Here is a 144,179-nt window from a genome sequence, read left to right as displayed (position 1 = left end):
TGATGATTGACGTACGCCACGGCCGTGGCGTTGTCGGACTGGATCCTGACAGGACGGCCCTGCAGCTCCAGGGACCACCTGACCAGGCACAGCTTGATCGCTCGGAGCTCCAGGATATTGATCGGCAGGCGGGACTCCTCCCGAGTCCAGTGCCCCTGGGCTGACTGGGTGCCCCAGACGCCCCCCCAGCCGAAGAGGCTGGCGTCCGTCGTGACCACTGTCCAGCGGCACGGAAGAAAAGACTTCCAGGATCGAAGCACCGGAGACGTCAGCCACCATGCCAGGGAAGACTTGGCCAGATGGCTCAACCGAATCTGGCGATCCAGAGAAGATGGGACCCTGTCCCATCGTGACAGAATCTCCTTCTGTAGTACCCTGGTGTGGAATTGGGCATACGGAACCGCCTCGAAGGAGGCCACCATCAGACCTAGAACCCGCATGCAGAAGCGAAGAGACGACCACTTCTGGGTCGACAACTGTCTCACTGCAGATTGCAGGGTCCGCAGTTTTTCCGACGGGAGGAACACTTTTGCCTCCCCCGAATCCAAAACCAGCCCCAGGTGTTCCAGCCTCTGGGACGGAACCAACACTGATTTTTTGAGATTCAGCAGCCAGCCGAACTCCTGCAGAGTCCGACACGTGATGGACACGTCCTCCTCTAACTCTGAGCCTGAAGAAGCTCTCAGGAGAAGGTCGTCCAGGTATCCCACGATAGCGATCCCTCGCTGTCTTAGCAAGGCCAGGATCGGGGCGAGCACCTTGGTGAACACCCGTGGTGCCGACGCCAGCCCGAACGGGAGGGCCACGAATTGATAGTGGTCCTCCCCGATCGCAAAGCGCAGATACCTTTGGTGACTTGTGCAAACGGGGACATGCAGGTATGCGTCCATGATGTCCAAGGGCGCCATAAAGTCCCCCTGGTGGAGGGCCGCTATGATAGAACGGACCGACTCCATACTGAATCGCTGCACCTTGACAAAGGAGTTGAGGGCCTTTAGGTCCAGGACAGGGCGAACCCCTCCCTTCTTGGGGACCACAAACAGATTGGAGTAGAACCCCCGAAACCGTTCCAGCGAGGGAACCGGCACAACCACCCCCCTGTCCAGAAGATCCTGGACAGCCCCGGACAGGGCTAGCCGACGATCCGGAGGAAGCTGGAGGTTGGATGGAAAAAATCTGTTTGGGGGACAAGAGAGGAACTCTATCTTGTACCCCGAGGCGACCACCTCGCAAACCTAACGGTCAGACAGAAGAGAGTTCCACCGATCCGCGAAGTTGTGAAGCCGTCCCCCCACCCGAGACCCGGGCGGGGGCAGACCTTCATGCGGAAGCAGGCTTGTCCGCAGGCTTGTTTGGTTTGTTGAACCAGGGGCGCTTACGCCCGGCAGCAGGGGCTTTTGCACCTTGCGGACCTTTTCCAGCCGCGCTGGGCGCACGAAAAAAACGCTTAGGGGTAGTAAAAGTAGGACCTTGCTTGCGGCGAGGTTCCTTACCCTTCCCCGCCTGAGGGAGCAAAGTGCTCTTACCTCCAGTGGCATCCTTAATGATGTCATCCAGGGATGCCCCAAAAAGCCGTCCGCCCTTAAAGGGCAAATCTACCAAGGCCTTTTTTGAGGACTGGTCAGCCGACCAGCACTTCAGCCATATAAGGCGGCGCAGAACCACTGCGTAGACAGAAGCCCTGGAAAGCAAAGGAATCGAATCCATAGCCGCCTCACAGAGAAACTTCTGACCCTGAATCAACTGTTCAGCCAGGTCCCTAGAGGACTCGGAAGCACCTTGGACCTCCAGCTCCTGCAGCAGGAGCTTCGCCCTTTCAGTTAGCGTCTGAGCAACCAGGGCTCCGGCCAGAGCCGGCCTTACCGCCGAACCCACCACCGAGAACAGGGAGCGGGCCACGGCCTCCACTCTCCTATCAGCGGGGTCCTTGAAAGCAGGAGCCCCCTCCACAGGCAACGTAGTAGCCTTACTCAGTCTGGACACAGGAGGGTCCACCGACGGAGGAGTGACCCATTTTTTCAAAAAGTCCTCCTCCAGGGGGTAACGGGTAGCAAAGCTTTTAGGAACAGTAAAAAGCCTTTTGCGGTGTATCCCATTCCTTAGATAACATATTGTCCAAATAAGGAACACAGGGGAATACCTTAGCGGTACGCGGTGGTTCGCGGAATCCAAAAGGGACTGACACCGCTGGTGTCTCCGCCACATCCTTTAAATGAAGAGTCTCACGCACCGCAGTAATAAGAGCTCCAACAAATTCCTTGTCAGCAGACTCCGCAGCAGAGTCATCCTCGCTGTCCATGTGGGTTAAGCCCGCATCCTCTGACATGACAGAACCAGAAGCAGCAACAGCGTTATCAGATTCTGCGTCAGAGATATCCCCAGAAACAGCCTCCGGGGGGGGTGCGCTTTTTACCCCCCAACCGAGCACTGGCAGCTTCAAACCTGGTGAGAAAAGACTCCAGGACAGCCGACACCGACTCAACAGATCTGGCAGGGGAAGGGGCGCTAAGGGTTAATTCCGGCATTGTGAGGAATGAGGGGCCTGATTCAGGCTCCATATTGCAGCTGCCGTGTCACCCCCACTGCCAATGGCAGGAAAAAAGTCCCCCACAGGTCACCTCCCGGCCGCTAGAGCACAGTATGGGGCCCCCTGAGACTCACCACCCCCCTGGTACAGCGCGGTCTGTGAAGGACAAGTGTGTGCTGAGGAGAAGCTGCAGCGCTGCGTCTGTCCCCTCAGAGGATTCGCGGTCTTTTTTCCCCGCCGAAACGGCCACTAGAGGCCGAACTAGTGCTGAAAACGGCGCCGGCCACAAGAAAATGGCCGTCGAATAACACAAGTGCGGCTCCGGCAAAATGGCCGCCATGGCGCAGTTTTAAAAAGACAGTGTACCCAAAAAAGACAGTACACTAAAACAGCACACAGCACACACAAAAAAAGCCCAGAATGACCACCACAGTCCCCTGCAGCGACACAGAACAGCCCCAGCCATACCTGGGTGAAAAACAAATGAGCCCCAGAGAAAAAAAAACCCTGCACAGCCGTCACCCAAAGGGGAAAGGAGGGAAGGAATAAGGGAGAGAGGAAAGCAGGGAAAAAACCCTCAGTCGACCTCCCAAGGGAAAACATTCCAGCCAGACCACTTACCTGAGTAAGGGGCCACTACTTACCTGTCCTGCGACTACCCGGCTGGAGGTATCCCAGACAGAACCAACGTCCGCGAACGGCATGGTTGTCAGCCAGACACACTTTGACAAGGCCATAGAGACTGGTCATATGTGTGCCCTAGAACCGAAGTTCCCCGGCCGCCCCTGGAGCAACGGGGCCTGTCGTGGACGTCCCAAAGCGGAGCTGAGGGCCGGCACACGCTCGAAGGCTGAACCTGGGGGGACTACAAGGGTCGAGGACCCAGCCTGTCACCCAGTCGGCTGTTGATAGAAGAATCGCAGGATTCAAAAATAAAAATAAAATAAAAAAGCGAGGAAAAAACTCGCAAGATGCAAAAAAATTTGCAAGAAAAAACTCCAGAGTCCAGGACTCCAGAGAGAGCCTGACTCTCCTGACGGTTAGGCAGAAACAAACTGAAGCTGCTGGAGCAGGGTGTGGGTTATGCCTGGGGGAGCCACGCCCCCTGGGAGGAGCGGCATGAAGGAAAGTTTTTAACACCTTAAGTGCTGTAGAATTCTGCCTAAATCTCCCGGTAGGAAGAAGCATAACCCTAAGGTCAAAGGAGGCTGTGTCCGTCTATGAACGAAAGAGAAATATTTGTTTTTAGTAGTCTGATTGTTAACTGATCAGAACAGGACAATCCCATATAAAAAAAAATCCCAGAGGTCACCAATTATTCCATATAGTTCTATTAAAATTATGTTTCTTTTTTTCAATTTCTTTATTTTTTACTTTTTCATTTATACATGAAACCAAATCTCATTAACATAAAATTATGTTTCTTATCAAACTAATTTCCTTATGCTAACCTCATTGTCATAAAATACCATATCCACAATGGTGGACTCTCAACCTATTGTCAGTAATGCATTATGCATCATTTTGATAGAATAATCACTGTTTGTTCAGTTATCTCTGTATTTTATGCAAGAAAACAGGATATTGACACCTGGACAATACTGAGCATCAGAGGACTACAATATGTTATTATGTAAGACTATAATATATTCACACCAATATTAACAGAACTGTTTGTAGCTTGGTATTGGCTGTCACTGTGACTTTGAAACATCATCTAATATCAGTAAAAAGAAAAGTTGATTTCATCTGTGGAACAATGACAATCTTTGCATCATCTGTGGTTTGATTCAAATAAATCAGAAATTATAGATGTAATTTACATATCTTTCTTGAAACCCTGTGTGGTTATATTTATGGCTATGAAGATTTCAAAGAGTTCCTTTAGTCCAGCAAGTTCTCACTATAGCAAGTTTCACAATTGTGTCCCATGGTCCAAGTGTTAAAATATTTTAACCCTCTTTGGGAAGAGATCTCCTAAACCCAGCAAAGGGCACAGTGTCACAAACTATGGTGAACGGGAGTGAACCACAACTGCGGTTAAGGAAAGATTTCAATGCACCTCTCTATGTTATGTGAGATTTCAGTTTTAGGCCCCCAGGCGTCACTCCAATCAGAGAACAGGAGTTTGGGGGTTCACTACATCATCTCTCTCACATATAGGAATGCGTTGAGCTACTAAGGGTGAAGGTATTACAACATGCCTCCAACCCTTAGCGTTGAAAGATTACAATAAACGTGAATGAACACAACTGCATAAAAGATTCCAGTGCACTTCTCTATGCAAGTGATTATCAGTACTGGACCCCAGGCGTCACTCCAATCAGAGAACAGGAGTTTGGGGGTTCTCTACATCATATCACTTTACATAAAGGAATGCATTGGGCTACTAAGGGAGCAGGTATAAGATACCTTCAACTCTTAGCATGAAAAACATGAAAAAGTTAAAGCGAACATGTTCAGTATTATAGGGCGCAAGCCCATATACATTTAACAACACATGTCAAGCACGTAGCATATAAGAATACTGTATGCAACTAATATTTGCGTAAGAGAGACAAGTATAGCTCAGCTGATTTGAGAGTGTATGTCCCTTTAAGATATTGCAGAGCTATCAGCTGAAGATCCACTAAGTAAATTCAAGCAGCAGGATACGATTAATTATACCAGATCCAAATACAACACTTTGTAAAAGGGTATATAAGAACTGAGTAATTCTAGAGCAGTAATAGTACTTATCCGTTTGCAGGGATGAGTGTTTTCCAGTAAGCTAGTAGTAGCCTTGGGATTCTGTAGTGCAGGGTCTCCTGGAGATAGGATATCTTAGGGTGTCCCAGCAATGGCAGTATGCATGGCAGGGTGGATCCAGCTTGGGCATTAGCTTCACTGTGCTAGGGATCCAGCGTGGCATGGTTTCCAGCTTAGGGATTGATGGTACCAGTAGTTGTGTAGCATGGCCGGCTACGGCTGACAATAATAGAACAGTGTGTATACTACTGTAACATCTCTGATGTCACTAGCTACAGAACTAGCGCAGCTGTGCCTTATCCAAGCAGCTGCGCTCCGTTCTGTAAGACGTCCGCGTCACTTCCGGTGCACGGACGTCTGCGCTCCAAGCTGGAACGCGGAAGTGCGACCCAGCGTCCTTCTCCTCATTCCCCGCGAATTCGGGGCTATTTAAATCCCACAGAGATGACGGCAGGGTGTTCCGTTATTGTGTCGGATACCTGCCGTCACTGGGGATCTCCCTCACTGCACCCTCGACTCCTGCAGCCACTATTGAACCTGTGACCTTGTTCCTTACGGACAACTAGTCCTCCTGATCCTGCATTCTGCAACCCTTCAGCTCTCATCAACCTCCCAGAGATCAACCACACACTGATTCACCAGCATCCTGGACCCTGGGACTCACCTATACCTTCCCTGCATCATCCAGGCAGTGCACCACAACATTCAGCAGAACCGCAAGTATCATGATATGATAAAATACTACCATTGATTACCTATAATCTGTCTGCATGCCAAGTAGGGTGACTTGAAGTCTAAGTGAACCCTGTTATTGAAAGGTTATCCTGTAAGCCTATGGACTGTGCCTATATCAGTATAATAATAACATTATAGAACTGACAGACACCAATTACTCAGCTGCATACAAACGTATTTCCTATATTCTGCCGAGCTAGTTTGCATATATACGTTTCCTTCTATCAGAGAGACTTTAATATTGTTTCCCTTTAATAGCTGCGCTTATGATGGAATAAGCTAGCTTTATGTTGGTTATCTAAATGAGGTTGTGATGAGTTAACCCCAAACTTTCTGATTGCATAGAGAGTGAACTGGTGGTTAGACCTGAGAAGCCTCTGCAGCTGAGATCCAACCCTAAATAATATAAACTCACATAGCTGAGTCGTTACAACTACACGCTGTTCTGTTTATAGTAGAGAGACCTGTGTGCCGAATAGAGCGTGATTGCACTCGGCACTTCTGCATTCCAGGCTGGAATGCATGCGGCGCCGGGTGATGACATCATCGCGTGGTTGCTGTATGCGCTCCAGCATGGAACGCAATACGGCGCCAGAAGTGCCGATTACACACAGTAGGTGTCCTGGTGGAATTGTGCTCATATACCTGTATATATATAGTTATTACCACTTGGTTAAAGTGGTTGTAAACCCTCTATCCCAAATTCCGCTCATTTTAATCCTTATTGATAAAGCTACTGATCACTGACTGTAAAAGTTTCCTTACTTGTTTCTTTTTCTTATATTTCATCCTTCAATGTTTGTTTACGTCACCAGCGCATGTGCTGTCCGTCCTTCAATTCACAGCACACTCTGTGTGACGTTCCCCCTCCAGCATTGTGCTGGTCTGAAAGTTTTGCTCTCTGAGACACCGTTTTGAAGACACGCGAGACTGGGCAGTTATTCCCAGCTTCCTTGCTTGGTTGCCGTAGGATCATCGACCAAGAAAAGGGCTCGGTAACCATGCTCGCACATGTGCGAGATTTCAGCAAGAGAAAACAAGCAAGGGCTGAAATGACGTCCACAGGAAAAAACAATACCCAAGAAGATTTTATGAGTTATAGTTCATCGGTCTGCCCTGGAATTAAAGTTTTTTTGCCTGGATCTTGCAGATCTGGTTTTCTCTTTTCTGTGTACCTGCGTTGCCCCCTTGCGGCTGACATCATAGGCTTATTGAATCCCCTGTTTTGGATTTTGGAGACTCTCCGTTTATATTTGGACTTCTCTACACTACCTTTTTGATACATGTATACATCTTTTTGGAATGCTCTGAGACAATGAAATATGTCTTTACATTGTTAAATCTCTTCTGCTCGTCCTGAGGAAGCCCAACGGCGAAACGCGTAGACGATTTACAGAGGATATTGTCCATATATACTATATATGGTTTTATTATCTTTTTTGTTAATATCTCTATTTTGTAATACAATTTATATTTTTTATATATTCCCGTCTTGCCTCCAAAATTCGACCATCAATTGCTGTTTTTTCTGAGTAATTGGCCCTTTTTTTGTCACACACAGATCCACGTCTCTGCGACGAGCAATCGCGGGGGCCCGGTGGACATCGTGCCCCCTATACCGCCAGGAAGCCGTGGACATCATATGACGCCCGCCCAGGATGGGAGATTCCACCTGCGGACGTCATATGACTATGGGCGGGTAGGGAAGTGGTTAATAACTTACCCTTTAATTGAGCAAGCTGAAGTTGGAAGCTGATTGGTTTCTATGCACAGCTGCACCCGATTTTGCACTCTCCAGTTTTAGAAAATCAACTGCATAGTAACAAAGTACCCTGCATTTTGGTTCAGTGTGATTTAGATGCAGGAGGCAGTCTATTCAATTGAATGGGCTACCCAAACGCAATGCATGGTAATGCACGGCAACAAATGTGAACCTAGCTTAACCGAACAAGCTAAAGACAGAAGATGATTGGTTGCCATTCACAGCTGCTTTGGATTCTGTCTGTTTAACTTTTGATTAATTTCCCCCCAAATCTTTTTTGATAAATAAAGCTGCCCATGATCCTTTATGAGTAAAATGTATAAATAGAAGCAAGTTCTTTACAAGAACATTCATTGATCAGCAGTTTACATTGATTTATAAATATAGATGCAAACGAATCACCTAATGGTAAACAAAAAATGTAGCGCTAAAAACCAAAAACTCCAGAATATGTGGTACCATGTGAGGTGACAGTATTCGTATAAGAGTGCATATACATGAACCACTAACATATATATAAGTAGCTCAAACAGTGCTTGATGCAAAGAAAAAAGTCTATATCTCAAAGTTGAATGGACATCAATTGAGTGATAGGTGCAGGGAAACCAGGTGGGCTGCTATCCGGTGATTGGGATGCAACAAGTATACAAGTTGTCTGTAGCACTCTATGAGGATCACAATCACATCAAGGTAGGTAGTGGATGAAATACGCTTACCGGATGGGTTGGACTCTAATACTATACAGCAAAGAGTCAGCCAGACATAGTGGTCTTTGGAAACCGGGACCACTCAAACCGGAATGGGACCATAAGCGAGACTGGAACTCCAAATTGACATGGACAGCAGGAACCAGCAGAGCTTGAATGGTGTGTTGGATCAATATCACAAGCTTTGAATACAATCCTTAGACCATCAGTCAGGAGGTGCAGGACAGGATGTTGCTAAAGCTCTCAGGAAACCATGGAGTGGATGATATGAAATGGAAAAAGGAACTCCAATAGTGCAGGTCAATTAAAACCAAAAAGGTTTATTTGTAAAAGTCATAGGTAAAATATGACAAGGATAAAAGTGATCACGTACAAAAAATGGCAATGTGGGGTGCTCAATAGCAATACCCGACGCGTTTCGGCTAAGTAAGCCTTCAACAGGGGCAGCCTTGAGGGGAAGTCATCCCTCCATCATTGTCTAATCTACACACAGGATAGGAGAACACACCGATTATTAGACTTCTGCATTACCAGTGAGAGTGAGTGACATGATGATCATACCTTCTTCATTCTCAGGTATGTCGGATCCTCTGCATCCCTCACTATAATCTTCTCCTGGTCAAATGTGGCGGGCTGGGCAATCTGATTGGCTGAGGGGGTGGTGATAGGCGGAGCAACCTAGAAGTCACGCCCTCCCACTCAGAAGAGCAGCGCTATTGGCTGCCTGAAACACTGGTCTGTCCCTCTCCCTCCAGCATGTGAAAGCCGTGGGAGAGAGAGGGAGGGGGGAGCTGCACACCACTCTGCACCTAATAACACCCGCACTGAGCGCCTTGCTGTCCGGGGCCCCTCTATCCTCTGCCGGGAGCCTGGGGAGAGCGACAATGAGGAGGAAGAGGTGACTCACATTCTGTGAGCTGTGCTGGCCGCACGGCGCCCCCCTGTTGGCCATGGCGCTCTGTGCGGGCTCACAGCTCTGCTGACACATACACTGACCCCCCTTCCTGACACATACACTGAATGAATGAAAAACTTATATAGCGCGGCACATGCGAACTGAATCGCCTCTGACCCCCCTTCCTGACACATACACTGACCCCCCTTTCATTACACATACACTGACCCACCTGACTCCTACTTCCTGCACTACCTGACACCTACACTGACCTAATTGACACCTACACTGACCTAACTGACCATTACACTGACTGACCTGACACCTACACTGACCTAACTGACCATTACACTGACTGACCTGACACCTACACTGACCGACCTGACACCTACACTGACCGACCTGACACCTACACTGACTGACCTGACACCTACACTGACTGACCTGACACCTACACTGACCGACCTGACACCTACACTGACCGACCTGACACCTACACTGACCGACCTGACACCTACACTGACTGACCTGACACCTACACTGACTGACCTGACACCTACACTGACCGACCTGACACCTACATTGATCTGACACCTACACTGACCTAACTGACACCTACATTGACTATTACACTGACTGACACATACACTGACCTAACTGACACCTAAGAACAAAAGCTGATCAGGACAGCCGCACTTCAATCCAACATAACTTTAATGTAAAAAACTGGAAACAGGCACTACAAGTCACAGCAATGAAACCTAGGACAGCTGACGCGTTTCACACTAACTTCAGTCTTTACTCATAGCTGACACCTACATTGACTATTACACTGACTGACACATACACTGACCTAACTGACGTGACACCTACACTGACCTAACTGACCTGACACCTACACTGACCTAACTGACCTGACACCTACACTGACCTAACTGGCTGGCTCCCTGCTGAGAGTGGCTCACATGTGGATTTTCTGAACACAAGTGGAATTTTGAACAAAAGTGGATGAGTTAAAAACCAGGAGTTTGCTTTTAACTGCTTCTGCTTGCAAGTGTTGATTCGTTTCCCTCTTTTCTCTGACACGTTTTAAACAGCTTTTTTTCTTTTTGCTAATTAAGGGGAGTGGTTAATTGTTCACAGGTGAGTATATAAGTGTCTGTAAAAACTCCCATAGGAGCTGGCTCCCTGCTGAGAAAGGCTCACATGTGGATTTTCTCAACACAAGTGGAATTTTGAACAAAAGTGGATGAGTTAAAAACCAAGGCCCGGATTCACAAAGGACTTACGATGGCGTATCTCCACGTACGCCGTCATATCTATGCGCCTGATTCTTAGAATCAGTTACGCATAGATTTGGCCAAGATACGAGCGGCGTAAGTCTCCTACGCCGTCGTATCTTGGGGTCTATATTTACGTTGGCCGCTAGGTGGCGCTTCCGTTGATTTCCGCGTCGAATATGCAAATGACCTAGATACGCCGATTCACAAACGTAGTTCTGTCCGGCGCATCTATATACGCCGTTTACGTACGGCGTCGGTCCGGCGTAACTTTACCCCTCATAAAGCAGGGGTAAGTCATGTTAGGTATGGATGTTGGAAACGTCGGAACAGCGTCGTATTTTACGTCATTTGCGTAAGTCGTCCGTGAATGGGGATGGGCGTAGGTTACGTTCACGTCGACTAAGCATTGAGCCAGCGTAATTTAGGGAGAACATTTGACGTGATACTGAGCATGTGCGCGCATGCGCCGTTCGTTAGGTGCGTGATTTACGTGGGGTCACGATTCATTAGCATACAACACGCCCCCTACCAGCCTACTTTGAATTAGGCGGGCTTACGCCGGCCCATATACGCTACGCTGCCGTAACTTCGGGCGCAACTTCTTTCTGAATACACTACTCGCCTGACTTAGTTACGGCGGCGTAGCGCATATGAGATGCGCTACGCCCGCCAAAAGATACGCGCATCTTTCTGAATCTGGCCCCAGGAGTTTGCTTTTAACTGCTTCTGCTTGCAAGTGTTGATTCGTTTCCCTCTTTTCACTGACACTTTTTAAACAGCTTTTTTTTCTTTCTGCTAATTAAGGGGAGTGGTTAATTGTTCACAGGTGAGTATATAAGTGTCTGTAAAAACTCCCATAGGAGCTGGCTCCCTGCTGAGAGTGGCTCACATGTGGATTTTCTGAACATGACATGAGTCTTCTAAACTGTAAGTAACATCTTAAACTTCATACAAGTAATTATATTGTAACTGGGAAATGAGTGCTAGCAGGGTAGAAGGTTTTGCTCAGTGCACAGTGTGCCACATGTATGCAAAATTGGTGCAACAGCTCCAGAATGGATACCGCTGTGACAGATGTGAGCAGGTTGCCCTTCTGGAAGCTCGCATTAGAGATCTGGAGGAGCAAGTTGCAACACTGGGTAGAAAGCACAACCTTTAAAGGGGTCCTCTGCTTGCTGAGCAGGTGGTCAGTAAGGTTGATGTGGAGGGAGGAGGGTCAAGTCAGGATTATCAGATAGGAAGATGGGGTAATGTAGTTAGAGGGAGAGGAAGGGGCTTGCAGAAAAGGAAGGCCAGTCCTGTATTTGTGCATCAAAACAAATTTGCCAAGTTGGGTGAAGATGTGGAGGTGGTAAACACAGAGGTGGCAGCCCTGGATGTTACTGCTACCCCTAACAGCCGGGAGAGCAACCTATCTAGTAGAGGTGGGGAGGGGAGTGCAGGTAGGCCTAGACAGTTGGTGGTAATAGGGGATTCTATAATCAGAAGGACTGGTAGATTAATTTGTCGCCAGGATCGCCTCAACCGAATGGTTTGCTGTCTCCCTGGTGCCAGGGTTCGGCATGTGGTGGACCGGGTGGATAAATTACTGGGAGGGGCTGGGCATGACCCAGCTGTCTTGGTCCACGTTGGAACCAATGACAGTATACATGGAAGGTGAAGGCTCCTTAAGAATCAATTTAAAGAACTAGGCTGCAAGATGAAGGGAAGGACCTCCAAGGTGATATTCTCTGAAATATTGCCTGTGCCATGCGCAACACAGGAAAGGCAGGGGGCGATTAGAGAGCTGAATGCATGGCTAAAGACCTGGTGTAGGAAGGAGGGATTTGGGTTTCTAGAGCACTGGGCTGACTTTTCACTGGGGTGCAACCTATATGCTAAAGACGGTTTGCACTTGAATGGAAGGGGGTCTGCTGTGCTGGGGGAGAGGTTTATGGGAATGCTGGAGGAGTATTTAAACTAGACTTGAGGGGGGAGGGTGAACTAGAATTACATCGGGCACACAGGTCAGTTAGGGGTCAGACATTAATGGGGATAGATGGGGGGAGAGTTATGGCAGGCGACAAGGAAATTATAGTGCCATTTGTACTACTAAACATTATATGAAAAACAACAGAGAAAAATGTAACAATACATTTAAGTGTTTGTTCACCAATGCCAGAAGTCTGCCAAGCAAAACAGGTGAGTTGGAAGCTCTGGTGCATGAGGAGAGCTATGATGTAATCGGTATTGCTGAAACTTGGTTTCAATCCTCACATGACTGGGCTATTAATATTCCTGGCTATGCTCTCTTTCGGAAAGACAGGGTAAAAAGGAAAGGTGGAGGGGTCTGTCTCTATGTGAGAAGTGACCTCAAAGCAAGCGTGAAAGAGGACCTGGTTGATGGAGAGTGTGATGAGGCTGAAGCATTATGGGTGGAACTGCATACAGATGTGCGTAGTTCAAAGTTAATCATTGGAGTTTGTTATAGACCACCCAATGTTAATGAGGAGGTGGAGACTCAGCTCCTTGCACAGATGGAAAGGGCTGCAAGGGCTGGGACGGTTATAATAATGGGAGATTTTAACTACCCAGAAATTGACTGGAATAATGGCACTTCTGGGACAGTTAAAGGACAAAAATGTAAAAACCTATTGCAGGACAATTTTATGGTCCAGTTTATTAAGGCCCCAACTAGGAATGATGCTCTGTTGGACCTGGTAATCTCAAACCATGCAGAGCTTATTACTAATGTTCAGATAAAGGAACACCTGGGTAGCAGTGATCATAACATGATTTCATTTAATGTTAACTATAAGCAAGAAATACATACAGGAAAGATAAAAACACTAAATTTCAAGAGAGCAAATTTTCCAAGGGTGAGGGCTGCTCTCCAGGACTTAGACTGGGAGGGAATATTGGCACTGATGAACACAGAACAGAAATGGGAATTCTTCAAAAAGACTGTGTGGAACCTCACTGCAAAATATATTCCCATGGGCAATAAGTTTAAAAGACTAAAAATAAAACTTATGTGGCTCACGGTCAAAGTTAAAAAAGCTATAAACAATAAGAAAATAGCTTTTAAAAAATATAAAATTAAAGGAACACTAGTGTCGTTTAAATGTTACAAAGAATATAACAGGATATGTAAAAAGGAAATCAAGGATGCAAAAATTCAAAGTGAACGACAAATTGCAAAAGATAGTAGGACAAACCCCCAAAAATTATTTAAATATATTAATAGTAAAACGGTGAAGTCTGAGCATGTAGGCCCCTTGCAAAATAATCTAGAGTGGGTGACTGAGGACAAAGAGAAGGCAAATTTATTAAATGCTTTCTTTAGCTCTGTGTATATGTAGCGCTACCCCCGCAGGAGCCGCTGGTTGTTTGTGGGATCGGCGTATTGAGTTACCTTGCAGGGTGTCTAGGGGTGATGCTAGTGAGTTGAGGCAATGAGCGAAGGTCCAGTCATCAATTGGATTTTCTTCAATGCTTTATTCCAAGGCCCAACATGGCCAACATCAACATAAGACAAAATAGGGAAGGTTGATGAAGCATAAGAACAACTCTAGTATCAGGCCTTGGATATGAAAAGAGCAGTCCTGCTCTTTGTAATCAATGAGATCAGTTCGTCGCCACTCTAGCCAGAGTGGGTAAAGTACCCCCGGACAGACTTCTGCTACAAGCCTGGCAGCCGAAGTGTCACTTGTAGATCGCTGGGAGGAACAGACCTCTGCCACAGGCCTGACTCTGGACCTCTGCCACAGGCCTAGCGATTCAGGGTGCAATAATTGGATTGAGCGAATCCCGCCAGTAAATTTCAGTTAAGGTCACCGGTTGACAGCTGCAATATACCTGTCAGTATCGTGGTGACCAGATCCCCGATGGTTCGTTCAGGCCTCCTGGATAACCTCTCTCTGGGTTCTCCCTGAGCCGATCCCCCACCGCACAGCTCTCAGCTTAGGATCCTCTTAGCAACGGTTGGGACCCAGCAAGTTGCTGGGGCCCCTTTCATCATCAGGATGAAGCTCCGCATGGTGCGCAACTCCGGCCAGGTAGGCCATGGTGGCGGAGTCCATGGATGCGCGCACCCTGAGGGTGGATGCCGCACCTGGAACCTGTACAAATCATTAGTAAGACCTCATCTGAAATATGCAGTTCAGTTTTGGGCCCCAGTTCTCAAAAAAGATATCGGAGAACTGGAGAAAGTGCAGAGAAGGGCAACCAAACTGATAAGAGGCATGGAGGAGCTCAGCTATAAGGAAAGATTAGAAGAACTAAATGTATTCACTCTTGAGAAGAGGAGAATAAGTGGGGATATGATCCACATGTACAAATATATAAGGGGTCCATATAGTGAACTTGGTGTTGAGTTATTCACTTTACGGTCAACACTGAGGACAAGGGGGCACTCTTCACGTCTAGAGGAAAAGAGATTTCATCTCCAAATATGGAAAGGTTTCTTCACAGTAAGAGCTGTGAAAATGTGGAACAGACTCCCTCCAGACGTGGTTCTGGCCATCTCAGTAGATTGCTTTAAGAAAGGCCTGGATTCTTTCCTAAATGTACATAATATAACGGAGTACTAAGATTTGTAGGTAAAGTTGATCCAGGGTAAATCCGATTGCCTCTCGGGGGATCAGGAAGGAATTTTTTCCCCTGCTGTAGCAAATTGGATCATGCTCTGCTGGGGTTTTTGCCTTCCTCTGGATCAACTGTGGGTATGGAGTTGGGTATATGGGATTGTATTGTGTTTTTTATTTTGTTTGTTTATTTTTTGTAGTTGGACTGGATGGACTTGTGTCTTTTTTCAACCTGACTAACTATGTAACTGACACCTACATTGACTATTACACTGACTGACACCTACACTGACTGACACCTACACTGACTTACCTGACACCTACACTGACCTAACTGACACCTACACTGACCCCCATTCCTGACACATACACTGACCCACCTGACTCCTACTTCCTGCACTACCTGACACCTATACTGACCTAACTGACACCTACACTGACCTACCTGACCTAACTGACACCTACATTGACTATTACACTGACTGACACATACACTGACCTAACTGACACCTACATTGACTATTACACTGACCTAACTGACACCTACACTGACCTAATTGACACCTACACTGACCTAATTGACACCTACACTGACCTATCTGACACCTAAGAGCAAAAAAATATCAGGACAGCCGCACTCCAATCCAACGGAACTTTAATGTAAAAAACTGGAAACAGGCACTACAAGTCACAGCAATGAAACCTAGGACAGTTGACGCATTTCACACTAACTTCAGTGTTTACTCATAGCTGAGACCTACATTGACTATTACACTGAATGACACATACACTGACCTGACACCTACACTGACCTAACTGACACCTACATTGACTATTAAACTGACTGACAAGATTTGTAGGTAAAGTTGATCCAGGGTAAATCCGATTGCCTCTCGGGGGATCAGGAAGAAATTTTTTCCCCTGCTGTAGCAAATTGGATCATGCTCTGCTGGGGTTTTTGCCTTCCTCTGGATCAACTGTGGGTATGGAGTTGGGTATATGGGATTGTATTGTGTTTTTTATTTTGTTTGTTTATTTTTTGTGGTTGGACTGGATGGACTTGTGTCTTTTTTCAACCTGACTAACTATGTAACTATGTAACTGACACCTACATTGACTATTACACTGACTGACCTGACACCTACACTGACTGACCTGACACCTACACTGACTGACCTGACACCTACACTGACCTAACTGACACCTACATTGACTATTACACTGACTGACACCTACACTGACCTAACTGACACCTACATTGACTATTAAACTGACTGACACCTACACTGACTGACCTGACACCTACACTGACTGACCTGACACCTACATTGACCTAACTGACACCTACATTGACCTAACTGACACCTACACTCACCTGACACCTACACAGACTTAACTGACACCTACACTGACTGACACATACACTGACCCCCCTTCCTGACACATACACAGACCCCCCCCTTCCTGACACATACACAGACCCACCTGACTCCTACTTCCTGCACTAGTCACACACACCCCCCTCCACACAGTTTGGTGCAGATCCATCCTTACCTCTGCTCCATGTGGCTTCCCCGCCAGCGCCATCCACCCGCTCGCTCCATGGTGTCCCCGACGGGGCCAGGCCAGCGCCATCCACCCGCTCCATGGTGTCCCTGCCGGGCGGGAGGTCAGCTGACAGACCCTACACCTCCATGCTCTCATCTCCACCGAGCCCCGCCCCTCCGCCTGCTGTACACACAGCGCCGCACCAGAGGGACAGGTAGAGGAGAAGCCCCGGCAGCTCACACTTTCCAGTGCTTGTCTACCGAGTCCCACCGCCATGTGATTGATTGCGTATAGGAGTCATGTTGTGATAGCGGACAGGCCAGCCCCACACTGCACATGACCCCCATACGCCCAATCACAGGGTGCCGGACACTAAACATGGTGGTGGGAGATCTGGGGACACGGAAATGAAAATTAGCAGAATGCAGCCAGTAGTGACACTACTGGCATGAAATTTAGCGCCCCACTAAATGTCGCGCAGGGGCCACGGCACCTCCTGCACCCCCCACGCTACGCCACTGGGTGAAGTTTTTTTTTTTTACTGATACTGTTCCCACCCCTCTTTTTTTTACACTGCTTGGGGACGTCCCACTTGTCAAGACTTGAGAATACTGTGTCCGTCCATGGACGATAAGAGAAAATAGGATTTTTTGTAATCACCGTAAAATCCCTTTCTCTGTCTTCCATGGACGGACACAGCACCCACCCCTCCTTTTTAGGTTTGTACTGCTTGTTACGAATGGAGGCTGCATGCTGCAGGGAGGAGGGTTATGTTTGGAGGGACCTCCCCCTGTGCGGGGCTCTTTAACTCTGTTAAAGTAACATGTATTTAATTATCTAACATTTTTCTGCCTAGTCCTCTCCTGTGAACAGGAACATAACCCACTTCTCAAAACTTGAGAAGGCTGTGTCTGTCCATGGACGACAGAGAAAATGATTTTTTTACAGTGAGTACAAAAAATCCTATTTTTTCTAACCTGATATATACAGTATATATGCCACACCAATCAATGTAAGGGCTCATTTACATTTGAGGAAAAGGTGGTAGGTTTTCTTCAAATGCAGTGGAGATCAGTGAGGTCACCAACCCAGCTTTGCTGTCTGGCAGGGGTGCCTGGATCATAAGGCTGGCTGAACAGTATAATGGCGCGTACACACGGTTGGAAATTCTGACAACAAATGTTCGATGTGAGCTTGTTGTCAGAAAATCCAACCGTGTGTATGCTCCATCGGACATTTGCTGTCGAAATTTCCGACAACAAAAATTTGAGCGCTAGTTCTCAAATTTTCCAACAACAAAAGTTGTTGTCGAAAATTCCGACTGTGTGTACACAATTCAACGCACAAAAATCCTAACAATGCTCGGGATCACTGAACTTTATTTTCCTGGGCTTGACGTAGTGTTGTACGTCACCGGGTTCCTGACGTTCAGAATTTCCGACAACATTTGTGTGACCGTGTGTATGCAAGCCAAGTTTGAGCAAACATCCGACATGAAAAAAATCGTCGGTTTTGTTGTCGGAATGTGCGACCGTGTGTACGCGGCATTAGAAATAGTTTGACAGCTCTTTGTATTTTTATGTATACAATTGCAGGCCTGACTGATGTGAGCTATTGGGGGAACAATCCTTGATGCAGGTAAAACTGGAGGATCTGGAAGATTAACTATCTGCGGTCTGGTTGGTGGTATGCTGATTTCCCGTGGGTCATGACCATGCATTGGGCCTGCTATCTAAAGCCTCTGGTAAGCAGGCTGAGTTCTCACCCAGTGGGTGATGGTGCACGGAAGTAGCTGCTAATAGCTTGCAGAGGATTCACTCTGCTTGCAGACAATTCTAATGAAGTTTGTTGATGTGAAATTCTAATAGGGGTCACTTGTGTTGCACACTGCACTTTATGTGTATGCACAGATTACACTTTTTACAGTTTTTATCACATATTTAATTTATATATTATTTATTGATATTTTTATGCTTTTACTGCTTTCTTTGAATTATTGTGGTGTACATTGTGGTGATAATTACCTTAAAGAGGGGGTTCCGCGGGAAAACGTTTTATTTTTTTTTATTTTTTTACCGCTCTTCATATAAATCAGATTGTACAAACGTCTTCTTTTTGTAGCTCTCCGCATCGACATTCGGCCTTATATAATGATTTATAAAAAATTGTGCTGTGGGGATCCATCTTGCTTGTGGGCACTGTGAAGCCCACAAGCAAATACTTCCTGGATACAGTGTTTTGCCAGCAATTAAAATCGAGGATTAGGATCCGCCTTCGTCACGTGACCGGCGGCATGAGTCCCGCGACGAGTAAAATCACAATATGCAGTCTGAATCGTCTCCTGGGAAGCATGACGCTGAGCTCCCAGGAGACATTGCTAAATCAAGCGACACGCCCCCTCCCGCGGGAGCAGAACCAGGAAGTGACAGCTAGACAATGCCGATCTAAGGTATGGGATTAATATGGCAAAGAATGGATAGCGATTTGTTTAACCACTTAAGGACCGCCGCATGTACATTTAGGTCGGCAGAATGGCACGGACAGGCACATCAACGTACCTGTACGTGCCTGCCTTGACGTGGGTCGGGGGTCCGATCGGGACCCCCCCCGGTACTTGCGGCGGTCCCGTTTGCTGTGGGAGCGATCCGGGATGAGGGGGCGGCTGTTCGTTTCTGGCCACCCCCTCGCGATCGCTCCCAGCGAATCACCTTCCGCCTCTGCCTGTGTAATGTAAACACAGGCAGAGGAAGTGATGTCATCTCTCCTCCTGGTGGTCTTTTCCTCCGGCGAGAGGAGAGAAGACATCACAAGTGAGTTGCACCAAACAGCACACTAACACAGTTACACATAGGCACACAAATCCCCCCCAGTCACCCCCAGATCACCGCCCCCAGCCCCCAGTCACAGTGTCACTGCAGTGATCATTTATTTACTGATCACTGCATGTAGTGTCATTTGTGACAGTAAAAAGTTGCAGGGCAGTTAGTCTTAGGCCCCTTTAGGTTCAGGGTAGCCCCCTACCCCCCCTAATAAAGGTTTAACCCCTTGATCGCCCCCCTAGTTAACCCTTTCACCCCCTATTGCCAGTGTCACTAAGCGATCGTTTTTCTGATCGCTGTATTAGTGTCGCTGGTGCCACTAGGTAGCCAGTTATTTTTTGAGGTTCGCCGCCAGGTTTTTATAGCGTTAGGTACCCCCATAAATTTTCTAAATAAAGGTTTTAACCCCTGATTGCTGCGCTAAATATATGTGAGAACGTAGAATAGATAAATTGACAAATATCCACTCATAGACTACCATATATGTGAAAATAATGATAAATCCATATATAGAAGATTGAAATCAGATAAAAAGTCTCTAAAAATTTAGAAACTTGAAAACAGTTAAAAAAATTAGTGACTGTGCAAAAATAAACGTGACTGGTCTTCGCAGATATAAGATGAAGTGAATCCACCACCGAAATGAATGGAGGCTTACCGGAATCAGTGGACCCAAAATAGGCTTATACCTAATGGGTCATACACGCTTGTAATTGATGGTATCCAGTTCACAGCAGGAAGGTGAAGTCCAATGCAGGTAGTGGTTTGTACCAGGAAAAGACATGACTTGAGATCAGCTTGTAATGTTTAAAAACTCAGATCCATATGGAAGGTTCAAACACTCGATTCAAGGGAAGGAATAAGAAAGAAGGCAAGGATGCACATAGTGTAAATCTGCTTTAAAAGTTTACTTGACAGCAAAGATTAAAATTTTACACTCACATTTTCAGCAATTGTAACAGGCATAAAACGATAAGCAGCAATGTCAGCAGGTTCCCGACGTGTTTCGATCTAATCGATCATTACCTGTGAATCATCACTAGTGTACCACTAAATTTAGAGCCCAAAATGGCAAAGCGAATGTACACTAGTGAAGAGGCCTACACGTTTCTGAGCATGACAGCCTCTCAGCAAATAGCTTGGGGTGTATTCTTTCCAAAATGGGGTCATTTGGGGGGGGGTTGTGTGCCATCTTGGCATTTTATGGCCTTCAAAACTGTGATAGGTAGTGAGGAGTGAAATCAAAAATGTATGCCCCAAGAAATCTTAAAGGCGGTGCTTGGTTTTCGGGGTCCCGTACGCAGCTAGGCTCCCAAAAAGTCCCACACATGTGGTATTCCCGTACTCAGGAGAAGCAGCAGAATGTATGTTGGGGTGTAATTCCACATATGCCCATGGCATGTGTGAGAAATATATCATTTAATGACAACATTTTGTAAATCTTTTTTTTTTTGGTCATTATTCAATCACTTGGGCCAAAACAATTAAATATTCAATGGGCTCAACATGCCTCTCAGAAAATAGCTTGGGGTGTCTTCTTTCCAGAATGGGGTCATTTGGGGGGTTGTGTGCCATCTTGGCATTTTATAGCCTTCAAAACTGTGATAGGTAGTGAGGAGTGAAATCAAAAATGTATGCCCTTAGAAATCTTGAAGGCGGTGCTTGGTTTTCGGGGTCCCGTACGCGGCTAGGCTCCCAAAAAGTTGGACACATGTGGTATCCCCGTACTCGGGAGAAGCAGCAAAATGTATTTTGGGGTGCAATTCCACATATAACCATGGCATGTGTGAGCAATATATCATTTAGTGACAATTTTTTTTATTTTTTTTGTCATTATTCAATCACTTGGGACAAACAAAAAAAAATATTCAATGGACTCAACATGCCTCTCAGCAATTTCCTTGGGGTGTCTACTTTGGAAAATGGGTCATTTGGGGGGGTTTTGTACTGCCCTGCCATTTTAGAACCTCAAGAACTGAGATAGGCAGTCATAAATTAAAATCTGTGTAAATTCCAGAAAATTTACCCTAGTTTGTAGACGCTATAACTTTTGCGAAAATCAATAAATATACGCTTATTGCGAATTTTTTCACTAAAGACATGTGGCTGAATACATTTTGGCCTAAATGTTTGACTAAAATCTAGTTTATTCGAAGTTTCTTATAACAAAAAGTAGAAAATAAAAAAAAATTTCAAAATTTTCTGGCTTTTTCCATTTATATCGCAAAAAATAAAAATCCCAGAGGCAATCAAATACCATCAAAAGAAATCTCTATTTGTGGGAAGAAAAGGACGCAAAGTTTGTTTCGGTACAACATTGCATGGCCGCGCAATTACCAGTTAAATCAGCGCAGTGCCAAATTGTAAAAACACCTTGGGTCCTTTAGCTGCATAAAGGTTTGTGTCTTAAGTGGTTAAAAACACATAAAGAACGTCCGATTTAGCAATACATAAGATTTAGAGTGAACCTCCGCTTTAAGCTCATTTTGCATTTTTTTGGGGTATGGGACAATGTGCCTAACTGCATGTTACATGGTTCTCTGGCTTCTTTGTGGCTGTTAAATTTTTATACTTAACTACCCCACTGACTTGAGGTTATTGCTGGCCCTGACACTTTGCTAGGAGTAATCATTGCTGGCCCTGACACCTTGCTAGGGGTAATCATTGCTGGCCCTGACACCTTGCTAGGGGTAATCATTGCTGGCCCTGACACTTTGCTAGGAGTAATCATTGCTGGCCCTGACACCTTGCTAGGGGTAATCATTGCTGACCCTGACACCTTGCTAGGGGTAATCATTGCTGCCCTGACACCTTGCTAGAGGTAATCATAGTTGGCCCTGACATACACTGGAGGCTAGAATTGTTGGCCTCAATAGAGATTATTTTACTTCACAATCTCTTCAGTGTACCTCCAGGCTCTTTTTAGCCTATACAAAGATGGAAAGGTGGCACACTACAAGCTATAGATCGGGAAGAATCACTCACATTTGGCCAAACCCACCTTTTGGACACGCCCACATATGTAAATGTTGCACGCCATGTCAACGCCCACACATTTTCTTCCGCAGCACACCTGCACAGCACCCCCAAAAAATTTGGACTGGAGCCGACCCTGATGCTAACTAGCGTCACCCGTGACACTAATGCAGTGATCAGAAAAAAAAAATATGTACACTGTATTAATGATACTGTGACAGGGAGTGAAAGGGTTAACTGGGGGTGATCAGGGGGCTAAATATTTATTAGAGAATATATGGCGGGTACCCTGAACCTATCTGATGCTAACTGCCCCTAACGCTATTTAGCGTCACAGGTGACACCAATACAATGATCAGTAAAAAATCTGAACACAGTACTTGGTGACACTGTGACAGGGAGTGAAAGGGTTAACTGGGGGGTGATTAGGTGTCAGTGTAGTACTTGTGTCCTCATGGTAGATGCTCTCTCCTCTCATGCTGGAACTGAAAAAGTACTCCAGGAGAGGAGATTGCAACATTTCCTGTGCCTGTGCTTACATTATACAGGCACAGGACGTTTTGCCATTGGTCAGAACCGATCAGCAAGTCCAGGGCCGATCCTGGGCGGGTGCCCGGCACCCGGGCGCCCAGAGGTGAGGGGCGTCGAGATGTCAGACTGTCAGAGGGCTTCCCTCCCTCCTCCTCTCCTTGATCCGTGCGGTGCCAAAGCTTCGTTATGTGTAGCAAACACACGCACAGTGAGTGACAGTAGCATTGTTGTTAGGAGCGCCAGGAGGAGCCGCAGCCGCCCGCTTACAATTTTCTTCTTGTTGTGGCTTCACTCCGAGCGGTGCGTCAATCGCCTGTCTCGGAGGAGGTCGCGGACTACAACTCCCAGAAGCCACGGCGGCGGTGACGGCCGCCGCTGTGGCTTCTGGGAGTTGCAGTCCGCGGCTTCCTCCGAGACAGGCGATTGACGCGCCGCTCGGAGTGAAGCCACAAGTAAATGTAAGTGGACGGCTGCGGCTCCTCCTGGCGCTCCTAACAACAATGCTACTGTCACTCACTGTGCGTGTGTTTGCAAATTACTAGCGTGCTGAGAGTCTTCCTCAAGGAAGGAGAGGAAAGAAATATGTTAATCTATTTTTTTTGTTTTGCTGCAGGGGTCTGCCTGGGCACGCTGCTTGCTGCAGTCAGTGCATGTAATTGACCCCAGCACATGAGCATCGCCATCACACCCCCCCAACAATGGAGGAGGCCATGCAACCTGCAGGGAGGAGAACCTGTCCTGCTGAGCTGGCAGCTGCCATTGGACCATGGCTGAGGTGAGAGACCCTGACCCCCACATGATCATTCTATTTATTTCCCCCCCCCCCGCTGGGAGCTACCTATTACCTGCGGGTCCTGCTGGAAGCTAGCCATGGCCTACAGGCCAGCAGGACCCACAGGTCCACGGCCAGCCCCCAGCAGGACCCAAAGATCCGCAGCCAGCTCTCTGCAGAACCCACAGGTCCGCGGCCAGCTCCCTGCAGGACCCACAGGTCCGCGGCCAGCTCTCTGCAGGACCCACAGGTCCGGGGCCAGCTCCCTGCAGGACCCACAGGTCCGGGGCCAGCTCCCTGCAGGACCCACAGGTCCGGGGGCCAGCTCCCTGCAGGACCCACAGGTCCGCGGCCAGCTCCCTGCAGGACCCACAGGTCCGCGGCCACCTCCCAGCAGGACCCACAGGCTGTAGGTCCTGCTGGGAACTGTCTGCGGACCTGTGGTTCCTGCTGGCCGCTGACCTGTGGTTCCTGCTGGCCGCTGACCTGTGGTTCCTGCTGGCCCCTGACCTGTGGGTCCCGCTGTCCCCTGACCTGTGGGTCCCGCTAGCCACTGACCGCACCAGGTGACACCAACCCTAGCGATGCCACTGCTTGTGTGTGTCTCGCACATCGCAAGCTTTGGTCTGAAATTCCTGGCAGCACTGTAACAAAGTCCCGCCTCCTGTGAGATAGACGGAACACCGATCCAATGCAGTAAAATTGAATCAGTGTGACGTGTATCATAGAAGCCACAAGCTGGTCTAGGAGGCTGGACTTTGCTAGAGTGGATGCCCAGGAGATTCAAATCCAAACTCTGTGACAGCAGGTGATCGTCGCTGCTCTGTTTGATCCAGGAGCACTGACAGGCTGCAATTGGTGTGCACCGATGAGCTGGATTTGGTGGGCACTGGTAGGCTGCATTTGATGCATTGATTTCTTGTATAATTTCCGCAGTCTCTGACCATCTCTTGTATAATTTCCACAGTCTCTTACCATCTCTTGTATCATGCCTGCAGTCTCTGACTATCTCTTGTATCGTGTTTTCAGTCTCTGACCATCTCTTGTATCATACCTGCAGTCTCTGACCATCTCTTGTTTCACGTCTGCAGTCTCTGACCATCTCTTGTTTCATGTCTGCAGTCTGACCATCTCTTGTTTCATGTCTGCAATCTCTGACCATCTCTTGTTTCATGTCTGCAGTCTCTGACCATCTCTTGTTTCATGTCTGCAGTCTCTGACCATCTCTTGTTTCATGTCTGCAGTCTCTGACCATCTCTTGTTTCATGTCTGAAGTCTCTGACCATCTCTTGTTTCATGTCCGCAGTCTCTGACCATCTCTTTTACCATGTCTGCAGTCTCTGACCATTTCTTGTATCATGTTTTCAGTCTCTGACCATCTCTTGTATCATGCCTGCAGTCTCTGACCATCTCTTGTACCATGTCTGCAGTCTCTGACCATCTCTTGTACCATGTCTGCAGTCTCTGACCACCTCTTGTACCATGTCTGCAGTCTCTGACCACCTCTTGTACCATGTCTGCAGTCTCTGACCACCTCTTGTACCATGTCTGTAGTCTCTGACCACCTCTTGTACCATGTCTGCAGTCTCTGACCACCTCTTGTACCATGTCTGCAGTCTCTGACCATCTCTTGTACCATGTCTGCAGTCTCTGACCGTCTCCTGTACTATGTATGTAGTATGTCTGGGGGCTCTTTCTACCAGACTCTAACAGAAGCCCTCTCTGTGTCCATCAGAGAGACCCCCCCAGGTCCCATTAGTGTACTCTCTTCCTGTAATTTGTTTATTGTTAAGAGATCATTGGAGGATCCCAGGATAATGAAGACTTCTTAAGGGAGCATCTCTGAGTCGTTGCCATAGAAACATTTGTAATGGGGAGGAGTTAGTAAGATGACCACGCCCATGTGGGGGCGCCAGAAATATTTCTGCACCCAGGCGCCTGTGACCCTAGAATCGGCCCTGAGCAAGTCATAAATAATTGGCCTGGACCTGATGACTGATCGATTCTGAATCAAATTCGGGGTGGCGGGGCGCGTGGGCCCCCTAACCGCGGGAGCGAATCACGTACCTGTACGTGATTTTGCCACCCTGTTGTAGTATAGGTAAGTGGGGCAGTCCGGGAGTGGTTAACCTACCACCACACAGTAAAGATGGTGGGAACAAAAATACCAGCAAAGTACCGGCCCAAGAGAAGATCCCTGGGCTGGTACTTGTCTGTTTATTAACCACTTAACCCCCGGACCATATTGCTGCCCAAAGACCAGAGCACTTTTTGCGATTCGGGACTGCGTCGCTTTAACTAACAATTGCGCAGTCATGTGACGTGGCTCCCAAACAAAATTGGCGTCCTTTTTTTCCCACAAATAGAGCTTTATTTTGGTGGTATTTGATCACCTCTGCTATTTTTTGCGCTATAAACTAAAATAGAGCGACAATTTTGAAAAGAAAAATATTTTTACTTTTGCTGTAATAAATATCCCCCAAAAATATGTAAAAAAAACTTTTTTTTCCCTCAGTTTAAGCCGATACGTATTCTTCTACATATTTTTCTAAAAAAAAAAAATCGCAATAAGCGTTTATTGATTGGTTTGCGCAAAAGTTATAGCGTTTACAAAATAGGGGGTATTTTTATGGCATTTTTATTAATATTTTTTTCACTAGTAATGGCGGCGATCAGCGATTTTTTACGGTACTGCGACATTATGGCGGACACTTCGAACACTTTTGACACATTTTTGGGACCATTGGCATTTTTATAGCGATCAGTGCTATAAAAATGCATTGGATTACTATAAAAATGTCACTGGCAGTGAAGGGGTTAACACTAGGGGGCGGGGAAGGGGTCAAGTATGTTCCCTGGGTGTGTTCTTACTGTGGGGGGTGTGGCCTCACTAGGCGAAATCACTGATCTTCTGTTCATACATTGTATGAACAGAGGATCAGCATTTTCCCCCCTGACAGGACTGGGAGCTGTGTGTTTACACACACAGCTCCCGGTCCCCGCTCTGTAACGAGCAATCGCTGGTGCGCGGCGGCGATCGTGCCCGCCGGGCACCCGCACAGGAGTCACAGACGAGCGGGGGGCGCGCACGCACCCCTAGTGGCCGCTAAGAGAGCGGAAGTTAATGTAATGGGTCTCGCCCAGGAGAGCCGACCTGCCGCCGTAGAATGACGGCGGCTGGTCGGCAAGTAGTTAAGGGCCAATTCACAATAATGTGGTGACCGGCCTTTTTCCACAAAATAGCTTGGGGTGTCTGCTTTCCAAAATGGGGTTATTTGGGGGGGTTTTGAACTGTCCTGGCTTTTTATGCACAACATTTAGAAGCTTATGTCACACATCACCCACTCTTCTAACCACTTGAAGACAAAGCACTTTCTGACACTTTTTGTTTACATTAAAAAATATATTTTCTTTGCAAGAAAATTACGTTGAACCCCCAAACATTATGGCCGCGATTCAGATACATTGGCGCATATTTATTGCCGGCGTGGCGTATCTTTTTTACACTACGCCGGAGCAGCGCGGAGAGGCATGTAGTGTATTCAGAAAGCCATTACTCACCAAGATGCGCCAGCGTAACGTGTTTTCGACGGCGTAGGCCAGCGTAAGTGGGCGTCACCCCATGCAAATGATGGTCCGAGCGTGTCGCAGTGGTTTACGTCGGGCGTATCTTAAACGGCGCATGCGCTGTGACGTGGACGAATTGACCGCACCCTTCTGTGCATGCTCACAACTACGCCCGGCGTAACCCCTAAGATACGCCGGCCTACCGCCTACGCCCAGTGCATAAATACGCCCAGACATGCGCCCGTCAAGTGCAAAAGTACACAAGCATTTTTTGGTGCTAGTACTTTTGCATTTGGAGCCATGTCTGCACCAGTGACTACTAAGGATAGGAGGAAGAAAAATTCCAGCCCTGAGGAGAAGGCAATTATTATTGAGACCCTCTCCGAGTACGGCGCGTGCCTCCATGGGGCACAGAGTGGCACGACCAGCAAGGTCCAGAAAGATGAGATCCTGATGGAGATTACAATGCAGGTGAATGCCCTTGGCGTGGAGGCTAGGACCCCCAGGGACATAACAACAAAAATAAATGATCTGCGTCGTTTGGTGCGAGAGAAGCTGGCCACGATCAGGAAGCATGCCAGGGGCACAGGAGTTGGACCAGCCACTAACATCACCCTCACTCCTGGTGAGCAGGTCATTGCCAGGTGCCTGGAGAGGGAGCAGGTTGAGGGCCTGGAGGGCTATGATTCAGTTGATCAGGCCTTGAGGACAGGTAAGTGTGTTTTATCTTCTCTCCGGTGTGTATCATGTGAGGGGGTGGAAGGGAACATGTGACAAGTGTGTGGGTCCACCAACATGTGAATGTTTTTTGTCATCCACAGATATGATGGAGGGTGCTGGGCCGTCATTGGCTGCTGCGCTTCCCATGCCATCCCTGGAGGAGAGTGCCCACACCTCACCTCTAGAGGAAGTAGAGGAGGAGCATGTTACTATGGAGGAAGGTTTTTACATTGCGGAGGAGACCCCCCACCCCAGGACCCTCCCAAACCTCCTCCCACATCAGGGATAGCCCCTCAAGAGCCTCCTCCCCCCTCAGGAATATCCCCTCAAGGGCATCCCCATCCAGCTGTCCCCAAGCCTCTCCTGCCCCCAGGAAGGCTACCCGCAAAACCAGGGATGATCCGGATGCCTTGGAGGAGAATCTGGCGAGGGACCAGGCCCGGCAGACCCGCTATATGGGTGCTTTAGTGGGTGACCTGCACTGTGTGGCAGAGAGCCTGGCCTCCTCGGCCCAGACCCAGGCTGCCTGCACCTTGGCTGCCCAGCAGGCCCTCGCCCAGCAGGCTGCTCAGACAACCTCCATCACTGACAGCCTGCAGGATGTGAGTGGGAACTGCACAGCTATTGTGACATGCCTGGGGGAGCTGCAGGCCACCACATCAGGCCTTGTGACAGAGGTCAGGAGCCTGGCAGAGGCAGTCCAGGCAAATACAGCTGTCATGCAGGTGGAGGGGAGGAGCCTGGCAGCGGCCATACAGGCGGAGGGGAGGCGGACACGGCGCCACCAGCGCAACACCGCCACCCGCCAGCTGCGGATGCAGGCGGAGAGACCAATAACTTTCTGCACCGCATTTCTCTGGCATTAGAGGGCAGGCAGCCAGCCAGGGAGAGACCGGGGGATGATCCTCCTGCAGATGCCCCACCCCCCCACCTGAGGCCCCCCCCAGGCAACTGAGGACCAGGAGCCTGGGCACCAGACGTAGCCCATGACAGGGCAGATGAGTGCATTTTTTTCTTTTATGCTCACGTGATGAGTTTTTGTTTTCTTTGTTTATACTCAGGTGATGAGTTTGTTTTTTATTTGTATACTCAGGATATGAGTTTATTTATTTTTGAAATGTATGCACACGGTCAGGAGTGCAGGCTACAGTGTGACTGGTGTGTGAATGTGAGGGTGACATACCTGCCAGTAAGGTGTGTCACCCTCTGTCGTCGGGGAGAAGTTATCCCCACGACCGTGTGAATGTTGTATGAATGGACAGCGACACCATTGGGGCCTTGGCGTGGCGTTGCTGCTCCCAAGTCCTGCACGGTGGACTTGGGCTAATCCAATGTGAAGTGGATGTGGTGTGTGTGAGGTAGGGACCCCAGATGGCAGGCCCCCTTTTTTTAAATTTTTGAAGAAATAAAAAAAATTGGATATTTTTACATTTCTTTTTTAAATCATGTTCGTTCCTTTTTTTATTTATATTTTTCTTTAGTTCGTCTTGCTCAATTTGCGGCAGTACCCGCCAGGCACATGCCTGAAGCTCTGTAAGGGGCCCCATAATTCCTGATGGCGGCCCTGCCTGGCATGTTGGCATACAGATGTGTTGTCCTGCAAGTGTGGTTGCTCAGCTCGTCCGTTACGGTGCTGCTGTAGCTGCTCTCCAGCTGACCTGTGCAAGTCTGGTGCAAAGTTACCCCTGCTTTATGAGGGGTAACTTTAGGCCGGACGTACAGCTTACGCGCACCGCGCGTAGCCTGCGCCGGCCAAACGTACGTTTCTGAATCGGCGTATCTCCCTCATTTGCATATTTGAATAGGAAATTAATGGGAGCGCCAGATGCGTCCAGCGTAAATATGCGCTCACGATACGCCAGCGTAAGAAAGTTACGTCGGGCGGAAGAAGCCTATTTTCAGGCGTATCTAATTTTGTGGGTACGGCGCACAGATACGACGGCGCAAATTTACACTTACGCGGCGTATATTGAGATACGTCGGCGTAAGTGCTTTCTGAATCCGGGCCTATATATTGTTTTAAAGAAAAGGCTCTACAGATTAAAATAGTGGGTGTTGCAAATAATTTTTTCACACAGTATTTGCGCAGCGATTTTTCAAACGCATTTTTTTTTGGAAAAAAAAATATTTTTTACATTTTTAATGCACTAAAACATTGCCCAAATGTTTAATGAAATAACAAAGATGATCTTATGCCAAGTACATGGATACCAAACACGACATGCTTTAAAATTGCACACAAATGTTCAGCGGCGACAAACTACATACATTTTTAAAATCCTTTTAAAGCCTTTACAGGTTACTATTTTAGTTTTACAGAGAAGTTCTACTGCTAAAATTACTGCCCTCAATCTGACCTTTGCAGTGATACCTCACATGCATGGTTTAATTGCGGTTTACATATGACACCAGACTGACGCTTGCATTCGCCTTTACGCATGAGCACAGGGGGACAGGGGTGCTTTTTTTTATTATTTATTTTGCTTTTTTTTTTTTTTTTTTTACTGTTCCTTTCACTTTTTTTTTATCATTTTTATTGTTATCTCAGGGAATGTGAATATCCCGTATGATAGCAAAAGGTAGTGACAGGTACTTTTTTAAAAAAAAATTGGGGTCTTAGACCCTAGATCTCTCCTCTGCCCTCAAAGCATCTGACCACACCAAGATCGGTGTGATAAAATGCTTTCCCAATGGCGCTGTTTATATCCAGTGAAAGTCATGAAATGCTGGTAGCTTCCGGCTTCCGGCCATAGAGATGATTGGAGCCATTCTAGTCTCTGATCAGCTCTATGGTCAGCTGGTGAAACCACCGGCTGCATTCTCGGGTTCCCTGCTGGGACAGGAGAGCCTGAGAAAACCATGGAAGATGGTGGGGGGGGGGCATTCCCTCCCACTGCTTGTAAAAGCAGTCTAGAGGCCAATTAGCCACTAGGAGGGCTTTTACATGAAAGCCGACTGCTGGCTGAAAATAATGATACCAAGATGATACCTAAACCCGCAGGCATCATTCTGGAATAACCACTCAAAGTCCAGCAAAATACCAGTACATTGCTGGTCCTTGTTGGGCAATTATTGTAATTCTCTTTTTTCATGCAGCCTGTGGGTTGAACGAAAAAAAAGAGATTGGTCGGTGGGTATGCCCACCATTAGAATACCGCCCTTCATCCACCCACTTCTAATGATGATCATACATGCACCATTTTTTTTTTAACTGTGATGGTGAAATCACCTCCTACAGCGCTAGAGTCGCTAATTTACGCATCGTGGGAGCAAACGCTGTTGCTGTCAAGATAAATTAATCAGTGCTGCAGCTGAATGGCATACCTGCTAAGCAAATGATGGTTAACAAGAAAACAAAGTAACATTACAGTATAACAGTATGACATACCTACCTGCGAAGCAAATAGAATAAAACATTGTAAAAATATTTTTTTTTAACACAATCTGTGCCTAAAAATATATGCTGAAGCATGGGGGCAATCCGCCCCTAATTTTAGGGGCAAATCGCCCCTCCACCCCAGCCCCCATGCTTCGGCATATATGCTCTTTTTTTAACTGTGATGGTGAAATCACCTTCTACAGTGCTGGAGTCGCTGATTTACGTATCGTGGGAGAAAACGCTGTTGCTGTCAAGATACATAAATCAGTGCTGCAGCTGAATGGCATACCTGCTAAGAAAATTATGTTTAACAAGAAAACAAAGTAACATTACAGTATAACAGTATGACATACCATAACTGCAAACCAAATGCAATAAAACATTGTAAAAATAAAACATTTTTTAATGCAACCTGTGCCTAAAAATATATATGCTAAAGCATGGGGGCAATACGCCCCTAATGTTAGGGGCAAATCGCCCCTCCGCCCCTGCCCCCATGCTTCGGCATATATGCTCTTTTTTTTTTTTTTTTTACTGTGATGGTCAAATTGCCTTCTACAGCGCTTGAGTCGCTGATTTACGTATTGTGGGAGCAAATGCTGTTACTGTCAAGTTAAATAAATCAGTGCTGCAGCTGAATGGCATACCTGCTAAGCAAATGATGGTTAACAAGAAAACAAAGTAACATTACAGTATAACAGTATGACATACCATAACTGCAAAGCAAATGCAATAAAACATTGTAAAAATAAAAATGTTTTAACGCAATCTGTGCCTAAAAAATATATGCTGAAGCATGGGGGCAATCCTCCCCTAATGTTAGAGGAAAATCACCCCTCCACCCCTCCACCCCTGCCCCCATACTTCGGCATATATGCTTTTTTTTTTAACTGTGGTGGTGAAATCACCTTCTACAGTGCTGGAGTTGCTGATTTATGTATCGTGGGAGAAAACGCTGTTGTTGTCAAGATAAATAAATCAGTGCTGCAGCTGAATGGAATACCTGTTAAGCAAATGATGGTTAACAAGAAAACAAAGTAACATTACAGTATGACATTTTAACGCAATCTGTGCCTAAAAAATATATGCTGAAGCATGGGGGCAATCCGCCCCTAATGTTAGGGGCAAATCACCCCTCCACCCCTGCCCCCATGCTTCGGCATACAGTATATGCTCTTTTTTTTTTAACTGTGATAGTGGAATCGTCCTTCTACAGCGCTGGAGTCACTGATTTACGTATTGTGGGAGCAAACGCTGTTGCTGTCAAGATAAATAAATCAGTGCTGCAGTTGAATGGCATACCTGCTAAGCAAATGACGGTTAACAATAAAACAAAGTAACATTACATTATAACAGTAAGACATACCATAACTGCAAAGCAAATGTAATAAAACATTGTAAAAACAAGAAAATATTAACGCAATCTGTGCCTAAAAAATATATGCAGAAGCATGGGGGCAATCCGCCCCTAATGTTAGGGGCAAATCACCCCTCCACCCCTGCCCCCATGCTTCAGCATATATGCTCTTTTTTTTAACTGTGATAGTGAAATCACCTTCTACAGTGATGTAGTCGCTGATTTACGTATCGTGGGAGTATTCTTGGGAAAAAAGAGTATTTTATTAAATAACACGAAAATCCCAGAAATTCGGACTAAAATGCAGTCGGACGATAATGAATGGACATGTCTATACAGCAGTGCTGAACAGCCCGCCGAACTTCGATTCATCTCCGGTCAACTTAAAGTGAAACTTCACCTAACACTAGGGTTGTCCCAATACCACTTTTTTAGGACCGAGTACAAGTACCGATACTTTTTTAAAGTACTCGCCGATACCGAATACCGAGACTTTTTTTTAAATGTGTCCCCAAATGCAGCCATGTCCCCCCACATATGCAGCCATGTCCCCCCACATATGCAGCCATGTCCCCCCACATATGCAGCAATGTCCCCCCACATATGCAGCAATGTTCCCCCACATATGCAGCAATGTCCCCCCACATATGCAGCAATGTCCCCCCACATATGCAGCCATGTCCCCCCACATATGCAGCAATGTCCCCCCACATATGCAGCAATGTCCCCCCACATATGCAGCCATGTCCCCCCACATATGCAGTCATGTCCCCCCACATATGCAGCCATGTCCCCCCACATATGCAGCCATGTCCCCCCACATATGCAGCCATGTCCCCCCACATATGCAGCCATGTCCCCCCACATATGCAGCCATGTCCCCCCACATATGCAGCCATGTCCCCCCACATATGCAGCCATGTCCCCCATATATGCAGCCATGTCCCCCCACATATGCAGCCATGTCCCCCCACATATGCAGCCATGTCCCCCCACATATGCAGCCATGTCCCCCCACATATGCAGCCATGTCCCCCCACATATGCAGCCATTTCCCCCCACATATGCAGCCATGTCCCCCCACATATGCAGCCATGTCCCCCCACATATGCAGCCATGTCCCCCCTATATGCAGCCATGTCCCCCCTATATGCAGCCATGTCCCCCCTATATCCAGCCATGTCCCCCCATACCTAGATGCCGCCGCATGGGTTAAACAGCGTGCGGGGAATATCACAGCTTTCATTTGAATAGCTGTAGTATTCCCCGCTGCGCCGTGTATAGACACTCCCCCTTGCTTGGGATTGGACAGATCAAGTATTCTATTTAGGTATCGGGGGTATTTGCGGGAGTACAAGTACTCCCGCAAATACTCGGTATCGATACTGGTATCGGTATCGGGACAACCCTACCTAACACAGTAGCATCTTCTGACTCTCCCCCTAACAGTAGGGTCCTGTGCACCCCCAAAGCAGTGTCCAGTGCCCTCTGCCCCCACATAGCAGTTTCCTCTGCCATCCCGCTCCATTGTTACATAGTTAGTCAGGTTTAAAAAAGACACCAGTCCATCCAGTTCAACCATAAAAAAAATGAAAAATAAAACAGTATCCTACAGTCCCATATACCCAATTCTATACCCACAGTTGATCCAGAGGAAGGCGAAAAACCCCAGCAGAGCATAATCCAATTCGCTACAGCAGGGGAAAAAAATTCCTTCCTGATCCCCCGACAGGCAATCGGATTTTCCCTGGATCAACTTTACCCCAAATTAAAATTCCTAGCACACCTCACCAAATCTCCATTTGTTAACCCCTGTCACCCCCCAAATTCCTCCACCCAACACAAAATCCCCTCCCTCCAATCTCCTTGTGGTGCCCACCCACCTCACATAATACCACAGTGCCCAGGGCAGCCGCTCCTCCTGCCCACCCCTTGTCCTGGCCCTGATTGTTGTACATCCTGCTCCATTGTAGTGCCCCCTGCCCCTTCATAGCAGTGTTCTCTGCCCAGGGCAAAAATACCAAATGCGCCCCCCCATTATGTATGAGCATTATGTGTCAGCAACCCCACCCCCCAAAAAAAAAAATCGATCCCCTCCCCAAAAAATAAAATAATGAATAAATATTCCCCCTCCTAGTACAAATCCTCTATTCCTCAACTTTCCCCTCCAAGCACAATCATCCCCCCCCCCTTTCAGCAGAAATTCCCCTCACTAATCCCCCTATCCTAGCAAAAATCTCCCCCCACAAATTTACCCTCCTAGCACAAATACCCGAATCACTCCTACTAGCACAACCCCCCCCCCAAAAAAAAATCCCCTCTAGCATATTACTTTTATAGCACAAACCCCCCTAATCCTCCCTCTTAGCACAAATAATCTTCCCCATCCTAACACAAATTCCCCCCCCCCCCAAATTAGAATTAGCTATGCTCACACACCTCACCAAATCTTCAATTGTTAACCCCTGTCACCCCCCCCCCCCCAAATTCCTCCACCCAACACAATTCCCCTCCCTCTAATCTCCTTGTGGTGCCCCCCAAACCCACATAATACCACAGTGCCCAGGGCAGCTTCTCCTCCTGCCCACCCATGGTCCTGACCCGGACTGTTGTACAACCACCCCATCAGGTTTTCCCCACTTGATCAGCGCCGCAGGTTATAGCTGAAAACACCAATTGTTGTGTTCTAATAGGGTGGAATACTCCCTTCTCTTTCCAATTCCCGAATCACGTCCTCGAAGATATAGTTCCATTTCCTCATTTGTTGGCTTGGTAAATAACTTCCTTTCCTTGTAAAATCTATTGTTTTATTTTACAACGACGCTTGTCAGTTGGTCTTCTTCATTTAATCTTGATTTTTGTTTCCACCTGCAAAAAGAAGAAAAAGTTTAGTTTATAGTGGACAATAGAAAAAATGGGCAACAAATACAGTCAGAGGTAAACAGCAGGATAAGCCTAGAAACTCTGTATCAGGGGCCCACATGGTATCACAGATTGTCACCAAAACAGGCATGAATGTACTAGATTAGAGATCTGTGGTATGACAGGTTGTCACTGGCACAGACCTAGAAGTACTGGATCAGTGGCCCATGTCATAGCACAGGTAGTCACCAACACATGCCTGGAAGTACAGGATCAGTGGCCCATGTCATAGCACAGGTAGTCACCGACACATGCCTGGAAGTACAGGATCAGTGGCCCATGTCATAGCACAGGTAGTCACCGACACATGCCTGGAAGTACAGGATCAGTGGCCCATGTCATAGCACAGGTAGTCACTGACACATGCCTCGTAGTACAGGATCAGTGGCCCATGTCATACCACAGGTAGTCACCAACACATGCCTCGAAGTACAGGATCAGTGGCCCATTTTTAATAGCACAGGTTATCACCGGCACATGCCTTAAAGTACAGGATCAGTGGCCCATGTCATAGCACAGGTTGTCACCGGCACATGCCTTGAAGTACTGGATCAGGGGCCTACGTGTTATTACAGAACCGCCCTGTTCCAGGCTTTGCTGTTTATATGTAAGATTATGGCCAAACAAAAAAATAAATACAAATATCTTCAATTGTATAAATTGTGGATACTTACTGATTCTTTGCTTTGCAGATGCAGATGGCGACCGACATGAAAATAAATCCACTGAGTATCACCGTCATGATAGCCAGGAGCCAAATAGGGACTTCAACAAAAAGAAGGAAAGAAAGCGTTATTGTCAATGATAAGAGCACATGTAAGAACTTCTAAATGTATTGGGATAACATAGCTGGGTAAAATTAATCATGTGGAACTCCAGGTGGGGAAATTGCGAACAAACTTTATGTCTCCTCACTTGGGGAGATTACCTCCCTTTGTGTCCTGGAGAGCACACAGGAAGTAAGAAGAAATCTTCCCAACTCCTCCCCACACCATATTAAAGCAGTTCTCCACCCTAAAGTGAAGTCCCGCTGATCGGAACCCTCCCCCCCTCCGGTGTCACATTTGACACCTTTCAGGGGGGAGGGGGGTGCAGATACCTGTCTAAAGACAGGTATTTGCACCCACTTCCGGCCCGGCATTCACGGGCAAAAGACGGGCATTGCGTCACATCCCGTCACCCCCCGTTGTGTGCTGGGAACACTCGGCTCCCAGCACACAGCGGGAGCCAATCGGCGGGCGCGACTCGCGCATGCGCCGTAGGGAACCGGGCAGTGAAGCCGCAGCGCTTCACTTCCTGGTTCCCTCAGCGTGGATGGAGGGGGGAGCTCGTCATCTGCTGCGGACGCCGCTGGACTCCAGGACAGGTAAGTGTCCTAGTATTAAAAGTCAGCAGCTGCAGTATTTGTAGCTGTTGGCTTTTAATATTTTTTTTTTGGCGGAACATCCGCTTTAACTAAAAAGAATAAAAGTTTTGGCTGGAGCTGTGCTTTAAATCATAATTAATATTACACTAGCTGCATTAAGCCCATTCTTATTTCAGAACATTTCACTTACCTTCCACCTTGGTGTGATACCAAGCCCGGACATCTTCTGAGGAATCTTGGCCTTCGGGTTCATCCAGCATCCTCTGACCACCTGGCAAAATGGCCAGATATTGATGGTCTTTTCCCAGGGCTGGAATATACTGATAGTCTCTACCCAGCAAATCTAGTCCTAGAATAACAGAAAAGAAACAAAGATATAAATTTCTCGGGTACATTATCTACAAGGATACAAAATCATGAATGTTATTTATACATTAAAAATTTGATTAGAGTTTAGAAGTCCTTTGTGTTTTCTAGATAATTGTCAGCATAAGAACAGCTATTATTTCCCCACAGCGGGCAATCAGATTCCAGCCTGCCTTGCACCGTTCTGGCTGTGATAAAATAAGTGAGAGAAAGCCTGGGTTAAACTGGTCAGTAAGGGGTCAGTACTTCCCTCAGCTCTTCCCAGCGGGCTTCCAAAAGACCCAGAATTCCCTGGGGGGGTCCCTTTTATTTGAACTCCGGCCCGACCCCACCCCCCTAGTAGCCAATCCTGCCATGGCCACCGCCTTGTCCAGTACCTGGCCATGCCCCCATCAGTCAAGGCTCTCTTTCCCTAGGGGGGCTCAAGAGGCCTTCATGTTGGCTTGAAGTAGATATTCCCTGGCTCATGTGCTGCATGCTAGTTCTGGGGCAGTGGGCCAGAACCTATTCACAGAGGCAATGACTTGACATAGGTGTGTGGCTCCTGAGTCAGGGGATGGTTACTTCCTTCTCACACAGGCGTTTTACTTCATGACAAAGAATGTGTATTTGCTTAGAACTGATAATGGCCCTTCTTTTTTAGAACCCCAAATTCCATAAGTGCTTTAACAATTGGACATTTATAAAATATACATCCATGCAGGGACAGCACCAGAGGGGTGTATGGAAGTCCCCTAGAACTACCAAAAAATATGGACTCGGCAGCTGGTCGGTGCACAGCCAAGCATAAGAACGGAGGGTACTCTGTGTTCCACCTCCTGCTGCCGTTTTGGCCTGGCCCCCGGGCATTTATGAGACAGGACAGAATGTGCATGGAATTCAATTCCCCAGAAGTCACCCAAGTTTTCAAACCCCTAAAATAGTGTTCCTGCCCACTGTGTAAGTCTTCCCTAATAGCAGCATGGATGAAGGAATCTCTATTATATTCAGGCAGCCATGGCTGCTGGTGCTGCCAAACAATTATTACATCTGATAGGATGCAGTCACTGTTTGCCCGATAATTTACCCCCTGAATTTTAAAAACAGACTTTTGTAGGGATGGGTGATGCTTGCAGACCCACCCGTGTCTTGAATTGTGGCCATTTCAGCAAGAATCAGACAAAATGTAATTGGTTAGAGCACTGACTTCAAATGATCACGTTATATTCTCTTACCTGTATCCTGGGTGTCTGGGGGCTTAGACGTCACATCTGCCTTTGTTCCTTCACCTGCAAGCTTGGACTCCGCAGGTACATCCATCTCATCTGCTTTGGTATCTTTACCTGTGTGCTTGGACTCCGCAGGTACACTTGTATCATCTGCTTTGGTATCTTCAGCTGACAGATTGGACTCTGTAGCTAAATCCTCCTCAACTGCCGTCTGTCGCCATCCACCTGTGAACTCAGACTCTTCAGGTGCAAATAGCACGTCCGCTTTGTGTTCCTCGGGTGCAAGCTCTGACTCTTCAGGTGCAAATAGCACGTCCGCTTTGTGTTCCTCGGGTGCAAGCTTGGACTCTTCAGGTACATCCATCTCATCTGCTTTGGTATCTTCAGCTGACAGATTGGACTCTGTAGCTAAATCCTCCTCAACTGCCGTCCGTCGCCATCCACCTGTGAACTCAGACTCTTCAGGTGCAAATAGCGCGTCCGCTTTGTGTTCCTCGGGTGCAAGCTTGGACTCTTCAGGTGCAAATAGCACGTCCGCTTTGTGTTCCTCTGGTGCAAGCTCGGACTCTTCAGGTGCATATAGCGCGTCCGCTTTGTGTTCCTCGGGGGCAAGCTCGGACTCTTCAGGTGCAAATAGCGCGTCCGCTTTGTGTTCCTCGGGTGCAAGCTCGGATTCTTCAGGTGCATATAGTGCGTCCGCTATATGTTCCTCGGGTGCAAGCTCAGACTCTTCAGGTGCATATAGCACGTCCGCTTTGTGTTCCTCGGGTGCAAGCTCGGATTCTTCAGGTGCATATAGTGCGTCCGCTATATGTTCCTCGGGTGCAAGCTCAGACTCTTCAGGTGCATATAGCACGTCCGCTTTGTGTTCCTCGGATGCAAGCTCGGACTCTTCAGGTGCAAATAGCGCGTCCGCTTTGTGTTCTTCTGGGGCAAGCTCAGACTCTTCAGGTGCAAATAGCGCGTCCGCTTTGTGTTCCTCTGGGGCAAGCTCAGACTCTTCAGGTGCAAATAGCGCGTCCGCTTTGTGTTCCTCGGGTGCAAGCTCGGATTCTTCAGGTGCATATAGCGCGTCCGCTATATGTTCCTCGGGTGCAAGCTCGGACTCTTTAGGTGCATATAGCACATCCGCTTTGTGTTCCTCGGGTGCAAGCTCTGACTCTTCAGGTGCAAATAGCGCGTCCGCTTTGTGTTCCTCTGGGGCAAGCTCGGACTCTTCAGGTGCAAATAGCGCGTCCGCTATATGTTCCTCGGGTGCAAGCTCGGACTCTTTAGGTGCATATAGCACGTCCGCTTTGTGTTCCTCGGGTGCAAGCTCTGACTCTTCAGGTGCAAATAGCGCGTCCGCTTTGTGTTCCTCTGGGGCAAGCTCGGACTCTTCAGGTGCAAATAGTGCGTCCGCTTTGTGTTCCTCGGGTGCAAGCTCGGATTCTTCAGGTGCATATAGCGCGTCCGCTATATGTTCCTCGGGTGCAAGCTCGGACTCTTCAGGTGCATATAGCGCGTCCGCTATATGTTCCCCGGGTGCAAGCTCGGACTCTTTAGGTGCATATAGCACGTCCGCTTTGTGTTCCTCGGGTGCAAGCTCTGACTCTTCAGGTGCAAATAGCGCGTCCGCTTTGTGTTCCTCTGGGGCAAGCTCGGACTCTTCAGGTGCAAATAGTGCGTCCGCTTTGTGTTCCTCGGGTGCAAGCTCGGACTCTTCAGGTGCATATAGCGCGTCCGCTATGTGTTCCTCGGGTGCAAGCTCGGACTCTTCAGGTGCAAATAGCGCGTCCGCTTTGTGTTCCTCGGGAGCAAGCTCGGACTCTTCAGGTGCATATAGCGCGTCCGCTATATGTTCCTCGGGTGCAAGCTCGGACTCTTCAGGTGCATATAGCGCATCCGCTATATGTTCCTCGGGTGCAAGCTCGGACTCATCAGGTGCATATAGCGCGTCCGCTATATGTTCCTCGGGTGCAAGCTCGGACTCTTCAGGTGCATATAGCGCGTCCGCTATATGTTCCTCGGGTGCAAGCTCGGACTCTTCAGGTGCATATAGCGCGTCCGCTATATGTTCCTCGGGTGCAAGCTCGGACTCTTCAGGTGCATATAGCGCGTCCGCTATATGTTCCTCTGGTGCAAGCTCGGACTCTTCAGGTGCATATAGCGCGTCCGCTATGTGTTCCTCGGGTGCAAGCTCAGACTCTTTAGGTGCATATAGCACGTCCGCTTTGTGTTCCTCGGGTGCAAGCTTGGACTCTTCAGGTACATATAGCGCGTCCGCTATGTGTTCCTCGGGTGCAAGCTCGGACACTTTAGGTGCAAATAGCACGTCCACTTTGTGTTCCTCGGGTGCAAGCTCGGACTCTGCAGGTACAAATATCTCCATCTTGTACTCCTTGCCTGACGGCTCGTACACAGCATATCTATAACGTTCGTTCGGATCTATAATCACAGAAGAGAAAATAAATACAAATATTAATTTTATATTATCTAAGAAAGATAAGTACAATCCTATTATATTATATTCAGTTATTTTGTGTGTGTGTGCCAGAACTGAGTTCTGGTACTTCTGACAGGGAGCAGAGCTTTTTTTTTTTAATATATAGCTTGTTTTAAGCAGCTCTCAGCCCGCAAAGTCAGCTGGCGGCCACATAAGCCGACACAGCTCCTATAGTACCGGCAGCAGCCTTAAAGGGGTTGTAAAGGAATGTTTTTTTCCCTAAATAGCTTCCTTTACCTTAGTGCAGTCCTCCTTCACTTACCTCATCCTTCAATTTTGCTTTTAAATGTCCTTTTTTCTTCTGAGAAATGCTCACTTCCTGTTCTTCTGTCTGTAACTCACCACCATAATGCGAGGCTTTCTTCTTGGTGTGCAGAAAGCCTCTTGAGGGGGGAGAGGGCGAGCAGGAGTGTCAGGATGCTCACTAGCACACAGCTCCTTTCTCTATCTGCAAAGTAGAGAGTGTCCTGACTTGCCTGCTCGCCCCCTCCCCCCTCAAGAGGCTTTCTGCACACCAGGAAGAAAGCCTTACATTACGGTGGTGAGTTACAGACAGAAGAACGGGAAGTGAGCATTTCTCAGAAGAAATAAGTACATTTAAAAGCAAAATGGAAGGATGAGGTAAGTGAAGGAGGACTATTTAGGGGGGAATTTTTATTTTATAACCCCTTTAAGAGAGTGGAGTGCGGAGCAATATCAGCAGCACTCTGCCTCTCCCTGTAGTAGAGTGGATGTTCCTGTGAGTGTGAGGAAGAGCTGCAGTGTGGTGTCCTGTCCTGAAACTTCTGACTGCTCACTGCCTGAGGAAGACTGTACATTGATTTTGGTAATTATTTAAAACTGTCAGTGTTGTTGCTGGATGAATATAGGGGCTGCTTGACTGTCTAGTAATGCTGCTGTCAGGATATGGGGATGTCTTAAAATGCTGCCTGGATATTGGGACTGTCTCTCTTGCTGTATATATGGGACTGTCTCTCTTGCTAGATATTGGGAACTGTCTATTGTGATCGGGAACAGTGATATCTGTCATGTCCCAGGCAGCCACCCACCCAGGGAACACAGTTAACCCCTTCCCTGCCAGTGTCATTTTTACATTGATTAGTGCATTTTTATAGCACTGATCAATGTAATAATGTCACTGGTCCCCAAAAAGTGTTATTTGGGGTCAGATTTGTCCGCGCTAAAAATCACAAACCAGTAAAATCAATAAAAAATAAATAAAAATCCCTAAAATCTATCCCAGAGTTTGTAGATGCCATAACTTTTGTGCAAACCACTTAATATACGCATATTGTGAGTTTTTTTGTTTTTTTTAACCAAAAATATGTACAGGGATATATATTGGCCTAAACTGATGAATAAATTCATTTTATATACGTAATATATATATATATATATATATATATATATATATATATATATATATATATATATATGTATATATATATATATATATATATATATATATATATATATATTTGGGGGGGGGGGGTTGTGGTATTTATCGCTCTTCGCTCTTTTTGTGTTTTATAGCGCAAAAAATAAAAACTGCAGAGGTGATCAAATACCACCTAAATAATCTATTTGTGGGTAAAAAAGAACATAAATTTGTGTTTTGTGTACAGCGTCACACGATTGGCAATTGTCAGTGCCGTATCGCAAAAAAATGCTCTGGTCATTAAGGGGGAGGGGAATCCTTCCGGGACTGAAGTGGTTAAACAATCGCTGTTTACAAACCAATACAGTTTAAAAAGTTAAAGGGGTGTTCCAGCCAATTTTTATGTTTATTAAAAGTCAGCAGCTACAAAAAGTGTAGCTGCTGGCTTTTAATAAACATACACTTACCTGCTCCAGCGTTCCAGCGACGCGCCGGCCGGGGCTCCGCTCCTCCCCCCCCCTCCCCGGCCGGCATCTTCATTTCAACTGTGGGCCCCCGGCCGTGACAGCTTTCGGCTTCACGGCCGGGCACCCACTGCGCATGCGCGAGCGGCGTGGCACGGCGCCGTCTGATTGGACAGGAGATCGCCTAGGACCTGTGACGTGTCCTAGGCGATCGCCTACAGGGAGGGGCTGCTGTAGGCGATTATGCTTAATCGCCTAACCAGCCTCTCGGCGGAAGGAGGAAGTGGGACAGGAATTCCCACTCCTCCTGAAGCCCCCAATCCCACCCGAAAAAATTACATGCCAAATGTGGCATGTAAGGGGGTGAGGAGTGGGATAAGCGGAAGTTCCAATTTTGGGTGGAACTCCGCTTTAACTGAAGGACAGCACTTTAACAGGAAGTACAACACCTCCCAAAAATATCTTGTGTTTCTGCAAATCCCAGGCTCCACTTCCTGTAGTGTTGTCTATTTGTTGTTTTGTTACATTAAAGTTCATTTAAAGAAAGGTGGAGGACACATGTTTCCTATGGCCAGGGCCGCTGATAGAAATCATGGGGCCCCGTACAGCCTACCTGACGGGCCCCCCCCCCTTCAGCCCCACCCTCAACCCTATCCATTGCCCCGCCCCCTCCCTACACCGCACCTTGAAATAAAGTGTAGGAACAGGCTGGATGTACATGTATGTGATCCAGCCTGTCCGTGCCACCCTGCCAAAGGGTGGGCGCAAGCAGTTTGGGGGTGGGTTCACACAACGGGTCTGATAGGGCCCGCCTGTCCATTTTATAGGCGGACCTGATCTGACCCTCCATTCATTACTATAGAGCGATGGATCTAAATGGACTTATGTTCATTTACACCCACCTACCTCCAATCTGATTCTCTAAACAAAACGGAAAGGGATTTGTAACCCGCTGTCTAGCAGATCGGATTGGAGGGCAGTTGGTTATAAATGGATAGTCGATTTGTTTACACCAGCTACCCTTAAAGCAGAGCAGGCTGTGTCTGATCTGCAAAAGAAAGACACCAATGTCTACCGCGCATAGACAACGGCGCGCAGGCGCATTGAGCGTGCCGTTACTAGCGGCGATCATGCCGTTAGTGGCGGCACCAGCGCGCATTAGCGGGAGTGACGTCATTGTGGCTCCGGCCAGTCACAGCGCCGGAGCCATGATATGCAGAAGTGAATCGTGCAGAGATGGCGGCGACGGAGGAGGGGAACGAGCACCACTGCAGGGGCTTCGATCTCAGGTAAGTACTTAATAATGAGCTAGTATGCTATGCCTTGCAGGGTGTTTTAAAAATAAATAAATAAATAATAGGGTTTACTTCCTCTTTAAGATCATCAGCATCTATAACACACTGCCTGTGTGTTATAGATGGTGATATATTCTTGTAATACCAATAACCACTCTTAGGTGAAATAGCCAACACAATGAAATCCTATGTGAATGAATCCTCGATAAGCTGCTGCTTTTAAATTGCCTGTGTATATGTTTTTTTTTTTTGCCTAATGAATCCCCACAATATTAACATTATTATACTAGATAAAAATCATATATCCATTAACAAAAATGTTCCAATTACCTGTGAAATTAGTGTAAAATAATAATTAAAATAATAAGCAAATCTAATTTATACATGAGTCTGTGTCCTTTTATCTCCAAGTCCATACATTGACAATTTTGACTCGTGCAATTTTCCAAAGTGCCAGGTACAGACAAACATGCTCCCTCTTCTGTGTCAGCACTAACCCACCTCCAGGCACTCCCGTGCTGCAGCAGCCACGAATTCCAGCTTCCCCTCTGCTTCGGCAATTTGTCAGCTGCCTGATACCTCCGCCGCGCACCTTGCAGCCTCTCTCTCGCCATCTTGCTAAGGGGAGCTAGATCACTCCGCCAGGGAAGGAAATGGACAGCAGCAGGCTGGCGCCCGGAACTGTAAGCGGCAGAGCGGGGCGCGGAATGCACTGCACATGCGCCCGAAAAAGAAAAAAAAGTCCCTCCACTTCCAGTCTCCCACCACCACATAATCAGAGAGGAGGGGCCCGAAAAATAGCCACAATACCCCCGCCCCCTAAGCTAGCAGGAGTGGCTAAGCAGGGGTGTAATTTAGAAGAAACATTTTTATTTTTTTACTTCTGTCTATGAGGCTGCCCGGGCCCCCCCTGAACGCCGGGCCCGGGACGCCAGGGCTGGCTGTACTGGCCTATCAGCGGCCCTGCCTATGGCGCTCCAGCTGCAGAGATTCCCAATGAAGTTCAGTAATAAAAAATAAAAAAAAAGTGGAGTGGAGGTCATGTGTTTCCTGTCATTGGTGGAGCTCCACTCTGCAGCCAGACCTCCTTATGAATCATACTTGGTTCCCTATTCTCAAAAGGGGGCGGTGCTAGAAGGTATGTAGGGGGGTGGAGATGAGAGGCGGGTATGGGGTGGATACAGGCGTGACTTAGGTGAGGGGCGGGTTATTGTATGTCTAGTAACCGTTCCCTGAATGCCATTTCTAGGGTGATGAAGTTGCTTCCAGCACAGCCTTCTCACACGGGTGTTGTGACCATATGTAAGTAATTGTAAAGAAGCTGTAATCTCCTCCCTCCATGTGATGTACACTGGGATTCCCATGTCCTGTATATAGGATGGATCTCTATGGCTTCTATTATCTACTACACTGCAGTGTATTGGGCTCACTTCACAAAGCTTTCAGGGTCTTTGTCATTTTCATAAATAAATGACACTTCGGGGGAGGGGAAGGTTCATGTTTTACAAAGGGACAGTTTGATTTCAAATGAATCCAGGAAGATTTAAGTCACATGACTGAAGCAAAGCTCCGAATATGAAAGTGCAATGTGTATAATTGATAAAAGAGATAAAATGTGTATGATGTGTACTCTCCTTTATTCCAATGAAAACTACAAATATATAATAGAGTCCTAACCTTTTGATGGAATCGGTAATCCGTTGATCATTGCAATTGGCATGGCCAACACAATAAGAAATAATGACAATAACTTGTTCATTTTCGCTTGTTTTGTCAGAGACAAATAACAACACATCCACACTCCTCAACGCTCTGTGTTATCTGAGGCTGAGCCCTATGCGTCTGGAATATAAAGGCTCTGTGGGGGTTAGCTTTGTGATGTCACTGTACGGGGCCTGGAACTTTCTTTTTTCAGAACACTAGAATTTACTTAGGTGGGCGGAGCCTCCTGCATGTTTTTTTTTTTTTTTTTTAACTGTTTGCTTCCTGATTTAAGGCTTGTTTACACCACAATCCCTGTGTTCACTGTGCATTTCTGCATCTGCATTTACATGCATTTTAGTGTGTTTGCAGTGCGTTTAAAGGCATATTCTTCTCCTCTCTCTCTCTCAATTGTCAGTGCCGTATCGCAAAAAAATGCTTTGGTCATTAAAGCGGATGTTCCATTACAAAAAATAAAAAATTAAAAGTCGGCAGCTACTAACCCTGTAGCTGCTGACTTTTAATAAGGACACTTACCTGTCCTAGCCGCCAGCGATGTCTGCCCCCGCCGAGGCCGATCCTAGCAGCTCAAAGCGCCGCCATCCACAATAAGGGAAACAGGTAGTGAAGCAGTACGGCTTCACTGCCCGTTTCCTACTGCGCATGCGCGAGCAGCGCGGCGCTTTGTGAATGGGCCGGCTGCTTTCTGGGACACACACAGTTCCCAGAATACAGTGCGCCCCATTCACAAGAAGACACCCAGTGTAGGAGGAGGAAGAGAATCCACCGCGGACAATGAAGAGGCAGATTTGGCACTTCCGCATAGCAACAGCTATTTAGGGTGAGTAAAACATTTTTTTTTTCATATTTTTTTTTTTTTTTTTTTTTGATTTTTGGTGGAATATTTTTTTTCAGGTGGAACCTCCACTTTAAGGGGGAGGGGAATCCTTCCGGGATTGAGGTGGGTAAACAATCGCTGTTTACAAACCAATACAGTTTACAAAGTTAACTGAAGGACAGCACTTTAATAGGAAGTACAAAACCTCCCAAAAATATCTTGTGTTTCTGCAAATCCCAGGCTCCACTTCCTGTAGTGTTGTCTATTTGTTGTTTTGTTACATTAAAGTTCATTTAAAGCAGTGTTTCTCAATTCCAGTCCTCAGGCCCCCCCAACAGGTCAGGTTTTTAGGATTTCCATTATTTTGCACAGGTGATTTGATCAGTTTCACTGCCTTAGTAATCACCACAGCCTTTTCATCTGAGGGAAATCCTGAAAACCTGACCTGTTGGGGGGGCCTGAGGACTGGAATTGAGAAACACTGATTTAAAGAAAGGTGGAGGACACATGTTTCCTATGGCGCTCCAGCTGCAGAGATTCCCAATGAAGTTCAGTAATAAGAAAAAAAAAAAAAGTGGAGTGGAGGTCATGTGTTTCCTGTCATCGGTGGAGCTCCACTCTGCAGCCAGACCTCCTTACGAATCATACTTGGTTCCCTATTCTCAAAAGGGGGCGGTGCTAGAAGGTATGTAGGGGGTGGAGATGAGAGGCGGGTATGGGGTGGATACAGGCGTGACTTAGGTGAGGGGCGGGTTATTGTATGTCTAGTAACCGTTCCCTGAATGCCATTTCTATGGTGATGAAGTTGCTTCCAGCACAGCCTTCTCACACGGGTGTTGTGACCATATGTAAGTAATTGTAAAGAAGCTGTAATCTCCTCCCTCCATGTGATGTACACTGGGATTCCCATGTCCTGTATATAGGATGGATCTCTATGGCTTCTATTATCTACTACACTGCAGTGTATTGGGCTCACTTCACAAAGCTTTCAGGGTCTTTGTCATTTTCATAAATAAATGACACTTCGGGGGAGGGGAAGGTTCATGTTTTACAAAGGGACAGTTTGATTTCAAATGAATCCAGGAAGATTTAAGTCACATGACTGAAGCAAAGCTCCGAATATGAAAGTGCAATGTGTATAATGTGTACTCTCCTTTATTCCAATGAAAACTACAAATATATAATAGAGTCCTAACCTTTTGATGGAATCGGTAATCCGTTGATCATTGCAATTGGCATGGCCAACACAATAAGAAATAATGACAATAACTTGTTCATTTTCGCTTGTTTTGTCAGAGACAAATAACAACACATCCACACTCCTCAACGCTCTGTGTTATCTGAGGCTGAGCCCTATGCGTCTGGAATATAAAGGCTCTGTGGGGGTTAGCTTTGTGATGTCACTGTGCGGGGCCTGGAACTTTCTTTTTTCAGAACACTAGAATTTACTTAGGTGGGCGGAGCCTCCTGCATGTTTTTTTTAACTGTGTATATATGGATGGTGTATCGGGGGAGAACTGTATATATGGATGGTGTAATACCCCCCCCCGACTGTATATATGGATGGTGTATCGGGGGAGAACTGTATATATGGATGGTGTAATACCCCCCCCCCCCCCCCCCGACTGTATATATGGATGGTGTATCGGGGGAGAACTGTATATATGGATGGTGTAATACCCCCCCCCCCGACTGTATATATGGATGGTGTATCGGGGGAGAACTGTATATATGGATGGTGTATCGGGGGAGAACTGTATATATGGATGGTGTATTGCCCCCCAATACCCCCCCCCCCGACTGTATATATGGATGGTGTATCGGGGGAGAACTGTATATACGGGGGGAGAACTGTATATATGGGGGACTGTACATATGGATGGGGGAGAATAATATATGGGTGGTGTATGGGGGGGAGAAAAATATATGGGAGGGACTGTATATATGGATGGTGTATCTGGGAAAAACTGTATATATGGAGGGGGGGGGGATTGTATATATGGGGGATAACTGTATATATGTATGGGGGGGGGAGAACTGTACATATGGGGGGGGGGGGGTAACTGTGTATATGGGGGAGAACTGTACATATGGGGGGGGCTGTATATATGGATGGTGAATGGGGGGGGGGAACTGTACATATGGGGGGTAACTGTATATATGGGGGGGGACTGTATATATGGGGGGGGACTGTATATATATGGGGGGGGGAACTGTATATATGGTGGGGAACTGTATATGGGGAGAACTGTATATATGGATGGTGTATGGGGGGAGAACTGTATATATGGGGTGGGGGAGAACTGTATATATGGGGGGCTGTATATATGGATGGTGTATGAGGGGAGAATTGTATATATGGGGGGGACTGTATATACTGTATGGATGGTGTATGGGGGGGAAATGTACATATAGGGGGATAACTGTGTATATGGGGGAGAACAGTATATATGGATGGTGTATGGGGGGGGAGAACTGTATATATGGGGGACTGTACATATGGATGGGGGGAGAATAATATATGGATGGTGTATCTGGGAAAAACTGTATATATGGAGGGGGGGGGAATTGTATATATGGGGGATAACTGTATATATGTATGGTGTATGGGGGGGGTAGAACTGTACATATGGGGTGGGGGTAACTGTGTATATGGGGGGGGGCTGTATATATGGATGGTGTATGGGGGAGACTGTATATATGGATGGTGTATCTGGGAAAAAACGTATATATGGAGGGGGGGATTGTATATATGGGGGATAACTGTATATATGTATGGTGTATGGGGGGGTAGAACTGTACATATGGGGTGGGGGTAACTGTGTATATGGGGGGGCTGTATATATGGATGGTGAATGGGGGGGAGAAATGTACATATGGGGGGGTAACTGTATATATGGGGGGGAAGAACTGTGTATATGGGGGGCTGTATATATGGATGGTGTATGGGGGGGGGGGGGGTAACTGTATATATGGGGGGGACTGTATATATGGATAGTTTATGGGGGGGGGGACTGTACATATGGGGGGTAACTGTATATATGGGGGGACTGTATATATGGATGGTGTATGGGGGGGGTAACTGTATATATGGGGGGGACTGTATATATGGATGGTGTATGGGGGGGGGACTGTACATATGGGGGGGTAACTGTATATATGGGGGGACTGTATATATGGATGGTGTATGGGGGGGGGGGGGACTGTACATATGGGGGGGGGGGTAATTGTATATATGGGGGGACTGTATATATGGATGGTGTATGGGGGGGAACTGTACATATGGGGGGGGGGGTAATTGTATATATGGGAGGGACTGTATATATGGATGGTGTATGGGGGGGGGGGAGAACTGTCCATATAGGGGGATCTGTTTATGGGGGGGGAGAACTGTATTTATGGGGGGGGAGAACTGTATATATGGGGGGCTGTATATATATGGATGGTGTATGAGGGGAGAACTGTATATATAGGGGGGAACGGAATATATGGATGGAGTATGGGGGGGGGACTGTACATATGGGGGGGGCTGTATATATGGATGGTGTATGGGGGGGGAACTGTACATATGGGGGGTAACTGTATATATGGGAGGGGGACTGTATATATGGATGGTGTATGGGGGGGACTGTACATATGGGGGGGTAACTGTATATATGGGGGGGACTGTATATATGGATGTATGGGGGGGAACTGTACATATGGGGCGGTAACTGTATATATGGGGGGGACTGTATATATGGATGGTGTATAGGGGGGGAACTGTACATATGGGGGGGGGGTAATTGTATATATGGGGGCTGTATATATGGATGGTGTATGGGGGGGGGAGAACCGTACATATGGGGGGGTAACTGTGTATATGGGGGGGACTGTATATATGGATGGTGTATGGGGGGGGACTGTACATATGGGGGGGTAACTGTATATATGGGGGGGCTGTATATATGGATGGTGTATGAGGGGGGAGAACTGTACATATGGGGGGGTAACTGTGTATATGGGGGGGACTGTATATATCAGGGGTGGGCAATTATTTTTTCGATGGGGCCACATGAGAAACTAAAAATATTTTGGAGGGCCGGGCCAAAAGGCTAAACTCAATACTGCATAAAATCAATTGTATTTCTTTATAAAAAGCAGTAAATATCATTGTTGGAAAACTGGGGGACAGAGGCTGGGGACATGGCACAGGAGGGGGACAGAGGCTGGGGACATGGCACAGGAGGGGGACAGAGGCTGGGGACATGGCACAGGAGGGGGACAGAGGCTGGGGACATGACACAGGAGGGGGACAGAGGCTGGGGACATGACACAGGAGGGGGACAGAGGCTGGGGACATGACACAGGAGGGGGACAGAGGCTGGGGACATGACACAGGAGGGGGACAGAGGCTGGGGACATGGCACAGGAGGGGGACAGAGGCTGGGGACATGACACAGGAGGGGACAGAGGCTGGGGACATGGCACAGGAGGGGGACAGAGGCTGGGGACATGGCACAGGAGGGGGACAGAGGCTGGGGACATGGCACAGGAGGGGGACAGAGGCTGGGGACATGACACAGGAGGGGGACAGAGGCTGGGGACATGACACAGGAGGGGGACAGAGGCTGGGGACATGGCACAGGAGGGGGACAGAGGCTGGGGACATGGCACAGGAGGGGGACAGAGGCTGGGGACATGGCACAGGAGGGGGACAGAGGCTGGGGACATGGCACAGGAGGGGGACAGAGGCTGGGGACATGGCACAGGAGGGGGACAGAGTCTGGGGACATGGCACAGGAGGGGGACAGAGTCTGGGGACATGGCACAGGAGGGGGACAGAGGCTGGGGACATGGCACAGGAGGGGGACAGAGGCTGGGGACATGACACAGGAGGGGGACAGAGGCTGGGGACATGACACAGGAGGGGGACAGAGGCTGGGGACATGACACAGGAGGGGGACAGAGGCTGGGGACATGACACAGGAGGGGGACAGACGCTGGGGACATGACACAGGAGGGGGACAGATGCTGGGGACATGACACAGGAGGGGGACAGAGGCTGGGGACATGACACAGGAGGGAGACAGACGCTGGGGACATGACACAGGAGGGGGACAGACGCTGGGGACATGACACAGGAGGGGGACAGACGCTGGAGACATGACACAGGAGGGGGACAGACGCTGGGGACATGACACAGGAGGGGGAAAGACGCTGGGGACATGGCACAGGAGGGGGACAGAGGCTGGGGACATGACACAGGAGGGGGACAGACGCTGGGGACATGGCACAGGAGGGGGACAGAGGCTGGGGACATGACACAGGAGGGGGACAGAGGCTGGGGACAGGCAGCCACTGTTTAATCAATAACAATTGATTAAACAGTGGCTGCATGTGATGGCACAGTGGCTGCGTGTGATGGCACAGTGGTTGCGTTTGATGGGCACAGTGGCGACAATTGATGGCACAGTGGCTGCGTGTGATGGGCACAGTGGCAACAATTGATGGCACAGTGACTGCGTGTGTTGGCACAGTGGCTGCATGTGATGGCACAGTGGCTGCGTTTGATGGGCACAGTGGCTGCGTGTGATTGGCACAGTGGCTGCGTTTGATGGGCAGAGTGGCTGCGTGTTATTGGCACAGTGGCTGCGTGTGATTGGCACAGTGGCTGCGTTTGATGGGCACAGTGGCTGCATGTGATTGGCACAGTGGCTGCATGTGATTGGCACAGTGGCTGCGTGTGATTGGCACAGTGGCTGCGTGTGATTGGCACAGTGGCTGCATGTGATTGGCACAGTGGCTGCATGTGATTGGCACAGTGGCTGTGTTTGGGAACAGTGGCAACAATTGATTGCACAGTGGCTGCGTGTGATTGGCACAGTGGCTGCGTTTGATAGGAACAGTGGCTGCGTGTGATTGGCACAGTGGCTGCGTGTGATTGGCACAGTGGCTGCGTGCGATTGGCACAGTGGCGACAATTTATGGTGGCGAAGTGGCTGCGTGTGTTGGCACAAGTGGCTGCGTGTGTTGGCACAAGTGGCTGCGTGTGTTGGCACAAGTGGCTGCGTGTGATGGGCACAGTGACCCCTCCCGGCCCTGCCTACTGTTATCACCGCAGCGGGGAACATAACAGACAGCGTTCGTTTGAACAGCTGTTTTCCCCGCCGCGCATAGACACTCCCCCTTGGACGGATCTGTCCAATCGCGAGCAAGGGGGAGTCACATAGACACTCCCCCTTGCTCGCGATTGGACAGATCCGTCCAAGGGGGAGTGTCTATGCGCGGGGAACATAACAGACAGCGTTCGTTTGAACAGCTGTTTTCCCCGCTGCGCATAGACACTCCCCCTTGGACGGATCTGTCCAATCGCGAGCAAGGGGGAGTGTCTATGTGACTCCCCCTTGCTCGCGATTGGACAGATCCGTCCAAGGGGGAGTGTCTATGCGCGGCGGGGAAAACAGCTGTTCAAACGAACGCTGTCTGTTATGTTCCCCGCCGCGGTGATAACAGTAGGCTGCGGCGGCGGGGGTGGGCCGGATTAAAAGGTCCGCCGGGCCGTATACGGCCCGCGGGCCGTAGTTTGCCAAGGTCTGGTATATATGGATGGTGTATGGGGGGGACTGTACATATGGGGGGGGGCTGTACATATGGGGGGTAACTGTATATATGGATGGTGTATGGGGAGGGGGGAGAACTGTACATATGGGGGGGGTAACTGTGTATATGGGGGGCTGTATATATGGATGGTGTATGGGGGGGGACTGTATATATGGGGGGTAACTGTATATATGGATGGTGTATGGGGGGGGGGAGAACTGTACATATGGGGGGGGTGACTGTGTATATGGGGGGCTGTATATATGGATGGTGTATGGGGGGGGACTGTATATATGGATGGTGTGTATATGGGGGAGAACTGTATATATGGTGTATGGTGGGGGGAAAGTGGTGAGGACTGTATGTATAGTGTATGGTGGGGTGGAGAGGTGAGAGTACTAACTTGGCAAAAACTGACCTTACATGCTGAGCTCCAGTCTCAGCACGATCTCTGCACACTTTCCAACAGAGCAGCAGGGAATGAGGAGGCTCCGCCTTGAACCCCACCTCCTTGTCCGTTCTGCAGCCAACCAGAGGAGAGTACCCGGCAACATGGAGCCTCTGCCTCCGCCTCTGTCTGTGTCCCGTCTGCAGCACACAAAGCAGACAGAGGTTTGATAACAGTGCGAGGGGCGGGGGAGGGGGGGAGCTCGTAGTCGCACTCAGTCAGGCAGCAGGAGCAGAAATCCACCGGACCAAACTCGAGACTCACACTACACGGGCCGTGGCAGCACATCTTCGGGCACAGGGAGCCACTGGCGGGTCTGAATAATGTGCCTGGGTCTCAGGCAGGCAGAGACCCGGACACATGTTTCAAAACCCCCGTACTGTCCGGGTGAATCCCGTACAGGTGGCAACCCTAGCTGCAGCCCTGTCTGACCCCCCGGGCCTGTCGGAAGTGTTCAGTTCTTTTCCCATTCACCTTTACGCTGCAGCTGTTCTCAGTGTATGAACTCTTGATGACGTTGTATGTTTTCCCTCCTATTCCACTCTCCGATAGTTTGAGGAACAGGCCTGGGTGCCACACTGAATCAAATGCCTTCTTAAAGTCCACAAAGCAGGCGAATATCTTCCCATGTTTTGTGTGGTGGACATGGTTCTTGATGAGGCTGTGCAGGGTGTAGATGTGGTCTGTAGTGCGATGGTTTGGCATGAACCCCGCCTGACTTCTGCTGAGGACATTGTGTTGTGTCAGGAAGTTGAAGATCTGTTTGTTGAGGATACTGTTGAATAGTTTCCCTAGTGTGCTGCTGACACATATCCCCCTGTAGTTGGATGGATCATACTGGTCTCCACTCTTAGGGATTGGTGTTATGAGGCCTTGGTTCCATACTGTAGGGTAGTAACCAGCACTCCGGACCAGATTGAACAGTTTACACATTGCAGCGTGTACCTCTGGGGAGCCGTGTTTAACCACTTAAGCCCCGGACCAATATGCAGCTAAATGCCCAGTGGTGTTTTTACAATTTGGCACTGCGCTGCTTTAACTGGTAAATAAAAATATATAAAAAAACATTTTTTTTCCTCAGTTTAGGCCGATACGTATTCTTCTACATATTTTTGGTAAAAAAAAAATCGCAATAAGCGTTTATCGGTTGGTTTGCGCAAAATTTATAGCGTTTACAAAATAGGGGATAGTTTTATTGCATTTTTATAAAAAAAAATGTTTTACTACTGATGGCGGCGATCAGCGATTTTTTTTTTTCGTGACTGCGACATTATGGCGGACACTTCGGACAATTTTGACACATTTTTGGGACCATTGTCATTTTCACAGCAAAAAATGCATTTAAATTGCATTGTTAATTGTGAAAATGACAGTTGCAGTTTGGGAGTTAACCACAGGGGGCGCTGAAGGAGTTATGTTTCACCTAGTGTGTGTTTACAACTGTAGGGGGGTGTGGCTGTAGGTCTGACGTCATCGATTGTGACTCCCTATAAAAGGGATGACACGATCGATGCAGCCGCCACAGTGAAGCATGGGGAAACCGTGTTTACATACGGCTCTCCCCGTTCTTCAGCTCCGGGGAGCGATCGCGAGGGGGCGGCTATAAACGAATAGCTGTGCTCTCGTCCCGGATCGCTCCCAGACCATTTCCGACCGCCGCATGTGCCGGGGGGGGGGGGGTCCCGATCGGACCCCCGACCCACATCTAGGCAGCGTTGTTCTGCCTGTCCGTGCCATTCTGCCGACGTATATGTACATGCGGCGGTCGTTAAGCGGTTAATCATCTCTGGCAGGATTCCATCCATCCCACTGGATTTTTTGGTTTGCAGGTTTTGGATTTTCTCCCCAATTTCTTGTGGTGTAATCGGTACGTCTAGGGGGTTCTGGAAGTCCTTAATTAAATGTCATTTAGTCTTTTGATGATGTCTTTTTGTTCTACAGTTAGAGCCTCTGTCAGAAAAGGGGGGAAGTTTCAATAACCCCCTTTTCCTATGGGACAGCGGCAGGGCGGTCGGTTTCAAGGCTCCCCCTTGCAGAGGCATGCTATGGCTCTGCAGGAGTTGCCTGTCACTTTCCCGGGCTTTCTTTCAAACACCTGCTGTCCACGAGGCCTGCACGTGATTTTCCCGGGCTTTTAGGGCTCTTTGAGCCCAGTACTGGTTCTGACCAGTTTTATCCAGTAGGAATTCGGGCTATAAAAGGAAGGGTTCCGAGGAGCTGATCAGTCCGCCTCAGAGAACAGGATTGTGGTGTCCTAGGAGTTATCTCCATTGGACAAGCAGGGTTCTCTGAGGCCAGAAGATGAGCCTTCTGAGGCGGCTAATCGAGCGTGCGGGCGAAGAAGGGGGAGAAGACTGGATCCGGCAATGCCTTGACCTACCTCCAGCTCCGGGTCAAGAGGCTCCGATGGGAGCTACATCGGTCACGCTGGGACCCTTCGTTCCCGTGGCTGAAGACGGATCCTCGCCTGGTGTTCCCCCCGTCGTCGAGCCCATGCTGTGCCCGGAAGAGGATGTCCCGGGACCAAGCCGCAGAAGGAGTGGCAGTGCAGCATCCGACGGAAGAAGCGGAGCCCAGAAGAGAAGACGCGCCCCTCCGAGAAGACACTCCCCTTCGCCTCCGCGATCAGCTGTGCCCAGAAGATCGGGGCGGTCCTCGAGCTGTCGTGGAGGAAGAGCAGGAGGAGCGTCAGGCTGCGCAGCACGCACGTCATCCCGTGATGACGATCAAGGAACCCCGGCCGTAAGTCCGGTGGTAGGCGTGGCCAGCAGTGGGGGAAGACCCAGAGGCGGAGCGAGGGGCGGCGCTTCAGCGCGGAGCGCTTCGAATCCCATGGCGGGCCCGTCGCCATGGCAACAGATGACGCCACAAGAAAGCCTACAGAGATCCGCTGCTGAACCATCAGGCGGTTCGATCGATATGGCTCCTGTTAACCTACCAGCTTCTCTACATGGGGGTGAGTCTGCTAATGCACCCACTTTGTCCTCTATTGCTAATTTGCTGACACAGGTAGCTAGAGACATCCAGCTTGTTAGCAGCTCTCATGTTCAGTCTCCAGATACTGTTAGAATTAGATCGCCATCTAGTGGAAGTTTAGCAGTTGACACACAAATTGTTAACACTGATTCTTCATTAGCTATTGATTTTAATTCTGCTAGAAGTCAGAACTTGCCGGAAACCTGTTTAAAAATACCGATTTCTTGTGAAGTTTCGCCGTTGGGCTACCATCTCTCCTCTGCATTGAAAGAAAAAATCTGACGGGGGGAATTTTTGGACATTTTGTCCCTACTTCCCTCTACCAAGGAATTTATTGGAAAAGACAAAAAAGATGATGAGGAGAGAAGAAGGCCTGTAACTAGGTCGTTTAACAACTGGTTACAGGCTTTCTGCATATTTTCTGCCGTACTTTGTGAAAAATATCCTGAAAAAAGTGTGGGTCTTTTCCAGCACTTGGATATTGTTCTAGAGGCGTTCAAGAATTTTGGTGGTACGGCTTGGTATGCCTATGATGAGGCTTTTAGACAAAAATTGTCAGTACACACTACATTGCAATGGGGGGTTAAAGATGTGGGCCTCTGGCTCAATCTTTTTCTCCCCCAAAGAGCCAGTTTTCCTAAACCAAACCAGTCATCTACTCAAACCTCTAGTACCAATTACAGAAAAGGGATCTGTTTTAATTACAACGACGGCCAGTGCAAATGGCCCAATTCCTGTCGGTACCGACATGAGTGCGCTTTCTGTTCAGGAGCGCACTCAGTCGTTAAATGTTTTAAAAAAATGTCTGCCTCCCAGCAGTCGGGACCGGTTCCTAAGAGCATACACGCCAGTGAAGTGGCGAAATATGCTCCCATGGCTCCGAGTGTTTCCAGACAGGTCGAGGGCCAGGTTGCTCCTTGAAGGTTTCAGGGATGGTTTTTTATTGCCCCCTTTTTCTGGTACCGGTTGTCATTTAGTAAACAATTTAAAATCAATTTCTCAATTTCCTGACATTGTGTCTGATAAAATTGCCACTGAGATTCTTGAAGGCAGAGTGTCGGGTCCCTTTAATTCTCCCCCCTTTTCAAATTTCAGGGTTTCACCTTTGGGAATTGTCCCTAAAAAAGAGAAGAATTCCTTCAGGTTGATCCATCACCTGTCCTTTCCTAAAGGTCAATCTCTGAATGACCAGATTGATGACAGACTTTCATCAGTTTGTTACGCGTCTTTTGAGGATGCATTGGTCAAACTTAGATCATTAGGTAAAGGGACCCTTATGGCCAAGGCAGACATAAAATCCGCTTTTCGTTTGTTACCAGTACATCCCAATTGCTTTAATTCCCTGGGGTTTTTCTTTAATAATCAGTTTTATTTTGACAAGTGTTTACCTATGGGTTGTTCCCTATCCTGCTTTTATTTCGAGTCTTTTTCTTCTTTTTTAGATTGGGTGGTTAGTATTGAGGCTAATTCAAATTTTTTATTACATTACCTAGATGACTTCTTGTTCTTAGGCCAAGCAGGTTCCTTAGGGTGCTCTTTTTTATTGGAAACCTTTTTCAAGGTGTGCTATCACTTTGGCATTCCTCTAGCGATGGAAAAAACAGCATGGCCCTCTACCTGTATTGATTTTTTAGGTATTACAATTGACTCTGAGTTATTAGAGTTCCGTTTACCTGAAGAAAAAATACTTAAGGTCAAATTTTCCTTATTATCTGTTTTGAGAATGAAAAAAGTATGTGTTAAAGACATGCAATCGTTACTGGGTTTATTGGCATTTGCCACCAGAATAATGCCGGTGGGGAAAATTTTTTCCCAGAGACTGCATCTTGCCATCTCTGGTTTAAAATCCCCTTACTCTCATGTGAGGGTTACTCAGGACATGAAGGAGGATATGCTGGTATGGCTTCAATTTCTCGACCATTTTAACGGTAGGACGGTCTGGCAGGAAGACTTTGTCTTAGACAAGGACTTCCTTCTATTCACTGACGCTGCTGGGTCCTGCGGCTTTTCGGCTATTTGGCAGTCCCAATGGTGTGCAGACCATTGGAGTCCCAAATGGCAAGCTAAGGGTCTCCTAAAAAACATTGTTTTATTAGAATTGTTTCCAATCATAGTAGCATTGGAGATCTGGGGCTCCTGCTTCAAGAATAAGCGTCTGATGGTAAGAACTGATAATAAAGGAGTTATGTACGCTATTAACTGTCTAACTTCAAAATCTCCGCCTGTCGTTATCCTTCTTCGCTATATGATTTTTAAGTGTTTAAGTCTTAATGTTTGGATAAAGGCAGTTCATGTGGCGGGCAAGGATAACGATATGGCGGATTCTCTGTCTCGGTTTCAGATGGATCGGTTTTTTCACCTATGTCCAGATGCGAGTCCAGTAGGGCTACGGTGCCCTCCTGCGTTATGGGACCTAATTTGATGCCAATTTCTGAATATATTTCAAATTCGGTTGCTCCTTCCACCATGGCTGGATACCGATCGGCCTGGTTTATGTGGCTGTCATTTTTGTCCTCTGCCCAGGAACCTATGGGTTCTTTTTCTGAAAATTTAGTGTTATTATTTTTACAGTCTTTATTCCTTAGAAATTATTCTTGGTCTTATGTCCAGAAGACTCTGGCTGGTGTCACATTCTTTCTAAAGTTACACAACCAACCTTCTTGTTTTACTTTCTTTTCAGTGCAACAGGCCCTGAAAGGGTATAAAAAGAATAATTTTCACAAAGATAGGCGTTTGCCTATTACCCCCCTTATTTTAGAAAAGATTTGTTCGGTTACACCGGTTATTTGTTTTTCAAGTTTTGAGTCTATACTTTTTCGAGCGGTTTTTTCGTTAGCCTTTTTTGCGGCTCTTAGAGTCTCGGAATTGAATGTCATTCAAGTTTCTGACGTTTTCAGCTACAACGGTAAAAAAATGTATTCGTCGTTCAAAGACAGATCAGTATGGTAAGGGTGTGTGGATTGAGTTATTCCCTTGTGCAAATTCAGCTATTTGCCCAGTGGGTTTGCTACAATATTATTCTCAAGTTAGGCCTCCGGGTGGTTATAATTTCTTTTTACATGAATCGGGGGCCCCGCTGACTAAATACCAATTTCTCTGTGTTTTCAAAAAATGCCTGAAAGCATTAAATCTCCAAGATGGTCATCTGACATCACATTCCTTCAGATTCGGTGCTGCTACTGAAGCAGCTAGATTAGGATTAGACACCGAATTTATTAAGAAAGTGGGTAGATGGAAATCGAACAGCTATCTATTATATGTTCGCCCTAACCTTTCTTTTAATTCTTTATAGGTCATGTCAGAACGATATGGATCATTGGCCATTCATTCGTGTATTGGGCACAACAAAGAGCGTCAGTCAGGAATTATTCTTGTGATTTAGGTCTGGATCCTTTGCATTTTAAAGTTTTGTGGTTCGGGAAGAGGGGTATGGTCTGGGCCAATTTGCTTCCGGAGGTTAGTAGGCTTCTTCAACAGTTCCCCCCCCCCAGATGGATTGATTATCCATCTTGGGGGTAACGATATTGGTAAATCCAAAACGTTAGACATTATTTTTACGATCAGAGATGATCTGCTTAGGCTTCAGTTATCTTTTCCCAACACGGTGTTTGTCTTTTCAGAAGTGGTGCAAAGACTATGTTGGCTTTCCTCGCCCGTTAAGCACCCTTTTGAGAAGATCAGGCGACGCATCAATAGGGCAGTTGCTCGTTTGCTGTCTCCATTGCATATTTTGTCTTTTAGGCATTCTGAATTGGAAGGCTTCATTCAGGGTCTTTATAGGAATGATGGGGTTCACTTATCGGACATTGGGTTAGATATATTTAATGCTAACTTGGGCACTTGCATTGAAATGGCCGCGGTTTGGGGTAATTGGTGACAGGTGACCACTTTGTTTGTCCCCTGTCGTTTGGGTTGATTTATAAAGCTGAAGTTTATACAGCCTGGGCCGTAGTGGCCAGGTTTGTTTTATTTTAGTGTCTTTTTAAATATTTATGAAGCTAATTGTATTTAAACCAATAATAAAGCAGCTGCGGCCGTTTCATTCCATGCAAGTGTCAATTTTATTTATTATAGTGTTTAAGTATTTATTGGTTTTAAGGGTCCTGCCTGCTGTCCCATGTCAGAAAAGGGGGGAAGTTTCAATAACCCCCTTTTCCTATGAGACAGCGGCAGGGCGGTCGGTTTCAAGGCTCCCCCTTGCAGAGGCATGCTATGGCTCTGCAGGAGTTGCCTGTCACTTTCCCGGGCTTTCTTTCAAACACCTGCTGTCCACGAGGCCAGCACCTGCTGTCCACGAGGCCTGCACGTGATTTTCCCGGGCTTTTAGGGCTCTTTGAGCCCAGTACTGGTTCTGACCAGTTTTATCCAGTAGGAATTCGGGCTATAAAAGGAAGGGTTCCGAGGAGCTGATCAGTCCGCCTCAGAGAACAGGATTGTGGTGTCCCCCCCCTCCCTCCCTTGTTTATTATTTTTGTCGCGGCTGCAATTATGTGGTAATGTCATCTTCAAAAAAAAAAAAAGTGTGTTTAAAAAAAAATAATAATAATAATAATATATTTATATATATATTTATATGTGTTGAATAAAGTTCTGTGCATATTATATTAAATTATTAATAAAAGTGTATGATGCTTGAAGATGGACAAAATCTGTTATAACTCTATATATTTGGTATGGGTTGATTTATAAAGCTGAAGTTTATACAGCCTGGGCCGTAGTGGCCAGGTTTGTTTTATTTTAGTGTCTTTTTAAATATTTATGAAGCTAATTGTATTTAAACCAATAATAAAGCAGCTGCGGCCGTTTCATTCCATGCAAGTGTCAATTTTATTTATTATAGTGTTTAAGTATTTATTGGTTTTAAGGGTCCTGCCTGCTGTCCCATGGAATATTTTTGTAGAGGTCCTTAAAGTAGTTGAGCCAGATGTCGCCATTTTGGATGTGGAGGTTGTTTTTCCTGGGTGCTGAGCCAATATTCTTCCATATTTCGCAGAAAGAATTTTCCTGAAGTTCCTCTTCCAGCTGTTGCAGGTTTTTGGAGATGAGGTTTTGCTTTTTCTTTTTAAGGGTTTGTTTGTACTTTTTCTGTAGGGTGCCATGGGCTATCCTTAGGTCAGCGTTGTCAGGGTCTCTGTGTTTGTTATTGGAGACGGTCCGTAAGGTGTTCCTTAAAGCGGAGTTCCGGCCACAATTTCACTTTTTAAATATAAATACCCCTGTAAGACACAAGCTTAATGTATTCTAGTAAAGTTAGTCTGTAAACTAAGGTCCGTTTTGTTAGGTTGTTACAGCATTTAGACACTTTATAAAATAGAAATTGACTGGGGCCATCTTAAGTGTGGGCATCATGAAGCCAGACTGTATGACTTTGTGGATTTCAGCCTTGCAGACCTCGCACATGCTCAGTGCTGCACAAGCAGTGTCAGATCAGGTTTCAGCACCTGTGCTGTCCAAGTCACATGATTCTTTGAGACTGGGGAGTGCACAGACTCCTGGAAAGTTACACCCACTACATTCCCAGGAGTCTGTGCGGTGTAGGTTAGGAAGCATTAACCACTTGCCGCCCGCCAATGACAGATTGACGTCGGCAAAGTGGTTGTAGAATCCTGACTGGACGTCATATGACGTCCTCAAGATTCTATGCCGCTGCGCGCCCCCGGGGGCGCGCATCGCGGCGATCGTTGTTGCGGGGTGTCAGTCTGACACCCTGCAACACCGATCTCGGTAAAGAGTCTCTCACGGAGACTCTTTACCACGTGATCAGCCGTGTCGAATCACGGCTGATCACGATGTAAACAGGAAGAGCCGTTGATGGCTCTTCCTCACTCGCGTCTGACAGACGCGAGTAGAGGAGAGCCGATCGGCGGCTCTCCTGACAGGGGGGGTTCGCGCTGATTGTTTATCAGCGCAGCCCCCCTCGGATCGCCACATGGACCACCAGGGATGCCCACCTTGGACAACCAGGGAAGGGCAGATCAAAAAAAAAAAATCTGAAAAAAAAAAAAAAAAAAAGGCTGTAAAAAAAAAAAAAAAAGCATTTAAAAAAAAAAAGATGCCAATCAGTGCCCACAAATGGGCACTGATTGGCAACATAGGTAAATCAGTGTCGCCCCAGTGTCCATCAGTGCCACCCCACATTGTCCACCAGTGCCACTCTACAGTGTCCATCAGTGCCACCCCACAGTGCCCATCCATGCCCAGTGCCCACCTATCAGTGCCCATCTGTGCCACCCATAAGTAGCCATCAGTGCCGCCCATGAGTGCCCATCTGTGCCGCCTATGAGTGCCCAGTGCCGCCCATGAGTGCCCATCAGTGCCGCCTATGAGTGCCCATCAGTGCCGCCTATGTGTGCCCATCAGTGCCGCCTATGTGTGCCCATCAGTGCCGCATACAAGCGCCGCCAATCAGTGCCACCTCATCTGTGCCCGTCAGTACTACCTCATCGATGGGCACCGATGAGATGGCACTGATGGACATCAGTGCCGCCATATCAGTGCCCGTAATTGAAAGAGAAAACTTACTTATTTACAAAAAAATTAACAGAAAAAAATAAAAACGTATTTTTTTTTCAAAATTTTCAGTCTTTTTTTAGTTGTTGCGCAAAAAAAAAAAAAATCGCAGAGGTGATCAAATACCACCAAAAGAAAGCTCTATTTGTGGGAAAAAAAGGACGCCAATTTTGTTTGGGTACAGTGTAGCATGACCGCGCAATTGCCATTCAAAGTGCGACAGTGCTGAAAGCTGAAAATTGGCTTGGGCGGGAAGGTGTATACGTGCCCTGTATGGAAGTGGTTAAGCATCTAGGTGCAGGAAGTGGGAAGATGAACTATTCTGCCTAGCAACAACACTTTAAAGGCATCTAAAAAAAAAAAAAAAAAAAATCGTAAAGGACTAATGACATTTTTTTAAAACTACTGATGTAATGTTATATTTATGGGTGGAACTCCACTTTAATGCTTTGCATTCTTTGTCGAACCATTTATTGGATTGTTTGTTGGATGGTTTCTTGTAGTTGGTTTTCCTCAGCTGGGCTGTTTCTGCAATAGTGTGTAGTATGGAAGTCCTTTGCTGCCTGGTTCACACCTGGTGGGCTTATCTCATAGGTGGTGTTTTGGAAGTTTTCAAGCTGTTTTTTAATGTCGGGTCTGTCGGTTACCTCTCTGTATTTTGTGGTAGACTGTTTGGACCATTTAAATCAGGGGTGGGGAACCTGCGGCCCGCGGGCCGCTTGCGGCCCGCGAAATCATTCAATCCGGCCCCCCATGCGATTGTAAAACACCGCCGCCGATTGTCACTATGGAGCGGAGTAAATGTATTGCTAAACACACTGACAATGAATGGATGATCATGGCGATCATTCATTCATTGTCCGTGTGTTTAGAAATACTTTTACTCCGCTCCTGCGGCCCGCCCCTGTTAGCCGGCGCCAGCCTCCAGCCATTGCACTGCAGCTAAGATGCTTCCCTAGGTTTACAGCCCCGCCCGGCGGCGTGACGTCACTCACGGCGGGCGGGGATCACCATTCATGCTGGCTGGGATGGCACTGATGGGAGGAGCATAGAGAGGACGAGCCAGCGCCACCGACGAGGAACCATTTCCAGCAGCAAGTAAGGCAGCCAGACAGCATCATGAAATACAGCAAATTTTTTTAATATGCAGCATAGCGGCGGGGGGAGGGGGGTAAATGTCCTGCACAGTGCACAGAACATTAATACATAAGTGACCATGACCAGTGCAGGACATTTCCCCCCCTCCCCCCGCCGCTATGCTGCATATTAAAAAAATCACAGACAGTCATCAAAGTTAATAATCTTCAGACTGCATCATTCTGTATGCAGTCTGAAGATTATTAACTGTGATGACTGTCTGTGATTTTTTTAATATTCAGCATGGCGGTGGGGGGAGGGGGTAAATGTCCTACCTACACAGTTGCACTGGTCATAGTAACTCATGTATTAATGTCCTGCACTGTGAGTTACCATGACCAGTGCAGGACATTTACCCCCCCCCCCCCCCATGCTGCATATTAAAAAAAATTTACAATGTCATTAGGGGAAAGTTCTTATCTTTATTCCGCAGTTCTGAGTCCCGACAATCTAATCTCCCCATGTCCTCTTCTATACAGATACCCTGTCTGAGTAATGTAATTGCCGAGAACCTCTGCACAAGGATTACTCCGCCTGAGCCCGAAAACCATCAAATAGTCCCTGCAGAGTAATCCTTGTGCTGCTGATCCCGGAAATTACATTACTCAGTGTATCTGTATAGAAGAGGACATTGGGGCTCAGATTAAATTGTCCGAACTGCTGTATAAGGATAAGAACTTTCCCCTACCAACTTTAACTACTAGTGTTCCTCCACCAGCTAAGCCACAGTACACTTTGAATCATGTGTCCGGGTAGAAGGCGGAAGGAGACCCGGACACATGATTCAAACCCCGTACTGTCCGGGTCAATCCCGTACAGGTGGCAACCCTAGGTAAATGTCCTGAACTGGTCAATGGTCATGGTAACTCATGTATTAATGTCCTGCACAGTGCAGGGTGCTGTGTAATGTAAAGGGGTCCAGAGATGCAGGGTGCTGTGTAATGTAAAGGGTCCAGAGGTACAGGGTGATGTGTAATGTAAAGGGGTCCAGTGATGCAGGGTGCTGTGTAATATAAAGGGGTCCAGAGGTGCAAGGTGCTGTGTAATGTAAAGGGGTCCAGAGGTGCAGGGTGCTGTGTAATGTAAAGGGGTCCAGATGTGCAAGGTGCTGTGTAATGTAAAGGGGAACAGTGATGCAGGGTGCTGTGTAATATAAAGGGGTCCAGTGATGCAGGGTGCTGTGTAATGTAAAGGGGTCCAGAGGTGCAAGGTGCTGTGTAATGTAAAGGGGTCCAGTGATGCAGGGTGCTGTGTAATGTAAAGGGGTCCAGTGATGCAGGGTGCTGTGCAATGTAAAGGGGTCCAGATGTGCAAGGTGCTGTGTAATGTAAAGGGGAACAGTGATGCAGGGTTCTGTGTAATGTAAAGGGGTCCAGTGATGCAGGGTGCTGTGTAATGTAAAGGGGTCCAGTGATGCAGGGTGCTGTGTAATGTAAAGGGGTCCAGAGGTGCAGGGTGCTGTGTAATGTAAAGGGGTCCAGTGATGCAGGGTGCTGTGTAATGTAAAGGGGTCCAGAGGTGCAAGGTGCTGTGTAATGTAAAGGGGTCCAGTGATGCAGGGTGCTGTGTAATGTAAAGGGGTCCAGTGATGCAGGGTGCTGTGCAATGTAAAGGGGTCCAGATGTGCAAGGTGCTGTGTAATGTAAAGGGGTCCAGTGATGCAGGGTGCTGTGTAATGTAAAGGGGTCCAGTGATGCAGGGTGCTGTGTAATGTAAAGGGGTCCAGAGGTGCAAGGTGCTGTGTAATGTAGAGGGGTCCAGTGATGCAGGGGGGGGGGACACGTTTAATCCCCGCTATAACAGGCTAATTTTTAAGTTGATCATTTTGTACGGCCCCCGAATGATATTACAAAAATCCAAATGGCCCTCGGCAGAAAAAAGGTTCCCCACCCCTGATTTAAATGATGGTGGCAGGTTGCGGAGAGACGCCCGGTGGAGTTTTGGTGATGGTTTGCTAGAAGATTTGATGTATAGCAGTAGTTGGTTGTGGTCTGATAGGTGTGTTTGTGGGGTGACTGTAAAACCATTGATGAGTGTGGGGTTCATATCTGTGATGGCATAGTCTACCACACTGCTGCCTACATGGGAGCTAAATGTGTACCTTCCTAAAGAGTCTCCCTTGGTACGGCCGTTGAGGATGTAGAGGCCCAGACTGCGATGCACATTCAGCAATTTTCTTCCGTCTTTGTTGGTTGTACTGTCATAGCTGTTTCTTTGATTCTGTATGGTCGTAATTTGCATGGCCCAGTATGTATGTGTTTCCATCAGAACTTGTATAGTCCTTTTCCCTTCCTGTCCTGGCATTGAGGTCTCCACAGATGAGCACTTGTCCCAGGGATTGGAAGTGGATGACCTCATTTTGTAGGATCTCATAGGTGTCTGGTCTGTAATATGGAGACTCTGCTGGGGCAATGTATGCTGCACACAGGTAGATGTCGGACTGGGAGGTGAGGATGGAGCTGCATATTCTTAGCCAGATGTGGCTCTCTCCTTTTATGATTGCATTGATATTCCCATGTAGCTCCTCCTTGTACCAGACTAGTATTCCTCCTGAACATCGGCCCTGTTTGATGTTTTTATCTTTCTGTGCGGGGACAGAGAATTCCCTATAGCCAGTAGGTACTGATAGTTCATCCTGTGCCCTGGTCCATGTTTCCAGGAGGTTTTGTATGTCCGTCTCGTATAGTCTTTGCTTGAAATCTGGATCATCTACTTTGGATCCGAAGGCTGAAGCGTTTAGACCCTGAATGTTCCAGCTACTGATTACTAATGTAGCGCCCCCTTACTTTCAGTATGGGCACTACGCTAAAGTTAGTGGGGAATGGGAGAGTTACTTTGCTCCCATTCACAGTTTATTTAAATTGGGACTGCTGTCATTCCAGAAAAGACCACTGGGTCAGTCTGTGCTCCAGAAATGCGTTACCATCCCTGGCCGGCAGATGGCACCAGTGGGGTTCTGGCCGAGTGAGTTTTCCTCAGCAGCCAATTAGAGGAGTTTTTCCCTCGCAAGGCATGCTGGGAAAGGGTATATCTGTGACAGGTGTCATGTGTTCTTAAATCTTCGCGGGGTCCCGTTCCAGGTGCGACATCCACCTTCAGGGTGCACGCATCCATAGACCCCGCCAGCGAGGCCCACCTGGCCAAAACTGCAGGCTACACAAACCCTCATCCTGAGGTACAATGGGACCCCAGTGACTCTATTGAGAGGATTCCTGGCTTGGACAAACCAATCGGGGATCTGGTGACCGGGATGCTGACAGGTACGCTTTGCTGTCATCCGGTGACCTATGTTAAAAATCTACTGGAAGGATTCGCTCTGCTCATCCATTAGTTCATTTAAAGTAATTGGCCTGTGGCAGAGGCCCTAGAGCCAGGTCTGTGAGAGAGATCTGTTCCTCACAGAAAATCCTAAGTGACACTTCGGCTGCCAGGCTTGTAAGAGAGGTCTGTCCGGGGGCACTTTACCCACTCTGTTTGGAGTGGCGACGAGTAATATTTTGGTACTCTATTGAGCAAGGATTGCTCAATTAATATCCAGGCCTGATACTGCATGGTTCTCTCTTTTCTTCATCAACCTGCTCTTCCCACTTATTGTTGATGTTGGCCTGGAAATAAAGCATTGGAAAAACCTTGATTCACTGTCTGGACATTCGCTCACTGTTTTGGCTCACTGCTATCACCTCTAGACACACTGCAGGGTAACTTAATACGCCGATCCCCAAACAATCAGCGGCTCCTTCGGGGGTAGCGCTACACTAATGATGTCATTTTTTGTTTGTATATTTATATACCTTGTAATGGGTGAATTTCTTGGGACCAACCGGGTTATGGGTGGTTGTCATTTGTCTTGTCTTTTTTGCTTTTTTTAACTGTCACGTCATTGCATAATGTGCTAAGGAGGGTTATTATCTCCTCCTCCTTTTCTCTGCCCTGTTGTGGTCTTGGTATCCATCTTGAGGTGGGTGGTTTCCATTCTTGCCATCTTCGTGGTCCAGTTCTTTGGCTGGGTGTATTGTTGTTGTATTGTATTAGTGGTGAGGTTTGGGGTCTTGCAGTTGTAATTCTGTCTACCTGAGAATGGTTTGTGCCATGTTCTCCCTCTCGCGCTATACTGCTCTCTGTATTTCTCTCTCTCTCCCTCTCGCGCTATACTCCTCTCTGTATTTCTCTCTCTCTCCCTCTCGCGCTATACTCCTCTCTGTATACCTATCCCTCTCTCGCGCTATACTCCTCTCTGTATTCCTCTCTCTCTCCCTCTCGCGCTATACTCCTCTCTATATTCCTCTCTCTCCCTCTCGCGCTATACTCCTCTCTGTATACCTCTCTCTCGCGCTATACTCCTCTCTGTATTCCTCTCTCTCCCTCTCGCGCTATACTCCTCTCTGTATACCTCTCTCTCTCTCTCGCTATACTCCTCTCTGTATACCTCTCTCTCTCTCTCTCGCTATACTCCTCTCTGTATACCTCTCTCTCTCCCTCTCTTGCTATACTCCTCTCTGTATTTCTCTCTCTCTCTCCCTCTCGCGCTATACTCCTCTCTGTATACCTATCCCTCTCTCTCTCTCGCGCTATACTCCTCTCTGTATTCCTCTCTCTCTCCCGCGCTATACTCCTCTCTGTATTCCTCTCTCTCTCCCTCTCGCGCTATACTCCTCTCTGTATTCCTCTCTCTCCCTCTCGCGCTATACTCCTCTCTGTATACCTCTCTCTCTCTCTCTCGCTATACTCCTCTCTGTATACCTCTCTCTCCCTCTCTTGCTATACTCCTCTCTGTATTTCTCTCTCTCTCCCTCTCGCGCTATACTCCTCTCTGTATACCTATCCCTCTCTCTCTCTCGCGCTATACTCCTCTCTGTATTCCTCTCTCTCTCCCGCGCTATACTCCTCTCTGTATTCCTCTCTCTCTCCCTCTCGCGCTATACTCCTCTCTGTATTCCTCTCTCTCCCTCTCGCGCTATACTCCTCTCTGTATACCTCTCTCTCTCTCTCGCTATACTCCTCTCTGTATACCTCTCTCTCCCTCTCTTGCTATACTCCTCTCTGTATTTCTCTCTCTCTCCCTCTCGCGCTATACTCCTCTCTGTATACCTCTCTCTCGCTATACTCCTCTCTGTATACCTCTCTCTCTCCCTCTCTCGCTATACTCCTCTCTGTATTTCTCTCTCTCTCCCTCTCGCGCTATACTCCTCTCTGTATTTCTCTCTCTCTCCCTCTCGCGCTATACTCCTCTCTGTATACCTCTCTCTCTCCCTCTCTTGCTATACTCCTCTCTGTATTTCTCTCTCTCTCCCTCTCGCGCTATACTCCTCTCTGTATACCTCTCTCTCTCTCTCGCTATACTCCTCTCTGTATACCTCTCTCTCTCCCTCTCTCGCTATACTCCTCTCTGTATTTCTCTCTCTCTCCCTCTCGCGCTATACTCCTCTCTGTATACCTCTCTCTCTCTCGCTATACTCCTCTCTGTATACCTCTCTCTCTCCCTCTCTTGCTATACTCCTCTCTGTATTTCTCTCTCTCTCCCTCTCGCGCTATACTCCTCTCTGTATACCTATCCCTCTCTCTCCCTCTCGCGCTATACTCCTCTCTGTATTCCTCTCTCTCTCCCTCTCGCGCTATACTCCTCTCTGTATACCTCTCTCTCGCGCTATACTCCTCTCTGTATTCCTCTCTCTCCCTCTCGCGCTATACTCCTCTCTGTATACCTCTCTCTCTCTCTATACTCCTCTCTGTATACCTCTCTCTCTCTCTCTCTCTATACTCCTCTCTGTATACCTCTCTCTCTCCCTCTCTTGCTATACTCCTCTCTGTATACCTCTCTCTCTCCCTCTCTTGCTATACTCCTCTCTGTATTCCTCTCTCTCTCCCTCTCGCGCTATACTCCTCTCTGTATACCTCTCTCTCTCTCTCTCGCTATACTCCTCTCTGTATACCTCTCTCTCTCTCCCTCTCTTGCTATACTCCTCTCTGTATTTCTCTCTCTCTCCCTCTCGCGCTATACTCCTCTCTGTATACCTCTCTCTCTCTGTATACCTCTCTCTTTCTTTCTTTCTCTCTCTCTCTCTCTATACTCCTCTCCAGGGCCGCTGATAGGGCAGTACAGGCAGCCCTGTTGTACTGGGCCCGGACCCCAGCAGCTCCACAGGGGGGCCCGGACAACTTTACAGTTAATTTCTGTCTTAAAAAGAATACAGCTTTCTAAACTTCACCTCCTTCCCCCGCTACTACTTGCTAAGGGAAGGGGCTGTAATTACATATTCTTGGGCCCCATCAGGTCATCAGAGGGGCCCAGGATGTGAGCGCAGTGGTGGGACTATTTCTTGTTTTTCGGGCGGATGTACATAACACTGTACCGCACATTACTCTGCTTTTTAATTAGTCCCGGTGACTTGTCCTCAATGTTCCCCTATGGGGGAAGTTCCACAACCGACTGCGCAGTCTCCGGGCATGCGCAGTAACATTCTACGGGCAGGCTACGGAAATAGCCGAACAAAACAGCTGATCATCAGCTGTGGAACACGGAATCGGCAGCTAGCTGCTGAGACAGGAAACCCGGCTTGTGGAGCGTACCAAAAGTCAGCAGGGGAGGACGGAAAGCTTCACTGCACCACACCGTAAACATTTCCTCCAGACATGTATATTTATTACATCATTTACATTTACATTATCATTTACATCATAAGCACGTCGGGTTTGAAACGGATCGTAGAGGGGGGGGCTGTGTGCGGCTCTATGGGGCTGACGGAGCAGGAGGAGCTCACTGACTGACAATAGAGCGGCCCATCCAGGGCACCAGTCAGCGAGCACCCGGGCGGGGGAGGCTTCAGGGAGGGAGGAGGAGAAGATGACCATCGCCGAGCTTCTTACACAACCGACTGCGCAGACTGAAATAGCCGAACGCAACAGCTGATCATCAGCTGTTAAGTGGAACAAATACCATAGGTGGAACCAGCTTGTTAAGTCACCGGCCACTGTTGCTCACTGCCTTCCCTGGTGGAGTGATACGATGCTGCACTCCGCCTTCTGTCCTCAACTCCTCATGTGCAGAGTACTGCAGAGTGCCGAGACTGAGATGAGGCTGACAAGGGAGGAAGAACCTGGGCACCATGGCTGCAGAGCACACAGTGAGTGGAGCACAGAGGATAGACTCCTCACTGTGTATGGCTTACACACAGCATGGCATGTTACAGTATGTTTATTTAGAATTATGATACACAGTCAGCATGTGCTCTGTAATGGATCTGTCACAGTGTCAGATTGCTGTTGGGTGCTTACTTTGTTATGGCTGTACTGGGTTAATGTTTGTAACCCACAGTACAGCCAAAGTCAGAACCCAAAAGCCATTTGACACTGACAGATCCATGACAGAACACATGCTGACTGTGCTGCCTGTGTGATTTTCATAATGCTGGTGAAGATGTTGCTTTACACTTGCATTTGGGGGGGGGGAAGTAAACATGTGCCCCCCAACCACCCCCCTTTAACCACTTCCTGTCCAGCGACGTACTGGTACATTGCTGGATTGTAAGGGTGATATCTTGATCATAGCTACAGCGATGATCAAGATATAATTTTTTAGCCCCAGCGATTCTGCACAAAGTAAAAAGTAATCTTAGTGGTTAAAAAGCCCCTTAGATTACTTTTATAGTCAGTGGAAGGGGGTTCCACCACCATCACGCCACCACCTTTGCTGGGCTCTCCAATGCAATCGGGTCCTGTGAGCAGCAGCATCAAGTTCCTGGGACACAGTGAGTAGAACTGATGTAGTTCCTCCCACTGTGTGCTGTCAGAAACCAGGAGCAATTACCGACTTGAACAAGCAACTGATCAAACCGATCTGGGTTTGATCAGATGCTTTGGAGGCCAGAGGATAGATATGGGGTCTAATAGACGCCAGATCTCTCCATAAAGGGGACCTGTCACTGCCCCATGCTATAACTAGAGATGTTGTTCATTACTTCTGATAGCAATAAAAGAGATACAAAAAAAAATGAAAGACACAGTGAAAACATTTTTTGTTAATAAAATAAAATTGAAAAAAAAAAAATTAAACCGTCTCTGTCCCCCTGTACTGATAAGCCATAATGATTGTGTGTGCATATGTAAACGGTGAGAAATCTGCAGAGGTGGGGGGAGGGGCCTGGGGTGGGGTTGAGGGCGGGATTAAAGGGGGCCCCGTCAGGTAGTCTGTACGGGGCCCCATGATTTCTAACAGCAGCCCTGCTCCACTCTCTCTCTCGCTATACTCTTCTCTGTATATCTCTCTCGCTATACTCCTCTCTGTATACCTCTCTCTCTATACCTCTGTATCTCTCTCTCTCTCTTTCTCTCTCTCTATATATCTGTCTTGTTTTCACCGCCTGTATACTTCTGTTCAAAGTATATAGGGCCAAAGAAGCTTGTAATGACCTAGGGGGAGGGGGGGCGGGGAAACCCATGCTATTTTTCTCAGTGATTTTCATCCATTTTGCAGGGACCAAACATTACATTAAAGCCGCAAGCAGTCTTAAATTACTTTTTTCTTATAGTAATCTCATTTTGTGCAGGGACAGTTCTAAACACGTTCCACTACTATAGATACCCAGCAGGTACGATATTTAAAGGAATTTTCATTTTTTTTTTTCACTTTAACCACTTAAGGACCGCCTAACGACGATATACGTCGGCAGAATGGCACCGCTGGGCACAATCACGTACCTGTACGTGACTGTATAAAGCCCAGCGGTGGGTCGCGGGCGCGCTTCTGCGACCCGGTCCGAAGCTCCGTGACCTCGGCCGCGGGACTCGTGGACCCGATCGCCGCTAGAGTCCCGCGATCGGTCCCCGGAGCTGAAGAACGGGGAGAGCCGTGTGTAAACACGGCTTCCCCGTTCTTCACTGTGGCGCTGTCATTGATTGTGTGTTCCCTAATATAGGGACGCACAATCAATGACGTCAGACCTACAGCCACACCCCCCTACAGTTGTAAACACACATGAGGTCACACTTAACCCATTCAGCGCCCTCCTTGTGGTTAACTCCCAAACTGCAAATGTCATTTTCATAGTAAACAATGCATTTTTTGCTGTGAAAATGACAATGGTCCCAAAAATGTCTCAAAATTGTCCGAAGTGTCCGCCATAATGTCGCAGTCACGAAAAAAATTGCTGATCGCCGCCATTAGTAGTAAAAAAGAAATAATAAATAAAAATGCCATAAAACTATCCCCTATTTTGTAAACGCTATAAATTTTGCGCAAACCAATCGATAAACACTTATTGCTATTTTTTTACCAAAAATAGGTAGAAAAATACGTATCGGGCTAAACTGAGGAAAAAATATGTTTTTTTATATATTTTTGGGGGATATTTATTATAGCAAAAAGTAAAAAATATAGAATTTTTTTCAAAATTGTCGCTCTATTTTTGTTTATAGCGCAAAAAATAAAAACCGCAGAGGTGATCAAATAACACCAAAAGAAAGCTCTATTTGTGGAAAAAAAAGGACGCCAATTTTGTTTGGGAGCCACGTCGCACGACCACGCAATTGTCAGTTAAAGCGACGCAGTGCCGAATCGCAAAAAGTGCTCTGGTCTTTGACCAGCAATATGGTGGTTAAGCATCATTAAAATCGCTGCTCCAGAAAAAACGTTTTTAAAACTTTTTTTTCCATTGATACATGTTCCCTGGGGCAAGACTCGGGTCCCCAAACCCGTTTTCCGACAATAACTTGCATATTGGGCTTTAAAATGAGCACTTTTGAATTCGAACGTTCGAGTCCCATTGACGTCAATGGGGTTCTAAATGTTCGCGCGAACGTTAGGTCCGTTCGAAGGTTCTGGTGCGAACCGCATGGGGGGGTGTTTGGCTCATCCCTAGTCTGAACACACCCATGCTCTTTATGGCTGCCGGCTATTCAGCAGTAGAGATCATCTCAGGGCGTTTGGAAGTTGTCACCGTACACCACCAATCATAGGAGGCTGAGGTGCATATATAAAAAGGTCATAAATGCGTGCAGGGTGGGGAATGCCCTGGTCACTTATGATTGGCAGTACACAGTGACAGCTTCCTGGCAGGATAGCTCAGGTGGGTTGGGATTAGGATCTGAACACACCTGAGCTCATCCCTCTTCAGCAGTTGTGGCACCCATAGCTTTCTGATAACGGGGCCACTGCTGAACAGTGACTGCCATCTAATAGGATGCATCAGTCTCTGGGCACATACTGCCCTACACATACAGTATCTCACAAAAGTGAGTACACCCCTCACATTTTTGTAAATATTTTCTTTTTTCTTTTTATGTGACAACACTGAAGAAATGACACTCTGCTACAATGTAAAGTAGTGAGTGTACAGCTTGTATAACAGTGTAAATTTGTTGTCCCCTCAAAATAACTCAACACACAGCTATTAATGTCTAAAACGCTGGTAACAAAAGTGAGTACACCCCTAAGTGAAAATGTCCAAATTAGAATTAGCCATTTTCCCTCCCGGTGTCATGTGACTCGTTAGTGTTACAAGGTCTCAGGTGTGAATGGGGAGCAGGTGTGTTCAATTTGGTGTTATCGCTCTCACTCTCATACTGGTCATTGTAAGTTCAAGATGGCACCCCATGGCAAGGAACTCTGAGGAAATGAAAAAAAGAATTGTTGCTCTACATCAAGATGGCCTAGGCCAGTGATGGCGAACCTTGGCACCCCAGATGTTTTGGAACTACATTTCCCATGATGCGTATGCACTCTGCAGTGTATTTGAGCATCATGGGAAATGTAGTTCCAAAACATCTGGGGTGCCAAGGTTCGCCATCACTGGCCTAGGCTATAAAAAGATTGCCAAGACCCTGAAACTGAGCTGCAGCATGGTGGCCAAGACCATACAGCGGTTTAACAGGACAGGTTCCACTCAGAACAGGCCTCGCCATGGTCGTCATCATATCCAGAGGTTGTCTTTGGGAAATTGGCACTCCACAGCGCCGGTGTCCCGCGATCGGGTCATAGAGCTGAAGAACTGGGAGAGGTAAGTGTAAACAAACCTTTCCCCGTTCTTCCTAGTGGCAGTGGCTTCCTCCTGTCATAGGGAACGACGATCAGTAATGTGTCACGCCAGGCCACGCTCCCCTATAGTAAGAATCACACACGAGGGCACACTTAACCCCTACAGCGCCACCTAGTGGTTAACCCCATTCACTGCCAGTGTAATTTTCACAGTAATCGGTGCATTTTTATAGCACTGATGGCTTTAAAAATTACAATGGTCCCAAAAATGTGTCAAAGGTGTCCGATGTGTCCGCCATAATGTCGCAGTCATGATAAAAATCGCTGATCACCACCATTACTAGTAAAAAAAAATAATATATTAATAAAAATGCTATAAAATTATCCCCTATTTTATAGACGGTATAACTTTTGCACAAAACTGATCAATAAACGCTTATTGCAATTTTTTTATTTTTTTTTTATTACCAAAAATATGTAGAAGAATACGTATCGTCCTAAACTTAGGAAAAAATAAATGTTATTTTTTTATATTTTTTGTGGGGATATTTATTATAGCAAAAAGTAAAAAATATATTTTTTTTTTTCAAAATTGTCGCTCTATTTTTGTTTATAGCGCAAAAATTAAAAACCGCATAGGTGATCAAATACCACCAAAAGAAAGCTCTATTTGTGGGAAAAAAAGGACACAAATTTTGTTTGGGAGCCAAGTCGCACGACCGCGCAATTGTCAGTTAGACTGACGCAGTGCCGAATCACAAAAATAGCTACAAAATGGTCCGGGTAAGTGGTTAACCACTTCCATACCAGGCACTTACGCACCTTCCCGCCCAAGCCAATTTTCAGCTTTCAGCACTGTCGCACTTTGAATGGCAATTGCGCGGTCATGCTACACTGTACCCAAACAAAATTGGCGTCCTTTTTTCCCCACAAATAGAGCTTTCTTTTGGTGGTATTTGATCACCTCTGCGATTTTTTTTTTTGCGCAACTACTAAAAAAAGACTGAAAATTTTGAAAAAAAATTACGTTTTTATTTTTTTCTGTTAATTTTTTTGTAAATAAGTTATTCTCTTTCAATTACGGGCACTGATATGACGGCACTAATGGGCACCGATGAGATGGCACTGATGGACATCGATGAGGTAGTACTGACGGGCACAGATGAGGTGGCACTGATTGGCGGCGCTGGTTTGCGGCACTGATGGGCACTCATACGCGGCACTGATGGGCACACATGGGCAGCACTGATGGGCACACATAGGCGGCACTGATGGGCACTCATTGGCGGCACTGGGCACTCATGGGCGGCACAGATGGGCACTCATGGGCGGCACTTATGGGTGGCACTGATGGATACTTATGGGTGGCACAGATGGGCACTGGGCATGGATGGGCACTGTGGGGTGGCACTGATGGACACTGTGGGGTGGCACTGATGGACACTGGGGTGGCACTGATGGACACTGTGGGGCAGCACTGATTTATCCAGGTTGCCAGTCGGTGCCCATTTGTGGGCACTGATTGGCATCTTTTTTTTTTTTAATGCTTTTTTTTTTTAGACTTTTTTTTTTTTCCCCAGGCTTTTTTTTTTTGTTTGACCCACCCTGGTGGTCCAGGGTGGGCTTTCCTGGTGGTCCAGTGTGGCGATCCGAGGGGGGGCTGCGCTGATAAACAATCAGCGCGAACCCCCCTGTCAGGAGAGCCGCCGATCGGCTCTCCTTTACTCGCGTCTGTCAGACGCGAGTGAGGAAGAGCCATCAACGGCTCTTCCTGTTTACAACGTGATCAGCCGTGATTGGACACGGCTAATCACGCGGTAAAGAGTCTCCGCCGGAGGCTCTTTACCGAGATCGGAGATGCAGGGTGTCAGACTGACACCCCGCATCACCGATCGCCGCGCGCCCCCACGGGCCCGCGCGGCATGAAATCCTGCAGGACGTCCTGTCAGGATTTCACAACCACTTCCCGGACGTAAATCGGCTATAGGCCGGGCGGGAAGTGGTTAAAGATATAGGGCCAGATTCACAAAGATTTACGTTGGCGTATCGGTAGATACGCCGTCGTAAGTCAGAATCTAAGCCGTCGTACATTTAAGTGTATTCTCAAATTGAGATACACTTAAATGTAGCTAAGATACGACTGGCTGCGCCGTCGTATCTTAGCTGTCTAGTTACGCCGGCCGCTAGGGGCGTGAACGCTGATTTACGCCTAGAATGCGTAAATCAGCAAGATACGCCTATTCACGAACGTACGCTTGCCCGTCGCAGTAAAGATACGCCGTTTACGTAAGCCGTTTTCAGGCGTAAAGTTAGTCCAACAAATAGCTGGCCTAGCCAATGTTAAGTATGGACGTCGTTCCCACGTCGATTTTTGAAAATTTTACGTTGTTTGCGTAAGTCGTCCGTGAATGGGGCTGGACGTAATTTACGCTCACGTCGAAACCAATACGTCCTTGCGGCGTACTTTGGAGCAATGCACACTGGGATATGTCCACGGACGGCGCATGTCAATCACGTCGGGTCATGGTTTATTTACATAAAACACGCCCACCTCTTCACAATTTGAATTCAGCGTGCTTATGCCGGCCCATTTACGCTACGCCGCCGTAACTTAGGAGGCAAGTGCTTTGTGAATACAGCACTTGCCTCTCTGACTTACAGCGGCATAGCGTAAATACGATACGCTACGCCGGCTGAAACATACGCCGCCCTACGTGAATCCAGCTATCAATAAAATATTTACAATAATGTGAGGGGTGTACTGACTTTTGTGACATACTGTACATGCTGTTCTGCCCCATCCAGTTGCAGCAGCTGACATCCCCTCACAGAGTTTGACAGGCTATCTGCAGCAAGGCAAGGACGGTGCACCTGTTCCCTCCACTCACAGCTAAAGACCCTGGGCCAGATTCACGTATCTGGGCGCATCTTTGTGCGGGCGTAGCGTATCCTATTTACGCTACGCCGCCGCAACTTAGACAGGTAAGTGCAGTATTCACAAAGAACTTGCGCCCTAAGTTACGGCGGGATAGCGTAAATGGGCCGGCGCAAGACCGCGTAATTCAAATGATCAAGGCAGTGGGCGTGTTGTATGGAAATGAATCGTGACCCCACGTAAATGACGCGCCTAACGATCGGCGCATGCGCGTGCATGCTCAGAATCACGTCGCAAATACTCCCTAAATTACGCCGGCTCAATGCTTAGTCGACGTGAACGTAACCTACGCCCATCCCCATTCACGTACGACTTACGCAAACAACGTAAAATACGACGCTGTTCCGACGTCCATACCTTAAAATGACTTACCCCTGCTTTATGAGGGGTAAAGTTACGCCGGTCACCTTACGTAAACAGCGTATTTTAATACGCCGGGCGCAAGTACGTTCGTGAATCGGCATATCTAGCTCATTTGCATATTCAATGCGGAAATATACGGAAGCGCTCCTAGCGGCCAGCGTAAATATGCACCCCAAGATACGACGGTGTAGGAGACTTACGCCGCTCGTATCTTGGCAACGGTGGGGCGTATCTGATTCTATGAATCAGTCGCAAAGATACGACGGTGCACATTCGGACTTACGATGGCGTACGTGGAGATACGCCGTCGTAAGTCCTTTGTGAATCTGGGCCCCTAGCTTTATGCACCGTGGCTAAATGCATGGGATGTGCATGAGGTCTCAGAGTCAAAAATGTAAACTGGGGTGCCTAGAGATTTGCATACTTTTGTGCCGTGACTGAACAAAGGTTGAGAAACACGGCTCTTTACTGGAAATATTGCTCAAACATTTCTGTCGTTTCCTATTGTTGGTGCTGGGCTGGTGCGATCTTTGAACACATGATAATATAGTTACATGACTGTGTCGGAACGATACCTATCATCCATTCCTAGGTAAACGTAGCTTCTTTTCTATTATGTAGGTACTTTACATTTCCACATTAGTTCTGCTGCCATTGTCATTATTCATAATTCATCTTATTTTGTCAACATTGTGTCCTTTTTATGGTTAAAAAAAACAGATGTATTTATGATAAATTATTCAGTTATAGGAGCTGCCAGCAGTAGCCAGAAGTATCTGCATTTTGTCAAAGCCGTATAAAATCTCTGAGGCACTATGGCAACCAATGGTAGACCTGGAGTCGGAGTTGGTGTTGTGATTACAAGTACATCTCATCCAGGCTGTGTTCTGCTGGGAAGAAGGAAAGCAAAGGGATCTCCAGGAGCTGCCATGTATCAACTACCAGGAGGACATCTGGAATTTGGGTATGAAATAATAATAAAGTGTTACATAACCACTTGACTTTTATAGATTTTTTACCTTCCTGACCAGGTCATTTTTTGCTATACATGGGCAATTATTTTTTCGATGGGGCCACATGAGAAACTAAAAATATTTTGGAGGGCCGGGCCAAAAGGCTAAACTCAATACTGCATAAAATCAATTGTATTTCTTTATAAAAAGCAGTAAATATCATTGTTGGACAACTGGTACGAGTACTTGTTATAGACATGGCACAGGAGGGGGACAGAGGCTGGGGACATGGCACAGGAGGGGGACAGAGGCTGGGGACATGGCACAGGAGGGGGACAGAGGCTGGGGACATGGCACAGGAGGGGGACAGAGGCTGGGGACATGACACAGGAGGGGGACAGAGGCTGGGGACATGACACAGGAGGGGGACAGAGGCTGGGGACATGACACAGGAGGGGGACAGAGGCTGGGGACATGACACAGGAGGGGGACAGAGGCTGGGGACATGACACAGGAGGGGGACAGAGGCTGGGGACATGACACAGGAGGGGGACAGAGGCTGGGGACATGGCACAGGAGGGGGACAGAGGCTGGGGACATGGCACAGGAGGGGGACAGAGGCTGGGGACATGGCACAGGAGGGGGACAGAGGCTGGGGACATGACACAGGAGGGGGACAGAGGCTGGGGACATGACACAGGAGGGGGACAGAGGCTGGGGACATGACACAGGAGGGGGACAGAGGCTGGGGACATGACACAGGAGGGGGACAGAGGCTGGGGACATGACACAGGAGGGGGACAGAGGCTGGGGACATGACACAGGAGGGGGACAGAGGCTGGGGACATGACACAGGAGGGGGACAGAGGCTGGGGACATGACACAGGAGGGGGACAGATGCTGGGGACATGACACAGGAGGGGGACAGACGCTGGGGACATGACACAGGAGGGGGACAGACGCTGGGGACATGACACAGGAGGGGGACAGAGGCTGGGGACATGACACAGGAGGGGGACAGAGGCTGGGGACATGACACAGGAGGGGGACAGAGGCTGGGGACATGACACAGGAGGGGGACAGAGGCTGGGGACATGACACAGGAGGGGGACAGAGGCTGGGGACATGACACAGGAGGGGGACAGAGGCTGGGGACATGACACAGGAGGGGGACAGAGGCTGGGGACATGACACAGGAGGGGGACAGAGGCTGGGGACATGACACAGGAGGGGGACAGAGGCTGGGGACATGACACAGGAGGGGGACAGACGCTAGGGACATGACACAGGAGGGGGACAGACGCTGGGGACATGACACAGGAGGGGGACAGACGCTGGGGACATGACACAGGAGGGGGACAGACGCTGGGGACATGACACAGGAGGGGGACAGACGCTGGGGACATGGCACAGGAGGGGGACAGACGCTGGGGACATGGCACAGGAGGGGGACAGACGCTGGGGACATGATACAGGAGGGGGACAGACGCTGGGGACATGGCACAGGAGGGGGACAGACGCTGGGGACATGGCACAGGAGGGGGACAGACGCTGGGGACATGACACAGGAGGGGGACAGAGGCTGGGGACAGGCAGCCACTGTTTAATCAATAACAATTGATTAAACAGTGGCTGCGTGTGATGGCACAGTGGCTGCGTGTGATGGCACAGTGGTTGCGTTTGATGGGCACAGTGGCGACAATTGATGGCACAGTGGCTGCGTGTGATGGGCACAGTGGCAACAATTGATGGCACAGTGACTGCGTGTGTTGGCACAGTGGCTGCATGTGATGGCACTGTGGCTGCGTTTGATGGGCACAGTAGCTGCGTGTGATTGGCACAGTGGCTGCGTTTGATGGGCAGAGTGGCTGCGTGTTATTGGCACAGTGGCTGCGTGTGATTGGCACAGTGGCTGCGTTTGATGGGCACAGTGGCTGCGTGTGATTGGCACAGTGGCTGCGTGTGATTGGCACAGTGGTTGCGTTTGATTGGCACAGTGGCTGCGTTTGGGAACAGTGGCGACAATTGATTGCACAGTGGCTGCGTGTGATTGGCACAGTGGCTGCGTTTGATGGGCACAGTGGCTGCGTGTGATTGGCACAGTGGCTGCGTGTGATTGGCACAGTGGCTGCGTTTGGGAACAGTGGCGACAATTGATTGCACAGTGGCTGCGTGTGATTGGCACAGTGGCTGCGTGTGATTGGCACAGTGGCTGCGTGTGATTGGCACAGTGGCTGCGTGTGATGGGCACAGTGGCGACAATTGATGGCACAGTGGCTGCGATTAATGTTAATTCACGCCGCTGAAATGAACCGGCACGACCAACTGAATAGGGGGGGGGGGGAGCGACGAGCACACAAAGTGACAGGAGGAAAGGGAGCCAGGAGCGCACTCGGCAGCCAGGCAGTCGGCACACAATGTGTAAAGTGCCGCTGCCCGTGGCCCCGCGCTGTGACACACTGGCTGGTTGCGCCCCCCTCCTGCACTAAATGGTAGCGCCCGGCCCTGCCTGCTGTTATCACCGCGGCGGGGGAACATTACAGACAGCGTTCGTTTGAACAGCTGTTTTCCCCGCCGCGCATAGACACTCCCCCTTGGACGGATCTGTCCAATCGCGAGCAAGGGGGAGTGTCTATGTGACTCCCCCTTGCTCGCGATTGGACAGATCCGTCCAAGGGGGAGTGTCTATGCACGGCGGGGAAAACAGCTGTTCAAACGAACGCTGTCTGTAATGTTCCCCGCCGCTGTGATTAATGTGGCGGCGGCGATTTCGGCGGCGGTGGCGGGGGGGGCCGGATTAAAAGCCGTAGTTTGCCCAGGTCTGCTTTAAAGGATAGCTAAAAGTTTGTGTTTGTTTTGTTTTCTTTTTTTTTTTAAACCAAACATGTCATACTTGTGTCCTCAGTGCAGTTGGTTTTGCACAGAGTGGCCCTGAGCTTCCTCTTCTGGGGTCCCTCAGTGGTGCTGCTACTGGCACCTCTTCTTCTCGAGTGGCCCGTTGGAGAACCGCTCTCCCCCAGGACACCCATGCGGGGGCGCTCCACTCTATGGGCCCTCCATTCCTATCCGACAAAGACAGAAGGGGACGGATACCCTTCTCTTTTTTTTTTTTTAGAAGATCGGATTGGAGGTAGGCGGGTGTAAACGGAGGTGAATAGAGGGTCTAATTGTGCCCGCCTAAAAACAGGCGGACCCGATTGGACTGATCGTGTGAAAGGACAAGTATGGCTGGAGCCAGCTGCTATCTCCCATGCAGGTAATGACGGTGGCTGCTGCTGTCCCCCAGGGCGTATATGGCTGGCGGCTGCTGCGGTCCCCCAGGGCGGATATGGCTGGCGGCTGCTGCGGTCCCCCAGGGCGGATATGGCTGGCGGCGGCTGCTGCGGTCCCCCAGGGCGGATATGGCTGGCGGCTGCTGCGGTCCCCCAGGGCGAATATGGCTGGCGGCTGCTGCGGTTCTCCCAGGGCGCATATGGCTGGCGGCTGCTGCAGTCCCCCAGGGCGGATATGGCTGGCGGCTGCTGCGGTCCCCCAGGGCGGATATGGCTGGCGGCTGCTGCTGTCCCCCAGATCGGATACGGCTGGCGACTGCTGCTTTCCCCCAGGGCAGATACGGCTTGCGACTGCTGTTGTCCCCAAGAGCGGTTATGGCTGGCGGCGGCTGCTGCTGCTACTGTCCTCCAGGGCAGGTATGGCTGGCAGCTGCTACTGTCCTCCAGGGCAGATATGGCTGGTGGCTGCTGCTGTCCCCCCAGGGCAGATATGGCTGGTGGCTGCTGCTGTCCCCCCAGGGCAGATATGGCTGGCGACTGCAGCTGTCCCTCAGGGCAGATATGGCTGGCGACTGCAGCTGTCCCTCAGGACAGATATGGCTGGCGACTGCAGCTGTCCCCCAGGGCGGATACGGCTGACGACTGCTACTGTCCCCCAGAGCAGATACGGCTGGCGGCTGCTGCTGTCCCCTCAGGGCAGATATGGCTGGCGATTGCAGCTGTCCCCCAGGGCGGGTATGGCTGGGGCTGCTGCTGTCACCCAGGGTGGGTATGGTGACAAGTACTGCTCGCCGGCCTCCCAGGGTGGGTATGGTAGCAGGTACTGCTAGCTGTCTCTCAGGGCGGGTACGGCTGTCAGGTACTGCTGGTTGTCCCCCCCCCCCCGGGGTGGGTATCGCTCACAGTTGCTGTCTCAGGCAGATTGCATTTGGTATCACTCCACCTGTGACAGAAGCTGGCGCTATACCCAGCTGCATGCTTCCTATTCTGCCGGCTCCTTTCTTCACACTGATGCTCTGGGAAGGCAGGTCGGGAACCCACGATCTGGGATTGCTGACCCGCCTTTCCAGAGCAGAAGGTGGCTGGCCACCTCAGAGGGCGACTTGGGCCAGCGGTTGGGAACCCCTGCTGTACAGTGATCTTCTTGATTGTGCACTGTATGTAATGTAAATCACAAGATTGGCTGTACAGAATTGTAAATATTTTGTCAGCAAAAACAGTATAATCTATTTTATTCAATTGTGTGTTAGGCTGTTTTCCTAGAGTTCTAGTTTAAAGCCCAACTCCAAGTACAAAAAAAAAATGCCCTTGCAGTGGGTCCCCTGTACTGCAAGGTTTAAATTCATGTTATGTATAGGGATGCTGGAATAAAGAGAAATACTGACATTATTTTGCTCTGCAGCAGGGTCCCTCTAGCAGTGCTGGAACACAGCACTGTATACTGTATGTAGCTGATGCGACACACAGTATATACAGCACACGTGTTAGTAAAGGAAATAGTTTGTTTACGCCATCTTAACACAAATTAACTGTTTTAAAATCACAGTAACCATGAAGTTAGGCTTTAACTCTTGTGGGTGTGGGGGGACGGGACTGCAAGGGTACAAATTTTGTTTTCAGGAGTTGGTCTTTACGCTTGAGATCTTCAAAATATTCATATGTAGTGCCACTTTAAAGGAGAAGTACAGCCATAGCTTGTTTGGCTGTACTTCTCCTATGCATCACAGGAGTGTAGATCGTTTTGCACTTCTGTGACCGGTTTTCAGCAGACAGCGGGCTGTAGCTGACGTCACACAGCCGGTCCAGGTTCGGGAAAGACCGGCCCAGGTTCAGGAAAGACCGGCCGAATTTCGATCCATCAATGACCATTCCCACTTGGAAAAAGTTGATCTTGAATGGGAATGTTAGTAAATCTTTATTCAATCAGTGATATTATATATTTTTCTGGAATTCAACTTTTAATTTATTTTCTTAGGATATATAACCATTATGGGCCAGATTCTTGTAGTTTTCCCGCGGCAGTAGCGTAAGCCATTTACACTACGCCGCCCCAACTTACAGGAGCAAGTGCTGTATTCCCCAAACACTTGCTCCGTAGTTTGGGGCAGCGTAGTGTAATTGGCCCGGCGTATCCCCGCGTAATTCCAAAGGGGCGGCTTGTATTTAAATTAAGCGCGCCCCCGTTTCGATCGAACTGCGCATGCGCCAGGCTAAAAATAGCCCAGTGCGCATGCTCCAGTTCTCGGCGGAAAACGTCAATGACGCCGACGTGTGCGTCATTGACGTAAAGTCGTATTCAAGAACGACTTAGTAAAACGACGTCCCCGACGGGAAAAGACGACGCGGACCCGACGCCATACTTAACATGGCATACGTGGGACAGGCGTAAGGTTACCCCTCATTTAGCAGGGGTAACCTTACGCTTACGCAAACGACGTTAGCGACGGTTATGCGACACGATTTCGTTCGGGAATCGGCGTATCAGGCTCATTTGCATAAACAAATGAGACCTGAACGTAGACGCCACCTAGCGGCCGTCGGCGAATTACATTTAGGATCCGACAGTGTAAGTGACTTACACTAATCGAATCCTAGCCTAAATCCGGCGTATCTTGTTTTGTGAATACAAAATAATGATACGCCGGTGGGAAATTCGATTTACGCCGGTGTATCAGTAGATACACCGGCGTAACTTGTTTGAGAATATGGCCCTGTATGTTTATACTAATTCAGATCATGAATTTTTTCAAATGTCAGCATTACATACCTTTGTGCTTATGGCTTTAAAATCTGTTCATCTGACAGTTCAGTGATTTATGATTTGTTCTTGTTACAGTGAAAGCTGGGAGGCCTGTGCGGAGCGTGAGACCCTGGAGGAAGCAGGACTTCACCTTACCAATGTCCGTTTTGCTTCAGTAGTCAATTCAATTAGCATTGAACATAATTATCATTACATCACAATTCTAATGAAAGGGGAAGTCGACTTGAATTATCCATCAGAACCAACAAATAGAGAGCCTGAGAAAAACGAAGGTAAGTCCTTATATCTCCTGAGAAACAAGAATATTTTTCTAGGTAAATATATTTCTAAGAGCCGGTTCACACATGGGCAACGCGACTTTCAGCGCGACTTTGGGAGGCAACTTGAACACGACTTGAGTATGAATCCCAACGCGACCCACAACATGACTTGAAGTCGCCTCCAGGAGGGGGAACTCAATGCAAAATTTTAAACAAAAAAACGGCATGGGTTCCCCCTCTAGGGGCATACCAGGTTCTTAGGTCTGGTATGGATTTCAAGGGGAAGCCCCTACGCCGAAAAAACGTCATGGGGGGTCCCCCCCAAATCCATACCAGACTCTTATCCGAGCACGCAGCCCGGACGGACGAGCGCCCCCCCTCCTGAGCCGTACCAGGCGGCATGCCTTCAACATGGCCGTTGATGGGGACAAGAGCCTCTTCCTGGTTGTCGGGGTCTGCGGGCGGGGGGCTTATCGGAATCTGGGAGCCCCCTTTAATAAAGGGGGCCTCCAGATCCTGGCCCCCCACCCTATGTGAATGAGTATGGGGTACATCATTCACCTGGTGGTAGAAAAATGTCAATAAAAAAACACTACACAGGTTTTTAAAGTAGCTTATTAGGCAGCTCCGGGCGTCTTCTTCCGATTTCTCCCTTCTGCCGGGCACCACTGCTGTCTTCTTTCAGCTCTTTTACCAGCGGCAGCCCGGTCTTCTCCCTTCTTCCGACTTCGGGGGGTCTTCTCCCGACTTCGGGGGGTCTTCCGACTTCTCCGCTCTCTTCTCCCGCTCTCCGTTTATTTTTCTCTACTGCTGGGCATCACCGCTGTCTTCTTTCAGCTCTTTCACCAGCGGGGGGCCCGGTCTTCTGCGTTGTCTTCTTCTCTTCTTCTCCTCTTTGATGATGAGAAAAATAACCGGAGAAGAGAGCGGAGAAGTCGGAAGACCACCCCCCCGAAGTCGGAAGAAGACCCCCCAAAGTCAGAAGAAGGGAGAAGACCGGGCCGCCGCTGGTAAAAGAGCTGAAAGAAGACAGCGGTGGTGCCCGGCAGAAGGGAGAAGTCGGAAGACCCCCGAAGTCAGAAGAAGACCCCCGGAGCTGCCTAATAAACTACTTTAAAAACTGTGTAGTGTTTTTTTATTGACATTTTTCTACCACCAGGTGAATAGGTAAGGGTATGATGTACCCCATACTCTTTCACATAGGGTGGGGGGCCGGGATCTGGGGGCCCCCCGTATTAAAAGGGGCTCCCAGATTCCGATAAGCCCCCCGCCTGCAGACCCCTACAACCAACTGCCAGGGTTGTCGGGAAGAGGTCAACATGGGGACAAGGTGCTTTGGGGTGGGGGGGGCCCAAAGCACCCACCCATGTTGAGGGCATGCCGCCTGGTACACCTCAGGAGGGGGGGGCGCTCGCCCATCCCCACCCTCTTTCCTGACCGGCCGGGCTATGTGCTTGGATAAGGGTCTGGTATGGATTTAGGGGGGACCCCCACGCAGTTTTTTCGGCGTAGGGGGTTCTCCTTGAAATCCTTACCAGACCTAAGGGCCTGGTATACGCCTAGAGGGGGAACCCATGCCGTTTTTTTATTTAAAGTTTTGCGTGGAGTTCCCCTGTGGGAGGGAGGGGCTTGCCTTTAGAACAGGTTCACACTGTGGCGACTTCCTGTAAAGTTGCCTCACTGTGAACGGGGATACGACTTGGAGGCGACTTCCATTGAAGACAATGGGTACAGGTCGCATAGAAGTCGGATTGAAGTAGTACAGGAACCTTTTCTGAAGTCAGAGCGACTTCAGTAGTGTACATTAAGACGGCTCCATTCACTTCCATTCATTTTCTCGACCGCGCGACTTGAAGTCGGATCCCAGGTCGCCCCAGCGTGAACCGGCTCTTAAGGTACTATTGACATAAAATTTTTACCACATGCCGGTAACAACCCATGCAACCCATACATACAAAGAAACCAAAACAAAAAAGTTCCAAAATGTAGTTATGTGTAATAAAATGGAATGACACAGGGAAAAAGTATTGAACACATGAATAAAGGGAGGTGCAAAAAGGCATGGAAAGACAAGACACCAGCTGAAATCTATCAGAAATTAGAAAGCAATCCTGCCCCTCGTCAGTGCAAATTAATATCAGCTGGTTCAGTCTCAACTGATGGCCTATAAGGTGTCTCATTACCAAGGTGTCACACAAGAAACATCTCATGACCTTTGCAACCTTATTGTTGCAAAACATACTGATGGTATTGGTTACAGAAGGATTTCTAAGCTTCTGAATGTTCTAGTGAGCACTGTTGGGGCCATAATCTGGAAGTGGAAAGAACATAATTTCACCATAAACTGACCGCGATCAGGTGCTCCTCGCAAGTTTTCTGACAGAGGAGTGAAAAGAATTATGAGAAGAGTTGTCCAGGAGCCAAGGACCACTTGTAGAGAGCTTAAGAAAGACCTGGAATTAGCAGGTACAATTGTTTCAAAGAAAACAATAAGCAGGGCACTCAACCCCCATGACCTGTATGCACGCTCACCACGCAAGACTCCATTGCTGAAGAAAAAGCATGTTGTAACTTGTTTAAGGTTTGCTGCACAACATTAAGACAAGCCTGTGAAATACTGGAAGAATATAGTCTGGTCAGAGGAGACCAAAATTGAACTCTGGATGCCATAATACACAACCTGTTTGGAGGTCAAATGGCACCGCACATCACCCCAAAAACACCATACCAACAGTGAAGTTTGGAGGTGGGAACATCATGGTGTGGGGATGTTTTTCAGCATACGGTACTGGCAAAAGTCCGATCATTGACCATTTCTGAAGGCATTTGTTTTGGTTTCTTTGTATGTATGGATTTCATGGGTTATTACAGACGTGGTGAAAATGTAATTTTACTAGCACCTGTAGAAATATATTTACCTAGAAAAAAGGTGACGTGTGTGTGTGTAATCATTAACCACTTGCCGACTGAGCCATAGCCGAACGATGGCTATAGTGCCATCCAATGACAGAACAATCACTTGTCAACAAACCGGTGCATGTCAAGTTCAGCTCTCTCCTCACACCAATAAGTACAGCATGTAAGGAGAGAAGAGAGCCAGTGTAGCAGCACGAGTGGGCTGGATCTGGAGTGCCCACATCCCTGATCTGTGCCCATCCATGCCATATCAGTGATTATCCATGCCCATACATCTCTCGTCCATGCCACATCAGTGCTCACCTGTGCCCTACAGTGCCTCACAAAAATGTACCGTATTTATTGGCGTATAACACTCACAAAATAGAGGGTAAACTGTGCCTGCGTGTTATACGCAGGGGGCTGTGGAAAGTTTTTTCCTGAAACTTCCCTCTTAAAGTTAGGGTGCGTGTTATACGCCGATAAATACGGTAATTGTCAGTCAGGAAATTAGATGTGTAATTTATGTTCCAAGAACAACTGACGGTGCTCTGCATGGTTGAAAGAAAAACTTACCATGCCACTTACTAAATACCTTGGAATGTCTACTTTCCAAAAATGAATAATTTGGGGGGGGGTATTTGTACTTTCCTGGCTTCCTAGGGTCTTAAATGAGATAGGCCATCAGTACATCAGGTGTGATCAATTTTCAATGATTGGTACCATAGCTTGTAGACTATGGGGTAGGTCCACAGAGCGAGTACGCCGGTGTATCTACTGATACGCCGGTGTACTTTCAAATTTCCTGCGTCGTATTGTTGTTTTGAATCCTCAAAACAAGATACGACGGCTTCTGGGTTAGATCCGACAGGCGTACGTCTTCGGATCTAAGATGCAATTCTTCGGCGTCCGCTGGGTGGCGTTCACGTAGTTTTCCGCGTCGGGTATGCAAATTAGCTATTTCCGACGATCCACGAACGTACGAGCGGCCGGCGCATTTTTTTACGGCGTCTCTAGTCGGCTTTTTACGGCGTATAGTTAAAGCTGGTATTTAGTCGCGTATAGTTAGACTTGCTATGTTAAGTATGGCCGTCGTTCCCGCATTTAATTTGAAATTTTTATTATTATTTTTTTTTTTTGCGTAAGTCGTCCGTGAATCGGAATGTACGTAAGTCACGTCTATGTTAAAAAAAATGACGTCCTTGCGACGTCATTTAGCGCAATTCACGGCGGGAAATTTAGGGACGGTGCATGCGCAGTTCATTCGGCGCGGGGACGCGCTTCATTTAAATTAAACACGCCCCCTAATCGCCGATTTGAATTCCGCGCCCTTACGCCGCTTGAGATACACTACGCCGCCGTAACTTACGGTGCAAATTCTTTGGGGATTCGAACCGGCAAAAAGTAAGTTACAGCGGCATAGCGTATCTCACATACGCTGCGCCCATCTATTTCTATGTGGATCTACCCCTATAACTTTCACCCAGACCAAATATAATGCACTGATTTTGGTTATTTTTACCAAAGATATTTAGCGGTATAAATTTTTCTAAATTTTATAACCGAAACAAAGGAAAATGCATTTACTTTTTTACAAAATTTTGGATCTTTTTGTTTCATTTACAGTGTAATAAACAAAAAACCTGCATGACTGAGTAATTCTCATTCAAAATGTGAGGGCACTTAAAGCTGAAAATTTACCTGGTTAGGAAGGGGGTATAAGTGCACAAGTGGTTAATAATGGTCCAGCTTGGCTTAATGCAAGTATCCATATCAGATACAGTACCTGGATGGCTGTTGGGGATTCTGAAAACCAATAAACACAGGGGGTCCTCACTCAGCACCGCCACTGTTCAGAGAATGTCTTGCATTTTTTGTGACATCAACTGCCCCTCTTCTCCACCTTGTCCAATCAGGGAACGCCTTGTATTCATTGAAAAAAAATACAGTGCATTCTATGAATTGCGGCAGTGCCAAATGAGAGAAACTATGTGGTCAGTGTGCAGAGGGCAAGCCACTCATGCAGGACCTGGTCAATCACAGCTATAACTGTGTAGCATTAGCTACAATAGTGGTTTTCAGCCCCCCGGATATAAATTATGGATAATTATATAAAGCCAAGTTGGACTAATGTAAATTGACAATAAAGATTCCACTTTAAACTGATAATATATCTGTATATGACAAATAATATAGCAGGGAAGATGTGCAATCACACAGTTCTCTCTTCTGCAGCTCTAACACAAGCTCGATACCAGGGACTGCATTTTATGAATGGGCCACACAACGCAGGCTGCAATATTGAGCAATGCTGCATTGTATAACAGAGAGCAGACAGCAATATCCACTCCAAATTATTCTAGAGCCTGCTCATGTAGGCTAAGTATCCACAGACCTAGATATAGAAGCAAAGGGCCTGATTCCCAAAAGAGATACGCAGGCGGAACTGCTGTTCAGTCTGTGCCTAACTTTGGAAACGATCCTCAAAATGCTTTTTCCAAAGTTAGGCAGAAAATCTGACATGTGTAAGACACTTACACGGTCAGATCTTAGGATGCAGTACCGCATCCGCCACTGGGGGCATTTCTCATTGAAATGCAGCTTTGAGTATGCAAATGAGGACTTAAGCAGATCCACAACGCTTTTCATCAGCTTTTCATCCTTGTGATTTCTGCGTAAGTTCCGATTTGCTTGTGCAAAACTAGGGCTGGTTTTACAATGTGGAAAGTTAGTCACACCTTGTAAAGGCCCATTCAAGCGACGGCATTTGGTATGCTTTCCTGAGGGAGAACTCCACGGCAATTTTTAAATTCAAAACCGGCATGGGTTCCCCCCCCAGGAGCATACCAGGCCCTTAGGTCTGGTATGGGTTGTAAGGAGACCCCCCCCTACGCCGAAAAATCGACGTAGGGGTCCCCCTACAATCCATACCAGACCCGTATCCAAAGCACGCTACCCGGCCGGTCAGGAATGGGAGTGGGGACGAGCGAGCGTCCCCCCCCCCCCTCCTGAGCCGTGCCAGGCCGCATGCCCTCAACATGGGGGGGTTGGGTGCTCTGGGGCAGGGGGGCGCACTGCGGGCCCCCCCCACCCCAGAGCACCCTGTCCCCATGTTGATGAGGACAGGACCTCTTCCCGACAACCCTTGCCGTTGGTTGTCGGGGTCTGCGGGCGGGGGCTTATCGGAATCTGGGAGTCCCCTCAAATAAGGGGGCCCCCAGATACCGGCCCCCCACCCTAAGTGAATGGATATGGGGTACATCGTACCCCTACCCATTCACCTGGAGGCAAAAAGTAAAAGTTAGTAAACACACAACACAAGGGTTTTTAAAATAATTTATTATTCTGCTCCGGAGGCACCCCCCTGTCTTCTTTATTAGCTCTAATACCAGGGGGGGCTTCTTCTTCCACTCTCCGGGGGGGGTTTCTTCTTCCGCTCTCGGGGGGGGGGCTTCTCCGCTCTCCGGGGGTCTTCTTCTATCTCCGCCGCTCTCCGCTGTTGACTCGGCGAACCCCGGTTCTTCTGCAGCTGTCCGGTGCCTTCTTCTTCAGCGCTGGCTGCCTGCTATCTTCGTGTGTTAGCTCAATTACTAGCAGGCAGCCATCGCGGTCTTCTGTGACGTCAGGTTCTTCTCTTCTGTTCTTCTCCCCTCTTCCGATGTTGACTCGTCGCCTCTTGTCACTGCAATGATGGAAGCGCGCCTTGCATCCCATTTATATAGGCATCACCGTCCCATCATGCTCCGGCAGGTACCCACGTGGTGGGTGCCTACCCACGTGCACCCACCACATGGGTACCTACCGGAGCATGATGGGACAGTGATGCCTATATAAATGGGATGCAAGGCGCGCTTCCATCATTGCAGTGACAAGAGACGACGAGTCAACATCGGAAGAAGGGAGAAGAAGGTGACGTCACAGAAGACCGCGCTGGCTGCCTGTTAGTAATTGAGCTAACACACGAAGATAGCAGGCAGCCAGCGCTGAAGAAGAAGGCACCGGACAGCTGCAGAAGAACCGGGGTTCGCCGAGTCAACAGCGGAGAGCGGCGGAGATAGAAGAAGACCCCCGGAGAGCGGAGAAGCCCCCCCCCGGAGAGCGGAAGAAGAAACCCCCCCCGGAGAGTGGAAGAAGACCCCCGGAGAGTGGAAGAAGAAGCCCCCCCTGGTATTAGAGCTAATAAAGAAGACAGGGGGGGCCTCCGGAGCAGAATAATAAATTATTTTAAAAACCCTTGTGTTGTGTGTTTACTAACTTTGACTTTTTGCCTCCAGGTGAATGGGTAGGGGTACGATGTACCCCATATCCATTCACTTAGGGTGGGGGGGCGGTATCTGGGGGCCCCCTTATTTGAGGGGACTCCCAGATTCCGATAAGCCCCCGCCCGCAGACCCCGACAACCAACGGCAAGGGTTGTCGGGAAGAGGTCCTGCCTGTCCTCATCAACATGGGGACAGGGTGCTCTGGGGTGGGGGGGCCCGCAGTGCGCCCCCCTGCCCCAGAGCACCCAACCCCCCCATGTTGAGGGCATGCGGCCTTGCACGGCTCAGGAGGGGGGGGGGCGCTCGCTCGTCCCCACTCCCTTTCCTGACCGGCCGGGTAGCGTGCTTTGGATACGGGTCTGGTATGGATTGTAGGGGGACCCCCTACGTCGAATTTTCGGCGTAGGGGGGGTCTCCTTACAACCCATACCAGACCTAAGGGCCTGGTATGCTCCTGGGGGGGGGGAACCCATGCCGGTTTTTTCTTTGAAAATTGGCATGGAGTTCTCCCTCTCAGGAATGCATGCTGAGCGACGCTGTAATTTTTTTTTAAAATTATTTGTTTTCCCGGCGCGTATATTTTTTTTCACCCGTCGCAACTTTAGTGTCCCGTCGCAATCCACAAAGCCCGGCGTCAATTACGTTCGCGCGCTGCACGTCGGGAAAATGACGTCACACGCATGCGCAGTACGGCCGGCGCGGGAGCGCGCCTCATTTAAATTTTAAACGCCCCCCGGAGAGGAGGACCGCCTTGCGACGGAGGCACTTAAGTTACACGGCCTGAAATTTCTAGGTAAGTGCTTTGTGGATCAGGCACTTAGGTAGAAACTTTAAGTCAGTGTAACTTAACTGCTGAATGTTAAGTTAGGCAGCTTTTTTGGGAATCAGGCCCAAAGCACCTAATATCAGTAGTTGGGCTGTCGTAAGAATGCTGTTGGACCAAGCAAAGCAAGTCAACGACAAGCAGGGCCGGCGCTACCACTAGGCAGATTAGGCAGTCGCCTAGAGCGCACTGCCGCCTAGAGCGCAGCCATGGCCGCTGGCTTAACTACACTCCACTGGGAGGAGAGGGTGCCTGGAGCATGTCAATGTGCCTCGTCCTCTACCCGGCTGTCAAGCACCATGTGTGTGGCTGCGCGGCAATCAGTAGCACCCTTGGGGAGGCGTGGGCGGCTGGGCATCCATCGCTATAATGGCAGTGAACAGCGAGGGGCCAGCCGACTCAAACGCAGATAAGCCCGGGATTCGGGAGAAGAGCTCCACCGTGACACCGCCTCCTCCTTGACCTCGTCCTCTGACCCCGCCTCCCCAGGAGACAAGCGGGCACAGCGTACCCCATGCTGCCTTCCAGAGCATGGACTGCTCCAAGTTCCTCCGCATGCTCTGATGTGAGGACCGGAGCTGACAGGCTCGCCGCTCACTGGGGGCACAGAGGACGGGCAGGACTCAGGCTGCTGAGCCTCCGGGAGCCACTGGAATTGGACGGATTGTGCAGGAGACTGACATCATTGCATGGAAGGTACTGTCTGTCGTCAAACACACCCGCAGACAGAGACTGGGACTGCAGGGACAAGGCTAGGAGTCTCTTATCTCCCCACAACTCCCCCCAACTCCCCTTCTCAAGCCCCCTCCCCTCTTTCTAAGCCCCCCTCTCAGTCCTTCTCTCTCGATCAGCCCCCTCCCTATACCCTCAGCCATCCCTATACCCTCAGCCATCCCTATACTCTCAGCCCTCCCTATACCCTCAGCCATCCCTATACCCTCAGCCATCCCTATACCCTCAGCCCTCCCTATACCCTCAGCCCTCCCTATACCCTCAGCCCTCTCTATACTCTCAGCCATCCCTATACCCTCAGCCATCCCTATACCCTTAGCCCTCCCTATACCCTCAGCCCTCCCTATACCCTCAGCCCTCCCTATACCCTTAGCCATCCCTATACCCTCAGCCATCCCTATACTCTCAGCCATCCCTATACTCTCAGCCATCCCTATACCCTCAGCCCTCCCTATACCCTCAGCCATCCCTATACCCTCAGCCATCCCTATACTCTCAGCCCTCCCTATACCCTCAGCCATCCCTATACTCTCAGCCATCCCTATACCCTCAGCCATCCCTATACCCTCAGCCCTCCCTATACCCTCAGCCATCCCTATACCCATCCCTATACCCTCAGCCATCCCTATACCCTCAGCCATCCCTATACCCTCAGCCCTCCCTATACCCTCAGCCCTCCCTATACCCTCAGCCCTCCCTATACCCTCAGCCCTCCCTATACCCTCAGCCCTCCCTATACCCTCAGCCATCCCTATACCCTCAGCCATCCCTATACCCTCAGCCATCCCTATACTCTCAGCCATCCCTATACCCTCAGCCCTCCCTATACCCTCAGCCATCCCTATACCCTCAGCCATCCCTATACCCTCAGCCATCCCTATACCCTCAGCCCTCCCTATACCCTCAGCCATCCCTATACCCTCAGCCATCCCTATACCCTCAGCCCTCCCTATACCCTCAGCCATCCCTATACCCTCAGCCATCCCTATACCCTCAGCCCTCCCTATACCCTCAGCCATCCCTATACCCATCCCTATACCCTCAGCCATCCCTATACCCTCAGCCATCCCTATACCCTCAGCCATCCCTATAACCTCAGCCATTCCTATACCCTCAGCCCTCCCTATACCCTCAGCCCTCCCTATACCCTCAGCCCTCCCTATACTCTCAGCCCTCCCTATACCCTCAGCCCTCCCTATACCCTCAGCCATCCCTATACCCTCAGCCATCCGTATAAACTCAGCCACCCCTATACTCTCAGCCATCCCTATACTCTCAGCCACCCCCTCCTTTCTCTCTCAGCCCCCTGTCTTTCAGCCATCCCCCCCTCTCTCAGCCCTCCCTATTTTCTCAACCCCCGTCTCTCTAAGCCCCCTCCCTATTCTCTCAGCCCCCCCTTAGCCCACCTGTCTATCAACCCACCCATCTCTATCAGCCCCCCTCTCTTAGCACTCCCTCTCTCAGCCCCCACTCTCCTAACACCCCCTCTCTCTCAGACCCCTCTTCTCCCTCTCTCCCAGACCCCTCTTCTCCCTCTCTCTCAGACCCCTCTTCTCCCTCTCTCTCAGACCCCCCTTCTCCCTCTCTCTCAGACCCCTCTTCTCCCTCTCTCTCTCTCTCTCTCTCCCTCTCTCTCTCTCCCTCTCTCTCTCTCTCTCTCTCTCTCTCTCTCTCTCTCCCCCTCTCTCTCTCTCTCTCTCTCTCTCTCTCTCTCTCTCTCTCTCTCTCCCCCTCTCTCCCTCTCTCCCTCTCTCTCTCTCTCTCTCTCTCTCTCTCTCTCTCTCTCTCTCTCTCTCTCTCTCTCTCTCTCTCTCTCAGCCTTCCCTCCCTCCTACCTACCTCTCTCTCAGCCCTCCCTCCTACCTACCTCTCTCTCAGCCCTCCCTCCTACCTACCTCTCAAAGCCTCCCTCTCTTACAGCCGCCCTCTCAGTCCCCCTCTCTTTTAGCCCCCCTCTTCCCTCCTCCCCAATTAGCTGGTCGTGCCTAGGGCACAAAATTGGCTAGCACTGGCCCTTTTCAGGTAGGTCAGTGTATGTGTCAAGTCACATGTGTTACAAGGGCAAAGGGGGTGGAGTCAGGGGCAGAGCCAAAGTGGGGGGCGGCAAAATGAGGTTTCGCCTAGGGTGTCAAAAATCCTTGCACCAGCCCTGACGACAAGCCACATAATGAACAGGTTGTTGTGGACAAAATCGCCAGAGAAGGCAGAAGTTTACTCTGAGCTGTTGGGCTTGAGACATATTTTTCATACCTGTTGGTTGAAAGATGCCTGGCAGGGGTCTGAAATCCCCCCCTTCCCTCCTCTTAATTCACCTTTTAAAGCCCACAAAAAAAAAAAATCATATGTAGATCCCATGTCATGGTCTTTGCTTTCATTCAACCAAAATTAACTTAAAGTGTTTGTAGACCTCAGACATGAAATATGAACAAAGCATATCCCTTTATAACGTGTACTTGTCTCAATTAAGAGCACTAAAAGTGTAATTTCTGACACTTTATCCTGACACCAAGAGAAAAATGGTTATGGGGAATGACCTCCAGCTGATTGACAGCCTCAGCCTCAGCTCTGTACTTGTAAGCTGCCTAGAGAGAGAGGGGGGGGGGGTGTCCATGCCCGCCAATCAACTCTCAGAGCTCTCTTTACTGAGTTCTGCAAAGTGTAACTTTAGCTCTCCACACTATTTTCTGAACTCTCAGGCCTCGTACACACGACAGAGTTTCTCGGCAGAATTCACCGAGAAACTCGGTCAAAACCCGGATTCTGCCGAGAATCCCTGTCGTCTGTACAGTTTTGGCTCGATGGAGCCGCCGAGGAACTCGACGAGAAAATAGAGAACATGTTCTCTATTTTCTCGTTGTCCGCGTTGTTCTATGGGAGAAGGCGGCCCGCCGAGCTCCTCGGCGGCTTCATCCCAAAACTCGACGAGGAACTCGACGTGCCAAGCACGTCGAGTTCCTCTGTCGTGTGTACGGGGCCTCAGACAAGCTTATAAATTCAGGACTTTGACTGAACATAGAGAAACGAATACTGCAGATAGCCGGGTACAACTTATGTAGAATGATTTGTTTCATTTATGTGTACCACCTGAGGGTAGTCCCTTCACTGGATATATGTAAGGTTTACAACTACTTTAAAGATATCCTGTATTGGTGCATGACTTCAAATTGTGTTTTTTATTTTTTTTGTCATATTGTAGGCTGGAATTGGGTTAAGTGGGAAGAGTTTCCTCCAAATGACCAGCTGTTCTGGGCTTTGTACTGTTTAAGACAGCAAGGATATAATCCCTTCACAGAAGATTTTAATCATCTCTACCCAGCCCAGAGATGACCCTGGACAACAAGAGATTTTATAGTAGAAAATATATTTACTGCACATTTTCTTTAATACGGCAACATACATTATTTACCTGTGTTTTCAACCTAATTTCCAGCTGTAAAAACTTGTAGTTTAACTAGATTTTTTATTGCCTCACTTTTTCTGTTTTCAATTTCAAACTGTAGAAACGGTTACAGAAATAAATACAAGGAACGGTTCCAGCAAAGACTCCACCAATTACATTTTACACAGTAATATTTGTGACGGACATAGTTTAAATGTTTTGAAGCCTTTTACAAAGCGGTAATAAAAGACCTAGGGGTGTATCTATAAAACATTCATTGGGCTAATGTCACAAGCATTCATTTGGGCTACATAAAACGTTCCTGTATTTTCTATATTACTATAACATCCTAGGTTTGTCAGCTCCATCTAGTGGCCAAAGTGCAGTATATTTAAAAAAAAAAGCACAGTCAGAAAATATACAGCATTTTGGCCTCTAGATGGAGCTGTTGATCATAGGAAGTCATAGTATTGAAAAATAAATAAAAAATAGATTCCTGCATCCAATGATATTTTTATTAAAAATACACCACAGTATTATTAATCATATTGTATCATTTGCAGCACCGATTGTAAACACTTACAATCTGACAATAGATGACGGAGTGACTGAAGGAACCTGTAAGAGTCGGTTCACACTGGGGCGACTTGGGATCCGACTTGAAGTCGCCTCAAGTCGTCCCAAGTCGCGCTGTCCAGAAAAGCAATGTAAGTGAATGGGAGCCGTCTTAATACACACTACTGAAGTCGCTCCGACTTCAGAAGAGGTTCCTGTACTACTTCAATCCGACTTCTAGGCGATTTGTACCCATAGATTTCAATGGAAGTCGCCTCCAAGTCTGATCACTGTCTTAACTGAAGCAACTTTCCAGGAAGATAACATACATTTCTCAGGCAAACCCCTCCTGCCCCCCTCCCTCCCCTTCCCTCTCCCAGAGCTGATTGTTGTTTGATTGGCCACTGGAAAGTCTCCTGTCCTGGAGGCGACTTCAAGTCGTGTTGTAAATCGCCCCAGATCGCCCTGTGGTTCATGTTCAAGTCGTGTTGGAGTCGCCTCTGAAAGTCGTGCTGGAAGTCGTGTCGCCCTAGTGTGAACCGACTCTTAGTCAAACCGTGGCTCAACTGCCAATTTTGTTTACCTTCCTACAGCCACATGTGTGAACAAGCTTAAAAGATAAAATACATAGGGCCGGATTCAGAAAGAGATATGACGGCGTATCTCCTGATACGCCGTCGTATCTCTGAGTGCGCTCGGTCGTATCCATGCGCCTGATTTAGAGAATCAGTTACGCATAGATATCCCTAAGATCCGACAGGTGTAAGTGTCTTACACCGTCGTATCTTAGGCTGCAATTTCACGCTGGCCGCTAGGTGGCGCTTCCGTTTGTTTACGCAAGGAATATGCAAATTAGTATTTACGTTGATTCAGAAACGAACGACCGCCCGGCGCTTTTTTTTAACGTCGTTTGCGTTCGGCTTTTTCCGGCGTAAAGTTACCCCTGCTATATGAGGGGTATGTGCGGCGTATCCTATGTTAAGTATGGCCGTCGTTCCCGCGCCGAGTTTTGAAATTTTTCCGTCGTTTGCGTAAGTCGTTCGTGAATACGGCTGGACGTAATTTACGTTCACGTCGAAAGCAATAATGTTTTGCGGCGGATTTTCGAGCATGCGCACTTGGATGTTTTCATGAACGGCGCATGCGCCGTAAAAAAACGTAAAATACGCAGGGTCAAGCATAATTTAAATAAAACACGCCCCCTACATCTCCATTTGAATTACGCGGCCTTACGCCGCAACACATACGTTACGCCGCCGTAACTAAGGGCGCAATTTCTTTCTGAATAAAGAACTTGCGCCCAAAGTTAGAGCGGTGTAACGTATCGGAGATACGTTACGCCGGCCGGACAGATACGCTCAGGTATCTGAATCCGGCCCATAAACTTTTGTACACCGTAGGAGAACCTAATTCTCAGCATGCAAGCATTTACAACCGGTTGCCACCATCAAACCTAAATAAATGTCTAAAACCAGTGCAGTGCTCCACCTATTACAGGGACATTTATTTGCGCTTAAAGATGTGGTAAAATGCAGGTCAACCTGCGTTACACACGCGTTATGATTCTTCAATAAACGCTGCCTTACTTCTGCAAAGAACTGCATCATAGGCTGTGGCCTGATGGTTTACAACAGTAGCCTAATCTTAGACAGGACCATTTCCTACTATAAGCCCAAAATGTTATGCAGCATCTTTTATTCCAGCTACAAAAATCAGACACTGGTTTTATTTCACTTTACAGGTTTAACCACTTGAGATCCGCGCTGTAGACGAAAGACGTCCACAGCGCGGCTCTCAAGTGCCGGGTGGACGTCCTGTCGTTTACATTCCCCATGCACGCTGCTGGGGGCGCGCAGCGGGGAAACACTGTGCCCGGCGCATCACTGGGAAGCCGATGTACGTGCCTGGCGGCCACAATGTCCACCAAGTACCCGCGATCGACGGTGACAGCAGGGACATGGAGCTCTGTGTGTAAACATAGAGCTCCACATCCTGTCAGGGAGAAAGGAGACCAATGCTGTGTCCCTTGTACATAGGGACACAGCATTGGTCACCTCCCCCAGTCAGTCCCCCTTCACACACAGTTAGAACACACCCAGGGAATACATTTAACCCCTTCCTCACCCCCTAGTGTTAACCTCTTCCCTGCCAGTCACATTTATACAGTAATTAGTGCATTTTTATAGCACTGATCGCTGTATAAATGTGAATGGTCCCAAAATTGTGTCAAAAGTGTCCGATACGTCCGCCGCAATATCGCAGGCCTGACAAAAAAAAATAAAAAATTCGTAGATCGCCGCCATTACTAGTAAAAAAAAATTAAAAATCATAAATCTATCCCCTATTTTGTAGGCGCTATAACTTTTGCGCAAACCAATCAATATACGCTTATTGCGATTTTTTTTAACAAAAATATGTAGAAGAATACGTATCGGCCTAAACCGAGGGAATTTTTTTTTTTTTTTTTTTAATTGGGATATTATTTATTTTTTCACTTCCCTGAACACTGCAGATCTCTTAATGGGATCTCTCAGAACCTTTAATGTGGCCATGGACTAAGATGAACCACCAAGGTCCAGGGTGTCTGTGTAATAGGGCCGCACCCAGCCGGGCGCGACCGCAGACGATACCAAGGCATCATTACAATAGCTATGTTGACTGACATGTGTTTGCATTAATGAAAAAAAAATAAAAAGACCATCTCTCAACAAATTAACCCCCCCTTCTCCAACCACCCCCCACCCTGCCCTGCACTGACCCCAACTGGTGCGGGCACCAACCCCTAATTGCCAACTTGGCATAAACAGTATGCAACCTGTGAAAGAAAGGTAGGTTAGTATTTCAGCATATTCATGGGCTCTAGCAATCGAGCAACCGACTACAGGCCAAATAGTCCAACACAGGAAGCACACAACAGCGCACGGGGCGAAACTTCGCTGCGGTGTGCGACTCTTTGTAGGACTTGGCTCACCAACCAGAGTGAGCTCACTTATAAGGAAGTCCCTCCGCCGGCCAAAGGGAGGTATGAAAGTCTAGTTCAAGGTTGTGTAAAGAAAAAGTTTTTTAAGATGAACATTCACAAAGTCCGTACCTATGTCCCCGGATGGTTTAAGCAGGGAGGGGGGGCGGGGAAATATGAACATCAAGGTGCAGACATGCATTCCCCCCCCTCCTCGTCAGGCCCACACTGGAACAGGGGAGCAAACCATGAAAGGAATGGTAAAGGCTTGCAAACAGAGGTGGGAACACAGACTGACACCCGTCCGCAGAGAGGGAGTCACATCAGGGCTCCGGGCTAAGGCTTTAAAAACAGTGAGCAACGTCCATTGTGCAGTTCCCCGCTTCCATAGCATTAGTATGCGGGTAGGATTCCTCAGAGAAGGCCACATCAGGAAGGCAAAAAGAAAGGGGGATGCAGGGAAGTAAACAGGCATATGAATAAAAAAAGAAAAATCAGAGAAAGCAGTCATACTTATCAGTGTTCATCTTGCCGTTCAAGCCACGCTATGACTGCTTCAGGATCTTCAAAGAAGTGTGCCCTGTCTTCCCCCTCCACACGCAATCGGGCTGGGAACAGCATCGCGTACTTCACATGTTTGACACGCAGGCGACGCTTCGCTTCAGTGAAGGTGTTACGCTTCCTCTGCACATCCGCTGAGAAGTCCGGGAAGACCGCCACCATCTTGTTTTCGAATGGGATATTGCCCTTTTCCCTGCTGAGGCGAAGGATGGCATCCCGATCCCTGAAGTTTAGAAATTTAGCTATAAAAGTGCGGGGGGTGCACCCACAGGCGGTGGTCTGCCTGACATGCGGTGCGCCCGCTCCACCACAAACGTGGGCGAAAACGATTCCCTGCCATTCGTATCAGAGAGAAGGGTCTCCAGGAACGTTGGGGGGGTCTCTCCCCTCCACCAGGCCAATAAAGCGGAGATTACACCTGCGCAATCTGCTTTCATTTTCGTCCTGTTTTTGGAGAAGCTGGTTGATTTGAAGTTGCATGGCATCAGAGGAGATCTGCAAGGGGGGGAGGAAGTCTTCCACCGTGCTGATTCTAATTTCAGCCTCTGTGACTCTGTCCCTTAGTTTCTGAAAGTCCTGCCTGACCAGATATATATCCACCTTTGAAAAATAAAGCTGCGCTGCACTAATAATATGGCTTGAATTCAATCTATACCCAATTGGATCATAGATACATAAATAACTATAAAAATGAATAAGTACAAATAATTGAAATAATTAAAGTGACTAGTGCACACTAAAAAGTGCAATACGTATGTACAAAGTCCCAAGAAAAATTCAACAAAACTCCAAACTCTGTGCAAATAATGAATGCCAAATGGAAAGGTGCTGAAAGTATCTCAGGAAGAAGTGTCCAGGTAACAGGATAGATGAAAGCCGCCACCTCCTATCTATATCCTGCTTACCGGATGGAATGGATCCCTATAAAAGGAATCAAATGCGCTTGTGGCTCTACAGCTCTGATGATATTCAATCAATCCAGCAAGCAAAGGGTCCTCACTTCTCGGTTCACAATCTAGCTTTCCTCTATGTTCACACTACAGCTCTCCAACAAGTCGCCATGTAGATAATCATCCAAAAGGAAAAAAGAATCGACATAGAGCAGGCTCTCTCGTACCGCTCGCTCCTTCCGGATGGCAGTGAGGTACACAGTGCCCCTGGAAGAAGTCCACGATAGGACGAAACGGCGTAGGGAGGAGCGGCGTGCTGACGCCACTATTGTGTGTACCTCACTGCATCCGGAAGGAGCGAGCGGTACGAGAGAGCCGGCCGGCTAGAGACTTATACAAAAACGCCTACTGTTATTCTACCAAATGTGAGTGATACTGACATTTTTTATTAAACTAGCTTTGTTTGCAATACTTTATGTATATGTCGATTCTTTTTTCCTTTTGGATGATTATCTACATGGCGACTTGTTGGAGAGCTGTAGTGTGAACATAGAGGAAAGCTAGATTGTGAACCGAGAAGTGAGGACCCTTTGCTTGCTGGATTGATTGAATATCATCAGAGCTGTAGAGCCACAAGCGCATTTGATTCCTTTTATAGGGATCCATTCCATCCGGTAAGCAGGATATAGATAGTAGGTGGCGGCTTTCATCTATCCTGTTACCTGGACACTTCCTTCTGAGATACTTTCAGCACCTTTCCATTTGGCATTCATTATTTGCACAGAGTTTGGAGTTTTGTTGAATTTTTCTTGGGACTTTGTACATACGTATTGCACTTTTTAGTGTGCACTAGTCACTTTAATTATTTCAATTATTTGTACTTATTTATTTTTATGGTTATTTATGTATCTATGATCCAATTGGGTATAGATTGAATTCAAGCCATATTATTAGTGCAGCGCAGCTTTATTTATTTTTCATTGCCTTTGATGTTTATCTAACATTTTCTGGCTGCAGCAACAATCACATATTATTATTTGTTTCATTAACACTTTGGCACGATTTAGATCAATTTAATTTCCACGCTTTTTTAGACCAGCGCAGTATTATTCCATTACATATATCCACCTTTACCTCCTCAATCCACGCTGTAAGGGTAGTCTGACAGGATGTAACTGCTTCCTGGCATGCTGTTATGGCTTGGAGGAGTCGGGCTGTATCAGAGGTCTGAGCCCCCACCTCCTCCCCTCGTGCAGGGGCGCCATCTTTTTCCGCCGAGTCAGAGTCCGAATGGCGGTATTGCGCTAGTTTGGCGATCGCACCGGAGGACTTTTTGGGCGGCGACATGGTCTCGCAGGGTGCCCACGGGGGTCTGTGAAATGACGATAGGATCTAAGGATAATAAAAAAAGAATTTTCGGCCGGCGGAGCTCAGCTCACATGCGTCCTCTCTCATGCCGCTCCAGGCCACGCCCCCCAAATTGGAATATTATTATAACAAAAAGTTTAAAATATTGTGTTTTTTTTTCAAAATTTTCTTTCTTTTTTTGTTTATAGCGCAAAAAATAAAAATCACAGAGATGATCAAATACCACCAAAAGAAAGCTCTATTTGTGGAAAAAAATTATAAAAATATCATTTGAGTACAGTGTTGTATGACCGCGCAATTGTCATTCAAAATGCGTCAGCGCTGAAAGCTGGAAATTGGTGTGGGTACGAAGGGGGTTTAAGTGCCCAGTAATGAAGTGGTTAAATTGCAATTTTGTGGTTACGATTTCACGTAAATACAGCAATATTTTTTGATAAACACATCATCTAGTTTTGTCTTAAGGCCAAATATTTATAGAAATACAGTGGGTATGGAAAGTATTCAGACCCCCTTACATTTTTCACTCTGTTATATTGCAGCCATTTGCTAAAAATCATTTAAGTTCATTTTTTTCCCCTCATTAATGTACACACAGCACCCCATATTGACAGAAAACACAGAATTGTTGACATTTTTGCAGATTTATTAAAAAAGAAAAACTGAAATATCACATGGTCCTAAGTATTCAGACCCTTTGCTGTGATATATATATATATATATATATATCTCAAGTGCTGTCCATTTCTTCTGATCATCCTTGATGGTTCTACGCCTTCATTTGAGTCCAGCTGTGTTTGATTATCCTGATTGGACTTGATTAGGAAAGCCACACACCTGTCTATATAAGATCTTAGGGTCCTTTCACACCAGCGGACCGTTCGTTAGCGGATGGAGCATCCGCTAGCGTCCGCGTCAGTCGGGATCCGCTTTTCCGAACGGAAGAAACCCTATTTTTCTTCCGTTCGGCGGAACGGACCGGATGCAGACGAACAGACGGTCCGTCTGCATCCGGTCCCCCATAGGGGACAGCGGAGTAGAGACAGGGCGGTCCCTGCACTGTGTGCGGGGACCGCCCTATCCGCCGACAGCTCAGCGGGGATCCCCGCTGAGCTTTGGCGGACACAGGGAGTTAGGCTCGATTCACACCTATGTTGCTTTTTACTGTTTTTGCGGCGCTTGCTGTGTTTTTACAGCGATTTGCATTTTTTGTATTTTTTTTACATCAATTTAAATTTTTTTACATTTAACAACCAGCTATAGACAGGTAAAAAAAAACGCGGTACTTGCGTTTTGGATGCGGGTCCATCAGTGGCGGCTGGTGCTCAAAATTTTTGGGGGGGCGCAAAGGAAAAAAAAAATTGCAGTCTCACTGTGCCCAAACGCAGCCACTGTTACATGCCATCAAATGCAGCCACTGTGCCATCATTTCGCACCACTGTGCCATGCCATTAAACGCAGTCACTGTGCCATGCCATCAAATGCAGTCACTGTGCCATGCCATTAAACGCAGTCACTGTGCCATCCATTGTCACCACTGTGCCATGCCATTAAACGCAGCCACTGTGCCATACATTGTCACCACTGTGCCATGCCATTAAACGCAGTCACTGTGCCATCCATTGTCACCACTGGGCCATGCCATTAAACGCAGCCCCTGTGCCATACATTGTCACCACTGTGCCATGCCATTAAACGCAGCCCCTGTGCCATCCATTGTCACCACTGTGCCATGCCATTAAACGCAGCCACTGTGCCATCCATTGTCACCACTGTGCCATGGTCGCCGCTGTGCCAATTGTCCCCACTGTGCCCTGTAAATTGCGTTCTTCCCCCCCCCCCCCGCCCGGCACTTACCTTTACTGGAGTCAGGCATCCACGTCCCTCGATGACTGACAGGCGTCTCAGCCAATCAGGTTACAGGTAGCCAGAACCGGCCAACGTGATTGGCTGAGACGCCTGTCATCTTATTCAAGGGGCGTACAGTCTGTGCGCTCCGAGAATAAGCTTCCGGGACCCGAGGGCTGTATTGGGAAAGCCTATCAGAGCCGTTGGCTTCGATAGACATTTCCCTACAGCCAACCAGCTGGCGTTATTCAGATGGCCGGACATTGAGCGCCGACCATCTGAATAGAACAGCGGCAGCGGCGAAAATAACATAGATTCGTGCAATGCATGAATCTATGTTATTTCACTCAGTGGCAGTTAGAGCCAGAGGGGGCGGCGCTCCAGCGCCCTCTATGGACGAACCGCCACTGGGGTCCATTGAATTCTATTACATGGCAAACGCTGCTTTTTGCGGGGAAAAAAAAGTCCCCGACCCTTTCCAAAAACGCAGAGGCACAAAAAAGCATTGATGTGAACATGTTCCATAGGAACCCATGTTAAAAAGAATCACTGCTTTTCTGCAAAATGCACCAAAAAACACATTGTGAATCGAGCCTAAAAAGCTCACAGTGCATGTCAGAGCAAATGAGAATCATGAGGTCAAAGGAACTGCCTGACGCGATCAGAGATAGAATTGTGACAAGGCACAGATCTGGCGAAGGTTACAAAAAAAATTCTGCTGCACAGTGGCCTCCATAATCCTTAAATGGAAGACGTTTGGGACGACCAGAACCCTTCCTAGAGCTGGCCATCCTGTCAAACTGAGCTATCGGGGGGAGAAGAGCCTTGGTGAGAGAGGTAACGAAGAACCCAAAGATCACTGTGGCTGAGCTCCAGAGATGCAGATGGGAGAAAGTTGTAGAAGGTCAACAATCACTGCAGCCCTCCACCAGTCAGGGCTTTATGGCAGAGTGGCCCAACAGAAGCCTCTCCTCAGTGCAAAACACATGAAAGCCTGCATGGAGTTTGCAAAAAAAAACAAACCCTGAAGGACTTCAAGATGGTGAGAAATAAGATGACTGATGAGACTACGAAAGAACTTTTTGGCCTTAATTCTAAGCGGTATGTGTGGAGAAAACCAGGCACTGCTCATGACCTGTCCAATACAGTCCCAACAGTGAAGCATGGTGGTGGCAGCATCATGCTGTGGGCGTGTCAGCTGCAGGGACATGAAGACTGGTTGCAATCTAGGGAAAGATGAATGCGTCCCAGTAAAAGGATATCCTGGACGAAAACCTTCTCCAGAGTGCTCAGGACCTCAGACTGGGCCGAAGGTTTACCTTCCAACAAGACAATGACCCTAAGCTCACAGCTAAAATAACGAGGGAGTGGCTTCACAACAACTCCGTGACTGTTCTTGAATGGCCCAGCCAGAGCCCTGACTTAGGCTGGGTTCACACTACTACACTACTTTCATCCTACTTTGCTCTGCTACATTGGTGCTACATTGGTCCTACATCCATCCTACTTTCATGAACAGGATACTACTTTGGTCCGACTTCAATGATATTCAATGGGCCTGAAGTAGGATCAATGTAGGACCAAAAGTAGTACAGGGAGCATTTTCAAAGTCGGACCGACTTGTGTAGGACGCTACAAGACGCTCTCATAGGGAAACATTGAACACAGAGCAAAGTAGGATGAAAGTAGTGTAGTAGTGTGAACCCAGCCTTAAACCCAATTGAGCATCTCTGGAGAGACCTAAAAATGGCTGTCCACCAACGTTTACCATCCAACCTGACAGAACTGGAGAGAATATGCAAGGAGGAATGGCAGAGGATCCCCAAATCCAGGTGTGAAAAACTTGTTGCATCTTTCCCAAAAAGACTCATGACTGTATTAGATCAAAAGGGTGCTTCTACTAAATATACTTAGGACCATGTGATATTTCAGTTTTTTCTTTAATAAATCTGCAAAAATGTCAGCAATTCTGTGTTTTCCTGTCAATATGGGGTGCTGTGTGTACATTGAGGGGGAAAAAAATGCACTTAAATGATTTTAGCAAATGGCTGCAATATAACAAAGAGTGAAAAATGGGGTCTGAATACTTTCCGTACCCACTGTAAAGTGACAGGAGAGGTCAGATGGGCCATGATGGTAGACTGATTAGCCGCTTTCATGCTAAAAAGCTCACAAAAACCTATTTCCATTAAAATTATTGAATGCTTTCACACTAGGGCAGTGAAAAAACACCCCTCTCCATCAGGGCTGGTGCAAGGATTTTTGACACCCTAGGCGAAACCTCATTTTGCCGCCCCCCACTTTGGCTCTGCCCCTGACTCCACCCCCTTTGCCCTTGTAACACATGTGACTTGACACATACACTGACCTACCTGAAAAGGGCCAGTGCTAGCCAATTTTGTGCCCTAGGCACGACCAGCTAATTGGGGAGGAGGGAAGAGGGGGGCTAAAAGAGAGGGGGACTGAGAGGGCGGCTGTAAGAGAGGGAGGCTTTAAGAGAAGAGGGGTTGAGAGAGTGGGGGCTGAGAGAGGGAGGGCTGGCTAAGAATGAAGGGAAGGCTAAGAGAGGAGGGAGAGTGAAGAGAGGGGGCTGAGAGAGATGGGGCATGAGAGAGGTAGGTAGGAGGGAGGGCTGAGAGAGAGGTAGGTAGGAGGGAGGGCTGAGAGAGAGGTAGGTAGGAGGGAGGGAAGGCTGAGAGAGAGAGAGAGAGAGAGAGAGAGAGAGAGAGGGGGGGAGAGAGAGAGGGGGAGAGAGAGAGGGAGAGAGAGAGAGGGAGAGAGAGAGGGAGAGAGAGAGAGGGAGAGAGAGAGAGAGGGAGAAGAGGGGTCTGAGAGAGAGGGAGAAGAGGGGTCTGAGAGAGAGGGAGAAGAGGGGTCTGAGAGAGAGGGAGAAGAGGGGGCTGAGAGAGAGGGGGTGTTAGGAGAGTGGGGGCTGAGAGAGGGAGTGCTAAGAGAGGGGGGCTGATAGAGATGGGTGGGTTGATAGACAGGTGGGCTAAGGGGGGGCTGAGAGAATAGGGAGGGGGCTTAGAGAGACGGGGGTTGAGAAAATAGGGAGGGCTGAGAGAGGGGGGGATGGCTGAAAGACAGGGGGCTGAGAGAGAAAGGAGGGGTGGCTGAGAGTATAGGGATGGCTGAGAGTATAGGGGTGGCTGAGTTTATACGGATGGCTGAGGGTATAGGGATGGCTGTGGGTATAGGGAGGGCTGAGGGTATAGGGAGGGCTGAGGGTATAGGGAGGGCTGAGGGTATAGGGAGGGCTGAGAGTATAGGGAGGGCTGAGGGTATAGGAATGGCTGAGGTTATAGGGATGGCTGAGGTTATAGGGATGGCTGAGGGTATAGGGATGGCTGAGGGTATAGGGATGGCTGAGGGTATAGGGATGGGTATAGGGATGGCTGAGGGTATAGGGATGGCTGAGGGTATAGGGAGGGCTGAGGGTATAGGGATGGCTGAGGGTATAGGGAGGGCTGAGAGTATAGGGATGGCTGAGGGTATAGGGATGGCTGAGGGTATAGGGATGGCTGAGGGTATAGGGAGGGCTGAGGGTATAGGGATGGCTGAGAGTATAGGGAGGGCTGAGAGTATAGGGATGGCTGAGGGTATAGGGAGGGCTGAGGGTATAGGGATGGCTGAGGGTATAGGGAGGGCTGAGGGTATAGGGAGGGCTGAGGGTATAGGGATGGCTGAGGGTATAGGGATGGCTGAGGGTATAGGGATGGGTATAGGGATGGCTGAGGGTATAGGGAGGGCTGAGGGTATAGGGATGGCTGAGAGTATAGGGAGGGCTGAGGGTATAGGGAGGGCTGAGGGTATAGGGAGGGCTGAGGGTATAGGGATGGCTGAGAGTATAGGGATGGTTGAGGGTATAGGGATGGCTGAGGGTATAGGGATGGTTGAGGGTATAGGGAGGGCTGAGGGTATAGGGAGGGCTGAGGGTATAGGGATGGCTGAGGGTATAGGGAGGGCTGAGGGTATAGGGATGGCTGAGGGTATAGGGAGGGCTGAGAGTATAGGGATGGCTGAGGGTATAGGGATGGCTGAGGGTATAGGGAGGGGGCTGATCGAGAGAGAAGGACTGAGAGGGGGGCTTAGAAAGAGGGGAGGGGGCTTGAGAAGGGGAGTTGGGGGGAGATAAGAGACTCCTAGCCTTGTCCCTGCAGTCCCAGTCTCTGTCTGCGGGTGTGTTTGACGACAGACAGTACCTTCCATGCAATGATGTCAGTCTCCTGCACAATCCGTCCAATTCCAGTGGCTCCCGCAGGCTCAGCAGCCTGAGTCCTGCCCGTCCTCTGTGCCCCCAGTGAGCGGCGAGCCTGTCAGCTCCGGTCCTCACATCAGAGCATGCGGAGGAACTTGGAGCAGTCCATGCTCTGGAAGGCAGCATGGGGTACGCTGTGCCCGCTTGTCTCCTGGGGAGGCGGGGTCAGAGGACGAGGTCAAGGAGGAGGCGGTGTCACGGTGGAGCTCTTCTCCCGAATCCCGGGCTTATCTGCGTTTGAGTCGGCTGGCCCCTCGCTGTTCACTGCCATTATAGCGATGGATGCCCAGCCGCCCACGCCTCCCCAAGGGTGCTACTGATTGCCGCGCAGCCACACACATGGTGCTTGACAGCCGGGTAGAGGACGAGGCACATTGACATGCTCCAGGCACCCTCTCCTCCCAGTGGAGTGTAGTTAAGCCAGCGGCCATGGCTGCGCTCTAGGCGGCAGTGCGCTCTAGGCAACTGCCTAATCTGCCTAGTGGTAGCGCCGGCCCTGCTCTCCATTGAAATTAATGGAAAGCTTATCAAAAGCACTCAGTGTTTTACTGCCAGTTTAGAAGCTGTGTGAAAGGGGCCATTGAGTGTTATTTACAAAAGGCAAATTCACTTTGCACTACAAGTGCAGTCGCTGTAAGTATGAGGGGTAGATCTGAAATAAGGGAAGTTCTGCTGGCTTTATCATCCAATCATGTGCAAGCTAAAATGTCGTTTTTTTTATTTTCCTTGCATGTCCCCCTCGGATCTACAGCAACTGCACTTGTAGTGCAGAGTGGGTTTTCCTTTAGTAAATCACACCCTTTGTGTTCATTTTCTATGTGCATCAGGATGGACATCTGATAACATATAATAATGTAAACCTGCAGATTTCTGATTACTCCCTGTTCTTAGATCGAATATATAATTCAGCAACATTTGTGTTTTCTTCTGCCTTGCAGAGGAGGATGTCAACTTTTAGCCATGCACTATTAAAAAAAGAGCAGAAAAATTAGCAGCTTGCATGTGGGAGTAAAGAAAACAAAAAACAAGTCATTGGAGGACAGCTCTTAATAGGACAATTGTTAAAAATATCAATACAGAAAGGCATTATTTTTTTTGAAACAGTGGTCCTTCTTTATGTAAAGAAAAAACTAACGCATAGTGAAACAAGAAGAGAACGGTGTAATAGAGCTATAGAGATATATATATATATATATATCTCGTTACAGTGCATAGGTGTTGGATGGTAAACCTTGCAGAATATGAAGCTGAACAATTGGCAGTATACGAATGACATCTTAAGATTCTGTATAATGGGTATATGTTCAGCTGGCATACATAAATCAGGATTTTACATTATCCATTTTAAACTGCTTTAGGGTACTGAACACCTAACTCCAGGCCAAACTTTTAATTTTATACTGAAAATATTTAAAGGCTAAAGTCGGATTTTTTTTAAACTGCTACCTGTTCTAGCATGGAGAATTCCACTTGCTTCAGGTCAGAACAGGAAGTCATGGGAAATGTTTTCCAACAGACAGTTTTAGAAAAAAAAAAAAAAAAAATCTAGTCGAGTGACAAAAACCTCACCAGTAGAGTCATAGACAGAAGTTAATACATGCCAAAAACATCACCATAAGAGTCTTCAGAGACAGGGCAAGCGTGGGGGCTGTGCCAATGACTCTGGAAAGCATGGTGCAGCTAATGTTTACCAGAACAGAGGCCAGATTCACAAAGAGTTACGCCGGCGTATCAGATACGCCGACTTAAACATACGACGGGCTTAGATTCGGAGTTAAGTGTATTCTCAAACTGAGATACACTTAAACATGCCTTAGATACGACGACCTGCCCCGTCGTATCTTAGGGTGCAACATATACGCTGGCTGCTAGGTAGAGCTGCACGATTAATCGGAGAGGATTTCGATTCTCCCCGTCCGCGATCTCCCCGCAGGATGACCGGCGATTCTCCTACATGTCGCCGCCGTCCACGTAACCAGTGTGGAACGCAAACAGCGGCACTGACGTCCGCAGCATCGTCCGTTCAATGCGTCATGCGGCGCGCTGGGCATGGGCGGTACAAAGACACGTCATGGGACGTGTCTCAGTCTTTTGGCCCGGGAATCTGGAAGAGAGCACACGCAGCTCGGAGGCACGCCACACACCGCAACAGTGACTGCGCAGTCATTCAGGTAGGACAGAGTCAGACTATAACTATATCTACTACTACTAGTGATTATTGTTTAAACAACTAATTTAGTGCGATTGTTAAAAAGTACAACTAATGATTTGGCCAGCATTATTGTGTTGGAGTTGTGCATTTAGACATATTCTATTCACCTGTGTGGCAGAATAAACGATTTAAAGGCCAGTTACAGATACATTTATTAACCAAACACTTGTTATTTGAACGGCTCCATTTTAAGCATAGACGCACTTTAAAACAGCCATGCCATGCTACTGGTCTGCTACGGTAATATTAGCTATCGCTGCTGTGTTTTTTTTTTTTTTTTATATGCCCTCTGCCTCCTCCTCTTCCTGTGATGTATTTGTAATGTATTAACGTTTTAAAGGTGGTTCAAAACATCTATGATGCTATTGCTAGGCCTATGCCTAGCTAGCTTACTTAGCTAGTAGTATTATATCAGCTCTAATTATCGCTGCTGTGATTTTTTTTGAAGTCCCTCGGCTCCTCCTGACTGTATTTATATTAACAAGGTTCTAATAAATACGTTTTTTTGAGAATTGAGAGAGAATCGTGATCTTCATTTTAAGCAAAAGAATCGCGATTCTCATTTTAGCCAGAATCGTGCAGCCCTACTGCTAGGTGGCGCTTCCATTGCGGTCGGCGTAGAATATGCAAATGAGTCGTTACGCCGATTCACGAACGTATGTCGTTTCCGTAAGAGATACGCGGCGTAAAGATAAACATGCCCCCTAGGTGGCGCATTCAATGTTAAGTATGGCCGTCGTTCACGCGTCGCAATTTCGAAAATTTTACGTCGTTTGCGCAAGTCGTCCGTGAATGGCGCTGGACGCCATTAACATTCACGTCTAAATCAATGACGTCCCTGCGACGTCATTTACCGCAATGCACGTCGGGAAATTTTAGGGACGGCGCATGCGCAGTACTTTCGGCGCGGGAACGCTCCCAATTTAAATTATCCACGCCCCCTACCCGGATAATTTGAATTAGGCGGGCTTGCGCCGGGGGAATTTACGCTACGCCGCCGCAACTTTACAGGCAAGGGCTTTGTGAATCAAGCACTTGCCCGTAAAACTTGCGGCGGCATAAATGAGATACGTTACGCCGCTGCAGATGTACCTGAATCTGGCCCTATATGTCTTCCAGGTTTTTTTCCCTTTAAAAAAAAACTTAAAGAGGAAGGAAACCCTCCGAATGAAAAACACAATTCCTGCAGACAAAGGCATAATCAGCTAGTATGCACAGCATTCTAGCCGATTATGTATTACTTACCTCAGATTGAAACCCCCGCAGCTCTCCACGTCTCCCCAGGGCCGCCAACATTTTGTCCCGGAGTGACTTCCAGGTATTGTGGCTCTGGCGCCGTGATTGGCCAAAGTCGCGATGACGTCACTCCCGCGCGGGAACGACACATAGTGCCGTTGGCTCAAGCGCGCATGTGCTGCATGACGTCGGCACATGCAAATACTGTACAGGGATATCTCCTAAACCATGCAGGTTTAGGAGATATCCAGTGCAGCTACAGGCAAGTCTAATTATAGGCTTGCCTGTAGTTTAAAGTGGTTGTAAAGGGTTTACAACCCCAATGTGTCCCATGTAAATTTGTGGGTTCATTAATGTACAATTTTTCCTGAGAAGTCAATGAAAAAATAAATATAGAAATCACATGCGTGCTTTTGTTTGTGCACGTGAGCTTATTTGCTTGCGCGCCCCCTTGTGTGTTTTACCATTGCCCAATTCTTCTGTGGGTAGAAGTCAAATGTTAAAGACTTCCTGTACATTTTACAAGGTATAAAAAATAAAACCACAAACAGCATTCAAACTTACATTACAAAAATGTATATTTAGAAATGTCACATTGTCAGTATGTACACTTTAGCATATACAAGCATACCACCATGTGTAAACACAAACCTATATTACATACACACAGGTATGCACAGGAACTTATATACAATAACAGTGGTGCCAATGTGTTCTTGCTACAGAAATATAGTGGGTAACAAAGACCATTTATGGAAATATAAAATGGCAAATAATGGGACAAAAACAAATACATGACAAAATAAAGCCCCTCATGTATACAAAAATTACAAATTCCACTAAAACATAATGAAAATTACAAAAATTTCCCAGTTCATTGAACAGAGCAAGTGGGTCAAGAAGGAAAAAGTTCAGTTTCCGTCAATAGAAGAGCCAGGATGTATGCATTTCCCAACACAAGCAACGTTTGCATTCTGTATATAGCTTAGTCTGAATCACTGCTGCTACTGGAGGAGTCTGTAGACATCACTTCAACATCATCTTCATTCTCTTTGTTGGGCCCCAGAGATTCCATTAAGAAGTCATTGCTGTGATTTGGCGGTAACATGTTTATTGACATGTCATTCGATTGCCATGGGTACTGGGGAGCCAAGACATCTGGGAAGACCAAACAGACACAACTTACTCATCAAAACTAGATTAAACAGAACTTGTCCAATGAGAATATAAGAACTGGCACTGCTTACTTGCTTAAAAAAAAAAAAAAAAAAAAAGCAGATTTAGGGGTGTCATCCTTGTCCTACTGAATATAAACAAGTACGCCTGTTATTAGTGGAACCGGCCCTGTTAAACCTCTGTATGGTCTTGGCCACTGTTCTGCAGCTCAGTTTCAGGGTCTTGGCAATTTTCTTATAGCCTATGCCATGTTTATATAGAGCAACAATACTTTTTTTTCAGATCCTCAGTTCTTTGCCATGAGGTGCCATGTTGAACTTCCAGTGACCAGTAAGAGAGAGCGATAACACCAAATTGAACACACCTGATCCCCATTCACACCTGAGACCTTGTAACACTAGCACGTCCCATGATACTGGGGAGGGAAAAAGGCTAATTGGGCCCATTAGGGGAGTACTTTTTTTGCCAGCAGTTTAAACCCTGTCGCAAGCTCCGTGGACTCCATGTCCGCCGGTGTCCCACGATCGGGTCAGAGCTGAAGAACGGGGAGATGTCAGCGTAAAAACACAACATCTCCCAGTTCTTCCTAGTGACACGTCACTGATCGCATGCTCCCTCTCATCGGGAACAGTGATCAGTGACGTGTCACTCGTAGCCATGCCCTATAACAGTTAGAATCACTCCCTAGGATACATTTAACCCCCTTCACTGTCATTTTTCTAGCACTGATCGCTGTAAAAATGGTCCCAAAATGGTGTAGTGTCCGATGCGTCCGCCATAATTTCGCAGTTGCCATTTTTTTTAATAAAAAGGCAATAAAACTATCCCCTATTTTGTAGACGCTATAACATTTGCGCAAACCAATAAACACTTTTTGGTAAAAGCAATATGTAGAAGAAAAATTGATATTTGTTTATAGCGTAAAAAACAAACGCAGAGGTGATCAAATACCACCAAAAGAAAGCTCTATTTGTGGGGGGGGGGGGGGGGGGGATAGGATTTTTGTACTCACTGTAAAATCCATTTCTCTGAGTTCATAGACGACACAGCATCCTTTGACAGTAGGGTTATGCACCTTCCTTCCAGGAGAGTTTAGGCAGAATTTACAGCACTTAAAGCGTTAACCTTTCCTTAGTGCCGCTCCTCCCAGGGGGCGTGGCTCCCCGGGCATAACCCACACCCTGCTCTAGCAGCCCCAGTTCGTAACAAGCAGTACAAAGGAGGGGTGGGTGCTGTGTCCGTCTATGAAGTCAGAGAAATGGATTTTACGGCGAGTACAAAAATCCTATTTTGTCTTGCGTTCATAGACGGACACAGCCTTCTTTGACAATAGGGACGTCCCCAAGCAGTGTCAATTTTTTTTCAAGGGGGTGGTAAAAAACACAGCAAACCAAGCTTCACCCCAAACAAAACCGGAATTACTCAACGGAGGAACTCCAACCTTAAACTCACGCCTGTAACACCCTGCGGCCGAAGGAAGCATTGAAGATGCACTCACATCCACCTTATAAAACTTTGAAAAAGTGTGAACAGACGACCAGGTTGCTGCCTTACACACCTGCAACACAGAGGCTTGATGTCGGAAAGCCCAAGAGGCCCTGGTCGAATGCGCCGTGACCCGAAAAGGAGGCGCCCGCCCCTTCAGGGCATAGGCCTGAAGCACAACCTGTCGGATCCACCTGGAAATGGTGGCCGACGACACTGCCAGACCCTTTCTGGGACCAGACACCGACACAAACAGTAAGTCCGACTTCCGGAAACGTCGCCGACAAGTAAACTCGAAGGGCCCGAACCACATCCAGAGAATGTAAAGTGGCCTCCTTCGGGTTCTTCGGCTGAGGACATAAGGATGGAAGAACAATGTCCTCATTAATGTGAAAGGCTGAAACGACCTTTGGAAGAAAAGAGGGCTGCGGACGCAGCACCGCCTTATCCTGATGGATGACCAAGTAGGGGGCCTTGCAGGACAAGGCCGCCAGTTCAGACACCCGTCTGATCGAGGTAATAGCTACCAGAAAAAAAACCTTTTGCGACAGAGTCAACAAAGGGATCTGCTGAATGTCCTCAAAGGGAGCTTGTTGAAACACCGAGAGGACCAAATTCAAGTCCCATGTGGGCAGTGGAGGGCGCACCGGGGGAGCCACATGGCGGACCCCCTGCACAAACATGCGTATCAGGGAGTGCACTGCCAAGGGACGCTGAAAGTAAACAGCCAGAGCAGATATCTGGCTCTTGACCGTGCTCAAGGCGGGAGCCTGATCCACTCCCCGCTGTAAAAACAGCAGAATCCGGGACACCACGTATGTACGAGGGTGCCACTTCATCTCCTCACATAGAGATGTAGGCTTTCCACGTACGATGGTAAATCCTTCTTGAAGTAGACTTCCGTGAGCGCAGCATGGTAGAGATCACTGAGCCGACAGGCCTCGGTCCTTGAGTACCTGGCTCTCAACAGCCACGCCGTTAAAGCCAGCAACTGTAAAGCAGGATGGAAGATCTGACCCTGCAACAGAAGATCTTCCCTCAGGGGTAGACGCCAGGGGGAGTCAGCCACCAGGTCCGCGTACCAGGAGCGGCGCGGCCAATCTGGGGCGTTCAGGATTGTTGGAATCCCTTCGGCTTCCACCCTGCGCAGCAGGCGAGGAAGAAGCTTCAGAGGAGGGAAGGCGTAAATCAGGCGATAGTGACCCCAAGGGTCTCTTGACCTGGCCACGAATCGTGGCACCTTCCGGTTGAGGCGGGACGCTAGAAGGTCGACGTCTGGAGTGTCCCATTTTCGGCACAGACCCTGAAACACCTCCGGGTGGAGAGACCACTCCCCTTGATCCAGAGTTGTACGACTTAAGGACGTCGGCTTGCCAATTCTGAACTCCAGGAATGTACACGGCCGACAGAGCCGGAACGGAACTTTCGGCCCACTGAAGGATGTGCGCGACCTCCGTCGCTGCAGCTGAGCTCCTTGATTGACGTACACTACGGCCGTGGCACTGACCGGTCGGCCCTGCTCCAGGGACCACCTGGCAAGGCATTGCTTGATTGCTCGGAGCTCCAGAATATTGATCGGCAGGCGGGACTCCTCCCGAGTCCAGCACCCCTGGGCTGACTGAGTGCCCCAAACTCCCCCCCAGCTGGAGAGGCTGGCATCCGTCGTGACCACCGTCCAGCGGCACGGCAGAAAGGACTTCCCGGTCCGAAGCACCGGAGACGTCAGCCACCACACCAGGGAGGACTTGACCAGATGGCTCAACTGAACCTGGTAATGCAGAGAAGACGGGAGCTTGTCCCAACATGACAGAATCTCCTTCTGTAGTTCCCTGGTGTGGAATTAGGCATACAGGACTGCCTCGAAGGAGGCCACCATCAGACCCAGAACTCTCATGCAGAAGCGAAGAGACGACCACTTCTGGGTCGACAACTGCCTTACTGCAGATTGCAGGGTCCTCAGTTTCTCCGTCGGGTGGAACACTCGCCTCCGCGGAGTCCAGGACTAGTCCGAGGTATTCCAGTCTCTGGGACGGAACCAACACTGACTTCTGGAGATTCAGAAGCCAGCCAAACTCTTGGAGAGTCTGACACGTGATAGACACGTCCTCCTCCAACTCGGAGCCTGAGGAAGCTTTCAGGAGAAGGTCGTCCAGATATCCCACGATAGCGATCCCTCGCTGCCTCAGCAGAGCTAGAATCGGGGCGAGCACCTTGGTGAAAACCCGCGGTGCTGAAGCCAAGCCGAACGGGAGGGCCACAAATTGAAAGTGATCCTCTCCGATCGCAAAGCGCAGAAACCTCTGGTACTTTGTGCATATGGGAACATGTAGGTATGCGTCCATGATATCCAGGGACGCCATGAAGTCCCCCTGATGGAGTGCCGCTATCACCGAGCGAATAGACTCCATCCTGAACTTTTGCACCTTGACAAAGCAATTGAGGGCCTTGGAGGTCCAGGATAGGGCGGACCCCTTCCTTCTTGGGGACCACGAACAGATTGGAGTAAAACCCCTGAAACCGTTCCTGCGAGGGAACCGGCACGATCACCCCCTGTCCAGAAGATCCTGGACAGCCCCCGACAGGGCCTGCCGGCGAACCGGAGGAAGTTGGAGGTTTGAAGGAAAAAAAAATTGTTTGGGGGACAAGAGAAACTATATTGTATCCAGAGGCAACCACTTCTCAAACCCAACGGTCAGATAGGAGAGACCTCCACCGATCCGCAAAGTCGACCCCCCACCCGAGACCCGGGCGGGGGCAGACCTTCATGCGGAAGCAGGCTTGTTGGGCTTGCGGTACCAGGTGCGCTTCTGCCCCGCAGCGGGGGGCCTTAGCACCTTGCGGACTTTCCTGCTGCACAAAAAAAAAAAAAACGCTTTGGGGTAGTAAAGGAGGGTCTTTGCTTGCGGCGAGGCTCCTTACCCTTCCCAGACTGTGGGAGCAGCGTGCTCTTACCACCCGTGGCATCCTTAATTATGTCATCCAGGGATGCCCCAAAAAGCCGTTCAACCTTAAAAGGCAAATCCACCAAAGCCTTCTTAGAGGACTGGTGTGCCAACCAGCATTTCAGCCACACAAGGCGGTGCAATACCACCGCATAGGCGGAAGCTCTGGAAAGCAAGGGGATCGTGTCCATGGCCGGCTCAGACACATTTTAGACCCTGAACCAATTGTTCAGCCAGGTCCCTAGAGGACTCGGGAGTGTCCCATTCCTCCAGCTCCTGCAGCAGGAGCTTCGCCCTTTCAGTCAGTCTGTGACACCAGGGTCCCGGCCAAAGCCGGCCTCACCGCCGAACCCACAACAGTGAATAGGGAGCGGGCCACAGCCTCCACTCTATCAGCAGGGTCCTTAAATGCAGGAGCCCCTTCCACAGGCAACGTAATGGCCTTGCTCAGTCTGGACACGGGAGGGTCCACTGACGGAGGAGAGACCCACTTTAAGAAGTCCTCCTCAAGGGGGCCAAGGAAACACCTTAGCGGTGCGTGGCAGTTTGCGGAACCCAAAAGGGACTGTTGCCTCTGCCACCTCCTCAAGTTTCAGAGTATCACGCACCGCAGAAATAAGAGCTCCAAATTCTTTGTCAGCAACTGACCCTGAAGCAGAGTCATCCTCACTGTCCGCGTGAGTTAAACCCGCAGCCTCTGACACTACAGAACCAGAGGAAGCAATAGCATGGTCTGACTCAGCGTCTGAGACATCCCCAGAAGCAGGCTCAGGGAGGGGGCGCTTTTTACCCCCCTTCTGGGCACTAGCCGCTTCAAACCTGGCGAGAAAAGACTCCAGGACAGCCGACATTGTCTCAACAGATGTGGCAGGGGGAGGGGCGTCAAGGGTTAACTCAGGCATTGCTGGGGAAGTAGTACCTGGTTCATGCTCCATAATGCCCCAGCGCTGTGTCACCCTCACTGCAAGGCAGAAAAAAAAAAATAAAAAAAATAAAACACTGGACACCTCCTGGCTGCTACTACAGAGTATGGGGGCCCCTGGGACTCACCACCCCTCACGGTGCAGCGCGGTCTGAGAGAAGGACAAGGTGTGTAGAAAAGCCGGCTGTGCTGCTTCTGTCTCCCTCAGGCAGATTTGCGGTCTTTTTTTCAGCACTAAAAACGGTCACACAAGCCCAAACGAATTCCAAGATGGCCACCGAATGAGTAAAAAACTGCACAGGGCCACAAGAAAATGGCCGCCGAGCTATATAGAGCGCGACTCCGGCAAAATGGCCGCCGTTGCGCATTTAAAAAGACAGTGACACAGCAAAAAAAGCACAGCACAAAAGTCACACCAGCCCCTGTAGTGAACACACACAGCTCCCTGCAGTGAAAACACAGCCCCCGCTCCGCACACAGGCCCAGGAGTATAAGAGACCCCAGAAAAGCCCCCCCCCCCCCTCACAGTCGATATCCCCATGGGAAAGAATGGAAACAAATCGCAAGAATTTTTTTTCCAGAGTACAGGACTCCAGAAGTGCCTGACCTCTCCTGTCGTTAGGCAGAAAAAAACTGGGGCTGCTAGAGCAGGGTGTGGGTTACGCCGGGGGAGCCACGCCCCCTGGGAGGAGCGGCACTAAGGAAAGGTTAACGCTTTAAGTGCTGTAAATTCTGCCTAAACTCTCCTGGAAGGAAGGTGCATAACCCTACTGTCAAAGGATGCTGTGTCCGTCTATGAACGGAAGAGAAAAGTCAATTTTGTTTGGGAGCCAAGTCGCCTGACCGTGCAATTGTCAGTTAAAGCGACGCAGTGCCGAATCGCAAAAAGTGGCCTGGTCTTTGGCTAGCCAAATGGTCCGGGGCTTAAGTGGTTAAAGAAGCTTATGCTACTTCTAATACACTGTTTTACTTTCTCCATCAGCTCATCCCCCACAGCCATTTCCTTTTGCATCAATTGACCCTCCCTCCTGGACTGTAAGCTTTAGCGAGCAGGACCCCCCCGATGCCTCTTGTACCAAATTGTAATGTAACTAATGTCTGCCTTAATTTTGTTAAGCTCTGTGCAAACTGTTGGCGCCATATAAATCCTGTATAATAGCAAAGTGTCATTTCTTCAGTGTTGTCACATGAAGATAATAAAATATCTACAATAATGTGATGGGTGTACTCACTTTTGGGAAATACTGTGCATACATTTACAAAATTAGCAAAATTCCCCCCTTTAGCATCATTAAAGTTGCTTACTAAACAGACAATCTGTTTCTGTATAATGCTTAGTTGAGAAAAAAAAAAAAAAAAAAAAAGGGGGAATTTTTTCTGTTAGGATTAACTAGATCTTGGTCTCTCAAAATTTTTTTCTTACCAAGCTGGAAAAAAAAAAAAAAAAGCCTTAAATTTACCTGGTAGTCTCCCTGCTGCCAGCGCATCCCCAGGCAAATGCCCATTAACACCATTTGTAGGTAGGTTACTCATCTGACCCAATAATCCGCTCCGCATCTCCAAATCTGTAGGGTAAGGGCGACGTGGATCCCCTTCAATGAAGAAATATAAATAAGTTAAATGCAGGCACACGGAAAGCATAATAATTCAGGTCAACATAAAATCAATACATCTTATGCCAAACGCAGGTGGGTTTCACCATCAGATGTGGCCGTGTCGTATGTTGACTGGTTTAAATAAAACCAATGTTGGTCATTTAAAAACACATACATAAGCAGTTTACTTTTAGTGAAAACTAGACAAGTGCAGATAAACAGTTACATATAACAATATACGCAAGTCGTAAACCCCTCTAAAACTTGTGCTTGGTGCCCACTCTTCCCATGATCCTCTGTCCATTAATGTAAAAAAGTAAGGCATCATAGACCAATAAAAAGACTTGAGAATTACAGCTATTTATAGCCCATCATATGTCAATTGTAAAATTTCAGGCTTGCAACTAATGGAGTTTAAAAAAAGGAAAATGTTCAAAACATTAAAAAAGAGTGCAGGCACCTAAAATCCTACTGTAAAAGCAGAATCCCAGGCCATTGTGACAGGCAAAACTTTGATACCTCCTGATCATGTGGAAGCCCGTCTGCTTCATGACACCTGACATTCCTACGACTATATTGAATGAAAGAAAAAACTTGTATAGCGCTACACATGCGAACTGAAACGCCTCAAGGCGTTTGGTATCCATTTACTTCTAATTTGGCCTTCAGAATAGATGGGTCTTGAGTTTTTTCCTGAAGGCCTGGTGATTAGTTTCCGTCCAGATATTGGTTGGTAATGCGTTCCATAGTCAGGGTCCTTGGACTGCAAATCTTCGCTCTCCTTTTACATCACATAGTAATGTACGAATACAAATAGGTTGGGGTAAGTTTTGCCCATCAGAATGGCTAGGGGATTATTCTATGATAGGAGGGTCCAAGAGACTGCTGCAGGTACGTACAGTGTCTAAACTTTGTTCCAGCAGCAGTATTTGTTATTTTCATGACTGCATCTCTTGCTGGTAATAAAGCCGTGTGCCCTTGCAGATTCTAACACAGAGTTAAATAAAAATTAACAAAATTCTTACCTGGAACCCATGTTGGTGGAGCACACACTGCATTGCTTGCACTAATCCGATGGGCATATTTAATCAGTTCCTCAGACGAGATGGCACCTGGGAGACATGCAAAACAAGATGTAGTTAATATGTACAAAAAGTGTTTATAGGCAGATTTTTTTTTAAAAAGATTAAACTGAGAAGTCTTGGGCAAAATTTGTCAGTATTTAATGTTTTTGCTGCTTAAAGCTGGTACTAATGTTAGGCTTGGGGTAACCAGCGATCAGAAAAAAAAAAAAAAAAAAAAAAAAAGGAGCTCTTAAAAAAGGATAAGTTCAACTTTTGTTTTACATCCATACCATATTCAGGGTGTAACCTGTTACAAGTTTACTGGCCCCCGCATCCCCCAATCCCCACCTGGTCGCATCATCCATTTACAGTATTCTATGAATGGGAAGACTACACGTCCAAACAGTCTTAGCAGCTGTTGGCTTGTAGTTCTCAATGAACTACCAGTAATCGTTGAGCACCCGGGTAGTTCGATACTTCCTGTCAGTGGTTTGCCCATACATCATACGGAAAGGCAGTTTTTACTGCCTGTAGTAGACCTGCATGGCATTAGCGATCTGTTGATTGCTGGTGCAATGCTTTCCAGTCTCCAAAAACAAAGCCTAGTCAATACACTTTTTACCAGCAAAAAAAAAAAATTTGCATTTATTATTTTTGTTAAAAAGGTGAACTTATCCTTTAAAAAGGCACCCATGCTAAACTTTTAAAGACACTTGTCCATTCAAGGAAAAGCAACAATCTGAGTAAAGTCCATCCCTCAGACAGTTTACTCACCTCTCCAGTGCTCTGTGGCATCCCTTTTTCTGTGGCTGCCAAACATTTGGTGAGCAGTTTGTTTTAAAAAAAAAAAAAAAAAAGGGAAAAAACAGCACTACCAGTAAGAGCTACGTTTAAAGGCCCACCCGAGATGGGCGCATTGAAAGCTTTAAGAAATGTTTGCAAAATGCTCTGTAAAAGTTTGTTGAAAAAATTACAAACATGTTGTATAAACCAACACCCTGTATAGCACATATATGTAATCAGAAAATCTAGAAAAATTTAAGGAAAAAAATAAAACTAAAAAAAAAGAAAGGGTCCTCAACCCCCAGGCCACGCAGCAGGTGAGCTAGCCAGCACTGCCACCCTCCCGCCACCAGAGGGTGCCTGCTGCCCTTCTCTTAGCATCTCTACAACCTTCCATCTCTGGTCGCCTTACTGAGGGAGGGGGGGATTAACACAAAACACACACGGTAACAGGAAACGGCAGCACCAATACACACACCCCCGGTCCATGAAGGGGTCGTCATCACACTAACCTTTTCTTGCTTTGTCTATAGATTTCAGCTTTTCTTTTGCTTGGTATACTGCTGTAGCCTGGTAAGAAAAAATAAAATCTATAATTAATATTTTTAAATTAAACTAGAAGAGTTGATAAAAACAAAGTTTCACTTCATGTTCTCCTTGCCATTTAAAAAGGAGCAGACAATAAGTCTTCATTCACATTTGTCCTTTTTGGATTTCGAGCGGAATTACTGCAATTCTGCCCACAATCAAAAAAAAAAAAAAAAAAAAAAAAATATGTTTGGGTGCCATTCATTTTTAATGGCACCTAAAAACGGTGCTGGTTTTCTGCGAAATTATATATATATATATATATAATATATAAAATATAAATATATTAAAATGCTTATAAAACACAGCGCGGTCTTACACACGTGCCTCGATGCGCTGGCGGGATAAAAACAGAACAGAAAAGGAGCAAAAACTACATCGACCAAACAAGTGACAATAAAACAAGAACAATCAGAGAATAAAAAATATAAAACATACAAAGCTAAATATATAAAATTTTTGAGCTATCAAAATACTTAATATTTAAGTCACCCCGAAAGCCTGGATATAAAGCCATGTTTTTAACAATCTCCTAAACTTTAGGAGATCATTTTCCAGTCTTATATGAAGGGGCAAGGAGTTCCAGAACTGAGCTCCTTGAACTTCCAGGGTCCTCCCACCACATTTGTTTTTAGCAAATTTGGGGATGTTCAACAAAGCCAAATTCTCAGACCGCAGCGATCTAGTAGGCACATGTCTGATGAATTTTTCTCTGAGATAGCCCGGTCCAAAACCATGGATGGCCTTATGCACAAGACACCCCGTCTTAAACTGAGCCCGTTGTGCCACGGGCAGCCAGTGTAAGGCTTGTAGGGATGGAGTGATGTGATCGTACCGGCCCACGCCCGTGAGTAACCTGGCAGCCGCATTCTGCACCAGCTGAAGCTTGTGCAAGATGTTCTTAGACACACCCATATACAGGGCATTGCAATAATCAAGTCGACTACCAACCATTGCATCGACCATAGAGATTTTGTCAGAGTCCTCGATAAAGCGAAACGTAGATCTCAGGAGTCTCAAGTGGAACTGGCATACACTTACCACTTGATTCACCTGGCTACGCAATGCCAACTTAGAATCAAGGATAACCCCCAGGTCCCTGACCTTAGAGACTGGTACCGGACTCGGTTTAAAGGAGTCTGGCCAGTCGGGCATCTTACTAGGGCAATCATGGTTACTGAAGATCATAGTTTCAGTTTTGGAGCCATTAAGCTTGAGGTAATTGGCTCCCATCCAGGTTCTAATCTCCTCCAAAGAGGCAAGATCAACACACACACACACATATATATATACATATATATATATATATACACACACACATACACATACATATATATATATATATATACACATATATACACATACATATATATATATACACATACATACACATACATATATACATATACATATACATATACATATACATATACATATATATATAATAAAAAAAAAGCACAGCAAGCCACAAAGCTCCTGCTCCGTTTTGGGGTGACAAGCTTCAAGCTAAAACCGCACATGAACATGCATTTTGCAATAGTACGACTGGAGATGGCATGCAGCACCGCACCAATTCTGCCAGAGATCCTAAAAACGCCAAATGCCCAAGGCTGCAAAAATCTGTAACCAACCCTCCATCTGTTAAAGGGACACTAAAGGTTCGTTTTTTATTAGATCAATTGATTGCTGTAAGCTAGAACATTTAAATATCACTTACCTCGTTTTTCCTTTTGACCACCAAAATACAGTAATCCAGGTTTGAAAATGCCATTTCCTGTCTCTCCTCTTCTTGCTTTCCACCAGCATCTGAGCCGTTTTGCATGGTGGAAAGCAGAATGTGCTCACCCCCTCCCTATGACTACAGCCCTGCGCGAAGATGCTCTTATCCCTCACAGGCATGGAGGCTAAGCCCAATGGGAACTGTAGTTCATTAGGCCGTGATGTAGCAAGAATGAATGCGCACCGCAAACCAAGAAGTCAGTGAGAACAACGATTCAGGAGTGACGGAGGTGAATAAAACAGCTCGATTTCAACAGGTATCAAACTAGTTAACCACTTAAAGACCTTAGGTGTTTTTCAGATTTGGTGTTTGCAAGACTAAAACATTTTTTTCTGCTAGAAAATTACTTAAAACCCCCAAACATTATATATATTTTTATTTCTAACACCCTAGAGAATAAAATGGCGGTCATCGCAATACTTTGTCACACTGTATTTGCGCAGCGGTCTTACAAGCGCACTTTTTTTGGAAAAAATTAACTTTTGAATTAAAAAATAAAACAATAAATTTGGCCCAATTTTTTTATATATTGTGAAAGATAATGTTACGCCGAGTAAAATGATACCCAACATGTCACGCTTTAAAATTGCGCCCGCTCGTGGCATGGCGTCAAACTTTTACCATTAAAAATCTCGATAGGCGACGTTTAAAAAATTCTATAGGTTGCATTTTTTGAGCTACAGAGTAGCTCTAGGGCTATAATTATTGCTCTCGCTCTAACGATCGCGGTGATACCTCACTTGTGTGATTTGAACACCGTTTTCATATGCGGGCGCTACTCGCGTATGCGCTCGCTTCTGCGCGCGAGCTCGTCGGGACGGGGCGCTTTAAAAAATATTTTTTGGTTTTCTTATTTATTTTTATTGATTTTATTATTTTTTACACTGAAATAAAAAAAAAAAAAAAAATGATCACTTTTATTTCTATTACAAGGAATGTAAACATCCCTTGTAATAGAAAAAAGCATGACAGGTCCTCTTAAATATGAGATCTTTGGTCAAAAAGACCTCAGATCTCATATTTAGACTTAAATCCAAGAAAAAAAAAAAGGAAAATTTGTCATTTAAAAAAATAACAAAAAAAATTGTCTCTTTAAGAGGCTGGGCGGGACTGACGTTTTGACGTCACTTCCGCCCAGCAGAGCTATGAGGACGGGTGGGGGCCATCTTGCCCTCACTCAAGTCCTCGCTCTCCAGGCGGCAGCATCCGATCTCCTCCGCCGCTACGGTAAGCGGCGGAGGGCGCGGAAAAGCGGCGGGAGGGGGCCCTCTCCCGCCACCGATAACGGCGATCTCGCGGCGAATCCGCCACGGAGACCGCCGTTATCGTTTACACGGCCGCCCACAGAAAATATGGATACCTCAGTTGTGGCAGCGGCTGCTGCCGTTACTGAGATATCCATATTTAAAAAGAGGACGTACATTTACAATACGCGGGTCTTTAAGTGGTTAAAATGCGAAACATTACTTTTTACTTTATCAGCTACTGTCAGACTTTAATTTAAGAGGAAAATATTTTCGTCTTTACAACCCCTTTAAACCATTTTGCTGCCAGGCCCCACACTCCCACTTTAAACCTCAGGTACCCAGAATTTATTTTTTAGTATCAATATAGAATACAGATATTGGTTGACAATTATAATTTATGGTAAGGCACCCTTGCTGTGAAGCACAAGGAACAGCACTGTCCTGGGCCAACAATATACAGTGTCAGGATTTTAATGCACAACATTTCTACAAGTGAACCAAGGCTTGCTAAATAACTGTGTGTTAGTCATATTATATGTCATATACAATATGCTGTATATCAGGGCTCGACAAATCCCGGGCGCCAGGTCGCCATGGCGACTAGAAATAGGGTCCTGGCGACTTGAATTGGAAGGGGGCAAAAAAAAAAAAAAAAAAAATTTTTTTTTTTTTTGAGCTGGGGCCATCTGGTGGTGAGCCGTTGGTATTACAAGTTATTACCACCAGATGTGAGCTGGCGCCATCTGGTGGTGGCCGTTGGTATTACAAGTTAAGCATTACAAGTTAAACAGCAATTCTAATGTTGTTTTTCACTATTTTCACTGCCATCTTCTTCCCTCCAATTAGAACCCCCAAACATTATATATATTTTTTATCCTAACACCCTAGAGAATAAAATGGCGATCGTTGCAATACTTTCTGTCACGCCGTATTTGCGCAGCGGTCTTCAAACCACACGTGAAAAAATGACACTTTTTTTCATTAAAAAAATTAAAACAGTAAAGTTATCCCCATTTTTTTTTTAGAATTATAAAAGATAATGTTACGCCGAGTAAATTCATACCCAACATGTCACACTTCAAAATTGCGCCCGCTCGTGGAATGCCGACAAACTTTTACCCTTTAAAATCTTCATAGGCGACGATTAAAAAAATCTACAGGTTGCATGTTTTGAGTTACAGAGGAGGTCTAGGGCTAGAATTATTGCTCTCGCTCTACCAATCGCAGCGATACCTCACGTGTGGTTTGAACACCGTTTACATATGCGGAGGCTGCTCACGTATGTGTTCGCTTCTGCGCGCAAGCTCGTCGGGACGGGGGCGCGTTTTCTGGCTCCTAACTTTTTTACCTGGCTCCTAGATTCCAAGCAAATTTGTCAACCCCTGCTGTATATCCTCAAGCATAAAAGTCCACTCTTAAACTGAAATCCCTGCATCTACAGACAAACACCAACCTATCCATGCCTGTAAAGAAGAAATTGGCATACAGTATCTCACAAAAGTGAGCACACACCCCCCCCCCCCTCACATTTTTGTAAATATTTTATTATATATTTTCATGTGTCAACACTGAATAAATGCCACTTTGCTACAAAGTAGTGAGTGTACAGCTTGTATAATAGTGTAAATGTGCTGTCCCCTCAAAATAACTCACAGACAATAATGTCTAAACTGCTGGCAAAAAAAAAAAAAAAAAGAAGAAGGGGGGGGGGGGGGGGGGGGTACACCCCAAGTCAAACATTTCCAAATTGGACCCAATCAGCCATTTTCCATCCCCGGTGTCATGCGACTCAGTGTTACAAGGTCTCAGGTGTGAAAGGGGAGCTGGTGTGTTAAATTTGGTGTCATCGCTCTCACTCTCTCATACTGGTCACTGGAAGTTCAACGTGGCCCTTCATAGCAAAGAACTGAGGATCTGAAAAAAAAAAAATTGTTGCTCTACATTAAGATGTCTAGGCCAGTGTTTCTCAACTCCAGTCCTCAAGGCGCACCAACAGGTCATGTTTTCAGGATTTCCCTCAATTGAAACAGCCGTGGTAATTACTAAGGCAGTGAAACTGATCGAATCACCTGTGCAAAATAATGGAAAGCCTGAAAACATGACCTGTTGGGGCGCCTTGAGGACTGGAGTTGAGAAACACTGGTCTAGGCTATAAGAAGATTGCCAAGACCCTGAAACTGAGCTGCAGCGGTTTAACAGGACAGGTTCCACTCAGAACAGGCCTCGCCATCAACCAAAGAAGTTGAGTGCATGTGCTCAGCATCATATCCAGATGTTGTCTTTAGGAAATAGACATATGAGTGCTTCCAGCATTGCTGCAGAGGTTGAAGGGGGGGGGTCAGCCCGTTAGTGCTCAGACCATAAGCCACACACTGCATCCAATTGGTCTGCATGGCTGTCGTCCCAGAAGGAAGCCTCTTCTAAAGATGATGCACAAGAAAGCCTGCAAACTGTTTGCTGAAGACATGCATTACTGGAACCATGTCCTGTGGTCTGATGAGACCAAGATAAACGTATTTGGTTCAGATGGTGTCAAGTGTGTGTGGCGGCAACCAGGTGAGGAGTACAAAGACAGGTTGGTCTTGCCTACAGTAAAGCATGGTGATGGGATGTCATGGTCTGGGGCAGCATGAGTGCTGCCGACACTGGGGAGCTACAGTTCATTGAGGGAACCATGAATGCCAACATGTACTGTCACAGAGCATGATCACCTCCCTTCGAAGACTGGGCTGCAGGGCAGTATGCCAACAATAACGACCCCAAATACACCTTCAAGATGACCACTGCCTAACTAAAGAACCTGTGGGTAAAGGTGATGGACTGGCCAAGCATGTTTCCAGACCTAAACCCTATTGAGCATCTGTGGGAAATCCTAAAAACAGAAGGCAGAGGAGCGCAAGGTCTCTAACATCCACCATCTCTGCGATGTCATCATGGAGGAGTGGCAGAGGACGCCAGTGGTAACCTGTGACGCTCTGGTGAACTCTATGCCAAAGAGGGTCAAGGCAGTGCTGGAAATTAAATGGTGGCCACACAAAATATTGATACTATGGGCCCAATTTAGACATTTTCACTTAGGGGGTGTACTCACTTTTGCTGCCAGCGATTTAGACAATGGCTTTGTTGAGACAGCAAATTTACACTGTTATACAAGCTGTACACTCATTACTTTACATTGTAGCAAAGTGTAATTTCTTCAGTGTTGTCACTTAAGAAAATAGGATTTTTGTACTCACTGTAAAAATCCATTTCTCCGAGTTCATAGACAGACACAGCCTTCTTTGACATTAGGGTTATGCTTCTTCCTACCAGGAGAGTTTAGGCAGAATTTAACAGCACTTAAAGCGTTAAAACCTTTCCTTTGTGCCGCTCCTCCCAGGGGGCGTGGCTCCCCAGGCATAACCCACACCCTGCTCTAGGAGCCTCAGTTCGTAACAAGCAGTACAAACCAAGGAGGGGTGGGTGACGTGTCCATCTATGAACTCAGAGAAATGGATTTTACAGTGAGTACAAAAGTCCTATTTTCTCTTTCGTTCATAGACAGACACAGCCTTGACATTAGGGATGTCCCCAAGCAGTGTAAAAAAAAAAAAAAAAAAAAAGCACAGAAAGGACTAAATTCAAGTCCCATGGGGGTAATGGAGGGCGCACCGGAGGGGCCACCTGCCAGACCCCCTGACCCAACGTACGCACCCAGGAGTGCGATGCCAAGGGTCGCTGCAAGTAAAATCAGCCAGAGCAGAAATCGGCTCCTAACCGTACTTAAGGCGAGAGCCTGAACCACTCCCTGCTGCAAAGACAGCAGAACCCTGTCATGGACCTTGAGATATTAAAGTGTTTCTACTTGACATCTGTTACACAGGAGAGGGACATTCAATGCAAGGCTTTTGAAATGCTAAGTGGAACCAGCTTGTGAAATACCTTTTATTGTGTTCTGCAGGTTAAGAGCGGGTGTCGGAGCCAGTCCGTCTGAAGATGTATGTGTTTATGCTAAGGGACTTTGTATTGTTCTAAAGGTCAGAAGCCTGTCCGCTGTATTGAATTAGCATTCTATTGTCTAAAGCAATGTAACCTCTCAGAGGTAGTAATTAAGTAGACCGGGTTATTATGTACATTGATTACCCCCTGGGGCTTCTGTCTCAATACACAAGTCTTTCTATCCAAGCTATTGGACCAATCCCTGTTGACTATTTCAAGTCCTCATTTGCATGGTCAAGGAGGACCTGAGTGAAGACTGCATACTTTACAATTGACCAATGGGAAAGCGGTTGTTGGGGGTGGGATGTACCAAATTCTGTATAAAAGTGTGCTGTGTACTTGAAAATAAAGAGTCCTGTTTGAACTTACATACAGCCTGCCTGGTGTTTGTTCTTAATGGGTCTGAACGGCACATAGCTGTAGTTCGGACCCCGGAACCTTGGATGACTGGACCATCAGACGTTGCAATCTGCAAGCTGACTCACTGGTAGCAGAGGAGTGTCGGGAGAGCAGAACTGGGCGAGAAAGGATCTCGTCACACCCTGTACACCACGTATGTACGAGGGTGCCGGTTCATCTCCCCACACACAGAGATGTAGGCCTTCCATGTATGATGAGAAATCCTACGTGAGGTAGACTTCCATGCACGCAGCACGGTAGAGACCACCGAGCCCAATAGGCCTCGGTCCTTCAGCCCCTGGCTCACAACAGCCACGCCGCTAAAGCCGGTGGCTGTGAAACAGGGTGGAAGATCGGACCCTGTAACAGAAGATCAACCCCCAGGGGAAGACGCTAGGGGGAGTCTGCCACCAGACGCACCAGGTCCGCGTACCAGGAGCGACGCGGCCAATCTGGGGCGATCAGGATTTATAGAATTCCTACAGCTTCCACTCTGTGCAGCAGGCGAGGAAGAAGCTTCCGAGGAGGGAAGGTGTAAATCAGGCGATAGTGACCCCCAAGGAGCCACCAACGCGCCTGACGCGTCCGCCCACGGGCCCTTAAACCTGGCCACGAACCGTGGCACCTACCGATAGAGACGGGACGCTAGAAGGTCCACGTCCGGAGTGCCCCACTTTTGGCACAGACCCCAAAACACCTGCGGGTGGAGAGACCACTCCTTGGCCCAGTGTAGTGCGACTTAGAGGTCCGCTAGCCAATTCCGTACTCCCGGAATGTACCCGGCCGACAGAGCCGGAACGGACCCTTCGGCCCACTGAAAGGATGTGCGCGTCCCCCGTTGCTGCAACAGAACTCCGTGTGCCTCCCTGATGATCAACCTACGCCACGGCCGTGGCGATGTCGGACAGGATCCTGACCGGTCGGCCCTGTAGATCCAGGGACCACCCAGCAAAGCTTGATTGCTCGGTGCTCCAGAACGTTGATCAGTAGGCAGGACACCACCTGAGTCCAAGGCCCCTGGGCTGACTGGGTGCCCCAAGCCCCCCTCCCCACCCTGAGAGGCTGGCATCCGTCGTGACCACTGTCCAGTGGCCTGCAGAAAACGACTTTCCGGCCCGAAGCACCGGAAACGCCAGCCACCACACCAGGGGAGACATGATCAGATGACTCAATTGAATCTGGTAATCCAGAGATGACGGAAGCTAGTCCCAACGTGACAGCAGTTCCCTCCGTAGTACCCTGGCGTGGAATTGGGCATACGGAACCGCCTCGAAAGAGGCCAAAACGGACCCAGAACCTTCCTGCAGAATCGCAGAGATGACCGCTACTGGGTCGGCAACTGCTGCACAGCAGATAGCAGAGTCTGAAGTTTTTCCATTAGGAGAAAAACACTCCCGCCCTGGCGGAATCCAGGATTAGTCCCAGGTATTCCAGTCCCTGAGACGGAATCAACCCCGATTTCAGGACAATCCAGAAACCAGCCGAAATCTTGGAGAGCCTGACACGTGATACACGCCTCCACCAATTTAGAGCTCGTAGGAGAATGTCGTCCAGACATCCCATGATAATAAACCCCCGCTGTCACAGCCGGGCCAGTATTGGGACGAGCACCTTGGCGAAAACCCGCCGAATATGAAGGACACCAATTGAAAATTGTCCTCCCCCCGACAGCAAAGCACAGAATCTCTGGGACTTTGAGGATATGGGAACATGCAGGTACACGTTCACGACATCCAAGGATGCCAGAAAAACCCCCTGATGGAGTGCCGCTATTACCAAGCGAATCGACACCACCTGAAAGTTTGCACCTTGACAAAACAAACGAGGGACTTGAGGCCCAGGATTGACCGGGCCCCATCCTCCGTGGGGACACAAACAGAATGGCGTAAAACCCCTGAGACCATTACAACGAGGGAACTGGCACAATCACCCCCCTGACCAGAAGATCCTGGACAGCCCCTGACAGAGCCAACCGGAGGAGGTCAGAGGCCGGAGGGAAAAAACCTGTTTGGCAGACGAGAGAAACTCTATCTTGTACCCCAAGGAAACCACTTCGCAACCCCAATGGTAGGAGAGGAGAGACCTCCACCGAGCCACGAATGTGCGAAGGCATACTCCCACCTGAGACACGGGCGGGAGCAGACCTTCAGGCGGAAGCAGGTATGTCCGCAGACTTGTTAGGCATGCGGTATCAGGTGCGCTGCTGCCCCGCGGCAGGGGTTTAAGCACCTTGTAGACCTACCCCCACCACACAGGGCGGGCGAAAAAAACGCTCGGAGGTAGTCAAGGAGGGTCCTTGCACATGGCGAGGTCCCTAGCCCTTCCCAGACTGGGAACAGCATGCGCTTACCACCCGTGGCATCCTCAATGATGCCATTCAGGGAAGTCCCAAAAGGACCGTTCATCACCCTTAAAGGCCATCACCAAAGCCTCCTTAGAGGACTAGTCCACAGACCAGCTCTTTAGCCACACAAGGCGGCGCAGAACCACTGCATAGATGGAAACCCCGGATCGTATCCATGGCCGCCTCGCAGAGAAATTTCTGACCCTGAACCAATTGTTCAGCCAGGTCCCTAGAGGACACGGAAGCGTCCCCTTCTTCCAGCTCCTGCAGCAGGAGCTTCGCCCTTTCAGTCGGGGCCTGTGCCACCAGGGCCCCGGCCAGAGCCGGCCTCACCGCCAAACCCACCACCGCGAAAAGGGAGCGGGCCACGGCCTCCACTCTCCTATCAGCGGGATACTGAAATGCAGGAGCCCCTTCCACAGGCAACGTGGTGGCCCTGCTCAGTCTGGACACAGGGGGGTCCACTGGTGGAGGAGACCCCCAATTTTTTTTTTTTAAAAAGTCCCCCTCAAGCGGGTAGCAAAGTTTTTTGACAAACTTTTTGCTGTGCATCCCATTCCTCACATAACATATTGTCCAAATAAGGAACACAAGGAAACACTTTAGCGGTGCGTGGCGGTCTGCGGAACCCAAAAGGTACTAACACGGCTGGTGTCTCCGCCACATCCTCAATTTTTAGAGTCTCACGCACCGCAGAAACCAGAGCTCCAACAAATTCCTTGCCAGCAACTGACTCTGCAGCAGAGTCATCCTCACTATCCATGTGGGTTAAGCCCGCAGCCTCTGACATAACAGAACCAGAAAACAGCAATTCTGCATCAGAGACATCCCCAGAAGCAGGCGCCTTTTACCCCCCATCCGGACACTAGCTGCTTTAAACCTGGCAAGAAACCCAGGACAGCCAACATAACAGATGTGGCAGGGGAAAGGGCGTTAAGGGTTAACGTTGCTGGATAGGGAGACCTGGCTCAGGTTCCATAGTGTCAGCGCCGTGTCACCCACCCTGCAAAGCAGGACAAAAACCCCCACTGGTCACCTCCTTGCTGCTATTGCAGAGTATGGGGGCCCCTGGTACTCACCACCCCACCCAACTGCAGAGAGAGCTGAAAACCTGAGGTGTGCTCTGATGTGCTGGTTGTGATGTGTCTGTCACCTCATAACACAGCAGCACCCCCCAGAGTAACAACACAGTCCCCCAACAACACACAGGCCCCGGTGGTAATAAAGAAAACCCAGGAGGCCCCCCGTCACAGCCACTACCCAGTCAGGGGAAGGAGGGAGAGGAAAGCAGGGCGGACCCTCGGTCGACCTCCCCAGGGAAAACACCAGCCAGACCACTTACCTGAGTAAGGGGCCACTACTTACCCGTCCTGCGACTACCCGGCTGGAGGTATCCCAGACTGAACCAATGTCCGTAAACGGCATGGCTGTCGGCCAGACACACTGACACAGCCATAGAGACCGGTCATATGTGTGCCCTAGAACCAAAGTTCCCTGGCCGCCCCTGGAGCAACAGGGCCTGTCGTGGACGTCCCAAAGCTGAGCTAAGGGCCGGCACACGCTCGATGGCCGAACATAGGGGGGACTACAAGGGTCGAGGACCCAACTTGTCACCCAGTCAGCTGTTGATAGAAGAATCACAGGATTCAAAAATGCAGGAACAAAATAATAAAAGCGAGAAAAATCGCAAGAAAAAAAACGCCAGAGTACAGGACTCTAAGTGCCCGACTCCTCTCCTGTCGTTAAGCAGAAAAAGACTGAGGCTCCTAGAGCAGGGTGTGGGTTATGCCTAGGGGAGCCACGCCCCCTGGGAGGAGCGGCACTAAGGAAAGGTTTTAACACTTTAAGTGCTGTTAAATTCTGCCTAAACTCTCCTGGTAGAAGAAGCATAACCCTAATGTCAAAGAAGGCTGTGTCAGTCTATGAACGAAAGAGAAATACAATTTTTACAAAAATGGGAGGGGTGTACTCACTTTTGTGAGATACTGTACATACCTTTTCTGCAGCCGATCCGTCCTGATCCCACGCTGAGCTTTCAGCCGCAGGTTTGCTGTGGGGGCGGGTGCAGAGGACACATAAGACAATAGAAAGACAATAGAAACCCCATAGTAACTATGGGTGACGTCGCTCCCAATCATTTCAGTCATGGTCTGCTGTGGCCTCTGCAGAGCTTCCACCGCTGGAGAAAGGATCAGCTTCAGAAAAGGTAGAGCATACCGATTTCATCTTTACAGGGCTAGATAGGTTAGTGTTAGATTGTGGCTGTCTGTAGATGCAGGGGATTTTAGGGTGGACTTGCACTTTAAAGCTGAATTCCAGGAATTCAGACACTTTGTAAAAAGTGCAGGCACACCATGAGGCAAGTCCAAGGAGGTGAATGATATCGCCTGGACTCGCCTCTATTTATATATTATCTCCATTTCTTATGGCTCTGCTGAAGCATATACTGAAGCTCGGGGCTCAGAGGAGAGAGAGGCACACAGAGCAACTATGCCCCCCCCCCCTCCCCTACTGCTGCCCATTTAGAGAAAAGCCTTTGCATTTTGTAAAGGAGTTTCCATAATACAAAGGCTTCTGTGATTGGGCAAGAGGGGAGGGGCAGGCATACCTGCTGCACCAAACAATGTTGAAGATACGGCAATATCTTCTGGGAGTGCAATAAAATTGTCAGATGTAAAAGATGAGCCTAGTAGAATTCATGCACCACCCTTGACTTAACTCATAGGGGGTCATTTACAAAAGGCAAATCCACTTTGCACTACAAGTGCAGTTGCTGTAGATCTGAGGGGGAAGATCTGCTGATTTTATCATCCAATCACGTGCAAGCTAAAATATTTATTTTCCTTGCATGTTGCCCTTTGAGCTACCAAGTGCACAATGGATTAGCCTTTAGTAAATAACCCCCAGAGTGTGCCTTCACTTTTTACAAAGGAGCCAAGTTCCTAGAATTCAGCTTTAACGATTTGCCTGCCTTTACCCACCAACCTGAAATGACCAATAACTTATTTTTGTATTTGTGATGAAGGCAATGCCATGAAAACGCCTTCAGCTTAAAAAAGCTCTACTGTGCTTTGCCCCAACTTACAGATCGACAGAGCAATCCCTGCTGAGCAAAGCAGAGCCCGTACACAGACACGTCCATGTGAAAGGGCCCCCCAACACTTCCCTCCATGCAGACTGACAATGCTGTCTGCTGTGCACTCTGTGCGCCTTCATCCAGAGTGGGGGCACTCCAATACAGGAGGTGTTAATGACAAGAACATCAGGTAAAAAACAGAGGGGGATGAATGTAGCCACCACATAAGCATTTGGAAGCAGCAATAGATGACATTTTTGATTTTGGGTTTAATATCGCTGTAAGATGGCACTGTCCTGCTCCATAGAGCAATTATGGCCCCTTGAAGCATGATGGATAACACGGACACCAGCGACTGTTACATAGATTAGAGAACATTAAGGGCCACTTACCAGTATGTGTTCTGCCTCTTTTAGCTGTTTCTGTAGTTGCTGGATATCACTGTCTCTTTTCTCAACTTCCTTCTCCAAAAGCTGCATCTCTTGATGAATCTTGCCCTGACTGTATGCCACCTTCATGAGTTCCTGAAACTCTCCATCCTGCTGTATTAAAAGCTCCAAAATCTAAAAAAAAAAAAAAAAAAAAAAAAAAAAAAAAAAAAAAGATTCCAAATAAAATAACTGATCCCAATCTATGTACAGTATTTACCATGGTTATAAGATTTGCATTGTTAGAAAATTATCCATTAATGGTGAGCCCACCCCAAAAAAATAGATAGTTTTGTTATGGGTAGATGCTGATGGCCTGAATCATCCTAAATCATGATCACTCCACCAGTGCAGAGCTGCCAACCAACCATAACCATTATGGACAGGCATTTCAAATGTTTCCTAAAAATTCTGTCACCTTCCTGGATCTGCGTACTGTCCCAACACAGCATTCTGCACATAAATCAGCATTAGGATCACAAACAAATCCACAGCTACTATACAAAAAATCAACTCAAACATTGCTTTGTACACCATTCAAAGTGAAAAAAGCAGTTGTAGGTGAGCACCGGTGAACTGCATCACCTGTCATCTTTCAGAAAATTAGGTTTTTCCAAAGAACTTTGGTCTCCACAACCTTATAAATATTACAATATTAGTGTCACCCTAAAGTTAATGGACTGCGATATGCTTTTACATAAGCAAGGGGGCACAGCACAACTCTGCCTATTGGAACAGGTAATACTGGTTGAGCCATCACAGAAGTTCACTTAGCAAAACAAAAAACTAGCATGACATCAAAACTGACAAACCAGAATGAAAAAGTCAGTTCTAGGAGTTGGCTTTTAGGAGTTAAAGTGGACTTTCCACAGAAAACAGAAGGTCTGCTTATCATTTGCCAGTCCCTGCTTCCCATCCCTAACACAATTGGTTACACACACCAAAATGTAATGTCCCGAGCTACTAGTCAGGCATCAAGGGTTACTCGCCACCAGTTGCCCCACCCTGCCCCTAATTACACCCCTAAACACACCCTCAAATGATCTCCTGACACTCAAATGTTTTATGCAGAAGTTACAAAAATAAACATCAACTTTATCAGTGCCTCTCAGCACAGCCCCCCCGGTGCTCATCAATGCAGCCACACCTGGGCCCACCATTGAAGCCACACCTGGGCAGAGGAAGAGAGGGGCAGCCGGATCATAAGAAGAGCCGCGGGATCACAGAGCGCAGATAGCACGCTGTTACAGCTTACATTACAAATGCCTCCACTTGCCGCCACACACAGCTCCGCCTCCTCCTGACCCAGAGCCTGTGATAGACAGAATGCATCCCAGCATTGGACCCACATTCTGTCTAACACAGGCGCAGGTCAGGAGGAGGTGGGGCTGTGCGTGACAGCGAGCAGAGCGGAGGCAATTGTAATGCAAGCTGCAACAACATGCTATCCACACTCTGATCCTGCAGCTCTCCTCTTCCTCCATGCTCTTCCTCTGGGGTGATCACTGGGAGAACGGCTCCTGATTTTTAAAGAAAAATAAAAAAGCAGCGCTTCACCCAAAAGTGTCTCTGCCCTGGGCATGCAATTTCTTTTTTTTGGGGAGTTACCTAGTTTAGACAGGTACCTGCTCCCCACTTGTGCTCAGACCACCTAGGCAATCCAAGCAGAAGTTCTCCTCTCTCCCTGCAATCTTCTGGGACACATCACAGGTTCCAGAAGATTGCCAAACCATTCAGCAGGCACAGTGCACCCAGCTGTGAAGCCACAAGCTGTCACGGACGAATGTCCACAGATGAAATGCCAGCATTGGCAAGAGGAGAGGGAGAGAAGGGATGGTTCGGGTGACCACATCACTAGTTTCTGGGACAGGAGAGCGTGCGTTTATTAAAAATAAGCAGCTGACTTAACACAAAAATGACTGGAGCTCCACTTTAATGAACTGTGAGTGTCCTGGTGAGCACTCATAGTACATTGATTCTTCCTGCAATTCAGTAACTGTCTGTATTGGAGGTACATGCAGACAGTGTACCAATAGTCTGCAGGATCCCGGATCAAGGGTGCAATGCTTCTTAGGCTCCAGTGTAAAACAGATATGTATTAAATATTTATTTTATAAAAGGTGAGCTTATAAAGGGGGTTCCATCTAAAGAGATAACTTCTCCAATGTAAATATAATTTAGGTGTACAAATAATTTCTGGCTATAAGAAAAGTCAGGTCACAAGATATTTATTTTCTACTGCCGCAACAACATGGCACCTGGTTTTTGCCAAGCTATATAAAAAGGTGTAAGGAAGAGTATATGATTATGCAGGAAAGCTTACTTGATTTTCTTCCCCAGGCTGATTTAGCTTCTGGTTCCGTGAAAGTGCCAAAAGTTCGATCAATTCTCTGCAAAAGAGGAACATGTTGTGGCAAATAAAAAAAAACAAAAAAAAACACACGGAGGAAGCATCACTGCAAGTTTTAAAAATCTAAAATCTGTAGCTGCCTACTGTAAAAGCAAACATGCAGAAGAGAAAATTATTAAAGAGAACGGCAGACAGCATACACTTCTTACGTGAATTAAAGCAGAACTGTGCCCAGGTTAAAGACACTGGCCCATATTCTCTGTAAATGTCCGCGGAGGCGCGTAAGGCATTTACACTCCGCCGCCCCAAACTACAGGAGCAAGTGCTGTATTCCCCAAACACTTGCTCCGTAGTTTGGGGCGGCGGAGTGTAAATGGCCCAGCGTAGCCACGCGTATCTTCAAGGGGGCGGCTTCTATTCAAATTAAGCGCGCCCCCGATTCTAAGTAATTGCGCATGCGCCGGGCTTAAAAAAGCCCAGTGCGCATGCTCCAGTTCTCGGCGGAAAACGTCAATGACGCCGACGTGTGCGTCATTGACGTAAAGTCGTATTCAAGAACGACTTAGGGAAACGACGTAGCCGACGGAAAAACACGACGCGGACCCGACGCTATCCGTAACATGGCCTACGTGGGACATGCGGAAACTTACTCCTCATATAGCAGGAGTAAGTTTCTGCTTACGCAAACGACGTTAGCGACGGGTACGCGACGCGAAATCATTCGGGAATCGGCGTAGCAGGCTCATTTGCATAAACAAATGAGACCTTCACGTAAATGCCATCTAGCGGCGGGCGGCGTAATTACATTTAAGATCCAACAGTGTAAGTTACTTACACATGGCGGATCTTAAGTGTATCTATGCGAAAATTATTCTAAGAATCAGTCGCATAGATACACGGGCCAAAAAAGAGAGATATGATGGAGTATCCTGAGATACTCCATCGTAACTTCTCTCAGAATATGGCCCACTCAGATAGGTTTCCCCAACAAGGTTGCTGTACAGTGTAAGTGCAGAAAACTTGCTATGCCAGAACATGTACCCGCAGCCAATTTTAGAATCTGTTTGGGTGAGGACATTGCCGATCCCTGGAGAGGCACGTGTCCTTACATCAAGAGTCAGAAGCTACAGGATTTGTAGCTGCCGATTTATTTTAGGGGGGAGCCTGGAGCTTCTTTTTAACAAGCTATTTTCCTGGTTGTCAAGGATGCCAACAGCTGCTGGCTTTAAAATACCAAAAATGTTCACTACTAAAATACAGCATCACTTCAAGAAATAGTGCATGCTGTATTTTAGTAGCGTTCTTTAGTGAATTGCAAAAAGATTTTTGAAAAAACATCTTAAAGTGGAAAATACCATTTTGTGAAAGACGACCATAGTCAAAGGGGTTGTAAAGGTAACAACGTTTTCCCCTAAATAGCTTCCTTTAGCTTAGTGCAGTCCTCCTTCACTTACCTCATCCTTCCATTTTGCTTTTAAATGTCCTTATTTCTTCTGAGAAATCCTCACTTCCTGTTCTTTTGTCTGTAACTCCACACAGTAATGCAAGGTTTTCTCCCTGGTGTGGAGAAAGCCTCTTGAGGGGGAGGGGGGAAGCAGGAGGGTTAGGATACTCTCTACTTTGCAGATAGAGAAAGGATCCGTGTGTTAGTGGGCATCCTGACACTCCTGCTCGCCCCCTCAAGAGGCTTTCTCCACACCAGGGAGAAAGCCTTGCATTACTGTGTGGAGTTACAGACAGAAGAACAGGAAGTGAGGATTTCTCAGAAGAAATAAGGACATTTAAAAGCAAAATGGAAGGATGCCTTTGTAAACAAAGGAGGTGCTGCAAAGCATGCTGGGAATCCAGGAACATGTTGTGGAAAGAGATGGCCAAAAGCCAGGCAGGACTCACAACATGAAAGATTTTTCAAGTAAGCTTATATTTGACTGTCAAAAATAACTATTGTTTGTATTACTATTATGATGCTGAGGTTATAAAATGAAAGCGTATGATGCGACCATTGGATTCCTTTAAAATTGTTACAAATCTATACACACCACTATTACCTACAGAGCCATTGAACGGCTTTTCCTCACTCGCGTCGGACAGATGCGAGGAGAGACGATCGGCAGCTCTCCTGACAAGGGGGGGGGGGTGTCTGTGCTGATTGTTTATCAGCGCAGCGACCCACGAATGCCCACCTAGGACCACCAAGGATTCCTACAAATAGTGGTGCAATGGATCGTCGCCGATCTGTGATCCGAACGAGTCATCCTGTTCGGATCGGCACACCACGCGATCCACGGAGCGCTCTGCAGCCTCAGCCATAGGAAAGTCCCCGGCTTCAGCCTAGCTCTGGAGCATGTAAAAAGTGCATTTATTTGTTGTTAAAAGGTGAACTTATCCTTTAGATCAGGGATCTCTAAACTACGTCCCACCAGCTGTTGCATAACTACACATCCCATAAGGCATTGTAAAACTCTTACATTCACAGACATGACTAAGCATGATGGGAATTGTAGTTCCTGAACTGGAGGGCCGCAGTTTGGAGACCACTGCTTTAGATGAAAGTATTTGTGTCTGGAGACCAGCTTTAAACCTCTTGTGAGAGGACTAGGGATAGATGGAAGGGCTCAGCTAATGGCAGTCCTCACAGCAGGTTTAATATTCAGCTTTGATAGGACCTAGACAAGATGTCCAGGCAGGAATACGGTCAGTCCGCCAGAAAACTTCACCTGAGAAGTCAATGGGACTCTCCAGAGAAAGAGGAGCCTCCATGAGAATGAATGAACACAAGTGCCTGCCACTGCTCTGCGCTCAGCCATACACGGAGCCCAGCCAGGGCTATGCTAGACCGTGCGCCTGTCTCTGCACTCAGTACCAGAGAGAAGCCATGACTCACCTGGACAGAACCTCCACATCATCCAGAAATGACAGCAGCTTCTCCTTCGTGCTCTTCTCGGCGGCCGCCATCACTGCTCTGTGATCACAACATGGGAAGCAACGAGTTGCTCAACACCCGGGGGAAAGAGGAGACCATGGCTGAAAAATCCTCCTCTATTTCCGAGCAGCGCCACCTGCTGGGCTCACAGCTAATAGCAGCCCTACACATTTTACTACAGTGGCCCAGATTCAGGTAGAATGGAGCAATATTTGCGTGGGCAAAGAGCAAAGATTTTTCTCTGCGCCCACGCAAATATTTCCATTTGCCCAGCGATTCACGGAGCAGTAGCTCCGTAAATTGCGCGGGCGCTATGCTAATTAGCCCTGCGTAAGGGCGCCTAATGTAAATGATCCCGCCGGGGGCGGGAATCATTTAAATTAGGCGCGCTCCCGCGCCGAGCTAACAGCGCATGCTCCGTCGGGAAACTTTCCCGACGTGCATTGTGGCAAATGACGTCGCAAGGACGTCATTTGCTTCTAAGTGAACATGAATGGCGTCCAGCGCCATTCACGGTTCACTTACGTAAACAACGTGAAATTTAAATTTCACGGGCGGGAGGCGCAGCTATACTTTAGCATTGGCTGCGCCTGCTAATAGCAGGAGCAGCCTTATGCTAAAGGCGCCGTACGGAAACTCCGTACCTTGCGTACGCAGGGCCCGCGCAACTTTTGTGAATCGGTGGTAGTATGTAATTTGCACACTACACGCCGATCACAAAGGCCGCGCCCCCTAGCGGCCAACGCAATAATGCAGCCTGGGATGTGAAGGCATAAGGAGGCTTATGTTTGTCACATCCTAGGCTGCATTCGGTGTAACGAGGTTCCTGAATCAGGAGCACTCGTTACACCGGAGCAAGTAAGCACTTGCGCCGCGCAACTATGGTTGCGCGGGTGCAAGTGCTTCTTGAATCTGGGCCATTATATAGACTATTAGGCAGATTCAGAAAGACTTAGGCTGGCGTATCTGCCTTAGTCAGAATCTGCACCGACGCAAATTTAAGCGTATTCTGGTAACCAGATACGCTTAAAGCGGGGGTTC

At 47.9% G+C, this 144,179-nt stretch overlaps 4 protein-coding genes across 8 annotated transcripts; 1 reads left to right on the top strand and 3 right to left on the bottom strand.

Annotated features, from left to right (window-relative positions):
• Nucleotides 1-35,433: 35,433 nt before the first annotated feature.
• On the bottom strand, nt 35,434-39,306 carry LOC120929613. The gene is made up of 4 exons (XM_040341240.1): nt 38,760-39,306; nt 37,370-37,528; nt 36,488-36,578; nt 35,434-35,759 (listed from the first exon to the last, which is right to left on the bottom strand). Exons 1-4 carry the CDS (start codon nt 39,115-39,117, stop codon nt 35,699-35,701), a joined length of 669 nt encoding a protein of 222 aa, XP_040197174.1. The 5' UTR covers nt 39,118-39,306; the 3' UTR covers nt 35,434-35,698.
• Nucleotides 36,545-98,446, top strand: NUDT15 (nudix hydrolase 15). Of its 5 annotated transcripts, none has more exons than XM_040341246.1 (4): nt 36,545-36,629; nt 79,579-79,798; nt 85,896-86,092; nt 97,989-98,446. In XM_040341246.1, the coding sequence occupies exons 2-4, from the start codon at nt 79,650-79,652 to the stop codon at nt 98,117-98,119; spliced, it is 477 nt and encodes a 158-aa protein (XP_040197180.1). In that variant the 5' UTR covers nt 36,545-36,629; nt 79,579-79,649; the 3' UTR covers nt 98,120-98,446. The 5 variants fall into 5 exon arrangements, with proteins under 5 accessions (XP_040197180.1, XP_040197175.1, XP_040197177.1 ...); XM_040341241.1 differs by lacking the exon at nt 36,545-36,629 and adding an exon at nt 47,641-47,762; XM_040341243.1 differs by lacking the exon at nt 36,545-36,629 and adding an exon at nt 71,595-71,688.
• LOC120928242 lies at nt 63,901-67,031 on the bottom strand. The gene is made up of 2 exons (XM_040339350.1): nt 66,465-67,031; nt 63,901-64,111 (listed from the first exon to the last, which is right to left on the bottom strand). The coding sequence occupies exons 1-2, from the start codon at nt 66,938-66,940 to the stop codon at nt 63,901-63,903; spliced, it is 687 nt and encodes a 228-aa protein (XP_040195284.1). The 5' UTR covers nt 66,941-67,031.
• A 16,172-nt stretch (nt 98,447-114,618) lies between the features above and the next one.
• Nucleotides 114,619-143,209, bottom strand: MED4 (mediator complex subunit 4). Its single transcript, XM_040341239.1, has 7 exons — nt 143,100-143,209; nt 140,189-140,255; nt 137,830-138,000; nt 124,538-124,595; nt 123,204-123,290; nt 122,044-122,175; nt 114,619-115,216 (listed from the first exon to the last, which is right to left on the bottom strand). Exons 1-7 carry the CDS (start codon nt 143,168-143,170, stop codon nt 115,044-115,046), a joined length of 759 nt encoding a protein of 252 aa, XP_040197173.1. The 5' UTR covers nt 143,171-143,209; the 3' UTR covers nt 114,619-115,043.
• Between the last annotated feature and the right edge of the window lie 970 nt (nt 143,210-144,179).

This window comes from Rana temporaria, chromosome 2 (assembly GCF_905171775.1).
Source record: "Rana temporaria chromosome 2, aRanTem1.1, whole genome shotgun sequence".
NCBI lineage: Eukaryota > Metazoa > Chordata > Amphibia > Anura > Ranidae > Rana > Rana temporaria.
This window is presented reverse-complemented; position numbering and strand designations above follow the sequence as displayed.

Coding starts and splice junctions, on each gene's coding strand:
- LOC120929613 (XM_040341240.1), bottom strand. CDS start 39,117: ATGGATGTACCTGAAGAGTCCAAGCTTGCACCCGAGGAACACAAAGCG. Junction 37,529..38,759: donor CCCAGACACCCAGGATACAG/GTAAGAGAATAT, acceptor CTGTTATTCTAG/GACTAGATTTGCTGGGTAGA. Junction 35,760..36,487: donor ATCTGCAAAGCAAAGAATCA/GTAAGTATCCAC, acceptor TTCTTTTTGCAG/GTGGAAACAAAAATCAAGAT.
- LOC120928242 (XM_040339350.1), bottom strand. CDS start 66,940: ATGAGATCCTACAAAATGAGGTCATCCACTTCCAATCCCTGGGACAAG. Junction 64,112..66,464: donor AACCTGCCACCATCATTTAA/ATCAGGGGTGGG, acceptor CCCCTGATTTAA/ATGGTCCAAACAGTCTACCA.
- NUDT15 (XM_040341246.1), top strand. CDS start 79,650: ATGGCAACCAATGGTAGACCTGGAGTCGGAGTTGGTGTTGTGATTACA. Junction 79,799..85,895: donor GGAGGACATCTGGAATTTGG/GTATGAAATAAT, acceptor TTCTTGTTACAG/TGAAAGCTGGGAGGCCTGTG. Junction 86,093..97,988: donor AGAGCCTGAGAAAAACGAAG/GTAAGTCCTTAT, acceptor GTCATATTGTAG/GCTGGAATTGGGTTAAGTGG.
- MED4 (XM_040341239.1), bottom strand. CDS start 143,170: ATGGCGGCCGCCGAGAAGAGCACGAAGGAGAAGCTGCTGTCATTTCTG. Junction 140,256..143,099: donor GATGTGGAGGTTCTGTCCAG/GTGAGTCATGGC, acceptor CCTCTTTTGCAG/AGAATTGATCGAACTTTTGG. Junction 115,217..122,043: donor GGCAGCAGGGAGACTACCAG/GTAAATTTAAGG, acceptor TGGTCTTCCCAG/ATGTCTTGGCTCCCCAGTAC.